Below are 144,179 nucleotides of genomic sequence, written 5' to 3' on the forward strand. Positions count from 1 at the left end.
ATTGAACTTGGAGTCAAGGCTTGGGTTCAAATTCTGCTTTATTCATTTAATAACTGTGTGTCCCTGGGCAAGTCATTTAACTTCTTTTTGTTTTAGTTTCCTCATTTATAAAATGAGAAAGTTGAGCTCAATGCCCTCATGGGTGTCTTCCAGTTCTAAATCTGTTTTCCATCTCTACCTCTTTTTATCATTTACCTTGATATTCTAGATCTTTTTGTTTTTCCAAATAAATTTTATTATTATTTTGTCAAGGTCTATAAAGTATCTCTTTGACAATTTGATTGGTATAGCATTAAAATTATATATTAGCTTTGTTAGTATTGTCATTTTTACAAAACTGACACAGCCTAGTCATGAGCAATGAACATTCTTCCAGGTCTTTAAGTTATTCTTTATTTCTTTAAGGAGTACTTTCTAGTTGAACCTATGCAAGTCTTTCACGTGCTTTGGTAGATTGATCTTCAGATCATGTGGTTATTTGGAGTGGGTTTTGTTTTCCTAATATTGTCCCTTATACTTTGTTATTATATAGAAATGTTATTGATTTTTGAAGGTTTATTTTGTAGCCTGCAACTTTGCTGAAGCTGTTAATTGTTTCAATTAGTATCTTTGTTGCTTCTCTATGATTTTCCAAGTCTACATCATATTATTAGTGAATAGGGACAATTTTATTTCCTTTTTAGTTATCTTTGTGCCTTTAGTTTCTTTCTCCTATCTTGTGGCTACTGCTAGCATTTCCAGGACTATATCACATAATTGTGGGGAGAATGGACATCTTTGCTTTCCTGCTCTATTAATTGGAAAAGATTCTAGTGTTTCCTCATTGTATATAATGTTTGTTTTTTGTTTTAGATGGATTTTTTATGATAATTTTTAAAAGATTCCTCTGTGGCTATACTTTTTTTTAGGTTTTTAAGCACAAATGAGTATTGTGCTTTGTCAATGACTTTTTTTTTCATCTATTGAAATAATCATAGGGTTTGAGATGTTTTTGTCTTTAATATGTTTCATTATGTTGATTGTTTTCCTAATGCTGAATGATCCTTGGTACAAATTCAACTTCATCATAGTGAATAATTTCTTGGATAAGTTACCATAGTATGTTTGGCAGGATTTTGTGTAAAATTTTTGAATCAATTATTCATTATTGATATTAGTCTTCTTGATTTTTTTGTGAAATTCCACAATTAGATATTTTCTTTTGTATTTTATCCTTCCCTGGTTTAGATATTAGTATTATATTTGTCACATAAAAAAAGATTCTGAAGGGTTCTTTCTTAGTTTTTGAAAATAATTTGTGTAGTATGTATACCAATTGTTCAAAAAAGTTTGATAGAATTCTCCTGTGACTCTATCAGGATTAGGAGTTTCTTTTCTCTGGTATTTCCTTTAAAGCTTGGTCTATTTATTTTTCTGAGATTGGGTTATTTTAGGTCTGTATTTGATCTTCTGTCATTTTGAGTATTTTATATTTTTGAAGGTGTGTCTCTATTCCTTTTGTGTTCTTAGTTTTGTTAGCATATAATTATGTACAATATGTTCTGGTTATTCTTTTTATATCTTCTGATTTTGTTGTAATTGTAACTTGTTTATTTGCTATTTTGTTGATCTGATTTTCTGCCCTCTTCTTTTTAATCAGATTGACTAAAAGTTTTTTTTAATTTTATTAGTTATTCCAAAGAGTTTTAATTTAGTTTTATTTATTATTTTTATGGTTTTTTGGTTTTCAATTTATTTCTCCTCTAATTTTCATTGTCTCCTCTTTTGTGTTTATTTTAGATTTGTTTATTTGTTGGCTTTCTAATTTTTAAAATGCATATTAAGTTCATCAATCTTTTATTTTTCTATTTTGTTAATGTATATTTGTAGGGATATAACATTTCCCTTGGGGACTACTTTAGCTATATCCCAGACATTTTAGTATGTTTCTCATTAAATTTTTTCCACATAATTATTATTTCTTTGATTTGTTCTTCCACTTACTGATTTTCTTGTTGAATTTCCATTTGAGTGTTTCTTTTGTTTGTGGCCTATGAACCAATGACTATTTTTATTGAGTTATGGTCTGTAAAGGATATATTTACCATTTTTTTTTACATTTGCCTTTTTAGATTCATCTACAATATCTCTGTGCTCTAATATATGGTTAATTTTTTTAAAAATTCATTGGTGCTGAGAAATATGTGTGTGTGCCTATTAAGAAGATTTTATAAATCTTTTAGCTCTAGTTTCTCAAGCTCTCAGTTTCTAGTTCTAGTTTCTAGTCTCTAGTTCCTCAGTTCTAGATTTTCCCTTTGGTTTATCTATTAGACTTATCCAAAACTGAGAGAGGGACACTGAAATCTCCTATCACTGTTGTGTTACTATCTATGTATTTTTTTTAGCTCAGTTAATGTTTCCTGTAGTATAGGGACTGAATATATTTAATATTGATATTGGTTTGTTGTCTACAGTTCCCTTCTTCATAGTGTAGGGTTTTTTTTGTTGTTTTGAACATTTATTTTGGCTTTGTCTGATAGCAAAAATGCAAGTCCCAATTTTTTTAATTGACTTGGTATATAGTAAATTTTTCTAGGCCCTCACTTTTATTCTGTGTATTGTTTTTGTTTTTAAAATACATTTCCTGTAAGCAATAGATTAGAGGATTTTGATTTCTTATCCAATTTATCACTCTTTTTTCATTTTTTAGATTGTTTAATCCATTCAATAAGAATTAGGTTTATATTTTCTTCCATTTATCTCTAATTTTTTTCAAGTTATGATTTTTCATCTCTTATGCTATAAACACAGCACTATGTCTCCACAGTTTTAGATTAATCTTTTTTATTATAGCTGTATTCCTCTTAACTCTCTTCTCTTTACTCTTAAGCCTTTCCCACCCTAACCCTGATGCCTATATGTTACTCCTTTCCCTAGTTTTGAAGTTTTGCTTATTAGTGTTCTTTTATTTCTTGCTCTTATTTGGCTATTTAATTCTTTCCCTCTTTTTTCCTCTCAATTACATAGTTAAATAGAATCCCCTTTTCCTCCTCCTCTTTAATTTATTTTGTTAATTAGTTTTTAAAAGTTCATTTTCTCCATCTTTTTCTAGAAAGAATTTATTTCCCTTAATCTTTGCATTATCTTCCATATCTATACTTTTATTATTTAGTTCATATCTGTTATGTTTAGTCATTCTTTATTCTCTGTATTCCTCATGGAATCAAAACTTTTGAGGTAGCTATTTTATGTGTTCCTTTCTAAACAGTTTATATTGTTGCTCTGTAAAGCTTACCTCCAGCCCCATTTTTTTCTGTTGTGCCTCACTATTAGAAAAATATCAATTCCTGCAAGTGACAGACAGAATATTGCCCATGGTAGTATTCTTCCTATGTCCCTAATCATGCTGTTAATTGTTGACCTTTGTCCTCTCCTTGGTCATTCTTCTCCTGCCACCATTTATCTCAAAATCTCTTCCCTGGGTCTTTGCCCTCCCACCTTCTTGTTGTCAGTTTTCCCTAGAAACTCTGATTCCCCTTCTCCTGAGGCACCATGAGTGATCTCTCTAAATACCAGATCTCTGGAGAGAACATCCTTTGTAAGGTCCCCATTTCCCTTTACAGAATACCTCCCTTCCCATAGGAGAATTCATCAATGGTAACTCCTCCCACCACTGAAACAAATTTTCTCCTATTCTCCCTTTTTCATTTCCCTCTTTACCTCCTTGTCCATTTTTCTTTAGCTCTTTTCTTCCTGAGATTCTATAGGTGTTATTTTCCCTTCATTTTAAGCCTTTGATTGGATGAAGGAACATCACATATTCCTCACTATTTTCTTCTTCCACTCCTCATTTTAATGCACCCTCTGATTTTGTAATTTAGTCCCAAAACAAACAAACAAAAAAACATTGATTCACCTGTTGGCAGAGTATTGTGAAGTTTAGTCTATGATGTTTCAGATGTATTTCTCCAGACCTGTTTGACTTTGCCCTCACCCTTGCTTCATCTTGTACATTTAGAATGAAATTTCTTATTAATCTGTAATACTAATGCATTGTTGGTGGAATTGTGAACTGATCCAATCATTCTGGAGAGCAATTTGGAACTATGCCCAAAGGACTATAAAACTGTGCATAACTTTTGATCCAGCAATGCTACTGCTAGGTCTATATGTCAAAGGCATCCAAAAAAAAGGGGAAAGGACCTATTTGTACAAAAATTTTTGTAGCAGTTCTTTTTGTGGTGGCTAAGAATTGGAAATCAAAGGAATGTCCATCAAATGGGGAATGGTTAAACAAGCTGTGGTATATGATTGTAAGGGAATATTATTTCACTATAAGAAATGACAAGCAGGGTGATTTCAGAAAAATTTGGAAAGACTTACATGAACTGATACATAGTGAAGTGAACAGAACCAGGAGAATGTTGTACACAGTAACAGCAATATTGTTCGATGAAGAACTGTGAATGACTTAGCCATTCTCAGCAATACAGTGATCCAAGACAATCCCAAAGGACTAATGATGAAACATAGTATTCACCTCCAGAGAAAAAACTGATATTTATTGAATACAGATTGAAGCATGCTATTTTTCATTTTCTTTCTTTCAATTTTTTTCTTTGATTCTAGTCTTCTTGTACAAAATTACCAATTTGGAAATCTTTTACATAGTTGCACATGTATAACCTATATCTGATCGCTTACCATCTCAGGGAGTGGGGAGACGAGAGAAAGAGAGGAAGGGATAGAATCTGAAACTCCAAACTTTAAATAAAACTTTTCTAAAAATGAAAAAAAACAGTCTGTCATTATTTTGTCGTTGTTGTCTTTGGTTATTGTATTTGTTCACCCTTCTTGTGTTTGTATTGTCTGGGATATTTGATAAACATCTAGAGTATTTGATAAACACTCTCTTTAGGTCTATTTTTTCTTTCAAAGTGTGTTTTGAATGTCTTTGTTATGGCACATCCATCTTTTTTCCATTTATAATCAGGCTGAAATTTGAAGTGTAGGTCACCTTGGGCAGCATCTTGAGCTCCATTATTCTCTGAAACACATTATTCCATTTCTTCCTGAGTTTTCTAGTGGGCACAGAATAGTCTTTTATGATTTGAATTTCCTTTCATTTGCATTTGAATGTCTTTCTCCTTTTGCTTGCAGAAATTGTTGTTTCTCAATGAGATCGTGAAATTTAACCATTATGTGTCTTGGAGTTTGTAGCCTTGTTTTTTTTCTTTTTCTAGAGGTAATTTTTGGATTCTTTCAATTGGTCATTTGTTCTGTGTTCAGAAGTTTCTAGGAAATTTTATTCTGTCATTTCTTGCATCATAGTGTTTAGGCTTTTTACCTTATGTTCTTCTGGGAGACCTATAATCCTTAAATTGTCTATATAAATCTTTTCTTTGAAATCATTGTGTTTTGCTTGTATCGAGATCATACTTTCTTTTAATGTAATTATTTTTTACTTCTCTTCTTCCAGATTGTAATCAATTATCCTCTTTTATTTCTATGTTGAGACTTGCCATAGAAAATTCAAGTTTTCCTATTCTATCAATTATTTCTACTCTGCATGCCATTATTCTGTTTTCACAATTCCTGTTTCTCTTTTAAACCATTCAAGAATAGTATGATATATTTCCATGTACTCCTCAAATTCCAGAGGGTCCTCTGTCTCATCAGGTATTTGATCATTTTCCTTTGTTTTGCAATTTTCATTCATATATACTTTAATTTGTTTATAAGATCTGAAGGCTATATTTCCTTCTGCTTATGCTCAACGTCTTTGAGTTTTCTTCCCCCTGAAATCTTTGGTAATTTCAATTTCTCTTTTACTCCCTTATTTTCCTCTATTCCTCACATTCTGAATCCCTCCCCTCTGATGGTAGTTACCCTGGGGGCTAGATCTCAAAGCATCTCATCCTCCTCCTACACTGGACAATTCATGGTTCACCAGGCTAGGTCTCTGCCCCAAGTGACTCCTGGGGAACAAAGCTAGCCCCAAATGGATGCTTTCCCTCAGGTTTAGTGGAGCGCCACCTAAGACCCCTTCCCATCCTCCTCCCACCCCCCAGTGGCCTACCCTGTTCCCTCTATTCTTTTCAGTTGTCTGACTCAGCTGTGCTAGCACTGACGCACTGTTATTACAACCTGGACAAATATCTGTCATTTGGAGTTGGGATCTTCATAGTACTGGGAGGAGAAGAGGTAGGTTGTGGGGGAGAGTTGAGCTATATTATAAGCCTGGACATATATTTGCCCCAATCCTTTTGGTCCTCTACTCTGTTCTGTAGCAACACAGAACACTGCTATGTGACTATTGCAGCCTGAGCAAATTTTTGCTGCTTGGAGTTTGAGTTTCCATGGTGCTGGGAAAAGAAGGTTGGGTAGGGGGTGGGATGTGAGGTTGAGTTCTGTTGTAAGCCTACGGTTTGGCTGATGCAGTCTTATTGCTGGAAGTGTGGTCAGCAGCTGGGGCTAGGTTGCTTAATGAACAAGAGTTAGGTATTAGTTGGTGGAGTTATTACTTTATTTGGGTTCTTGGTGTCCTAGACCATGGAGACAACTAAAATTCTTTATCTCTGGCATGTAATTTCTATTTTGGAGAGACTTTTAGGGTCGGAGAAAATGTCTAGTTCTCCATCTTGTTAATCATGTGACCTGAAGTATCACTAATGATCTCAATTGTCAAATCTAATTCCCTTTTCTTAATCCTCCTCCTTCTTGACTTCTGCAATATTTGACACTATTGACCACCCTCTCTGCTTAGATACTGCTGCCTCTCAGGGTTTTCATGGTCCTGTTCTTTCTTCGTTCTCTTCTTAGCTATTTAACACATCTTCAGTCTCTTTTGCTGGTTCCACGTCTAGAAAACTCATCAACCCAGAGACTGCTTCAGTTTTGGTACTGAAACTTCTTCTGTATCCTCAGTTGTCTCTGCTTATTGTCAGCTTTACCATCATCATGCCCCCATGGTGGGGACTCTGTGCCCTTCTTTTCCACTTTCTTTTGTGTGTTGTCTTCCCCCATTAGATTGTAAGCTACTTGAGAGCAGGAACTGTCTTTCTTTTTCTTATTGGTATCCTCCAGTGCTTAGCACCTGGCACATAGTAGTTGTTTAATAAATGTTTATTGTTTTGTATTGTATGTCACACTCACTAACTCTAAGTATACCCCACTGCTCTGTCTTGTGCCCTCTTCCCTTTTCTCTTTATAGGCTCATTTGCTGGCCTGATTCACTCCCATGGTTTCAGTTGTTATTTGTATGTAAATGACTCCCATATCAGCACATAAAACCCTTATTTCTTTCTGAGCTCTGCTCACTACCAACAACTGCCTACTGGATTCCTTTTCTCTCCACACATGTGGCCACTACTCTGGTTCTGACCTCTTTTATGACTTTTTGCCTGGACTATTATTAATAGCCTTCTAAATTTACTTTTTTGCCTAAAGTCATATCAGTGAACATTTAGTGAACATTTACTATATTCCAGGCACTATGCTACACATTGGGAATACAAATACAAGCATAAAGACAGTCTCTGCCCTCAGTGAGTTTACATTCTGATAGAAGAAGACAACATATAAAAGGAAGCTGAAACAGAAAGGGACGAGAGGGGTATTGCTAGGGCGATGGCAGGGGCTAGGGTGAGAAAGTCCTAAGAGTCAGGTGTGCAGCCTGGAAAGGAGTGAAGATGTAACTAGCTAGGAAGGTACTTCCAATGTGTGAAGTCCAGGCAGGGGAAGAATGAGCTTCTAGGGTGAAGAGATTTCTATGGCATGTTTGGAAAAAATCTGGAGTAGCCTGGAAAGGGATGAAGAAGTCTCTCTTCTCTACAATTCAATCTCTATAGAGCTGCCAAATAGACATTCCTAAAGCACGTCTGACCAATGTCACTTCTCTATACAAGAAGCATCTACCTTTTTCTCCAAAATGTAGACCAATCCTGGCTCTGCTCCTAACTAGCTGGGTGACCTCTTTGGTCCTCAGTTTCGTTATCTGCAAAGTGAAAAGGGTGGACTTAGATGGATCTTCTTTCCAGCTCTCCCTCCTTAGCTCCGACTACTAACTTCCCTGGCTTCCTTTAAGTCCCAGCTAAAATCCCACCTTCTGCAGGAAGCCTTCCCCAGCCCCTCTTATTCCAGTGCCTTCCCTCTGTTAATCATTTCCTATTTATTCTACATATAGCCTGCTTTGTATATTTGTTTGCATGTTGTCTCCCCCATTAGACTGTAAGCTTTTTGAGGGTAAAGACTGCCTCCCCCCCCCAGTTTTTTTGTATCCCTAGCACTTAGCCCAGTGCCTGGCACATAGTAGGAACTTAATAAATGTTTATTGAACAAATGAATGAATATTACTTCAATCCTTTGTGCTCCTTGAAGCCCCTTCCATAGATACTCATAGGCAACTTTGAATACAAAATCTAAGTTTAAAAAAAAAAGAAACCTCTGTTTTATTGTTTTAAGCCTCAAAAAAAAATCAAAAGGACAATATGCTTCCTTCATATTTAAGTAGGAGTAAATCTGTGCTTCTTATTGTTCAGTGAGCTGAGAGAAACTTTAGTTGAAAATAACAGGTGGTAAAAGGGAAAAGGGAAACAGGTGGATGAGTCCCTTAGGTCCCACGAAGTCAAGAAAGGGGGTGACTGGTAATCCAGCCCAGATCCATGAAAGGGCCATGAAGACTTACAGTGACAGGGAAGCCCATCTCGACAGCTCTTATTTGAACCTCATGGAGTTTTGATCCAGTAACCTACCTTTTACCACTACCTCCTCTCAAACCAATTTCCTTCCAAATCCTTAGCTAAGAGTCCCCATCATTTTCTCTTTCTCCTGTCCCTTTCTCTAACTTCCTACTCTTATCCTCTTAATCCCCTATACTGGTGGTTCTGAGTTCTAAACAACTTATAAATGAACATTTTAAAGACAACACAAAATCTATTTCAAGGCTAATACATGATGACATTCCAAAAATTTTAAAATGAGAGATTCTAAGGCCTGACCCGTAGAATCTCTAGTTCATAGAGACAAAACCTTCTCTCTTTTTTGTGGTAAACAGTGATGCTATATAGTTTTAGGGAGGAAACTTATGGGAAATTGAGTTGTAGGCTGGTCAGAAGAGCCATATGTGGAGGATTGCCTTCTATTTTTAGCTCTGTCACTGTTTGGTTTAGGTGACCTCAACTGAGTCACCTAATCTCTTAGAATGCTAATGTCTAGGCTCCTGAAACTTATTTGTGTCTGTTAATGCAGTCAAAGGGTGCTACACATTAGTCTGCATTGCTAACCTGGCTGCCCAACTATATAGTGTATGTTCATTTATTCATCCATTATTTCAATGGATTTATTTATTTATTTATTGAGTGACTACTTTATAAAAGGTAATGTACCAAGATCAAAAATTGTTCAAAACACAGAATCATAGATCTAGAATCGAAAGGAACCTCATAGGTTATTTAATCATCTAGTCCAACCCTCACATTTTACAAATGAGGAAACTAAGGCTGAGGGAGGTTAAATGACTGCACTTGGACACACAGGTAGTCAAGATTAAAGGTGGAAGTTGAATCCAGGTCCTCTGATTACAGAGTCCACAGCCTTTCTATTGTACTATATCTGCTTCTTTAGTCCCTGTCCTCCAGGAGCTTACAGTCAGATAGGAATGAGGACTGTTCTAAATATCTAAAAGGTGAGGATAAATGGGAGCAGTGTTGTATGATTGGTTTCATTTAAGCACTAAAGAGGGTAAAAAGGAAGAGATCTCTTTTGGAATGTGACCAGGGAAGGCATTTGAGTTGAGCCCTGAAAAATGGACAGAATGTCAATAATTAGGAATATTGAGGTAAACCCACATGCCATGATCTTAAAGTCCAGAATCACCCCAGATTATTAGGGAGTTAATAGTGTAGTCTTGGCCTTCAATCAGTTAAATAAACTTACTCAAAAATATTTGGTTAAAATAAGTGATTATTTTTTAAAGGCAATTAGGGCTAAGTGACTTGCCCAGGGTCACACAGCTAGTAAGTGTCAAGTGTTTGGTCTGAGGTCGAATTTGAACTCAGGTGCTCTATCTACTATGCCACCCAGCTGCCCCAAAATAAGTGATTTAAATATGAGGAATACATGGAAGCATGGGAAGACGTAGGAACATATACAAAGCGATCTAAACAGAATCAGCAATCTGATATACACGATGATGATGACAACGCAAATAAAAAGAACAACACAAACTCCAAACTCAGTATTGTACAATGATAATAGTTAAGCTTGTCCACGGAGAAAAAAGAGAAAGTGTCTCATCTGCTACTCTTCGAAGAGTGTGGAACACTGAAAATCCTGCCAAACTCCTTAATGTGTAAGTAGGTAGTTGTGGCAAATTGCTTTTTTTTCTCTTTCTTTTTTATTCTTTGATATAGCCATTGGTTGTCTGAGTAGGGGAATGGGAAGGGTTACATATGAAAATGAAGGTAATAAGAAAACAAAATATCAATAAAAATGTGAAGGGTGTTATGGTAGGTATACATAACACTCTCATTCAAGTAAACACAATACAGTGAAATATGGATGAAACTTTAAAAATAAAATGAAATATTTAAATTTAAAATATCATCATTGATTTAAAATATCTTACCAAGTAAATATTAGTCACTGATTTCCTAGGATTATATTTTGATAAACATGATAATGATGCATTTGCTGATTAGAAGTGGGTTTTTTTAAATCTCTAAACCAAAGACAATTGATTTAAAATCTAACTATTTCTCCTTTAAAAAAAGAAAAAGAAAAAATAAGTTACCATGTTTTTAGGATTAATTGTGCAGACTCAATAAAACAAGTCACTTTAGCTTCCTGGTACTTGGAATATACCAATGACATGACCCTGCTCTGAAGTAACCCTTGAACATTTGTTCAGAGCTCCAGCAGATTCTGTGGTTGCTCCTGGTCCATTCCTACTAGTCCTTTTATGTGTTTAAAAGGCAGAACAGAGTTAGCACTTCAATGACAGCTGCAAAGCAGTCTATTATGGCACATAAGGGGTCAAACATTTCCATTGGGGAAATTCAGCAGGAGTCTCATCAGCTCCTTTACTGTCACTCACTGGAATATATATGACTGGCAGGTCAGATATCACTCTTCCTGTCTCCATAGGATCATAGCATTTGGAGTTGGAAAAGATCTCAGAGCTCATCTAATCTAATTTACCTCATTTTACAGATGAGGAAACTGAAGACTAGAAATGTAAAATAGTTTGCCTAATATCATAAAAGTAGTAGCAGCAGAGCCTGGATCCAAGCCCAGATCCATTGAATCTCTACTTTTGTTAATCTGAATCTCAGCTTCACTGGGTTGATCAAAAGTCTTGATTTGGAAATTCAAATACAAAAGGTTAATTAGATACTGGAAATACCATTTTGTGGTTGTATCTTTGGGAACTCACAAGTCACTGAGGCCAATATGGGGTTTCTTCGTTGTTGGTTGTTTGTTTTTGTTTGAGTCTAGGCGGCTGACCGTAGGAGTCTTTAAAATAATGAAAGAATATTGAAGCCATGGAGAAATGTTTTTGAGAATTAGTTCCCAGGACACAGCTCTCCGGCTAGGTAGTAGCAGATATAGAGACACACCGAAAGAGAGTATGCCACACCTTTAGTAAAGGGTCTTCACTCCAGGGAGAGGAAATATCGAGTTGGAGGCCAGCAAAAAAACCAAGATTTTAGAGGTGGTGTGGGAAGGCTTGTCTTCTCTCCTTTTCACGAAAAACAAAGTTCCCAAGGTAGCAGCAGCTGTAGGAGACTGGGATGTAGGAGCTGTAAAATCACACGGCGGACCACTAATGTCCTGCTCTTCCACCCCTGCACCCAGTTCTTGAAAACCAAGGGAGAGGTATAGTGGGCGTAGAGGGGATAGATAAGGATGGAGGGATGGGGAGCGAGCTGCTGAAAAAGCTTTACTTTGCAAGAGACCCACAAAGATCGTGGCGTGGGAAGCTAGGGAGTAGAGAGAAGACTGGAAAGCAAAGGGAAAAGAGAAGCGGAGGTGGCACTTCTGCGCGTGGGGAGGGAGAGAGCGCTTAGAGCTCTGGAGGGACTGAGAGCAAAAGGGTGGGATGAAGCCGGTGGGGGGGGGGTTGGGGGGGGGGAAGGGAAGCAGGCGCGGCCTGGGCTGACTCACGTGACAGGTGGCGGGGATATTAAGCAGCAGCGGCCCAGGCTCTGAGCCTGAGCTGGTGCTCGCTGGAGACTCATCCACCCAAGCGAGGATCGTGCAGCCGCTAGAGGGGCGAGCGCGGTCAACTTGCGCACAGGTAGCCTGCTCACCGATCCCCGCCACCTTCCACCTGCCCAGCCGGCCCGCCATCGCGCTCACCTGGGGCTTGTCGGTGTCACCAAGTCCCTGCCCCCCAAGAACTCGGATCCCGAAGTAAGCTGCGCCTTCCGAGAAGGGAGAGAGCCCTGCCGCCTCCCTCGCCTGCCCTCCGGCTGAGTCGCTCTCGGAACCGCCCCAGCGCGTGTTTGTGGTTGCAGAGAAGCTGAGCCAACCTGAGCGCCATGAACCAGATAGAGCCAGGTGTGCAGTACAACTACGTCTACGAAGATGACGAGTACATGATCCAGGAGGAAGAATGGGACCGGGACCTGCTCCTGGATCCCGCCTGGGAGAAGCAACAGAGAAAGGTCAGCAAAAGGAATCGGGCGCCGCCGTGGCCCTAAGGTGTCCCTTGCGTCTAGGCTAGGCGAAGACCCCCGTAGATGAGCCCCGGGGTCTGCGGGTGATACCTGCCTGCCTGTCCCAGAGTTAGGCACTGTCACGACCTTTCTTATTCCCATCCCATGGGGATGCTTAGGAAGGAATCCATTTTCAGAGATGGAAACATTATGTGTGTTGTGTGGCCTTGTGTGAATGTGTATGTATGTGTGCAGCATAGGTTTTTATAGCAGTTCAAATCTGATAGAGATCTTGAAAAATAATCGACACATATACACAAAATATAGCATGTCCCAAAAGTCTTAGTGCCATTTTAAGCTTTAATATCAGTCATCTATAAAATATATATGTGGGTCTATATACACACACATATAATATAATATATTAATATACATATATATGGATCATGGAAAGAAGGGTTGTTGGGTGGTTGGAGTAATAATATAAAATGTTTAAATCTTATAGGGGGAAAAAACCCAACCCTAGAGTTTTATACTGACCCTCAAACCAGTTCTATGACCTTAGCAGAGGAATTATGTTCACCCTTTATAAAATTTATCAGTCTCTTCCCTTCCAGTTAATAACAACCTTACAGGGTAATTGTGAAGGAAGCTCTAATCACTATATAAAGTGAGCTGGAATCATTAATAAGCTATTTATCATTAATACCAATAATAGGGTAACAGGGCTCTCTGTTTATCTCTATTTCAGAGAGATGCTCTCATGAGTTAATTAAAGGATGTTTTTGAGTGCTTTAGGCCCCTTGGAGTATTATTCACTGAAAAGACATTTTATTACACTCTTTAAATATAGTTCATTGAGGTAAGCAATGGGGACAGAGGAGTCAGCCAGGTTCTAAAAACACTGACTCTGCCACTCCATTCCGATTGGCTGTTGTCTGATCCAGTGGAACATTCCACTGCTTCTTGATCCTCTCGGTTGGAACAAATAAGGAATGTTCACCAGGAGGTTAAAAGCTATAACCCTTTTATTGGGCAAGAAGACTCCTCAGGCAAGCCAATGGAGACCTCTTAACCCAAATCCTCTGGTCACATTGTCCTGATAAAAGTAATGTGGCTTTATGGTTTTTCCTTCCTTCTGGGGGGTGAAGCAAGAGAAAACTTCCCCTTCTAAGGGCTTGACTTTAGGATGAGTGAATGACATACATGTTCAGCCATGTATGTACTTCTCTCACTAATTCATCCATTTATCCAACAACTCCAACTCCCAGTGGATATTATTGTATATACATATATGTATGCGTGCATGGGAGATTGGATTCTGATCATTTATATAAATTACCTATCCCTCATGCCTGGAGCTCTATCCCTCTTGTCACCATCTTGGTGTGTTGAAATACTTAGGTCAGGTCCTTCTGACTTCTTCTTTCTATGCTCATATCTATCGAAAATGATTTCTCTCTCCTCCAGATTTTAATAACACTTTGTCTAGAACTCCTTTGTCATTCTTACTCGTCCACATCTCTTTGAGGGAAGAAAATTGTGGTGACTCCCTCCCCCTAGTACCCACAGTGCTTTGCTTATAGTAGAGATGTAATCAATGTTTGTGGATTAAATTGAATGGAAATAGAGAACATATCACACTCACACTTCTCCAATCCCAAATAACTACATTAAAGAGTTCTTACTTTAGATAACTGACAATTTTGTCCATTAAATAACGAAGTACCATATATTTTCTTTCTTCTTTACATTGAGAGATTTTCTTTTGTAAACTTTTTCTTAGAGGATCTTTTTTGATTAAAAAGTTATTACATCTCAACCTCCTATTTCTAATTCCCAATAGACCATTTTTTACATTTTAAAATTTGAGATAATTTGGAATTAATAAACTGGAAGTTAAATTGAAGATAAAAAACTATAAAATTTCAAAACTTATGAGAAAATTTTTTGTGAATTATAATGAGGGAAACGCAAACTCTTAGGAATGTTAGTTGTGTACTTTTTTGATTAAATATCACTGACCAGCAGAATCTAATGAATTCTGTTTTTAGAAATCGGCTCTTCAGATTGAATAATAAAGCAATTTCACATGGCTAAATCCAGAGAATAATCTGAATAACCAAAGAAATAGCTGAAGTTAGTCTTATTTTCTACACATTGAATTCTGTTGAGTGTGGTATCCTATCCCTCAAAGAAAACAAATTCTTTTTCTTCCTCCAGTCTTTCAGTCTTGATTTGTAGTATTTAAATGTTTTCTTTTTTTAAAATGTGGTTTACATAGGGTTTTGTTTATGTAGGCCAATAAATCTTTGTTTCAAAGTTTGCTTTTTTTCCTTGTGAGGAAAAGTCATATGCCTAAGAAAATATATGAGATCTATTTTGGGGGGAAATTATATGGAATTTTTTGGAAATTATTGATTTAAACAAGTGACACATTTTTATTTTTTTATTAGAGAACAATAATAGGCTAGAATTAATGTGAATTTCTGAACAACACACTGACATATCTTCTGGGACACAATTTTTAAACCCCATTTAAAAGATTTTCTAATGTAATAACTCTGTTCTAAATAAAAAAACAATAGACTTGGGATACTTAACTGCTTGAATTGGTATAAATTAAGTTATTTTCATCTGTCAATTTTAAAACACTAGGGGGGGTATATTAAAGAACAGATCAAGCATTCAGGGAGCTTAAAATGTGATTAAAGAGTTTGTAATGAGAATTCTGTTTCTTTAACTTAAGTCTAGTAAAAAAAATAGGAGATAATGTATTATAAGAACTAGATCTAAGAGTATCAGTGCTTTTAAAAAACAGTGCTAAATAAGTTTTAAAAATAATTCCCTATTCTACTTTTGTTAGAGAAGATACACAAACTCTCAGCTTTGCTCAAATCAGTAATATAATATTGAACTGTGATCTTAGTGCAGCCCTGACAGCAGACTGCATTTATGTCCTATGAGACAATCTGTTGGATCAGGTCAAAAATAAAATTCCATTGTTTCTATTATGGGCTACCCTCTTCACACTTGCCATTTCAGTGATATGCCTGGTATGAAATCTGTCAACAGATGCTTGTAACACATGATGACGTCTGTAGGGTTACAATGGATGCAGTGGCTAATAATAACCACAGTTTAGAGGGTTTCATGGTCTACCTTAATCCAGGCTCTTTGGTTTGGAATTCCTTCTTGCAGAAGTACTTTACTGAGTGTGGTACCCTTTTTGCAAAAGGAAGCAATATGGTAGACAGTGTAGCATGGAGGATAGAGAGCTGGCCTTGAAGCCAGGAAGACCTGGGTTCCAGTGGTATCTCTCACACATATTGGCTATCTGACTGTGGGCAAATCATTTATCTTTTTAGGACACTAGGCAGTTTTAAGACTATAAGTTGTAGAGAAAGTTCTGACCTGCATTTGTAAGTTTCCTCACTTGGGAGTTCTTTATACCAATGAAATAATAGATCTAGTCCCCTCTATGGAAGTTCTGGTGCGTTTATTATGAATATAAATAACCAGATGAAAGTATTAACTTTATCTTTCAGGTATGCCTTTTATTACTAGGGAAAGGGAAATACATCATGATATATGTGAATGTTATCAGTATGGATATTTTCTCAATTAACACAGATCATAGTTCCTGTATACCTTTGATAGGTGATTTTTTTTTTGTAGGGAGAATTTCTAAAGCTAAAATGTGATCACCTCATGGCCACATCTTCCGATAATGAACCTCTCTAAATTTACCTAGAGTGATGCTCAGTTGATAAATAGCATCAATCCCTGAGCCCTAACTAGAAGCCTTTCCAGCTTGTTAAGACCTGTTTGAGTTGACATGAATCTAGCGTCTTTGAAAACCTGGAATTGCTTCCACAATGCCATGAAGTATTGGAGTAGGACTTTAATGGAGGAGACAAGTGAGTATATTCTGTAAAACAAGAATTATCACAATGAATGATCAATTTCTGAATAGAAAAATTAGCAATTGTTTCGATTTTAAGATTTGAAATAGTTGAAAGGATTCAGATAATGAGGTTGTTCATTTGTGTTCATGCAGCGTACCACATATTATTTAATTATATCTGATACAGTGTTGGGAATTCTTCCTTTCCAAGCTAAATACAGCTCCTTACAGCATACTGTTGAATATTTTTGTAACTCATTTCCTAGAAACAAGCCACTTCTGTAACCAAGGGCATGCTTTTAATATATGTTTAGCTATTAACTGAAACCTAATCATCAGGTGACTTGTCAAAGCAGCAATGCTGAAAATGTTTGTTCTCTCAGTAGGGACAGGACTCTGTATTTAATGCTTATCTTTGTAGGTACCAATCCAATCCCTATATGGTAATAAATAGGCATGTATATAAAGTGTCCATGTATATAGAGGGTATTCATATCTTCCATTAACATTTCATGAAGAAACTTTGGGTGGAGTGTTGGAAGGAAAGAAGGAAAGGAAAATTTATTTACCATATCTGGAACTCTGTCGTTATTTTTTTTAAACAGAAAAATTCAAGAAGAAGCTGATAAATAGGATACAGTGGAGTTTCCCCTCATAGCTCACAATTTAGGCAAGATTGATTTACCACAGGAGTACACATCTGTCAGTCCTGTCATCTCCATGCTAAAATATTGCCAAATAACATTGGCTATATGGAAGACTACTTATTCAGAACCAACTGCCAGAGAGCTCAGGATTCAGTAGATAACTAATGTAGTGGTCTGGTGTGCTTGGCATATTGTGCTACATATTTCTTAAAACATATTGTGCTGTATAGATACTAACTTCAGGTTAGACCCTGCATGGTATACTCTCTTGAGGGGAAAGAGAAGGAGACCAAAGCTTATTATGTCCTACCACACTGTGTTCTCTGAGAGAAAGGGATGTTTAAATTGAATAATGGTTTGAATTTAGTAAATATTTATTGAATTGCATTTGAATTGACCTAACTTGCTCAAGCAAAAGTCCTGGTTGGCAAAAAGCCCCAAATGCCCTTGGCATTACTCAATAAATATTCAGGGGCCATCCTCATTACAGCCCCCATTCTATCTCTTTTTTAAGTATTCTATTTCCTTTTTTGTTAATCTGGACAATTTATATTTTTGTAAATATTGGGCCACTTAACTTAGATTTATTGGCATATAATTGGGCAGAATAGCTCCTAATAATTACTTTAATTTCATCTTCATTAGTGGAACAGTTATCCTTTTCATTTTGGTACTGGTAATTTGGTTTTCTTTCTTTTTTTTAGTCCAGTTAACCAATGGTTTATTTGTTTTTTCATAAAACTAGTTCTTAGTTTTATTTATTAGTTAAATGGTTTTCTTACTTTTGATATTATTAATCTTTCCTTTGATTTTCAGGATTTCTGATTTGGTGTTTAATTGGGGATTTTAAATTTGTTCTTTTTGTAATTTTTTTGGTTGCATGTCTAATTCATTGATTTACTTTTCCTCTATATTATTGATATAAGCAGTTAGAGGTATAAATTTTTCCCTAGGTACTGCTTTGGCTGTATCCCATAAATTTTGGTATGCTGTCTCATTGTTGTCATTCTCTTTAATGAAATTATTTATTGTTTTTCAAATTTGTTCTTTGACTCACTCTTTCCTTAGGATTAGCTTATTTAGTTTCCAATTAATTTTTAATCTATGTTTCCACAATCCTTTATTACATATAATTTTTGTTGCATTATGGTCTAAAAAGGATCCATTTAATATTTCTGCTTTTCTGTCTTTGGTTGTGAGGTTTTTATGTCCTAATATATAGTCAGTTTTTGTGAAGGTTCCATGTACAGTTGAGAAAAAGGTATACTTTCTATTTCCATTCAATTTTCTCTAGAGGGCTACTATATCTAATTTTTCTAAGATTCTATTCATCTCCTTAACATCTTTCTTGTTTATTTTATGGTTAGATTTATCTTCAGAGAGGGGAAAGTTGAAGTTCCCCACTAGCATAGATTTACTGTCTATTTCTTCCTGTAACTCATTTAACTTTTCCTTTAAGAACTTGGATGCTATGTCATTTGGTGCATATATGTTTAGTATTGATATTACTTTATTGTCTATGGTACCTTTTAGCAAAATGTAGTTTCCTCGCTTATTTCTTTTAATTAGGTCTATTTTTGCTTTTGTTTTCTCTAAGATCATTATTGCTACCCCTGCTTTTTTCCCCCCAACCTTAGCTGAAGCATAATAGATTCTTCTGTAGCCCCTTATTTTCACTCTATGTGTGTCTCTCTGTTTCAAATGTGTTTCTTGTAAACAACATATTGTTGGATTCTGGTTTTCAACCCATTCTGCTATCTGCTTCTTTATGGGGGAGTTCATCCCATTCACATTTATAGTTATGATTACTAACTTTGTATTTCCCTCCATCCTATTTTTCTCCCTGTTTAGTCTTCTCTCTCTCTCTTTTTACCCTGGCCCTCCTCAGAAGTCTGTTTTGCTTCTGACCACTGCCTCCTCCCTCTGATCTATCAGTACCATCCTTCCTTCCCTTATCATCTATCTCTCCTACTTCTCTGTAAGGTAAGATAGATTTCTATACTCAACTGAATGTGTGTTATTCCTTTTTGAGCCAATTCCATTGAGAGTAAGATTCAACTGTTGCCCGTTTTCCCCCACCCCCATCTTCTTCTCCACTGTGAAACCTCTTCATTTCATGCCTCTTTTATGTGAGATAATTTATCTCCTTGTACCTCTTCCTTCCCCCTTCCTTTAGTACATCCTTCTTTCTTATCTCTTTATTTTATTTTTTGGAACTCATCCCATCGTAGTCAACTCATACTTGTACTCTCTGTCTATCTATCCTCCTTTTAATTGCCCTAATAATGAGAAAGTTCTTAGGAGTTATAAGTATCTTCTTTCCATATAGGAATGTGAACAGTTTAAACTTATTGATTTCCTTTTGATTTCTTTTTCATGTTTACATTTTTATACTTCTCTTGAGTCTGGTAGCTGAAAGTCAAAATTTCTATTCAGTTCTGGGCTTTTCATCAGGAATGCTTGAAAATCCTCTATTTCATTAAATATCCATTTTCCCCCCCTAAAGGTCCTTTGCCCTCTGGAATATCATATTCCAAGCTCTCTGATTCTTTAATGTGGAAGCTGCTAAATCTTGTATGATCCTGACTATGGCTCCACAATATTCAAATCATTTCTTTCTGGCTGCTTGTAATATTTATTCCTTGATCTTGAGACTCTGGAATTTGGCTATAATATTCCTGGCTGTTTTCATTTTGGGATCTCTTTTAGGAGATGATTAGTGGATTCTTTCAATTTCTATTTTACACTCTGATTCTAGGATATCAGGGCACTTTTCCTTGTTAATTTCTTGAAAGATGAGGTCTAGGCTCTTTTTTTGACCATGGTGTTCAGGTAGTCCAATAATTCTTAAATTATCTCTCTTTGATCTATTTTCCAAATCAGTTATTTTACTTTCTTCTAATTTTTTTTCATTCCTTTGACTTTGTTTTATTCTTTCTTGATACCTTTAAGGAGTCATTAGCTTCCACTTGCCCAGTTCTAATTTTTAAGGAGTTCTTTTCTTCAGTGAATTTTTGTGCCTCTTTTTCCATTTGGTCAATTCTACTTTTAAGGTGTTATTTTCTTCAGTATTATTTGTGCCCCCCTTTTACCTAGCCATTGACTTTCTTTCATAATTTTCTTGAATTGCTCTCATTTTCCCCCCAGTTTTTCCTGAGTCTCTTATTTGGTTTTTAAAATCCTTTTTGAGCCCTTCCAGGAATTCTTGTTGGGCTTGTGTCTAATTTACATTTTTTTCTTTGATGCTTTGCTTATAGCTATTTTGACACCATTGTCTTTTTCTTGTGTCTTGATCTTCCCTGTCACCATAGTAACTTTTTATGGTTAGGTTCTTTTTTTGTTGTTTGTGCAATTTTCTAGCCTATTTCTTGACTTTTAACTTTATGTTAAAATTGGGCTCTGCTCTGAGGGTGGAGGGGGTATTGTCCCAAGCTTCAAGTTTTTATTCTGCTGTCTTCAGAGCTAGCTCTGGGGATCTGTAAGTTGTTGGTGCTTCCAAGGTGGTATGACCTAAGGAGAGTTGTGGTCACTGCTCTCCTGGCCTGTGCTGGGGTCTTAACTCAGGAAGAGACCTTGTTCCCCTGTAGCCACAAATGCTATTGCTCCTGATAGCCCTAGAGCAGAGGACCTGCTCTTCTGCAGTCACAAGTACTAGTGTTCCTTTCTGCCTTGGATCTGAGCCAGATCCCCTGCTCCTCTGTGAGGAACCACAATACTCTTCTCTACTCTGGAACTAAGACCAGTATGAGCAATGCAAAGCCCTGAGCTCAGCACCAGCAGAGTCCCTTGTAATCTCTTTCTGATCATTTGCCAACTTCCTTACTGTCTGTGGGTGAGAGCTTTTGAAGCTGCTGCTGCCCCTAATGCAGTTAGTTGCTTCCAAGGTCTGCTGCTGGCATTGCCAAGGTGCTGTTCCTGGCCTAACTACCACCCTAGTGTGACAGACCTTTCCTACCTGACATCCAACTTCATCTTAAGCTGGAAAAATTGTTTCACCCTGACCTTTTGTTGGTTCTGCCACTCCAGTATTTTGATTTGAAGTGTTTCGAAGTTGTTTGGAGGAGAATTTGGGAGAGTTCAGGTGAGTTTTTGCCTCTACTCTGACATCTTGGCTCTTCCCCTCCCCCAATAATTTTCAAAATCAAAATACGCCCCTGTGGCCACCATTCCCCTATGTACATGGTGTTCCCAAAGTCATAGGGTAGTTATAAGCTTTAATAGCTTAAAACTATATTAAGATTTTTAGAACACCCAATATATTGCTTTTCCCTATTCTATTGTATAGGCTGTAGGCACAAGATGTATAATACTTCTTTGAGGGTGGTTTGCTTTTGTATATCCAGTCCTTAACACTATACTTGGCACCTAGTAAAAGACTGATAAATGTTTTCCCACTCATTTTTTATTCATTTATTCATTCAATAGAATAGCTTGCTAATGCATTGTTATAGATGAAAAAAGAAACTTCAGTACCCACAAGGTGCTTATTATCTAGTTTGGGAAATGAAAAATACAAATCTGATATAGAAGTAATATGAAATTAAGAGCAAGGATTTTCTTTGACCAGTGCTATACCTAAGCTAGTGCTACAAGAGGTAAAAAAAAAAAAAGGAGGGAGAGCAATCAATATGGCATGGAGTAACATAGGAAGGCTTCAAGGTGGGCTCAATCAATCAAGCATTAAACATTTATTAAGTGCCTGCTATGTGACAAGCACTATGCTAAGTGCTGGAGATACAAAAAGAAGCAAAGACAGTCCCTTTGGTTCAAGGAACTTACAATCTAATGGAGGACACAACATGCAAATAAATATGTGCAAAGCAAGCTATATACAGGATAAATTGCAAATAATTATCAGAGGAAAGGCACTAGAATTAACAGGAGTTGAAGACGATTTCCTGTAGAAGGTGGGATTTGAGTTGGTACTTGAAGGATGGATAGAATTTGGAGAGGAAGAGGATGAGAGAGTCTGTTTAAATCTGAGGAGTTACAGTGAGCAAAATTGTGGTAGAGAAAATGAGAATGCTATAATAATGCAGCCTTGGATTCATCCTCAACTCTTCATTTGCCTTAATCCCTTGTTTTCGTTTAATTTGCCAAGTCTTGCCAGTTCAACCTCTGCAGCATCTAGGATTTTTACCCCACGATTTTCACGGTAGCTCAGGTCGTCATTGCCTCTCACCTCATAGATTGAGAGCTTTACAGATCATCTGATCTAGCCCCTCATTTCATAAATGAAGAAACTAAGGTCTAGACTTGTCAAATGATTTGTGCTCTGCCATTAAACCATACCTTCCCTTGGCACGAAGCTTTCTGTCTTTTGTCTTTCTCCTTTTTCTTTCTTCTTCTTTCCTTTCTTCCTTAAGTTAATTGTATCTTCAGACTATGTGGTGTAGTGGAGAGAACATAGATTTGGAGTCAGGTCATCTGAGTTTGAATCCTGGCTCAGCTACTTACTAGGTGTGTGAACTAGGGCAAGTCACGTAACCATTTGGGTCTTACTTTCCTCATCTGTATAATAAGGATACTGGACTATATGATTTCTAAGGTCTCTTCCAGCTCTTATATAGAATTAGAGCTCGTTATGATTCTGTGAGCTATGAATTAACATTCAGATTGGTCTCCCTGCTTCCATTTTTTCCCCATTCTCATCCATCCTCCACAGTTGTTAAAATTATTTTAAAGCATAGGTCTGAGTATGTCACTCCCTCACTCAAAAATCTTCAGTGGCTCCCTATTGTACCTAGGATAAAATATAACATCTCCTCACTTTGGCATTTAAAGTCTATAATTTGGACTCAACCTACTTTTTGGTTTTATTTCACATTTCCTCCTTCATCTGCTCTGCCATGTTCCATCCACAATGGCCTACTCCAGACTTGGCATTCTATCTCTCCTCTCTCCTTATCTGGGTACAGGCAGCTCCCCATGCCCAGAATGCACTTTCTTCTCATCTCTCTTAGGATCTTTGTCTCCTCTTAATGCTCTGCTTAGTTGCCAGCCTCTATATGAAGCCTTCTCTGTCCCTCCTGACCTCCTTTAGGGGTTTCTTTCTCTTTAAATTAGCTTATGTTTACTTATCTGTTTACATATTGTTTCCCTCCATAGAATATAAGCTTCTTGAGGACAGGGACTATTTCATTTTGTCTTTGAATCCCCAGTGCATTGCACAGTGCCTTGCACATAGTAGGTACTTGATTGAATTAGTATTTGCTAGACTCAGATCATTAGAAATGTCAATGATATTAGTGTGGCAATACAAAGGCTAGGAATGAATATTTTACAGATGTTTATGGAACACTTACTGTATGCCCAGAAGAGCACTAGGCACTGTTTACAGACAAAGCAAAGACAGTCTCTACCCTCAAAGAGAGTACCTCTTGTACCTAGAGCCTAGACAATAAGACAAAATGGACAAGAGTGTTCTAAAAGTCTTAGTATACTTTTAAACTATTAAAACAATTTAAACTATTAAAGCTTAAAACTACTCTACAACTTTTGGAACTTGTACATAGGGGAGTGGTGGCCACAGAGGCATATTTTCGTTTTGAAAATTATTGGGATGGTGAGTTGAATGGAAGCGAGTAGATTGATGCATTCTTCCCAGTAGTGATGACATTATCAATTTAATTATAATTCTAGAACTAGAAAATAGTGGGGAGAGGAGGGAGAGTAGGGACAGCAAGACAGCTGGTGAGAAGATGTTTGGGGAGTAGACCAAAGAGGGTTATAAAGGAAATGTAAGATATGGCTCCTTCCATTGAAGAGCTTAAAAATTGAGTTGGGGAGAGAGAGAGAGAGAGAGGGAGAGAGAGAGAGAGAGAGAGACAGAGAGAGAGAGAGAGACAGAGAGAGAGAGAGACAGAGACAGAGAGACAGAGACAGAGATAGAGATACAGAGACATACGGAGAGAGAAAAGAGACAGCGACAGAGAGAGAGAGGGAGAGACAGAGATAGAGATAGAGATACAAAGACATACAGAGAGGGACAGAGACAGAGACAGAGACAGAAAGAGGAATAAACAGAACACTTGGCTTTTTCTGTGTGATATTGAGTAAGTTGCCTTGAATTTCTGGATCTCAGTTTACACCTCCATAAAAGGAGAGAATTAAACAAGTTCTCTGAGGTATCTTCTAGCTCCAATATCCTGTGACTCTTGAGAGTTTAAATGCCAGATCATATGAACTCTAGTCACCTCCATGACTAACTCCTTGTCCGTATTCTCTCTCATGGTGTGTTTGAGGGACACTGGGGCTAAGGCCAGGCTAAGGAGAGTTGACAATTCATCTTGGGGATTAATGAAGATAGGATTGGAATGAGGATGTTCATGGCATGGCCAATCTAGTGGTTCTCAAATGTTTTTTGCTCAAACATTTTTATAATTAATTTGTTTATTTTTAGTTTTCAGCATTCATTTCCATAAGATTTTGAGTTCCAAATTTTCTCCCCATCTCCCCTCACCCAAGATGGTGTACAGTTTGATATAGGCTCTATATACATTCATATTAAACCTGTTTTCACGTTAGTCATATTGTAAAGAAGAATTAGAACCAATAGGAGGAACCATGAGAAAGAAAAATCAAACAAAAAAAGAAGAAAAAAAGAGATAGAAAATAATATCTCAAACATTTTTAACATAAGGAGGAAGCATCATGAATGTTTAAATTTTCAACTAAGAAAGGTCCCTAGGAAATTGAGCTACTACATCCATTTCTCCAGCCATAGGATTTTCACCTCTATTTTCCCAAAAGTTAGAATGAGGATACTGCTTTTTCCCTTTTATGATAGAGCTGCTCTTATGACCTTCTGATATCAAGCTAGGAAGATCTGGTAGCAAACCTCATCTGGAGGCTTCATGATGTAGGGAAATTTTGAGACACATCCATTGAGAACTACTGGTCTAGAGATTTGTACTAGAAGACCTCAAAGTAGAGCCACTTTAATGCAGCATATGGAAGACACAGAGATGGATAATACTTACTATTATTTTTAAAAATACACACTTTTAATGCCAGGTAAGTCAAGTCATATATATTACAGTGGAGGTCCAAGGCCTCTGGCTGACTGTTGTGCATCAATAGTTGGCATTATTAAGGACCTCTCATGTACCAGTACTGCGCTTAGGTGCTGGGGATGTAAATAAAAACAAAAGAATACCTGTTCTTCAGGAGCCTACATTCTATCAGGGAATTCAATAAGAAACATAATTTTTAGAGGTGATAGGGTGTTGTTGTGTTTGTCCTTCATTCTCGAAGAGGACCTTGACGTCAAGGAGATGATGACATGACTTGCAATTGACTTTGATTTGAGTGAGGGAGGACTGTACAAGGTCTCCACCCTCACTTTCTCCTCCAGAGCCATCTGGGTCTAGTGGTCAGATATTTATCAGTACAACTGGAGATGGCCCATGATGCGGTGGAAGACCCTGGCCCTTTTAAGCTGAAGTCTTTTCAGATTCTCACTTTGAGTGAAGTAATATGCCCAGTCAGCCAATAGACCTCTTTAAGAAGTGAGTCAAGAAATGGACCCTTTAATAAAAAAAAATCCAACCGGGAGGGGAAGACCTTCAGGGTTGATAACAATTTTCAAACCTTACCTAGTATATACAAATATGCTATCTTTGCTCCCTCTCCAAAATTCCTTTCTTCTAAATTTCAATAATTCTAGGTAAGAAAGGGACAGATTCTGAAGCGCCTTAGCTGCTCCCTGGGGAATTGGGACTTTCACCTATAGGCAGTGGGGAGCCCTTGAAGTGACATGGTGAATGTTTTGTGTTTGTTTAATCTGGTAGCTGTGTTCAGGAAGAACTGGAGAGGGCAAAAGGGAGGCAGTTAAGAAGTCTTTGCAGGCATCCAGGTGGGAGATGGAAAAGGATGAAATTAGGTTATTCTCAGAAATAATGGAGAAGAGGGAGTGGATAGCTGGTCATGAAGGGAAAATGATCATGGTATGTGTTTAACTGCTGCATAAATTGAATTAAAGAGATCTAATTTCTGCCTCCAAAGTGTTGTACTTTAAAAACTTGAGACAACATTATGGACAAACAACAAATAAACAGATTGATGATTAAAATGTATAGTCAATTCTTGTAACAATAGGAAGCTAAATATTTATATTTGAATGAAAATAATATTCATATGAATACAGAAAATGCCTTGAATTGAGAAAGTGTGTCCACTTAATTGAAATAGACTTTGTAGAACAGCTGGGCAGTTGGGTGATTTATGAAGCAAGATGTTAATGGCTCGTGTTTAGGAGTAGTTGCTTTACATACCTTATCTAACTTTTTTTTTTCTAGTAGCAACCCAGTGAGGTAGGTGGTGCAAGTATTATTTTTTAAAATTTCACAGATTTGGACACCAAAGTGGTCCCTTGTCTAAGATCACAGGTTTAGTAACTAGTGAAACTGAGACATGTATTCAGGTCCTCATGTTCAGGGCTCTTTTCACAAAGTCATAAAAATCTTAAAGCTGCAAGAGATCTCACTAGGTCATCTAGTGGAATCCAAACCTGAATTAGAATCCTTTCTATAGCATTCACTATATCACATTTTCTTTCTCAGTGATAGCAACTCACATTTTTGTTGTACGTTACGGTTACAACGTGTTTTTGAAGCGTTATTGATTTCATTAAGTAGGGAAAGCATTGCTGTTGTTATTCTTGAAAGAAAATAGTTAGGACAGTTGAACCGAAAAGCCAGAGGGACATATGCAAACAAATGCCAAGGGGCTGATCTAAATATGGATTGGATTTTGCTTTGAGGACTTATGGATACTGTAAAAGTTGAGATCCGACCGACACCTTGTCATGGATTTCTCTTTTTGGAATCACCATTGGATACTAGGCTCTGTCCTACCTGCACAGAGTGAAGAACCACAAAAAGCCTAGCCTACTACTTTATCTGTGTAAATGCAAACTATTAATATTATTGCGTATAGTAGGTACTCAAGAAATGTTTGTTGAATTAAATCAAAAGCCAGAGTTCATTAGAAACTTGAGAATCCAAATAAGATTTTCAATGAGTGGGGGAGTAGAAATCTAAGGCTTAGCTGAGAAACTTAATTAACTTGGCTTCAGAAAACTCGGAAAGTATTGCAGTCAGAGTAACTGCAGCTGAGAAGACACCTACAGCAAAGCACAGATCTAGAGTGGGTGGGGTAGCCGCTGTGATGAGCAGAGGAGTTGATGTGGAATACGTTGGAGGACAGTCAGAATTGTTGCAGCGTTTCCCTGGGAACGGCATTAATTCTTCCAGAAAGAACTGAAAGCAGAGATTAGGGGGAAGGATTGTTAACTGTGCTAAGAAAATTTGAAAGGAAAGAAAATTCTTAATGTGAGAACTCTTTGTCTTTCTAAGTAACCCTGGGGAGAAGAGTCTGAATGCCTTTTTTTGGGGTTGTTGTTGTTTTTTCTCTGCTACCCATCTCATTCCCTAGTTCAAAAAGAGCAAATGATTGGAGTTTCTTAAATATGCCTTTGCTCAGGAGCAACCAATGTGAGGGAAGTAAGAAACAGTGAGAATTTAATGTGCACCCATTTGGGAGAGGAATTAATTTCAGGCAACTAGCTCACATGTTGTTGGATAGAGAATTTGTTGTTGTTTAGTTATCTTTCAGTCATGTCTGACTCCTCATGACCCCATTTGGGTTTTCTTGGCAAAGATACTGAGGTAGTTTGCCATTTCCTTCTCCAGCTCATTTTACAGATAAGGAAACTGAGGCAAACAGAATTAAATGACTTACCCACGGTCCCACAGCTAGTAAGTGTTTGAGGCCAGATTTGAACTTATGAAGATAAGTTCATGCCCTGGCCCTTTTAAGCTGAGGTCTTTTCAGGTTCTCACTTTGAGTAAGACTCCATGCCCGACCACTCTCTCCACTGCACCATCCAGAGAATTTATTACAGGTGTCAATTCCTTCCATTAAATCTTACTCTGGTGCTTCATTTTGGTATGGAGGCGATCTTGGATTCTCTAAATTCCTACCTGCAAAAGGCAAGCTCTGGTGGAGGCTTTCAGCATAGGCCCAGAGAGGGATACATTCTTTGAGGGGAGGTGAGGAGGGAGCGCATTCCAGGCCCAAGTGATGGTCAATAAAAAGGCCCAAAGCAGAAGATGGAGCACTCTGTAATGTACCATACAGAGTGTAACCCATTCAGGCTCCTTCATCCTATATGTTTCTTATGCATATGTCTCGCATAAAACATCCTTAGAGTAGCCACCCAATGTGTCACGCACCTTTTTCTGGTTCTTTTGCTTTTTTGTGAATACCAGTGTAATAATTAGGCCATCCATCTGTTTTCTTTTCCTCTTGATACATGACTGACTCACCTCCCTTTTAATTATATGTGTCACAGAATCATGGAATTTGAGAAGGGACCTCTGTAGTTATCTAGTCCAATTGGTTTTAAAAAAAAAACAAAAGGAATCTCTATTATAGCATACTCCCAAAGTGACCTCTACCTGAAGAAATCCAGGGAGGGAAACCCACCTCTTTTTGAGACAACCCATCCCATTTTTAGGCACCTCTTGTTGTCAGGATGTGGTTCCTGATATCAAGTATAAGTTGGCATTTTTGAAACTTTCATCCACTACTCCTGGTTCTGCCCTCTGGTGCCAAACAGAACATGCATAATCCCTCTTCCAAATGACAACACTTCAAATACTTAAGGATAGCTATCTTTCCCTCACCCCTACCACCAGCACTTGTCACTTTTTCTCTAGGCCATTTCTCTTAACTGTTCTTCATATGTGATGGATTCAAGAACCTTCACCATCCTCTTGCCTTTCTAGACCCTCTCCAGCTTATCACCAGTGTCTTTCTTAGACCACGATGCCTAGAATTGAATATAATATTCCAGATGAGGTCTGACAAAGTCAGAGTAGAGGGGAACTATCACTATTGCTGGACACTATGCTACTCTTAATTCAGCCCAAGATCATTTTCACTGTCACATCCCACTTCTAATTCATGGAGCTTGCAGTTCACTTATAGCCCCAGATCGTTTGTCAGAACAACTGATGCCTATTCATGCCTCCCCTCATGATACTTATGAAGTTGGTTTTTTTGTACCAAAGTTCAAAACTTAACATTTATCACTACTGAATTTCATCTTATTAGATTCAGCCCAATTTTCTAGGCTGTTGAGATCCTTTTGGTTCCTGACACTGTCATCTTCTGTGTTAGCTATCCTCCCCAACCTTGGTGCAAATTTGATGAGCATACCTTTATGCCTTTATCTATATCATTGATAAAAAATGTTAAACAGCACAGGGCAAAGTACAAATCCATGGGGTACTCCACAAGAGATCTCTTGTCACATTGACATTGAGTCATTAATAACTACTCTTGAGTTCAGCCATCTAACCAGTTATGAATCCATCTGATTGTATGGTCTAATCAACAGCTCTTTCTCTTCTTCACAAGAGTAGAATGAGCTACTTTATCAAAAACTGAAATCTAAGTAAATGATATTCACAGTATTCCCTTCACCAACTTAATAATATTATCAACAAGGGGAATGAGGTTAGTCTGGCAGAATATGTTCATCATGAAACCATTCTTGGTCCTTGTAATCACCACTTCCTTTTTAGACGTTTGCCAGGCATCTCTTGATTTTTCTAGGAATCAAAGCTAATCTCACTGTCCCATTGTTTGAAGGTTCTGTTCTTGTCTATTTTTTGAAAAGTGGAACCCTACTTGCCCTTCCCTAATCTTGTGGTACCTCTTCCATTTTCCATGACCATTCCAATATCATTGACAGTGGCTCAGCAATCATATCTTCTAGTTCTTTCAGAACCCAAGAGTGTAGTTCAATCTGATCCAGTTGACTTGAGTATATCTTTTGTGTCCAGTTTCACATAAAAGTCATGGTTGGTAGTGTTCTGCAGTCATTTCCATTGCCCTTTGGTTTGTCCACATTTTAGATTTTTCTTTCATCCATTTTCTTCCAAAGACATATAGACATACTAGGAGAAAAAAAAAGTGGACTTTGGCAACAGAGGGAAGCTTAGGATCATTGAAAGTATTCTGCAATTTCACAAATGCTATCCAGCTGGCTCTCATATTTAACTCTGGGTCTAACGTATTGTCTCTTTGTAGGACCCAAGATGTATATGTGTGTGTGTGTGTGTGACGTACATATATACACACATATACATATAGATGAACTAACTTAATGAGTTGCTCATCATATTGCATATCATAATCTGGGCAGTATGCATTTTTTATATACTTGCTTTTCCTATGTAGATTGCTACATCCAGCTCTCAAGGGACCATCTCATCAAGGAAGGCCTGTAGTATTCTGGGGCTTGGTGGACTCAATTTGGTGCTGTCAGAAAATGGGTACATCTGGAGAACTTTGTCATTTATTGAATGGAGTTATTTCTTATTATCATTATTTGTTATTCAGTAAGTATTTATTAAGCACTTACGATGTGCCAGGAACTGTGCTAAGTGCCAATTATAAGGAAAGGCAAAAACAGCCCCTTCTCTCAAGGAACTTACCTATTCTTTATTAGAATGTTAGCTACTTGAAGGAAGGGGCTAGGTTTTATTGTTTTTCATGTCTACTTTGTCCATTTGGCTTTAGATCGAGCCAGATTTCAGCTTCCTAAGAGAAATTCTTTCTGTGTAAATGCAATCCTTGAAGAACTGGAGGGGTTTTTGGGTAGAGATTATGACTTGACCTTGGCATTGCTTGTACGGAGTCCTTCAGCCCTCTATATTGTAGGACTGAGCTAGCTTCTTAAAAGGTTAGGGAAGTTTGATTTACTTTTCCATTCTATTCCTAATGCCCACCCAAACTTACAGACCATCGAATGTTGTCCAGAATGGAAATATTGTTTCTAAGTATTATAAAGAAGAACAACCCAAAAACTTGTTTAAGGAATAAGGAATTTGAATTCTGAAACACTTGGAATTACTTAGAATTATTATTTCAAAGTAAGAGGGGACCTTAGGAAATCATCTGGTCCATTTTACAGATGTCTAGGTTGAACCTTTTTTAGATGAGGAAATTAAGACTTAGAGAAGGCTGAAGGTAATGGCCTAATCTTTTCCCAAAAACCCTCCCCTCTATCAGACTTCTCTAATACTACTGAGGGCACGACCGTCCTCTCACTCCCCCAAGCCTGGAACTTCATTGTCATCCATCCATGATTTCTCAAACATATTCAGCCCACATATCTAATCCATATCCTGATCTTTTGATTTCTACCTTCAGAACATCTATTTTGTACATTCCCGTCCATGCTCTCACTGTAGTTCAGGCCTTTTATCACTTCTTGTATGTGCTATTACAGTAGCCTTCTAATTGACCTCCCTGCCTCAAGTTTTTTCCCACTCTCGTCCATCTCCTACTTAGCTGCCAAAGTGATTTTTCTAAAGTGTAGGTTAGACTGTGTCACTCCCTTCCTCAATAAACTCCATTGGCTTCCAGTTACCTCCAGGATCAAATATAAAATCCTTTGTTTGTCTTTATAACGTTCTTTATACATTTATGGTCCTTTCCTTCCTTTCCAGTGTTCTTACACTCTCCTTCCCTCCATACATTCAATGATGCAGGTACACTGGTCTACTTTCTGTACATAGTACATAGCGAGCACCATATAAATGTTTATTTACTGACTGACTAGGACTAGAACTCAGGTCTTCTAATCCTAGTCTTGTATTCTTTATACCACCTGAAATTGTTTAGGTTGTCAGAACAGCAGGATTTCTTTGGCTTTTCCTCAAGTTTGAACATTGCTCTGGAGATAGTGGATCTGTTGGGGTTTTGTCTTTAAAATACCCTTTTGAAAATATAGTACAGTTAGAATAGAAACCTGTGGGTATCTTTTAACCCATGGAACAAGATGAGTTTTCAAAGAAAGTAGAAACCTGAAAGTAGGTATTGAGAAATCCAATGATGGGACATTAGTGAAGGAATGCCACTGTCAATTATTATATGAGGGGTGGAGTATTTTTTCCTTAATATGGCCAAATAATTCACTGAAGCAAGGTCTTGTTTCATTTAAGCATATAAAATATGAAAACATACCAAATATCAAAGGATAGTTTTTTCATTGTTTACCACTTATAAAGTTATATAAGTGAAATTATTTATCTTACTTTAGATTTCAGAGTGCTTTATTTTAAATTGTAGGCTTGTTGGATGAGAGACTAGAAATCATAATACCAATTAAAAGATGTGATGTACTTATGATACAAGCTACTCAGCTTGAAACTTGCTTGTAGAAGGCAGTTTTAAAAATGACTATTCCCCCGGGGGGAAAAATGTCTAATTTTTCTTGTTTGAAAAGACTCTGAATTGGTATTGGAATTAATTTGAAGTAAGTTTGTTGTTATTTGTTTTGTTAAATAGCCAAGAAGTTTAATTGGAAGAGTGTAGCATGAATGCTGTATATTTTGCAGACAAATTTAAGCAGTTCTTTTCAATGGTTTTGGAATCTACAGATGGGAGGAACCTCAGATCACGTAGGCCAAACCTCTTATTAAATAGTTGAGAACACTGAGGGCCATGTGAAATTACTTACCCAAAGTCACACAGGTGTAAAGGAGCAATGATAGGATTTGGACTCAGATTCTCTTAACTTCAAAACCTGGGCTCTTTCTTTTACTGTCTATTTCTACCTTTTGAAATTTTGTGAAACATGGGATGACAAGTTATTGTGCTATACATTTGGGCCTCTTCAGATTTTTTTTAATACAATGAAATGTTCTTTTATAATTTTTAAAAGTATGCATTTAAAATGAATTTTAATTACATTGGAAATCAAATCTAATTGAATTTTTAGTTAACTTGGAAAAATGCAAAACAATGTATAAAAGTAGTCTTGTCACAAATCGATTTTTGCCATTAGACTAAGAAAATAATAAATTTGGTATTGCCTATTTTTTAATGTTTTTAACCATGTATTTTTAGAGGAAGCAGAGAATTTCTGCTTGTATGGTTGTATTCTCTAGCCTTTAAAACATTAGTTAAACTCAGAATTCTTGGATAGAATTTCTGCTTCAGAATTCTTGTTCTTCCATTCATTCAAGACTTTTCTGCTTTTAAGGAGGGTTTTAAAAAAATTTTTCAGGCCGAATGGAGGCTTATATGAAGAAAAAAATTATAATAGGGAAAGAAATATAAAGAAAAGGTTTCATCTAAAGGCAAGCTTTAACAGTTGACCCATTCAGTCATTCATGATGATTATAAGGGGAAAGTGACTACAGAGGAAGCCAATTTAAACCTCACAAATAGATTTTACGGGACATGCTGTTAGGGGCCTCTTCTCAGAGCTCTTGGAACTGTTTGCTGGCATCCATCTCTGACTCATCCATAGAAGAGCCGCTGTTCCAGAGATGGTTGTGTGACTTAGCTTCTTTTTGGAAAGGAAAAAGGAGACTCTAATGCAATAGTTTATAGCTCTGTGTGGATACCCTCCTACAGCTGGTCAAAGTGTTGTTCTCATGGACTCAAAGATTGAGAATTACAGCATTTCAGGTCTAGTAAGGACCTTAGAAATGATCTAGTCCAGGAGTGGGGAGCCTCAAGGCCACATGTGACCCTCTAGGTCCTCAAGTGCAGCCCTTTGATTGAATCCAGTCTTCACAGATCAAATCCACTTCCAGTGGTAAGGGGCACATCACTCCACAAGGCCATCCATTCCATATTTGGATAGCTTTCATCGTTAGGAAGTTTTCTTTAGGAGGCACAGTCATAGTCCTACCATTATGACCTTTACTCTCTTGATGTTCTGAATTTGAGACTGGAGGTGGGACACAGTGTCTGAGGATGTTGGATATGATACTCTTCCATTTTTATTTACTCCCCCACCCCCAGTGTAAAGCCTTAGGAAGGAGCAGGACCAGTTCTACCCCACAGACTTTCAAAGTGGTTGTTTCAGGTATATTTTTAGGGAAGAGCCTCCCAATTCTGCTTCTGAGACAATCAGATAATCAGAGTCACTCCCTCATAGCATCTTAAGTTTCAGGGGTAACCCATGGAGTGATAAAGGACAGAGTGTGCTTTGGATTCTTACTTAGCTGATATGTTATCTATCTCACTTCTTACACAATTAGCTTGAACCCTGAAAAATGTAGGAGTTTCTTGAAAAACTACCAGATAGCTGTCTGACCTTGCCTGGTGAGAATTGATTAACTTCTGTGGGTTCTTCTGTGAAGGAAAGGGCATTGTATTGGGAGACCTAGGACATAGATTCAATCTCAGTTCTGCTCTTTGCCACTTATGGGCTGGTCACAACTCCAGCCTTCATTTTTCTCTCCTGAAAATGAAGGATTTGAACTAGCTGATCTCTAAAACCCCTTCTATCTCTAAATCTTATGAAACTATCCATCTAAATTTCATTTTCCTGTCTTTAGGGGTCCTTCTACTTATGGATTCTATTTATGCATTTTTTTTAATTTGGGGGGAAAATCATGCTCTGTGCAAACAAGGTTTGTATTGAAGAAAGCACTCTGTTAGGAGATGGGTTCTGTTCTTGAATATGCCACTAACTGGTTCTGTGACCTTGGGGAAAAAAATCACTTAACCTCTCTGGGCCTGTTTCCTAATTTGTAAAATAACTGGGTTGGACCAGATAAATCATAGTATTTAAAGCTGAAGCCAGCTCCAAGCTCCATATTTATTATTTTTAGACCCTTAAGTCTATCTGAACAAATAAAGAAATTTGCTTATAACGTTATTCTGACGCAAAGAAACCTATGTGATTAAAATCCACTCGTAAAAAATATGCTTTCAGATTAGGAGAGAATCAGTCTATTTTCATTATCTTATTGTGATAGAACAACTTTTTTAAAAATTAGAGCTTAACCTCCTCCTCTTCCCAATTTCTGTGCTTAAACTATAAGATAGAGCTTTCTGGTTTAGCTCTTTAAAGACCCAGAAGTTAAGCAGAGAAAATATTGTCAAATACCTGGTGTGTGACACTGTGTTCTCTTGCTGTATTTAGAATCCTGGTAATGGAGATATTAAAAACTTCAAAGGAATTGTGTCTCATAGTCATAGAACCTTAACAGTCTGTTCCTAGTTCATTAGTGTTTTAAAATATAATTTGTGTATTTAAAGGAAAATAAAATGCTTAAAAAAGAAACTAAGTACTATGTTGAAGGATTAACTCATAGAGCCTAGAAGTTTCTTTGTCATGTCTAATAGTCAAGACCAGCAGTTTTCAAAGTGTAGAAGTCCCCTAGACTCTTACAGGAAGTCCATGATGTAAAAAATATTTTCATGACAATACTAAGATGTTTTAAATTTGTAATAAAGTAAGTATCAATACATATAACCCACAAGAACAAAAAGCTCTTTGGAGAGCCTTCAATAAATATTAAGAGGATGAAGGGGCCATTGATCAAAAAGTTTGAGAACCATTGGACTAGACATTCACTTGGAAAAATCTTGAACCTTATTATTACCTCCAAAATTGCTACTAGGAAAATATCAATAGCTATCATTACTACCAATAAAAATAACTACCATGTGCCTCCTTTTTGTCTCTGTAAAATCTAACTAATCTATACATGTATCAAGAAAACATCATCCTTGGTGAATCTATGAGAAGGGAACAGGCTGGCTTTCAAAAATGATATCCTGAGGGCAGCTAGGTGACTCAGTGGATAGAGCACTGGCCCTGGAGTCAGGAGGACCTGAGTTCAAATTTGACCTCAGACCAAACGCTTGACACTTACTAGCTGTGTGACCCTGGGCAAGTCACTTAACCCCCATTTAACACAATTGACTACAAGGTGTACTCAAGTTGTTGGGTAGACCCCCTGTGGGGAAGATTTACAGGAACACATGGACAAGAGTTGCACAGAATGAAAAAAGATCATTGGATTTCAGTCTGCCCCATTGGAAGGCATACCTATTTATATTAATGAAATCATAGATTAGAAGGTGAAAATAGTTACATGAGAGAACTAGAAAGAAAAAGGTTGTTGTTCAGTTGTTTTTCAGTCGTGTCCAACTCTTCATGTGCCATTTGGGGTTTTCTTGGGAAAGATATTAGAGTGGTTTGCCATTTTCTTCTCCAGCTCATTTTATAGATGAGAAATCTGAGTCAAACAAGGTTAAGTGATTTGCCCGAGGTCACATAGTTTTTAAGTGTGTGAGGCCAGATTTGAACTCAGGAAGATAAGTCTTCCTGACTCTAGGCTTACACTCTATCTACTGTACCACCTAGCTGTAATTCTAAGCTATAAATACTCTTTGTTCGTAACTGTTCTCTATATGAAATGAATTTTAATAGACTGCTAGAATATATCACTTTCATGTGTAGAAGATTGCCTGTGTATACAAATAAGAGTCACCGTAACCTTAGAGGAGAACAGACTTTTAGCATTGTGCTCAACCCCCAGGGACAGCAGTCAAAAACATGTGCCACAGAAGCTGTTGTTTATTGTAAACTCAGTTTCAATGCAAGCACTAATCCATCCTTGTAGGTAGCCTCTTATCTATGTTTCTGGAGTTCCTGATAATACGGTGAATTTGTTTCGAGTAATGTTTGTTTTCATTTATTTTGCTGTCCAGGTAGTTAGGTAGCCAGAGGTCCCATTGTAGGGTTTTTTGTTGTTCAGCCATTTCAGTCGTATCCGACTCTCTGTGACCCCATTTGCGATTTTCTTGGAGAAGATACTGGAATGGTTTGCCATTTCCTTCTACAGCTCATTTTACAGACAAGGAAATCAAGTCAAACAGTTAAGTGACCTGTCTGGGGTCACACAGCTGTAAGTGTCTGAGACTGGATTTGATACATATATATGTGTGTGTATCCTGACTCCAGACCTGACTCCACTATAGGTTAGCCCTGGCAAAAACTTCACATTTATCTGAAAAGTTAAATTAATCTTCAAGAACTTCAGATCTCAGTATTCCACACATAAGGGCTGTCATGCATAGGATAGATTAGACTTGTTCTATTTGAGCATAGGGGGCAGTGCCAGGAACAGTGGGTACAAGCTGCAAAGATGGAGACTTGAGCTTGACATCAAGGAAACCTGCCTAACAAATAGAGCCATCCAAAAATGGATCCTGCTACTTTTGAGAGGTGATAAGTTTTCCCTCCTCAGAGTTCTTCAAGCAAAGGCTGGAAGCGAAAATGTTGAGCTTAGACTCAGGAAGGCCTGAGTTTGAATCCTGCCTCAGATCCTTAATAGTTGTGTGACCTTGGGCAAAGTCTCTGATCCTTAGTGTTCTTATCTGTGAAATGGGGACACTAGTAAGTAGTATCTATCACTTGAAGCTGTTGAAGGGGTCAAATGAGATAACAGGTGTAAAGTGCTTTGCAAACCATAAAGAGCTATCTAAATGTTAGCTATAATTATTGTTATCTTATCTTGAGGATTCTTTCTGGGTTGGGGAAAAGACTTCCAAAGCCCCTTTTAACTCAAACATATTGTGATTCAGTGATAAGGGCTTCCTAGCTGGGTGTGCTTAAACTGAAGCACTAATATGCTGGTTTATTTCTCTCTGAAAGGTAACTGAGATAAAGTGTAGATATTTGTAGAGGAATGTTCCTCAGTAGAGTTACTATATTCAGAGGCTGTGGTAGCATGCTCTGGCACTCCCTGACCAATACCATCCACATAATTATCATGGGCTATAATTACTTTAGGAAATGTAGCATGAGATTAATTACACGCAAGATTATTCAGTGTTCTACGCAGAATAGGTACTTAAACACTGTTGTATTGATTTGAATTGTTACCAGAAAGGGCCCAAAGGATTTCTCCACCAGCTGTTGTGTTGGCTTATTATAGAGGCATCCATGATGCTACTGAGCACAACATGTCCTAGGTAGGATAAAGGAAAGGACTAGGACAGGGGATACAAAGAATTTCTTACCAGAGGCAGCCAGGTGACACAGTGGATAGAGCTCTGGTCCTGAAGTCAGGAAGACTTGCATTCTAAAAGCAGCCTTGGACACTCACTACTTTGTGTGACCCTGAACAAGTCACGGTTCAAACTCTGTCTGCCTTAGTTTCTTCATGTGTAAAATGGGGTTAATAATAGCACCTACCTTCCAGGGCTGTAGTGAGGCTCTAGGTTATTTTGAGGAATACAGATTTAAAACTAGAAGGGCTTGAATGTAACCTCCCTATTTTATAGTTGAAGAAACTGAGGATCAGATAGTCAAAAAATGACTTGTACAAGGTCTCATAGGTAGTAAGTTTAGATTCAGGGATCAAACTCATATTATCTGACAACAGATCCAGTGTTCTTTCCATCAAACCACACACACACACACACACACACACTGATTTTTTAAATATGTGTGATATAGATATAAATATACATTATTACTAACATTTAGTACTAATATATTAATATATAATATGTAAATATGTGTGACATACACATACATATATAAATATATGTGTATACATATTTGTACTAAATATGTATGTACATATATACACACATAAACATTGAAAAACAACACCACATTCAGTCAAAATTATAGCTTCTATTCAAATCAGTACAGTCTAGTCTGGCTTTGGCTTATCTTTGCAGACTGAATCCACATGACTCCCACTTTCTACATTCCAGCCAAACTGGCCTTACTGTATCCAATACATGGCATTCTACATCCTGTCTCGTGTGCCTTGGCACAGGCTGTCCTTCATGCCTGGAATGTTCTCCCCTCTCCTCCCCCGCTTGACCTCCCCCTCTTGGAGTCTCTAGCTGTATGCAAGACCCAGCTCAGGCACTACCCCACCATAAGGCCTTTTCTTATTCTGCTTTCTTGTTAGTATTATCCCTGTCCCCGGAAAGTATTTTCCATTTACTTTTAAATATCTATGTTTGTATATTTATATATGTGTATCCATATATTTGTGTATTTATATATGTATATATTTGTGTATTTATGTATGCATGTATGTATGTATGTATATATACACAAATATGTATACACTTTCTATGTATTTACATTTAATGTTATATTATATTTAAATATTTATATTTGTATATTTATATATGTGTATCCACATATTTGTGTATTTATATATGTATATATTTGTGTATTTATGTATGTATGTATATATATACAAATATGTATACACTTTCTATGTATTTACATTTAATGTTATTATATTTAAATATTTCTATTTATCATATAATTTTATACATTTATATTTATATTATATACTTACATATTTATTATATTTAAGTCAGCTTATTATTCTATATTTTAGTAATATTTATCTATATTTTATTATTTATTATTTTATATTTATTAATTATTATATATTTAAGTACATCTTTATCACATAAATATATAATATATTTTTATATATTTACTTTTTATTTACTTAGGATCATAGGGTCATAGATGGGGAGCATTAAAGACGCTTTAGTTAAATGTCTTCATTTTACAGATGAGGAAGCCTAGGGGCACAACTTAAATACTACCTCCTTAAGTGACACCTTTCTTGACTCTTTCCCAATGCTTAGTGCTTCCCCTTAAATAATCACTTTGTATTTACTTTCTATATACATGTTTCTCTCAAGTAAAAGCAAGCTTCTTGAGGGCAAGGACTCTTGTATCTCTAGTGGCTAACACAGTGTCTGGAACATGGCCAATGCTCAATCTATGCTTGTCAAATTGAATAGTTATCTTTGTGCTCTTCAACTTTTTGTCTAGTAAGTATCTGGAGTCCCTAGAATTTGAGCTTTTTGGTGAATGCATCCAATGCAATCCGGTGGAACAAGGCTGCCTCTCCCAAAGGGCAGTGGAGGGGTGGGGGACATGGGAAAGAAACTGAGAAAATTCCTGAGGAGTCCCCAAGTGCAGTATGTGTTCACAAGGAGAATGCCATTTATTTGTGTTCACCCTTCTCTAACAGACTCATGATTGGTGTGTTCAAAGGTGCCTGGCATTTGCCTGTCCTAGACTGGTACATATGTAAAGGGTTCCAGCTCCCTTTATCCTTTGACTCTTGTACAGTGCTAGCCCAAATTCCATGGGTACTCACTCATGCTGCTGCTTCCAGTCCAGTCTAGGACCATATCACCTCCTCCTGAGCTATTATAATAGCCTCGTTACTTGCCTTCCTGGCTTGATTTTCTCATCCGTAGCGTTCACCAATGTGATCTCTCCTTTGCATAGCTCTTTCTAAGCTTAAAGACTTTCTATAGCCGTTGAATGTTCAATATTTTGTTCAATTCAGAATTCAATAGCCACTCCCCCTTTTGCATTCAGCGTTATAGGATAAAGTGTAAATTTCTTTTTTTCTTTTCTTTTCTTTTTTTCTTTTTTTTGGTGAGGCAATTGGGGTTAAGTGGCTTGCAAATGTAAATTTCTTAGCCTAGCATTCAAGGCCCCTCATTTTGTTTGAGCCTTATTTTTCATAACTCATCACTCATTCTACATTCCAGCCAGCTTGACTACTAACTAGTTGTTCCCTGAGTGCATGTGTGCAGGATGTTATTCATGCATTTAGTATACTCTTTCATTTCCACCTCTTGAAATTATTGTGAAGGCTCCAGATATCATAAGCGTCACCTCTTCCATGAAGATTACCCCTCCCCACCAGCTGAAAGTGAAATCTTTCACTTAAGACTGTCTTAGAGTGCTTTGTATAGACTTCTTTCATCTTATCAAATGTTCCTTTTTTTGTGTATATTTCATATTCCTTCTTAGAAGACTGTAAACTCCCTATAAGAGTCAGAGACTTTTTTAAAAAATCTGTTTACCTGCCATAGTGCCTTGCACATGGTAGGCATTTTGATAAATATTTGTTGGATGAAGGAGTTGAATGAAATGTAAGATTTTTTTTGTAACATCAAAGTGATAAGAGATATTAAGTTATATGATTCTGGTGATTAAAATAGGAGTGGACATAGGCACTTGCATTAGATATTATGTGGAGAATCTGGCTCAGAGAAAAGAGCAATAAAAGAAATTCAAGACCATGTAGGTAGCTGTTTTCAAGGGTATGTTGTAAGAGATTCACTTAGGTGCAAAAGTTGTGGGTTTTTATAATGCATTGAAACATGATTTATCAATAATTTATGTATACATATGTACATATACATACATACATACATACATACATACATACATACATAGCCAGGCTCACATTAGTTGTCATATCCACGGGTTAAGCAGGCACAGTCATTTTAACATCAGCTTGAAATGGTAGCCTCCAGCTACTTCTGTGTACTATTCTTTTATGTGACATCCCAATTTCTTATGCGGTAGTTAACTTGGATCAGAATATTTAGAATTTTAATATACTTAATAATGGATTTTGAACACTTTAGAAGAAAGATTATAGAACCCAGGTTTGTAAAAAGTCTTATTAACTACTCCCCCCCCCCACTCCAAATAATGAATCTCTCCTCTCCTTACAGAAAACTGTATGGGACTTGATGTGCAAATGCCTCACATGGAGAGTGTATGTCAATGGTGGGGGAGCCGGGGGCGGGGGGGGGAGGGAATCTACTTCCCAGAGGTAATGTCTTCAAAACCAGTCTGGGTCATTCTTTCTTGATTAGAAACCTTTCTAATATTGTCAGAGCTCTGCAGTGATTATCTAGTTTTCCGAACCTGTCTAAGGACTATTGTTGCAGTCAAGCATTGGAGCTTTAGGGACGTCAGTCAGCAGACATTTATTAAGTACCTGCTTTGAGCCAGGCACTGTGCTTAGCACTGGGGAGATAAAGAAAGTTCAAAGAGTCCCTGCTCTCCAGAAGCTCCCAGTCTAATGATAGAGACCATAATTAAACAACTATGTGCAAACAAGCTACGTACAGAATAATTAAGAAATAATCAATAGAGGGAAGGCATTAAAGGGGCTTCCTATAGAAGATGAAATTTTAGTTGAGACTTGAAAGAAGCCAGGGAAGCCAGGGGGCTGAGATTATTATTATTATTCATTATTCAGCATTATATGCATGAGGGACAGCCAGAGAAATTCCCAGAGTCTGGAGATGGAATATCTTGTTCTAGGAATAGCAAGGAGACCAGTGTCACTGGATCACAGAATGTATGGTGGGGGGATGGTGGTGGTGGTGCATAAAATATAAGTAGATTGGAAAGATAGGATGTTGTTGGAAACCCACCTTTAATAGCTCCTGCTCAAAATCATAACAAAGACCATTTTTACAAGTGCTGCCTTGTACTCACCTGCTCAAGAGAGCACTCATTCACCCAAGCTTTTATGTACACACACATACATACATACATATATAGATATATACACATGTGTGTATATATGTATGTATATTTATATGTATATTGGAATTACCTCATGTTTTTCATGGTATCTATTGACCACATTATGAAGTTCACAACTTTTAACAGATAAGATTCTTAGCTGATACTGTCTCTTCTTTGCTCAAAGGGTTGACAGCTATGAAAACTGGAAAATGAAGCCATCAATCAGTATGCGTCTAATCCTGGTCAAAGGTGGAAATGGAATGGTCACTTAAGTTCCTTTGTATTCCTAAGATTTATGGACTCTTCTTTCTTTATTGGTCATGCTGGTGATTAGCAGTAATTGCTGCCAGGACTGCACCTCTACACTCTGAGAGCTGTCTGTGACCCTTGCCTTTGAACTTCAGATTGTTAACTAAGTTGGGGTGGAGAGAAAACCCATGCTCATCATCAGCTAGGTAAGGTAGCCAAGTGGCATCATGGATGGGGTTTTAGACTTAGAGTTAGGAAGACCTGTAATCATATCCTGCCTGGGACACTTGCTAACTTAGCTGTGTGATCCTGGGCAACTCACTATCTGCCCTGGTTTCTTTGTTTGCTTCCTAGAGTTGTTGTGAGCATAAAATGAGATAATAATCATAAAGTGTTTTACAAATATTTTATATGATTGCTAGCTATCATTACTAGCCCTTATTATCAACCTCAGTTTCTTCATCTGTAAAACAAGGATATTAGCATCTACCTCACAGGGTTGTAAGACTGAATAGTGAATAATAGATACATATATAAAATACTTTGAAAACTTTGAAAGGCTATATAAAAGTTATTATCGGTACTTCTCTCTCTACACCTATTGGTGTCACTGAGGGGACTATAATTCCCCCGCCCCCCAATTGACTGTAACCTGTTCAATTACAAAATAAGACTTCAACCTTGAGAAAAAAGACTAATCTATCTGTCATCATCAGTCATCTTACCTCTAGGGAAAAGTCTTCCTGAGCTTCTGGGGATGAGTAATCCCTCAACACAAGTTTTCATTGTTGCTGAGTTCTGATTGACTTTGACTGAAATCATCTCAGGTCAGCCAACAGTTCTGACCTTGAACCTGAGCTAGCTGCTGCATTGTGTATGTGGGTGTATACACCTTCATTCAGTAAGCACTTATTGAGCCCTTGCTATATGAAAGGCATTGTGCTCAGTGCACAAGGATAGATATAGAGATGAATAAGATGCGCCCCTGCTCTCCAGCTATATGATCTAGCGGAGGAATTAAGGCATATGCAAGAAAAGCACGATGAGGGCCATTTAGAGACAAACAAAAAGATATAGGACTTGGGGATAGGGAGAGATCACTTCAGCCTGGAGGGGTCAGGGAAGGCCTTCTAGAAGAGAAAAATATGTATGCTAAAGATATAGAGACATAGTATGTGACTTATATACTCACTTTCTGGACGTAGAAAGATAGTTCTTGGTCCTCTTGGAGTTGAAGATCTGGAGATCTACTTCTGTAAGAGCTGTATAGTATGGAAGGGATAGTCTTCATGGACAGGAGAAAAGAGGGAAGTTCTCATTGCTCCTGACCTCACTGCATCCCAGCATTAGTTTGGGGAGGGGTGGGGTAGAGTATGGCTCTCTTCAGTAGTCATGAATGGGGAGGGAAAAGTGACACACAGGAGAGAGGGGGGATGAATTCCTTGGAACAGGGGTTCTTGACATTTTTTTATTGTGGACATCCCCCCCTCCCCCATTGTCTGCTCAAGGCTATGGACCCCTTTTTAGGACCAGTGTTTTTAAATGCACAAAATAATATATGTAGGGTTTCAAAGGGAAATCAGTTAATCATATCAAAATACAGCTTGCAAAATATTTTTTAAGAAATCTCACGAGTTAAGTTACGACCCCCCAAGTTAAGAACCCCTGCCTTAGAAGCAGAGCGGTGTGGGGGCGGAGTACCAGGCTGGGAAACAAAACAGGCAAGTTTTCCTCCCAGAGCTATCATTAACTTAGGAAAAATTACTGTACCTATCTCGACTTTGTTTTTCTCATTTTGTAAAATGATGAGGTTGAGCTCAAAAGTCTATCCCAGCTTTGACATTCTCTAATTCCATTATTCTCTCTACCCTCTCCTATAATCTCAGGGATTTAGAATTCTCAATTCATTTTCCCCCATAGAAATATTTTTACATGTGGTAGTTTAAGTTTGATATTATTCTTTTTTGCTATCTTTCAGGTACCTCGATTATTAAATAGACCTTTCTGGACTGAGCTGTGTTTTCAAAAACAAAACTAAATCCAAACCAACTAAGTTACAAACGAACAGTTGGAGCCCATCTGGGATTCCTTTTCTCTGTCTTTGAGGGTGCTTCTTTCTATATGAACTGACTGTTGAGATGTCGGAAAAAATTTGAATAACTGGGGGGAGGGGAAAACCACTGGGTTTTCCTTCTTAATGCTAAGTCATATGACCTGTTTTGAGTTGGACTTTGTAATTGTGAAAATTCCAATTTGTTTTGGTAAGCTTAGGATTTAGAGCTGGGTGAGCTCTCAGAGATCACCTAGTACAGTTACCATCATTTTAAAGATGACACGGAAATATTAAGTGACTTGCCCCAGATTATTATACAGGTAATAAGTAGGCAGAGTTACTATAGATGAGTTCATGTATACTTGTTTTCAGTTGTGTCTGACTCTTCGTGACCTCTTTTAGGGTTTTCTTGGCAAAGATACTGGAATGGTTTGCCATTTTCTTTCCCAGTTCCTTTTACAGGTAAGGAAACTGAGGCAAACAGGGTTAAAGAACTTGCCCAGGGTCACACAGATAGTAAGTGTCTGAGACAGAATTTGAACTCAGGTCTTCCTGACTCCAGGCCTGGCACTCTATCCACTGCTCCACCTAGCTGCCCTTTCATCTTTCCTATCTCAAAGCAAATTAAATACCAATTCTTCAGGGTTGAAGGGTGGAGAAGCTAAAGAAAATGAACTTTCCTATTTGGGGGACAGCTCTCTGTACTTATTTTTGCCTATGTATGCTTTTTAAGTGAACATGTATTCCCTCTTACTGTTGTTTCTAAATAGGGATAGAGACAATGTAGTTTTATGGAAAGATCTGGGTTTAATCCCAATGCTACTACTTACTGGCTGTATAAGTTTAGGCACTTCATTTAACTTTTCCAAACCTCAGGCTCCTCAGCTATAAAATAGAAATAATAATACCTCAACTCCCCACCTCATAGAGTTATTGTGAAGTTTAACTTGGATAGAGTATATATGGAGAACAATTTGTAAACCTTAATGCGATATATACAAATCAGCTATTATTATTATTTCCTAGTTCAGGATTGCTCCTAAGTTAAAATGTTTGTAATGGTGGATATTGAAAAAGAACTGAATATGTTCATTTCTTTTGCATCTAAGTCTTTTTGACTAGGGTTCATTTTAAGTATCTTATCAACTAGCATATTCTGTGTACCTACTCTTTAGAGGTCATCCCATTTCATATGGAACCTTTGATTTCAACTAAGTTACTTAACAAAGAGGTAAGTCCAAAAGCATCATAGGTACCGAAAAGTAAGCAAATTGCAACCTCAAATGCAAAAATTGAATTTTCCTGCCTCCTCAGTTTGAGAAAATTATTTCACATTTTTTGTATAGATATGTTTAGTATCTATTATGCACAACAGAAGTGTCAAATTCACAGCCTGCAAAACCCGAGTGCAGTAGAACCAGAGTAAGATATAATTGGAAAATATTTAACAAAACAAGTAAAATATTAGTAACATAGATAATGTTAGTTTGTGGTTTTTTAAGTTAATATGTGGCTAGCAAGGACCATTTCTGTTTGAATTGACACTGCTGATATACAATGTATTAAGTATGCTAAGCACTGGGTGAAATATATGATAAAGACAAATAACAATATCTGTACTCTCATGGAGCTTTAGGGTACAGAGTATGATATATATGCAACATGAGACAATAAATATAGAATAGAATACAATAATAACCCATGTGTTAAAGCACTTTGATATTGACAAAGTACTTTATAACAACACTATCAGGGAGATAGTGTAAATATTTTCTGGTTTATTGATAAGGAAATTTGGATTTGTACAGCAAAGTGACTTGCATAAGGTTACACAGCTCATAAATATCAGACACCTGGGTTGTTTAACTCCAAATTTAGCTCTCTTTTTGCTACACCAAGATCTGTGGTAAGAACACAAGAGGGGCACAGAGTAAGATCTGAGGTCTGAGAAATGAGTGATCATTTCCATTTGGACAATTAGGAAAGGCTCCAAGGAGAAGATGACCTTTCAACTGGGTTTTGAGGGATGGGTTGGGTTTCAACATGTAAAAATGAGGGGTTTTAAGAGGGCATTCCAGGCTTAGGGAAATGGTGTGAGGCAGGAAGATCTGTGCCCAGGGATCAAGTGTTTATTTACTGAAGAGTGGCGCAGTCCTTGGTGGTAGAACATGGAGAAGCAGAAGGTTCTTTGTGTTCTTTGACCCCTGTCCTCCATGCATTCCTCCTGTGTACAACAGTGTTATGTGACTCATACTAAGCAACAGCATGTTATGTATAGTTATTGAAGGGGGGGAACATTTCCTTGTGCTCAAGTAGGTTTAACATAAAATCGTGACTCTAAGATTCTCCTTATCTTCCTAACCTTCCCATTTTAGCTATTCAAAACTGATTTCTTCCTTCCCCTTAAAATTGTATCTACAAACACCTTGAATAAATTTGCACTGCCATTGTTACAGCAGCTCTTTTTTTGCCATTATTTTGAGTTCTGTACTTCTTTTGTATTTGCAAAGAGTTTTTCTGTTGTTGCTTTTGATTAGTCATGCTTTACAAAAGCTCTGTGTACTTAGCTTAACACCCCATCCTACACATGGGGAGGGAGATGAAGCCAGAGGAAAGCTGAAGTGGCTTACCCAAATCACAAAATCAGTTGGTAGTCAGAGCCAGGCTTAAAACTGAAGGACTGAAAGTTCACAATGCTCAGCTGAGCTATTTCTTATTCTAAATTATCTAACAGAATTTTAAAGACTGAGATTTGTGGGCGAAAGATAGAAGTACATGACTACCATAGTTGTTTCATTATGTAAAGTTCTGAGAACTTTAATGCACCAAATGGTCTTCTAAGATATTTTGGTAATGGATTTAGTCTTTTCCAAAAAGAACTTGCAGTAGTATATACAATATTTATAGTATTATAATGATTTCTTATAACTGCTGGTCTGTGGGATCATAGAATGTCAGAGCTAGAGAGTACCTTAAAGATTCTTTTTTTGTTTAACCCTATATCATTTTACAGATGAAGAAACTGAGGACAAGGTAAATGAAGTAAATTGCAAAAGATTGCACAGTGAATTGGTGGTTGCATTCTCAGCATGCCATACTGCTTCATTATAATATAATCTTTCTTTGTTTCCACTTATGGGTCACACTTTTTTTTTCTTTTAAAGGAGGAGGAGCAGTACCTAGGTTTTCTAGGATAGATGCTAATGCTATATTTTGTTTTTGTGTTTTTTTCCAAGTCAGATTATTCCTAAGGTTCAGAAAATGGATTAACAGTAAATTAACAATGTTTTTGGAGTTGCTACTGTGTTCAAAGCAATGTACTAGATGTTGGTTAAATAGAAACTCCAGGAGAAACAACACCTTTTTCTGACTCTTTCAAATTTGAATGAGAGAATATTGACCATGATACCACTATAGATGCATAATTTGACTAGTTTAACATCTGTAGCTTAGTAGTATAGTATTCTCTTCCTGGGAACTACCAGTGAAATTCTTAAGGGTAACATACAAACTGTTTAGAATACTTGGTTTGTTTTTTTTTTTTTTTTGAAATACTGAAGGACTCCAAAGACATGCAGTCAGCCAGTATCTTTACCCTTGATGTCAGTTAGCCACATGGTCCCTGGGAAACTTAACTCTTCCAAAGGATTAGTCCACCTGCTCTTTATAGGGCAGAGTCTCCTTTCATTGCTGAAGCTGAAATCCCATTTATTGCAGCACCCACATACCTCCCCAAGGATTTTTAAGCTCTGCATCCTTCTGGGAGACCCTTAACATTTTAAGTTATTTTTTAAAGGAACCAGAAAGACTATTTGCAGAAATCTTAGCAAATTAGGTAATGAAAGAATGTAGGAGTGACTCTCAGTTGAAAAAAAATTGAAGCTTTTAGAATAGCAACTTAGAAAATAATGTTTGTAGGTAGGTTTTCTTGATGAGACTCCAAGAACCATTGAGTTGTGGAGTGTTGTTGGCTAGTTTGTCTATTTCTGTTTATATTCATTTATTCATTTTAACAATTTTTTATTAAGTACTTGCTGTGTTCATGGCAGTTCTCTCTTATGAAGTTAATAGGTAGCAACCCTTAACACTATTTTAGAATTGGAAGAATCACAAGATATGAAGGTTAAGTATTTAGGGGGAGAAAGAGATAAAATTGGAATTATAAACTCTAGTCTGATAGCACTACTAGTTTCTTTCCCTCTTTCCCGATATGTTTTTACCTTTTGTGTTAACTGTTACTTTGTAAGGATCAGCTGTTGTAAATCCTACCTTCTAGAAAGCCTGGAAAAATGGGCATATCCTGGAAGACTCTGAATAGGTAATTACAGACTTCCTGGTGGTTTTACCTGTTAGGGATAATTATATAGCAGGAAGCCATTAGCTTGTAACATTTGAACAAAATCAAATAACAAGTCGAGAAAGCACAGAAGAATCTGGTTAGAGTTTGTACCCCTTTATAGTAATTTATTTTTAAAAAGTAGCAAATAAATAATAATAAATAGATAAAATGAGATTAGATACTATCTATATTCAGGTATGTCCTGGAGTTCTGTTCTGCACATTTTCTGTTCCTATTTTATTATCTTTCCTTCCTATCCACACATTATTGGGGGGTGGACAAAGGAAAACATGACTACTGTAGTGAGTTTGCATAGTTAAAACAAATTCTTATATTGACCATGTCCAAAAACGTATGTCTCATTTCACATCTTGTGTCATCACCTCTCTGTTAGTAGATGAGTAGCATGCTTCATCATTGGTCTTCTGGAATCTTAGTTGATCATTGCATTGATCAGAGTTCTTAAGTCTTTCAAAGTTGTTTTGTCTTTACAGTGTAGTTGTTATTATGTAAATTATTCTTCTGGGTCTGCTCACTTACCTCTGTATCAGTTCATACAAATCTTCCAAGGTTTCTCTGAAACTGGCCCTTTTACCATGTTATGGCACAATAATGTTTCATTACATTTATGTATAACAATTGTTAAGCCATTCCCCTTTTGATGAGCACCCCCTTAGTTTCCAATTCTTTGTCACTACAAAAGGGCCTGCTAAAATATTTTTGTACAGATAAGTCTTATGTTTTCTTTTAAGGGAAATTTAACTATAGGGTGGCAGTTACAAGACAGAAGGCCTCTTTTTCAAGATCACCATCTCAGCACAATTGCTACTGTCATAAACATGGGATAACCTCCATACTTTGGGATGAGAGATCTGAGATGGTTTCTTACTACTGGTGGGTCCAATTTTGTTTTTCTTTCCTTCATAGTGCTTCATTGATTCACAACAAGTTATATGGAATCTCAGAATCTGGTTCAAATCCTTGCTTAGTCCCTTACTACCTGTATTGTCTTAAGCAAGTCATTTAATCCATCTGGGCCTCAGTTTCCTCACTGTAAAATGAGGGAGTTAGGATGGATGATCTCTGAGGTCCATTGCAGCTGTAAAGCTATGATCCTAAAGTAACCAGCAGCCCTGGTCTGCTGGGCCTGTTAGAAATTATTTATTCTTACCTCTGTATGTCAATCTAGTGACCTAAATTTGAAAATTAATGGGATAAAGATTATATATCCACTCTTAATTAATGCCACCAAAGTTGTTTATTCTTTCTGTCTCTAGGTAATCCTAGATTTGATGGGTTTTTGTGACTATAGCCAGCCTTTAGGGTCAGCTCTTCCACAGCAATTTTTGCTGATTGAAGTGATGAAGACTTGCTTATTGTACTACATTTTTCTCGAGGCAACATAGCATAATGACTAGAATACATGACTCTGAGTTAAAAAGATGTAGGTTCAAATTTATCCTTAAGTACTTAGTAGCTGTAGGACTCTGGACAAGTCATTTAAACTCTGAGCCTCAGTTTCTGTATCTTTAAAATGAGGATGATGATAACATCTATTGGATAGGGTTTTTTAAAACACATTATAAAATCTTAAGCCCTATATGAATGCTAGCTTTTATAAATATTGCTTGTAGGGGAAGATAGGAAATGGTTTTTTTTAAATCTGCCTTTTAAAATTTATTCCTACTAATTACAGGAATATACAATGCTGGATAGCCTATTGTGCCATAACACTTAAAACATCCCTCATCTAATACTCCCTAGGTTTGATAATATTTCCTGAATGCGCAGAGTAGAAAACAAAGATCCCAGAAGGCATTTTAGAGTTCCTCTTTCAAAGAGTAGAAATAAATGATGCTGTGTCTTATTGAGAGAGGGAATCCAAATTTTTTTTTCTGTTGAGTTGTAAATGATAGATTATGTAGTAACAGCTGCTCTTGACGTGTATTGGCCATATTATTTTTTACATTCTATTATTTTTCTTAGAGGAAAATTTTTCTTAGAAGAGCATTGTGGTCTTATGGTTAAGAACATGGGGCTAGGGTGTAAAAGCTTGGTTCGTTTTATATCTTTCCCTTCTTATGAAAGATTTCTTTTAATTGAAGTTCACCCTTTGTAAAATAGGGAGATCAATTTTTGTTACCAAATATTTATAGGAAACTTGTTTTTTGTTAGTTATGGTTTCAAAATCAAGAAGCTTTTGGAAGGACAGAAGGGGGGGTGATAGCTATTGGGCTATGGGTCCTTTTTCTGGAATGAAGAAGAGACAAGGCTCCCTTCAGTTTAATCTCATGAAACTAATTCTTCAGGTTTCCAGAGTATCACTATTTTTTTCTTTATCTTGACCGACACCACTTGCTGGCGTGTTTTCATTTCACCATTATGCCTGAGCCCATAGAAAGTCCAGAAAAATAAAGTAGTCCAGATTGCCATTATAGAACCACCATTTTTTTGTGTGTGAATGTTTAGTAATATAGGGTGTTGTATAGATCAGAGAATCAAATAGTCCTTTCTAGTAGTTGGTCAATTGAGATGAGTAAAGAGATACTAATGCTCACTTCTGTTTTTGTAGAAGCATTTAAAAACAACTTCTTGAATGAAGTAGTGAACAAATGATTAAAAAACAAACAAACATCTAGCAAGTTCTTGCTAGTGCCAGGCACTGTGCTAAGGACTAGAGATACAAATACCAACAAGACAGTCACTATGCTCAAGGAGCTTACATGTTAGTAGGGCCAGACAGCAAAAATAGGGAAGTGGTGATCAGGGAGTCAGAATGATGATAGGCAGTCAATTGGCATGGCCTTATCAAGATTGGTAGTGTTGCTTTGATCACTGTCCTCCTATCAGGAATTAGAAAGGAGGATGAGGGATTAGGGTATACTTAAAGGCTGCAGAGCATGGTGAATTCTCACCCATCAGGGACCAGAGTAGATTGAAATTCTTGAAGAGTTTTTGAATTCTTCAAAGAGTTTACATCTTCCTGATGTGGAAGAGAAGCAGAGTTTCAAAGACATTGACAAAGGAATACAAGCTTTGGCAATGCTTGCTAATAAACTGGAGCAACTCTAAGTCGGGACTGGGTGACAGACTATCTGTGGTTAAAGGACCAGCCTATCTAAGTGGAGGTTATAGTGTCTTGTATCTAGCAGGTACTCAATCAATTCCTATCGAATTACCTCAGGTTAACCACCTCCTCTCCTCCCCTCCCCTCCCCTCCCCTCCCCTCTTCTCTCTCCTCCCCTCTCCTCTCTCTTTCTCTACTTTTGTCTCCTATCCTGTCTGCTATGGACTTTATAGATACATGTAACTGTAAAGAGAGGATGGAAGAATATTTTGACTTTGCTTTCTGAAAAATTCAGTAATTTTTCAGTAGGGTTAAAGCCCATATACCCTTCAAACAAATATTCCTTTGCTGAGAAGGCTGAAATTTTTCTTTCTTTCCTTTTTTCTTGTCCTTTCCTGTCTTTCTTTTTTCCCTTCTGATTTATATGCCAATTCTCATGTCCATACAAAAATCTTTGAGGGAGATCTCTATATATAACTCTAGGGCCAATGTGGGGAACCTGTGGCCTCAAGGCCACATGTGGCCCTTTAGGTCCTCAAGTGCAGCCCTTTGACTGAATCAATAACAATGGCTAACTGTTCATTTCACTATGGTGAAATACCACTGAGGTGGCATAGTAAAAAGAGTTGATATAAAAACAAGGTCTAGCCTTCTAGGTCCTTGGGTGCAGCCTTTTGCCTGATTCCAGGATTTACAGAACAAATCCTTTTAAGGGGATTTGAGGACCTAGAGGGTCACATGTGGTCTCAAGGCCACAGGTTCCCCATCCCTGCTCTGGGGTATCCTCAATGAGTATATTAATAGGGAGCAAGCAATCTTTTCCAAATAATATTCAACAGTGGACCACATCTTTACTGTTTTACAATTAATTGAAAGATGTAGCCAATATAAGATTGCATTGCACTTTTGGTTTGTTCATTACAAACAAGCATTTGATTCAGTAAAATTAAAAAAAAACACCTATAAGTTCTTTTGAGGTCAGGTGTCTGCTTCCATATATCAATATCTTCCAGTATTCCTTGGGAGATATAATTATAAAAATACTTCTATTTAGTGACCTGCTGATTATGTACATCAAGTGAAGCATAAAAATAGGAAGATGTATATGCTCAGTAAAGTTATTTACCCTTGTGAAAGAGATGTAGAATACAGGTTGAAGAGGAGTCTCTGTTAATGGTGAGGTCAGTCAGATTAGAAGTATCAAACTGTAGTCTAAGCCCTTATTTGGCCTTCAGAACTCCTGAAGGGGGCTTGAATCAGACTAAAATGTAATTGGAAAATGTTTCACAAAATAAATAAAAATATAATACAACTGATAATTTTAATTTCTGGTTTTCTAACTCAATTATGTGGCCAGAAGACATCCCTTTTAGTTTGAGTTTGACACCAATGATCTAGATATTGCTATTTGTGACTGACATTGATTAGAATGCGTAAGGTCTCAGGACTCCTGGAAGAGATCTGTAATCTCTTAAAGGAGTTTACCATGTCCATCTAAACAGGAAAGATCAGGTGGATGAAGAGTGTCTATTGCTCAGATTCCAACATGCATTTGAACTTATCCAACAGTAAGTATATCTGGGATGGACAGTGAGCTAGACCTAGAATTGAAGGAAGATATAAAAATGTAAAGAAGGAAGGCCTAGATATTTTCTAAAATTGCAAAAATTCTCTTACTGATTCCCTACCCTCCACCCCAGCTTCCCATGAAATCAAAGGCCCATCTTTTCAGTACTAACATTTTACTAGTATCACCATATGGAAGAGAGATACGGATTCACAGCGCCTCTGAAGAAATAAAGATGTGTACCGGATAGCAGATGAGTACCACATGAGCAGAGGCACAACATGGGTGTGAACAGGCTGTAACACATAACCAACAAGGAATTCTGAACCAACAAAAGAAAGAAAACAGGAATAAAGGGCATCGTCAGGGAATTGTATGGCAAGGAGAGAAGATGATCTTGTCATATGATAAGAACAGGGGATAACAGGTGGACAGACAGAGTGCTCCACTGGTCTCCCCTCAGTGTTACGAGAAATTTGGGAAGGCCTCTAGAATGTGGGGTGGAGCCCATTTGGTTAACTTTTGAGAGAACATGGACAAGTGTCACGTAATATGGTTGATAAAGTGTTTTCCAAACTGTCATTGGGGGAAACTCTTGAATGATGACTACTGCTCCCTTAAGTAGTCTCTGTTGTGTTCTATTTGACTAGAAAGACCAAAACTAGATTCCAGATGACTACAAAGACCTCCAAAGCAAAGAACCTTGCTAGAAACATTTGTCTACTGAACCAAATGCTTGAGTTTAATCAGGCTAACAGTTCTTTTATCTTACCTATGTTTCCCAGGCTTATTTAGCAGGAAATAACAGATTATAAACACATTCTTTTAAATAGTGGTAGGAATGGTGGGCCAGGGCAAATATGTATATATATATATACACACACACACACACACACACACACACACACACACACACACACATACACATATACATATACATATACATACACATATACATACACACACACACACACACACACACACATATATATATATATATATCTGTATAGGAACAGTCTTTACATCTGGAATTCAGGCAATTCATTTTACTCTAAGTAAAATGGAAATTAAGCCATGTGCTGGCACATAATCTCCCTGCCCCCAAGTTCATTTTGTAGTACAGAGCTATTGAAGTCCTTTCTCATGTTTGTGTTTTGTTAGTTACTAGTTAGTCAAAGTTATATTGGCACATGGGGATACTAATTAAACATATTTAAACTTCATTAGGCTTAACTTGGCTAAGTACATTGACCTTTTAGTTTAATCTTCCTGGATATTAACAGCTACGTAACAAATGATTACCTTAATTATGACATCTACCTGTGGTAGGCTCAAAGAGACTCTTAAAGACTCACCCTGGGGATCAGTACACTAACATTATTTTCATGGGTTCTTTTGGTGATGCCGACTTTGCCAGTTGACTTTAGTAATGTTTCCTTTATCATTTATTTTCAAGGTTACATTAAAAGATTTAAATGACTAAGTGTGTGTGCATAGGTCATTACTTGTCAGTAAAATTGAATGAACAAAAATAAATACTTATCTAGTTATAACTACCTACTCTCCTGCTTCTTCCCCCACCCCACACCTCCATTTTAATCCATGTTTCCTTAGGCAATGACAATGGTCTAGGCAGTACCATTCATGTGAATGTCATTAGCTAGAAAAATATTTAAAGTTTAAGGCTATTTTTTAAGGGCTTTGAGTAGTTCATATTAATTATAGCAAATGGCTTGCAAATTTTCTCCTAGACAGAAGCAAAGTTTAACTCTAAGTGTTTCTTAGAAGAAACCATTGAACTGCTACTGGTTTAGCTGCCTTTCATAAAGTTAAATAACCATGAACTCCAGAGGATTGCTAACATACTGAAATGAATGGCCTATTGGCCAAGGCTTGGAAATTCCTCTATTTTAAAAATTTTGTTTTAAAAAGATTCTGTCTTGTTATATTTTACTTGAAAAGAGTGTATTTCTTGAGAGGTTGATTGACTTGTCCAAACTTTATGCTATATCTTATTTATTTTTCTTCCATTTAATATACTAGGCTAGCTCTTTGTTCTTGAGACCAGCAGCTGTTATGAAACTAGGGGGAGTTTACATTCTCAGTCAACAGCTGCCTGCTGTGTTTCTAATCCTGTTTTGGGAGGAAATGGTTCCTAAGTGGGAGCCAAGTGAAAATGAAGCTTGAAAAATAAACAAAATAACTTTGGATGCCATCTAATGACATATAGAGTGCTATTTTTCTGAAGATTTCGCCTTTAGCACTTTGGGTCATTGACTGCTTCTGTGTAACTCTTGTCCATATCCTTTCCATCCATAGTGCTGGAGGCCTTCCTATAGCTCTTTTGACATTGCATGGATACCAGTGTAGTACTCAGCCTGCCCATCAGTTATTGTTCCCTCTTCCCATATACTGACCAACATTCTTTTCTAGACATGCAGCTCTTTGCTGACATGCTTGTCACTTTCTGTCATGTTTCTTAAGCAATTCTTGATTGGTGTCATGTTACAGCCTGTTTACTCATGCATTCTGCAAAATTTCTCAAATCAATGTAAAAATGTATATTTTGCAGGCAGTCAAATAACTTATGATAATCATAATAGCTTCTTTGTAGGAAGTCAGGGAAGAAGGAAACATTTACAAAGTGCCTATTATGTGCCAGTCACTGTGCTAAGTGCTTTACAAATATTATCTCATGTTAGCTTTGTAATAACCCTGGGAGGTAGATATTATTACTGTCCCTATTTTACAAGTGAGGAAAGTGAGATAGGCAGAGGTCAAATGACTCGCCTAAGGTCATACCTCTGGATGGGTATCTGAGGCTGAATTTGAACTCTGGTCTTCCTGACTCCAGGTCCAGCTCTCTATTCATTGCATTACTTAGCTAGCCACCTCAGACACTTCTTAGACCACCCACGCTAAGATGAGATCTACATAGAGCACACACAAAAGGGTTTTTTTTTCTTGCTCTCTAGAGCAGAGACTGATATGAGTTATTTTATTCCCATTTCATTATATGGGCCGAATTCAACTTAGGAACTAATGCGCTTGAGAAATTCACTGCAAGTTGGTAGTTTGGCTTCAGAATACTATTTGTTCTTGTAGAAAGCTTTACATGTAGTGGTTGGTTCCCAGGCCAGTGCACAAAGGCCTATTTAACCATAATAACTATGTATGACAATTCTTTATATGAACAAAATATACTCTTGAGTTTCATCTTCTGATGCAGGAGCAAATGTTCCTCTCACTCTCTCACCCCACAATCTGGGAAGAGGGATTTTCCCACTTCATTGGAAGTTGCCAAGGTAACAAAAGCTCTGGATAAAGTATGATTATAAAATATGCTTAGACGTGCCCAATGAGTTATATCGAGGAGGAACCTAATCCCAGTTAGGAAGAAAAGCATTTTACTTGTGGCATACATAGTAGGTCTAACCATTCTAGGAGACCACAGTTAGGTCTCCATTCTTGATAAATCCCAATGACACCCTATTTTCTCAAAGATAAACTGTAAAGTCCTCTGTTTTGCATTAAAAACCCTTCTTAACCTGTCCTTTTCTTATCTTCTATTTTCTTTCATTTTATTCCCCTCCTCTAACTCGATAAGCCAGGTGGCCTGCTTGCTGTTCCTCCCACTTGATACTCCATTTCCCATGTCCGTGCCTTTTGCACTGGCTGTCTTCCATGTCTGGAATGCTCTCCCTCCTCACCTCTGCCTGCTGGCTTCCCTGTTTTCTTCAAGACTCAGCTCAGATCTTTCTTTCCTTTCTTGGTATCTTTGAGATTACTGTCCATCTACTCTATAAACAACTGTTTGAATGTTGTCTCCCCATTAGAATGTGAGCTCCCTAAGAGCAAAGACAGTGTTATCTGCCTAATGTTTTATCTCCAGCATTTAGCACATAGTAAATGATTAAAAAATGCTTGTTTGACTGACTGACTGAGTTATGAAGGGAACATATGGGTGGAAGAGAATATTTAAAATCTTTGTCATTAAGAACTATAGTTGATCAGATAAAACTATAAATAGAAATATAACAACAAAATTCAACATTTATTAAGTACCCACTGGGTGTGGAGCATTGTGCAGGGCCTAGGCTTGATACAAAATTTTAGACAAGACTTGTTCGTTGGCCGTATGTTGCTTAGGCTCTAACTGGGGAATATCATGCATAAACATAAAGTAATGTGACAAATATTTTAAAAAGCCATTACTTACCATGGGGTTGACTATTCATAGCAAGATATGAATAAGCCAATGGTGATAGTCTTTTAAAGTTCAGGCAGGCATTCTTCTGGGTATTTCATCAAAGGAGCAAATCTTATCAGGTACTTGCCTTATGGCTTCAATTCTACCTGTTTCTTTCATGTTCATTTTCCTCCTTTAGAAGACTGGACAGGACCCAAAGTCCTCTTTTCACTCCTCAGAATATGTGTGAGGTTGCCTGTCTTTCAAAAGGAAATTTTCTGATTGTTGTTTTGACAAATATTTGTTTTACCTTCCAGACATTTACTGCTTGGTGTAATTCTCATCTAAGAAAAGCTGGTACCCAAATTGAGAACATTGAGGAAGACTTCAGGAATGGCCTTAAACTCATGCTTCTTTTGGAAGTTATTTCAGGTTGGCGGTAAAGCAGTTTTCATAGTTGTAACCCCTAATGCTTTTGTCTTCTACATACTTAACTCATTGTGTTATCACTTGAGTGAAAAGAGCTCTGGATGTATCTCCTTGAGGCATAGGTTCAAACCTTGGCTCTGATCTAGTTCATAACTTCCCTGTGAGACTTAATAGCTTTGTGATTGCAGAAGTCATATGACTTCAGTGATCCTCAGTTTCCCCATCTGTAAATAGAGATATTGTTTGTTACCTGCCTTAGATGGTTGTTTTGAAGAAAACACTTGGTAAACCATCTTTCTATCTGTTCCAGGATGAGTACGCTGAGTGTTTTCCTTTGAAAGAATTCAAGCTTTATAATTGCAATATTAGAAATTACTCTTTGGAAAAGTTCTTGTCTTCTTGGAGATCTTTGTCTATCCTGAAAACTAGCTAAATTCTACTATAAGCTCATTTCCTAGTTTTCCCTTTTCAAAGTATTGTTTAGGTCTCCTACTTTGAAAAACAAGAAGAAATGATACCATGTCCCCCCAACCTACCCTTGCTGCTTTCCTGTCCCTCAGTTCTTCATGATGCTAGAATGTATGTGCCTGGAATTTACATACTTTTCTCCCTTGAAGCAAAGGCATTATATTAAATAGAGTGGTAAGAAAATTAGCAATAGAATATATCTCTCATAGACCTGAGGTATACTTTCCCACACAGTGGGAAGAGTAAACTTGTTTAGGGAACATGTGTGAAGAGTCACATTATTAAGAAGAACATGTGTGAAGAAGCACATTATTAAGAAGAACATGGAAAGATAATATGTATTGGGAACATATGGCCAAAGTTTGCACATATATTTTTTTTTACGTAGGGAACATGTATGGCTCGAGTGCATGTATAGAGGGGCAAACATACAAGAACACATAAGGCCTGGTCACATTTGTGGAAGGTGCCTAACTCTTTAAATCTGCTAGTTTCAGGGGAAGATAGTCCTCATGCCACATTTATAGCCCCAGCTTAGATGCTGTGCCTGAGGAATAGATAAAATTTCTCACAGAGCCCAAATTTAGTTGTTAGTTTAATGCTGAATAAGTGAGCATAAGCTACACTGAGGTTATTTTTGCCTCACATAACTCACATATCTGACTTTGGTTTTAAAGACTTCATATTTACAGTCAAGGAAGTTTGACTGTGAGAGATGAAAGTAGAATTCCCTTCAATGCACGCGTTTCCATATACTGACTGAGGTCACTGGAATAAATATCAATTCCTGGTAGTCAGCTCAGGAAGTTGAATTTATCCTTTTTTGGCTTCTCCCGAGGGCTAGCTAGCAACTTAGAAAGATTCAGTGGCACAACCCTATCTCTCTCAACTCATCTGTAAGAGTCTTAGTGTTAATCTGTATTTCAAACCAAACTACAGTAATAGGTTTCAAAAGCCTACATGTTTATAGTACTCTCCGTCATCCTGAAATCCATTTTATCTGAAAGTGACTGATCGATTGGCTTCCTGGGATTAGAACAGTTGATTTCATGTTGCAGGTTATTTTCTCCCCCTGGTTTGGTTCAATGAACCAAAACAAATTGATTCTAATGACTGAGTGGTCATTAGAATCCTGCCAATAAAATTTTCTTTAAGAAAGCTTGGATTCTGAATTTTGTTGTCTTGGGTTTTTAGCCCGGTGTAACCAATAGTCTGTATGTGTGCCATTTTTTTCCTCACAGGTGAAAGGTTGTCCAAACCTGACCGAGGAAAAATGCGCTTCCACAAAATTGCCAACGTCAATAAGGCCCTGGATTACATAGCCAGTAAGGGCGTGAAACTGGTATCCATTGGTGCTGAAGGTAAGCTGAGGCACTAATCTCATTGGAGGTGTCGTGAGGGCAAAATGAAAGAGGGATGAAAGGGGTTCAAAAAGCATAAAACTCTATACAAATATAAAATACTATCATTATAAGAGTAGCTGGTGACATAGCGAGTAGAGCGAGCACTCAGCTTATAATCAGGAAGGCCTACCTGAGTTCAAATCCAGCCTCAGACACTAGCTATGTGACCCTGGGCAAATCATTTAATCTCTGTGTGCCTCAGTTTCCTCAACTGTAAAATGGGAATGATAATAGAACCTGCCTTTCAGGGTAGTTGTGAGGATCACACGAGATAATATTTGTAAAATGCAGTTGGAATAGTACCTAGTACGTAATAGGTACTATATAAATGCTTATTGCCTTCCCCTTAGTGATAGTTATACATGTAAGTTGGCAGAAACTGAGAATGCTGTATAGTGTTGGTCATTGACTCCTGTGGCCAGTTAAGGCCTAGTAGAGTCTACCAATAGAGTCTAAGTATCAACAGCATGGTTCCTGAGACTAAACTGTCCGTGTCTAATTGTTGAACAATTTTCCTAATGGATTCTTAGAAGTTGGGGAATTAATTAGTTGATTTCAGTCAAATATATCTTCAAGATTTGTGCCTGTGAGTCAATTCGGAATTCATCCAGGGGTTGAGGAATTTGGGCCCCACTACCATATTTGAAGATATTAGCATTAGGATTATAAGTGTTCTGGTGGACCTATAGAAATGTAAAAATTCTTTTCACTCTTGGATGTAATTGTAGGCATCACTGTTGAAAGAGGGCAGTGGTAAGTATGTCCAGATAATGTTGTAGAGCTTTTTAAAATTTTTTTTCTTACCTACAGAAATTGTTGACGGCAATGTGAAAATGACATTGGGTATGATCTGGACCATCATCCTTCGCTTTGCTATCCAGGATATTTCAGTGGAAGGTAAAGTATATGGGAGACTACCTGAATATGTTAAAGAAAAAATTGTGGCAAGTGGTGAAAATGAAATATATTCTACAAACTGAATTGTGTACAGGGGTTTTCTAAAGCAGAAAGGTCGGTTATAAGATTGTACCCATTTAGGAACATGACCGTTCAACTTTATAATTATACTTGCATTGGGCAGCTAGGTGTCAAAGTGGATAGAGTGCTGGACTTGGAGCCAGAAAGACCCAAGTTCAAATCCAGCTTCAGATACTTACTAACTGTGTAACTCTAGGCTACTTTCTTATCTTCTCTGAGCCTTAGTTTCCTCATCCGCAACATGGGGATAATAATAGCATCTAGCTTGCAGAACTGTTGTGGAGAACAAATGAGAAAACATTTTGCAAACCTTACAGTACAATATAAATAATAACTATTGTTGGGTTGGGTTTGTGCAATACTGTGTCATTTCTGGGGGTGGAATCTTTGTGGAGAGCATTAGTGTTATGTTTAGAGCACAAATATCTAGGAAAATGTACAGATATTTAGCTTCTTACATGTTTATTACAAGATTAAAAATAAGTTTAATGAATTTATAGCTATCTGGTTGAATTGTTTGGGCTTACAACTAAAACAAAAAGAGTTCCAGGTACAGAAAGAATTTATGAAAATCAAGTCTTCCCTTCTTAATAGCATCTGGACTTTTTGTGGTGGCTCTCTCCCTAGCCATCACTGCTTCACAATAAGGACATTTGAAAGCTTTGAATCTCCAGTGAAGATGAAAATCACTAGTCTTTTATTCCCACTCAATTTATAAATATTTTGATCTATTCATTTCTGCTAAAAGGTGTTAAGTTGATTTCTCTCAAAATAGATTTCCTATTTAGCCTGAAATCACCAACTGTCTAACTAGCTACAGGTCTATTTGAGGAGAGGCCTATGTGTTCCTCATCCATGACTAAACTTGACCTGCCTTCTTTAACTATACATTGGAAATCCAACTTTTCACTTTCATATTCCAGCAGAATGCCAGGACTTCTTGTAGTGCTGACACTTTCTAGTTATTAATCAGTTATCAAATATTTATTGAACACATTCAAGGCACTGCCATATACACTTTGGGATATGGGGCACAATCCTTGCTCTCAAAGTGTTTACAGTAGAGTTTGGGCTACTCTTCAAGATGCTGAAGACCTTTGCATATGTACATCAATCAACCAATTATAAAGCACTTATTGAATGTTTATTAACTATATTCCTGGAACTTGTACTTGGAGAAACATGAAAATAAAACATGAAAATAATCCCTGCCCTCAAGGAATTTACATAGTAATGGGGAGACAACATGTAAACAGTTTCATATAAAATACCTACAGAGTAGGAGGAAGGTAACCTTAGAAGGGAAGGCTCAAGTGGCCAGGGAGAACATGAAGGTCTCTTACAGAAGGTGGTACTCTTAACTGAATCATAAAAGAAGTCAAAGATGACAGGAGATGGAAGTAAGAAAGGTAAGCGCTCTAGAGATGAGGGGACAGCCAGTCCAAATGCATGGAGTTAGTAGGTGGAGTGTCATGTGCAAAGAACAGCAAATAAGCTGGTATTATTGGCCCAAAGAGTAAATGAGGAGAGTAAAGTGTAAGAAGGGTAGAAAGATAGGAAGGGGCCAGGTTGTGAGGGGGACTTTCTGTTTGATCTTGGAGGTAATGGGGAGATTCTGGAGTTTTGGGAGCAGGGATAGTGATATGGGCAGACCTATGCTTTAGTAAAATCATTTTGGCAGCTATGTGAAGGACAGTTTGGAGAGGGGAGGAGGTTGAAGAAGGGAGCCCAATTAGAAGGCTATTCCAATAGTCTAGGCAAGAGGTGTTAAGGGCCAGAACTGGCATGGCAGCTAGTTAGTAAAGAGAAGAGGATATAGAGAGGAGCTGTTGTTCAGGTAGAAATGACAATAATTAGTGATATATGGGATTAGTGAGAGTGAGGAGTTGAGGATGACAGGGTTGTGAATTTGGGAGACTGAGAGATTGGTAGTGCCCTCAACAATTATAGTTGGGAAAGATGAGTTCTGATTTAGATATAGAAAATCCAGTTTGAAGTGTCCAGTAGTCACTTTGAGATATGAGATGAGAATTAAGATGAGAGACTATGGCTGGATATGTAGACCTGAGAATTATCAACATAGAGACGACAATTGAACCCCATGGGAACTGATGAGATCACCAAATGAAATGGTATAAAGAGAAAAGAGGAAAAGACACAGAATGCTATCTTACAGAAAACCCACCATTAAGTGAGGGGAAGAGTTTGAAGATCCAGCAAAGGTAACTAAGTGGGAATAATCAGTCATGTAGCAGGACCAAAGGAAAGCAGTATCATGAAGACCCAAAGAGAAGAAAGTATCCAATTGGAGGAAATCAACCCTATCAAATGATTCAGAGAGGCCGAGAAGAGTGAAGAGTAAGAAAAGACCATTATGTTTGGTAATTAAGAGATCACTGGTTATTTGGGAGAGAGTAGTTTCCATTGATTGGTGAAGTCAGAAGCCAGATTGCAGTGACTCTAGAAGACAGTGAAAGAGAGGAAGTGGAGTCACTGAGTACAGATAACTTTTTCAAGCATTTGAGCAGAGAGAAGGAGAGGAAAGGTACGGCACACAATAGCTAAGCAGCATAATAGGATCTAATGAGAGTTTTTTTGAGGTTGGACAAAAGGATTGTGTTTTTAGGTAGCAAGGGTATAAGTGAATGAATGAATGAATGAAAAAGAATTTATTAAGCACTCACACTGTGCAAATCACTGTGCTAAATGCTAAATATGTACAAAGAAAAGCAAGACAGTCAGTCCTTGTTCTCAGGTAGTTCACATTTTAATAGGAGAGACAATCCATATATGCAAGTAGGGTGGAAAGGCCTAGTGGTCCTTAGGGTGCAGTGGCAAAGCAAATGGTAATACATATTCTTTAATGCCCATTTCCATTGATAAAACTATATTTGTGCCCAATGCAAACCATTTGACTTTGTCTTTGTTGGTGAAAACTTTCTTTTCTGGGTCTTCATTTGCTGTGGCTCCTGAAGATGTAGTATAATAATGATAATGATAATGATAATAATAGCTAGCATTTATATGGTGCTTTAAGGTTTATAAAGTTACCTGGCCAACTTTAAAGCTCTATATAAATGATGTAAGTGCTCACTGTTATTGCAGCCCCCACTTTCTCAACATCCCTGCCTCATAGGGTGGTTATCTGATTTGATCCTCATCACAACCCAAAGGTATCTCTTATTATTGTCCCCATTTTACAGATGAGGAAACTGAGGCAAAGCAGTTAAATGATCTGCCCAGAATCACACAACCATTAAGAGTATCTGAAGCTGGATTTGCACTCTAGTCTTCCTGACTCCAAGTCTATCGCTCTGTCCACCGCACCACCTAGCTGCCTAGACTATAATACCTGCTAAAGTTGTTGCTAAGTCCCATCTCTACAAAGGTTGCTTATGTGAACTGGGCTACAAGTAAGGAGGGTGATCTGGGCAGGAAGGGTGGAGGGGCGCATGTCTATTCCCAGGGCACTTGGGATCTACCTGCTAGGCCATGGAATCTAATCTTCTGCTGGTAGGTATAGCTATACCTCTAACCCAGTATCCACCCCGCCTGGGAGGAGAGCAGAGTGGCTTCTGCCCAACCTCCTGCTTTCCCTCCTGGCAGGAATGAAAGTCTCCCTTAAAGAAGGGTGGCTGGAGAAGAAGGCTAGAGTTGTCTATTCTGCCTCCCTTCAAATCACATGAACACAAGGACAAGCTCATTGCAATATGTAGTGCTTCAGTGCCCATGTGGAGCCTCTCATGTCCTTCTGTGGGGGCTCTACATTGCTACACTGATGCTACTGAGAAAACTATCAATATATGGCTCAAGTTTCTGTTAGTCGTGGGGGAGCAGATTCCTGTATCTGGACAGCCAATCACTTGACGCTTTCTTTCTTTTCTAAAGCATTCTTTCTCTTTCAACCATGAGAAACAAAAAGTCAAAATGATAAAATCCTACCAACTAACACTTAGCCTTAGGCTACGCCTAGCTTGGACTAGCCCAGTGAGTCAGACTTAGTACTGGAATACAATGAAATACTCATGTACCATAAAATGCTGTAAAATAACTGGTGGTGATGGCGGCAAAGATGGCGGGTCTCTTCTCCATGGATTGCTCTCCTATATGGGAGCTGGTAGGGGCAGGGGCAGAGTATTGGGCTGGAATTTGGGGTCCTTGGTTCAGCAGCCTGGGCTGTCTCCATCAGGGTCTTGAGTGGATGAAGTTGAGGAGGGTTTGCCTTGCCTTGCACCTGCTGTCTTCAAACACTTCCTCAAGATACTTTGCTGCTTTAGCTACTTTTTAACTTTTGTGAAAGTTAGTAAGTAGTAGGGAGGGAGAAGTAAAGATTAGGGAGAGAGTAAGAATGGTAATGGAGAAGACAGGAAGGGATGAGATCCAGGTGCATGTAGAGGCAAGGAGCAGGGCCCCTCCTTCATCAGAGGTGGCAATGAAGGAAGGTAATGGTGATAACAGAAGAGACAAGAAGAGGAGCTCTCCTTACATGGCCCCAGTTGTTTTGGTGCAGTATGAAGTGAAGCCTTCACCTGAGAGGGGGATGGAGGAGGGAAAGGTGGGGGAGGCTTGAGTCAGAGAAGAATAGAAGCTTGCCTTACTGCAGTGAAGGCTTCCTTGACATTAGATAATATCAATTCGTCTCTATCATTGTGTTTTGTGACTTCCTCTAACTTCATTCAGTAGCCCGTGAGCCATTCTTCCTAGTAAAGGAGGTAACACTATGTTAAGATCTGATTAGTGATTAAGCACTGTGTTGGTCAGTACAAATGGCACAAATTATTAATTATAAATATAACATATTTGTATATTATATTAAAATTATATAAATTTGTAATTTACATAAATTGTAAGTAATTTATAATTTATGTCAATATAATTTAATAAAATTAATTATAAAATTATAAGTTGCACAAAATCCTTAAAGAAAATAACTTTGTCTTAAAGGACATAGAACAATTCCAACCAAAATAAGAAAAGTGTGGCTCTTTTTAGATCTGCATAAATAAATAAGGATGATTTATCTAGTTAAATTTATAGTTTCTCTAAGTTGGGAGGCAATAGTGTCTAGTGAAAAACAGGCTAAGATCTGGGTTCATTTTTCACTTCTATTGCTTGTTAGCTCTGTGATCTTGGGTCTTTCCCTTTTTCCTTTTTGGTCTACTATTTGCTCATTTGTAAAATACCTCCAAGGTCACTTCTAGCTCTAATTTACTGTGATTCTATCAACTGGTCCATATATAAATGACTTAAAAAGAAACTTATGTGAACATTTTCATCTTCTTAAAATGATAGTTGTTTCCTCTGTAATCTTGTTTTTTACTATTGCATTATTTCACCTAGCAAACTCCTATTAAATTAGATGGACAAGATAAACATTAGCCAATCAAACATCTGAATCATCACAAATTTTTAATTAGTTACATTATGAATCCATTAAGATTTTGCCGCATTTTAAAGATTACATATTAATGACATCATCCATATGTGTCCTGAAGGAAAATTAGAGTGCCAAAAGTGTTATAATTCTGGATCTTGCTTAATAGCTTAAGTACAATCTGTCAAATTAGTACTTGGCATTTTCTAGCATTTTTATAGGGTATGTTTATTAAATAGACATTCCTCAAAACAACGAACCAACAATTAAATGTAAAAAACAAAGCATAAAACTCTTTTTTAGGCAGACTCTTTTTAGCCTTCAGCACAGTAGTTAACAAATTACCTTGGTAATTTAGATTTTTATGGAGTCATTATTCTTTAATGAGCTCACTATAACCCTCTGTGAGTTTACCATTTAAATGAAGGGATTTTTCACAAATAAATTTTCTAGTGATACCCTCTTTTTTTTTTTAACAGATTGGGTCTGAATCATTTTGGAGGATATGGTTTCCTTCAATAGAATGATATTTTAAATAAAATTTTAAAAAAGATAGATTTACCTCTTATTATAAAAATTAGAGGTAAGTCTATCCGTTTATGAAAGGGACATTATATATGGGGTGGGGAGAACTGTCTCCACATAAGTGTTGCTTACTTGGTGTATCATGGAGGGCATATAGTATCCTGGAAAGAATGTTGGATAGAGAATCAGAGAATCTGGGTTTGAATTCTGCCTTTGCCACTTATTGTGTGGCCTTTAGCAATTTGCCTCCCTTCTCTGGGCCTCAGATTTCTCATCTGTAATTTAAGAGAGTTGAATTCAATAATATCTAAGGTCCCTTCTAGTGGGACATCTATGGCCCTGTGATTATGTTGGTCTTGTGGGAGCAATGATGAACACACACTAAGAACCCTAAAATCAATTGTTTTCATTACAGAAACCTCTGCTAAAGAAGGTCTGCTTCTCTGGTGCCAGAGGAAAACTGCCCCTTATAGGAATGTAAATATTCAGAATTTCCACACCAGGTAAGAGATCAAGATCCTTTTTAAGAATTGTATTAGAATCAATGGGTGATGGGGAGAATAAATGTTTATTCATACTAGCATTTCTCCTCTCCTCCAGAGATGAGAAAAATGTTTTCTATGAGTACAGAATTTCTGATGTCCAGTTTTGTCTGGAAGCAAAAATTTGCATGCAAAAAATACTAATCTCGCCAAATAAGATTAATTTCTTGAAACAGAAGTTATGCAATGTCAAAATAATTCATCAAAATTACTATATTTCAGCCTTTAGCAGATGGACAAAAAGGAGGAAAGGAAAGGATAGGATCTTTGTTTGATAGGGCAAGAATTGAGTCCCAACCTGCACTTTTCCAAAATCCAATAATAACCTTATTGCTAGACTTCTATAGCTATACAAGAACACTGTGGCAATAATATGGATAATTATTTAAACAAATATTTATTAAGCATTCGCTGTTCTAGCCACCTTAAACAACATGAAAGAACAAAAAGCCTTAGGTCCTACCAGTTTGGAAGGCAAAGTTTTAGATACACAGAACAGCTATAGAGTAATTCTGAGGGAGTGTAACATAATATGATACAGTAGAATACAAAGAATAGAAAGTAAAGGCAAGATCATAGAATCAGTTTTGGAATGCTTCAGGGAAAAAGTAATATTGGGGTATCTTTTGAATAAGAATTTGAACTGATGGAGGGAAGGAAAGAGAACAATCTCAACAGATTAGACAGCCTGAGCAAAGACAAGGGGACAGGATGGAGATTGTGTGTGTGAGACACCCAATGAGACTGACTTAGAGTAGAGGGGTATCTATGGAAAATTTAAGAGTTAAGATTGGATAGGCAAAATGGAGGACCTTGAATATCAAAATAGAAAGTTTGGACTTATCCTTATAAGCAGTGTTAGGGTGAATGTCTCACGGTCTCATGAGAGCTCTGTTGAGGAAACTTTCCCATGGGAGTTCTAGCTTCTATCAGTAGAAGCTGAGGGTCACAATACAGTTGCGTGGCAAAAATAAGGAAGTCTCCCAGGACCTCTCCTTTGCTGACATGCAGCTCCCACGGTTGGTTTGGCTCTCCTCTCAATGGGAGATGAGTCCTGACACGAGCTCTAGCAGACCTGATGATTGGCTATCACAGGGGGATCACACTTTGAACATGCATCACTAGGGCCATAAAAGACAGCTAACTGCACTCAATAAACGGAGCTTCTGCCACCTTGCTGTCTCCCGCCTCATCCATGCGTCTCCGGATTACAGAGCATTGAGCTGGTCTCATGCTCATCACTGCAGTGGCCGCGTCAAAGCAGTAAGGAAATATAGGTAATAGGGACTGCATGGGTCAGTGTGCTTCAAACATAATCCAAGAACTTTCTGTTAGTCAATTGCTTGCCTTTTCCTTATTCACTCTTTTTCCTACAGTCACATAGAAGAAAATCTTAGTGTTTTTTGCCCCTTTTTCTTGACACTATATAGTGGACTCACGAATAGCAAACTAGTCCAAAAGCTGTAGTAAAGAACCGAAGACATGAAGGTCACGAAAGACCTACAGGCTATGTAATTGAGTTGACTTCTCAGTACAAGGTAGAATAAGCAATCAATGTCAGTTCCATTTTCTGAAGGCAAAAAAAAAAAAAGGACATATTTTGAGAAAATAAATTGCCTCTTAGAGTTCTCTAATAACGTGTAGTCTCTGGATCTCAGTTTTTGTGCTCTCTCTCTCTCCCTCTCTCTCCTCCCCACCCCTCCAGCTATTCACAATACTCCAGCATTCCTTGGACTTTCACTTTTGTGAAATTCAGGTGAAACCTAGAGATCTTGGTGCCCTAGTTCCAAGCCCTACTGGCATCATTGTAAAAAAATTTTTTTTCTAATAATTTGTATTAACTCTGTCCTAGGTAAGCTCATAGTTACAGTATTAGGGCTTTTAAAATTAAAATGGTGAGCTTTGCATTCAGTGTTAATATTAACAGAAAGTCACAGAGTAAGGGATCCTTATAAAGAAGGTAAAATAAGGATTTATACTATAAAATAGTTGTATAATACAAGTTCCTAGTTTACAAAGAGCTTGTGTTCTAAAAATTAATCTCTAAATTGGTTGTTTAGAACTCTGAAAGTATTTCCCATAGAAACAATGTTATACTTGGTGGTTAGTTCCCAAGCAAACTCAGCCCGTCAAAGGCTTAAAATCAGAACTATGCTGCAGATTGTCTGTTGTTCAGCTCAGTGAGGGGAAACTCATCTCTGGTAAGTCTGAGGTTTGGTAAAGGGGATGGGGAGATGGTGGTGTTATCTCTTAGGTGCAAGGGGGAAAGGAAGGGGGAGGGATGAGAGAGCTCCTGTGGTCCCTGAGCCCCACGAAATAAGGGATTAATGGTCTGAGTTAGAATGGGACCAAGCCCAGCACTGTGCCAATGTAATCTATGACTTGATTAACTTGTATTCCCATTCTTTTTAACTCTTTGTGAAGCTGGAAAGATGGCCTTGGACTCTGTGCACTCATCCACAGACATCGACCTGACCTCATTGACTACTCAAAGCTTAATAAGGTCATTCTAGGTGACACAGCATGCTGACCTCTCAGGGTCCTGACTTGTGTTCCTTTGGCATGTTCTCTTAAGAATGAGCACATCAGCACTGAACTAACTCTGGATATGCTTCCCTCCTACCCCCAGAAAAGGCTTTAAAAAAAAAAAGTAGTGCTATCTGGGCTAACTTTTTCCCATGAGTGAAAAGCATGGCTGCTGGGTCAGACGTATGTGTGTCTTTTACTGTTCTGTCTTTGCATTCCTAACTGCTAGCAGAGGGCTTAAGTAAGTGTTTGTCTGATTAAATTAAATTGGATATCACAAGGAAAGGGGGGGAAAAACCCAATTCTTCTTTTTTTTATCCAAACTGTAAATTGATAGATTGATTTAGTTTGATTCCTTCAGATTTTGCCTCATGGATCGTGAATCTGCTCTAAGTCACTTGCCTGGAAGGACATTCAAACTCTCCTTTAGAGTTTCCTTTTTCTTTTCAGGTTCATTTAATTATAAACACAGTCATATTTAATGCTGGTGAATTTGGTTTCACAATTCAGATGAAATATGAAGGTTCAAATGTTAGGAGATGGGCACAGTGTATTACACATATTTTACAATCCTAGAAAGAAAGGATGCCAACTTTAAGAAATATTAAATTGTAGAGCTTTCATTTCTTCCTTGATGTGCTTTCTCACTAGTTTGAAAGTAGAGACCATATTAACTCATATTTATGTCGTGCTTTATGGTTAGACTAGAGCACCCTCTGGACAACAACTCAGTGATACAAAGATCATTCCCATTTTACATATATGGAAACCAAGGAGTAGATGTGGAAACTCACATTTACATAGCCATTTAGAATTTCTAATTTTCCTCGATCACAACAGCCTTGTGAAGTAGGTCTTACAAATACCTTATCCCCAATTTTTAGCTAAGGAAACAGCCTCACAGAGGTTAAATTGCTTACACATTATCATGCAAATGGTGCACCATCACTCAGCTTTAGGTTTCTTGGTTGTAGGTCCAGCATTTTATTCTTCTATACCATTTTGTCCATCGATCTTCCAATTAAAGCAAACCATCACCTGTCCTAAGCTTTTAGGGCATTTTGCTTTTCCACCCTGGAAGTGATGTCATTTAGAAATGTTAGTGGCAACATAACTCACAACTGGTAAACAAATCTTTCAGATGGTGGTAAGGTAACACAAAATTTCTTTCTGGTTGCTGCCATTCTTAGTTGGCTATTTTGAGGATATCTTTATTTTTGCCGTTGGTCATGGAATTTGCCCCTGCATTATATTGTTTTCTCCTGTGTGACTGAGGGAGTAGGTAGAAGAGTAATTTCCCTTTGGATTTCTCCATTAAGCTGGATGTGATACCCACAGACTTGGGTATCACACGAAGGATTTACTGGTCATTATTTAGACCAGGAGTGGGGAACCTGCAGCCTCATGGCCACATGTGGCCTTCTAGGTCCTTGGATGTGACGTTTTGACTGAGTCCAAGTTTTACAGAATAAATCCTTTTATTAAGGGGACTTGTTCTGTGAAGTTTGGATTCAGTCAAAGGGCTACATTTGAGGACCTAGAGGGCCACATGTGGCCTCGAGGCCATGTCTTCTCCACCCCTGATTTAGACAATGCATATGAAATAAGATAATGCCATACATGAGAGAATTGGGTGACCACAGTTTCTTAGTTTGTCTGGTATGCTTTTTTTCCTATCTGCAAAATAAAAGTATTAGACATGAAAGTAGAAGTGGAATTGGTGTGGTACAGTGGAAAGAGTCTGGATTTAGAGTCAGAGGACCTGAGTTCAAATTCGGGTTCTTCCACTTACTGTCTATATGACCTTATGAAAATCTAATCTCTCTGGGCCTCATCTGTAAAGTCAGGTGGTTAGATTAGATGACCTTTAAGATCCCTTCCAGCTCAAAATCTAAAAATTTGCTGAAAAGTAGATTCTAATCCCATATAAATAAAAATTTCTTAACAGAATTTTCCAAAAGTAGAATGAATTGCCTCAGTAGGTAGTAAGCTCCCCAACCATTAAAGGACTTTAAATGAAGCTAGATGAATACTTGTTAGGGAAGTTGTAGAGGAGATGCCTTCTCAGCTGTATTGACCTTTGAAGCCCATTCCAGCTCTGAAATTCTAGGATTCTAGAGTATTTTTCTCAGGTCCCTTCTAGGTTAAAAAATATCACATCTTAGTACCATTATGCTTATGAGGTACCACTGTGGACAAGCCCTGATTCCTCTTCTTTCTCTCATAGAGATCAAGCATTACTTGGCAGTAGAGATAATGACAGTAGATTTAGCTGTCTATATCATCATCTTTTCCTATCACATATTCAAATACTTGGATATATACTTTAATCAGTTATATCCAAAACAGTTCACAAATACACACATTGTATCTTTATGGTGGAAAATAAAAGATAGATCGTGAAATGGTGCTCTCCATTTTTTTGGCTACTTAAAAATGGCTCAACATGTAGTTGTTCTTCTTGAATTAGCCTATGGCCACTTAAAATGGCTAAAACATTAAAAATCAATCTGACATTGTTAACATGGTAACAAGTATATCTATAAGCTCTACTTCATCTCCAGATGTTTATAGTCCAAGATGGTGTCCTTAAAGTTAAGAATTGTTTAACTATTTGAAACCATTAGTTTAATACCAGATTTTTTTAACTTAAAAATTTTATACAGCTTTGCAAATATTAGCATGAAAATAGATTACCATTACCATTTGTTTGATGAAATGAAGTTTTTCAACCAGGTGATTTATATGCTTTCTTAAGTTAATATCACATTTGGTTGAAAAAAATTTTGACTGAAATAATTATGTACCCTGAAAGGCTAGGAAACTATTCAGCTGCTTTATTCAACACTGTATCATTACACTGTGATTAAGTGTTTGATGCCTATGCTTGTCAGACATTATGTACAGTTTTATTATTCTGTGCTACCAGTGCATAATATTGCAAAATTTTTATTGAAATATTAAAATGATTTCAAGGATGAAACACTATGGTAAGCATGTCATTTAAATATGTTCCTAGACTTCTGCCTCTTTTTTGTAGAAACTCTTTTTGGTTCTTATTATTCCCTCAGAATATGAGATCTGCACATGGTCAGTAAAACTATACAGCATCAATTAAATCAGACTTAATGTTAGTCTTAATTCTACCTTTGAATTCCTAACAACTCAGCTTCATACTTCATGAATTTTTTTTGAGGAAAACATTTATGTCATTATCAGTAATAATGTTCAAAATAAGCTCTTATACCCAAAGAATTCATCCCAGACATTTTAAAAAAACAACATGAAATGACGCATTTTCAGTACAGAGCGTTTTTATCCTAAGAGCTTTGTGATTCATTTTGCTGTTTGTAAGATTGTGCATGTACAGTTTGCTTGGTATGATATTGGTATTTGTGTTTCCAGAATAATTTAACTCCCTTGTGATGTCTTTATTTCTATTTTTCTCCAAACATTTAAGTTGAAATGCATCTTATTGGGGTTGGGTAGCAAGGGAGATAAAACTACCTAAGCTATAATGTATTTTGGTGAAAAATTGTGTGTGTGGGATGTATCTTACTGAAAAATGTGTTTGGAGTAGGGTAAAGAGAAAGGATATTTTCTTCAGAGAGCAAAATATGTACAGAAAATTATTAGCAAGGATTGGACTTTTAAAAGCTATGGGTTATTATTTTTAATTGGTCATTACTTTGTTTTTTTTTCTGTTCAGGATGACCCCATAGGAAATATTAACCTGGCCATGGAAATAGCAGAAAAGCATTTGGATATCCCCAAGATGTTGGATGCAGAAGGTGGGATTTGAATTTTACTCAGTCAGTGACTTTTGTTATTTCTGGACATTGTTATGCTTATCTCTTAGCTCTGTGCAGTGTGATTTTTGCAGCATTGTATTTCTTAATAAGTGATCATCTTGGTCATGCAGATGTTACTGCAGAATTTCATGCATAGATTTTGATTTGAAACTCAAAATTGATGAGAGAGAAAGAGAGAGAAAGAAAGAAAGAAAGAAATTGAAAGAAAAGAAACCTCTTCTCAAACTAACCTATGATAAGGTAGGTAAGGAAAGAGAACTGAACATTTTCTGTGTAATGGAAAGCAAGAACATAGATTTATGTATGTGCTTTTTAAAAATAACTTTGAAAATGACTCCCACAAATTTTAGCAGAACAATACTTCTTTTTCATCGTATGGACTCCAGTGCAGCAAACGAACCTAGACAGAAGATAGGAAAATTCTAAAATAAGAACTGTAGAATTGAGCCTCTTCCTTTCCAATATTGGTTATACTCATCATATTCAAAGTATTTGGTCAGCAGGGGTGACCACTAAATCTCCATAACTTTCCTTTGAACAAGTCTCAGATATTCTAAAGATCTGGAAGAGCTTCATCTTTTTCCTTCATGTTATATCGTATCACTCATTATGGTGTCTTGTAGCACATAAGCTTTTATACCCTTTCTGTGAATACAGGGTGAGTCAAAATTTCCTTTACACTTAATGTAAGTCACATTCAGCATAAATAACTCTGAATCTCTTGTCTCACCCTGTATTTATTGTTAACACCTCTAGGTTCTGTGTTGCTACTCATTTGATTTTATGTAAATAGTAAATCAAGTGTTTTCCATCATTTCCCATCAGTTAGTACCTTCTTCCTTTATTTATTTTTTGTAGTCTTACTTTATGTCTTAATTTTTTTCTTATTCATTTTTTCAACATTTATTGAGCTACTACTTTTGGAAGCAGAGCCCTTGAGTGACCAGTTAGAGTTATGGTCTGTGTAAGACTACTTTAAATAAATAAAGCCAGTCCACAGAATAGTAAAAGAATATCACGAGAATACTTATTCTTCATTTTTCCCTCATATTTCCTCTTTCCAAGCTCTGTTTATCCTTGTGGACTCTGTCCTTTGCACTGATCCTATGGGAAGTAATGACTCGGGAATCATTCAGTGTGGCAATTCTGGGGAGGGAGAAAGGTTGTTAAATCTCTTCAAGTTTGTCAAGTAATTTCCTAATGGCCTAAAATTGAGTTTCCATAGTTGAGCCCCTGATTCAGAGAGTCACTCATTCCCTACTGGATCACTCTAACTACCATTCCTTCTGGTATTATTGACACTCCTACTACTTTCTGAAATTCTGACTTCTGGTTCAAGGATACTTCCATTCTTTCTGTTTGTCAAAGAAGTTAACGTTTCACCCTTTCCTCTATTGTCTCACATTCTTTTCTCCTATTTCTTTCCCTCCTCTTTTTGTCTAAATGTAGAAGACTCACATATACCTTTGCTCATATGCTGTTTTATCTTTTGACAACACCATCTTATAAGAAAGTGATGGCAAAGAAATAGAAACATGACCAGTATAGAATAGAAACACTTTAATTTGTATCGTGTATTTTTCATCCCGTAAGTTCTTTATGTTCATTTCTGGTAAACTGTGAATTATTAAAGTAGCATTATACTTTAACTCTCTTACCTGTCCTTCTTCCATTGTGATGTTGCTGACTGGTCTCATCCTTGAAGATCTCTCATCCCATCTAACCAGCCCTTTTCTATCCCACTTTGTTGGTTGCCCTGTTGGTCATGTGTCTGTTGTAAGCGCTAAATGGGGACATTGTCATGCCTAATAAGACTCATCCATGAAACTAACTACATGATCTATAATTTTACATTTGGTGAGATTCTTCCTCATCTTGACCAATCTACCAGCCAACAGAAAAAAAGAGAGAGGCCACTTCATTGATGCCAGTTCCTTCTAATTCATTACAACCCCTCCCCTCTTTTTTTATGCTCTTGTTTAAGGGAATGGGTTTAGATTAGCAGCAAATATAAATGTACAAATGAATATGTGAACAGAAATCTTGATGATTCTTGTTCCCCCGCGCTATATGGCAACATCAAGACCATAGGATTTAGGCTGCATGTCCCCCAGTGCCTATCTCCTGTTAAACCCTAGGGCTGGATTTTAAATCTAGCCTTAGCCTTGGATGTGAAATGTCCAGCTACTCTGGGACTCCTCCATAGCAACCTAAGGCAGCCATACCCTTCTCTTTGATGACTTTTGAATCTTTGTGGGAAGTGATGGATTTTTATAGGTGCAATTTCCTTGATCTGATCAGATCTGTAACACCGTCCCATATAGAAGAGTCCCTTGCTTCCCTTTCTCTCCCTGATGGTCAGTCAGCAGACGGCTATTGTCTTTAGAATGTCCAAGCAGTTAACCTTCTTTTTTCTACACAGATTTAGTATATACTGCCAGACCTGATGAAAGAGCCATAATGACTTATGTTTCCTGTTACTACCATGCATTTGCTGGTGCACAGAAGGTGAGAATGTAAATGATGAGCAGTCACCTCTCACCCTTCACCTTCTGTATCTTAAATTTTTTCCATTGTTTGTTTTTTCTTTTTCCTTTTATTTCCTTCCTTCCTAGTAAGAAAACCCTTCTGGTGCTTAATAGGCAGGTGTTTGTCTCTTAAAGGCTAGTTTTCTTTGAAATCTCTTTTTTTTTTTCATCTGTGTAGCCATCAGCAGTTTATGTTTTATTTTCCAAAAGATTTCCATGCTGTTTCACAATCCCACATTCTTTTTAACAATAGTGTTTTGAAAGCCAGTGGCCAGCTCTTGGCCTAGAGCATTACCACATGTCTATCACTGAATTCTGTCCTTTGCCTAAACCTAGTGCAGAAAGAATTAAGTTCTAAATTGGAAGGAAAAAATAGATAGCATGCCAATATGCTTTGTGCAGGAGAAGAAAAAATAAAGACAATCAACTGGGTCTGTTTTCTCTTTTCTTGTTGGGTATTAGAGGAGCCTTTATGAATGATTCACATTCAGAAATGTGACAGCAAATGATCTGTTTTCTCTCTCATCTTGTTGGATATTAGAGGGGACCTTTGTGAAATATAGCATTCACAAATGTGACAGTAAAAATCATAGCAAGTGTATGAGTTGTATACCTTTCTTGTTCGATTTGTATTACTATTGGCAATTTTTAAATGACCTGGTAAGTAAACACAGTTACTACTAGTGACTCTGAGCCCATGCACAGTCAAATTCAGATTTCAAGGCAGAAAACCAAATAGTGACAGGGGTGCAAAGATAAAACAGTAAATCTCATTACAAATATTGCCGGCATCCAGTTTGTTGATATGCTCCTCAGAGAAAACCAGAAGCCCTTGCATTTTCATCTGGCCTAACCAGTTTAAAAGGCAAATACATGTGGGCTTGACTGCTCATTGAAAATAATTATAATGTCTCATTGTTTAGTCATTTCAGTCATGTTCTATTCTTCTTCACTCCATTTTGGGGTTATCTTGGAGAAGATACTGGAATGGTTTGCCATTTCCTTCTCTAGCTCATTTGACAGATGAGGAAACTAAGGCAAACAGGGTTAAGTGACTTGGTGAAGGTCACACAGCTAGTAAGAATCTGAAGCCAGATTTGAACTCAGGATGATGTCTTCCTGACTCCAGGCCCAGTACTCTATTCACTGCGCCACCTAGAGCATGTCTAATGAACAATAAAGTGAGTTCTCACCTTACTTAACTGAATAATCAAACTTTTTTTTAAAACACAAGAAGACTGGGAAAGAGACAGACTCTTGGTTTGATTTGCTTTCAGAATTTTTGTCTATTTTTATTTTTAATGTTTGTTCCAATAAATCTAATATGGGATTTATTCCAGTTTTCTATATTCTCCATGAAGCTCAGGGTTGGGGGCAGATGCCCATGCAACACACAGAAAAGTCATCAGGTCAATGAATATCCCATTCTGTTCTTCCTTTTGTTTACTTTGGTTTTCACTCTTCATTTTGTGTTTGTGTGTGCTTGTGTTTTGTTTTGTTTTTTTTTCTTTTTCTTTCCTCGCCTTCAGACATTGTGAATACTCCCAAACCTGATGAAAGAGCTATCATGACTTATGTTTCCTGCTTCTACCATGCTTTTGCTGGAGCAGAGCAGGTATCAACACTTGACTCATCTGGGTTGCTATGCTGTTTTTTGGCTTGATTTTTTTTTGATTGTGTGTTCTGTAAGTGTATGTTTGTTGTGCTTCACATCTTACCTGAGTCAAACATTTTGGAAAAAAAAATCCAAAAAAAAAAAATCCACAACAACAACAACAAAATTTAACATTGGCAAGCATAATGATTGAATACTCTAATAGTTCCAAAATGTTTTTACATATCTCTTATTTTGAGATGTTTCTCTCATTTCTTACAAATTAAAAATATAGGTGGCATGACAATTCTGCCACATCCAGTTAGCAGTGAAGGGAATATTTGAAATGGAGAAATAAGTGCCCTTTTAAGGGCCCTTCATCCTTTCTGTCTACAAACCTGCCAATGTTGAATGATTTATTCTAACATCTTTAATATTTCTAATTTAAAGAGGACTTTTCTTTAAAAAGAATAACCCTTTCTTAGGTCATTTTGACTTCAGAAATATTTCTATTCCGCGTGATGTTCTGGTAGTGTCCCTTGGCTTTCTTCTTATTTACTCATCAGTACTTCTTGCTACTTATATGAATCTGCTCTTGGAGAATCCTGCCAGATGGACAGATTCGGGTAGATAAAGCATGTCTTGTTTCTTGCATCCAGGAACCTGCATGTTCCTTAGGGCCACTTCAAACTTGGAAACAAAAAAGTGGCACAGTTTAGGGATTATGTGGTGAGGCATTGATTGGAGTAGGATGTGGGCTTGGAAGCCTGAATATTTAAACATCTCCAGTTGACTCAATATATGATCATGGTAAAAGTTACTGTATATAGCACATCACCTCAGCTTCCTTTTCATAAAAGAAAAACTTCTACTTTGGGCAAACTCTTGTGAGAAAAAAAAAGCCCAACATTGGTAATACACTTTGAGCCCTATGAATAATAATTTCTCATAAATTCAAAGTATTCTTATCAGAGGAAGAACAGATGTGCTTTTTTGTTCAGTAGCCTTCTTACAATCTTAAAGTCAAGGCAGTTGGAAAATAGATATTAAAGAGCCTGAGATCATAGTGTCCTTGGATGGTTTCATGGGAGGACCCTCCTCTTCCTCTCCCTTGCCCCTAGGTACTAACTTGCCTGATGTTTTAAAAATATGTTGTTTTTACTCTAACCTACTTGGCTTGCCATTTAAGTCTATATAAAAACTGTAGTTTAGGTGTAAAGTTACCTACAGTATTCAGATCTTATTGTTTTCTATCTTATTGTTCCCTAAACTAACACACATGATCTGCTCCATTGGCAGCAACTTCATTTCCCCTCATTACCACCCATTCCCTACTACATTCAGTTTGTATCTGCACATCAGTATCAATAGAGCTGTCCTGTTTACTTATTGTGTTTTACAGGCCGAGACAGCAGCTAACAGGATATGTAAGGTTCTTGCTGTGAATCAAGAGAATGAGAAACTGATGGAAGAATATGAGAGGCTAGCAAGTGAGGTAAAGAAAGACTGGTGAACTACAATGCTGTCGACACTTAATAAAGATAATGAGGCCCAGATGGTGATAAATTGATTCCCAGTGTTTTATTTTTGTATTTTTGCATCGCAGGTGGAGTAAAATGTAGGAATAGACATGGATCTTGGAGGCTGCTAATTCTTATACAATTATTGGTAATATGTCATTGGAGAGAGATTTCAGACAATCCTAAGTTGTGCTCATTAGGGGTTATGAGAGTGGTATTTGATTATATTCTTAGCTGTGATGGGATTTACAACCTCTAGGGGTGGTAGAACACTAATGGTAGGGTAGCTTCTACTAGATGCCAAGGCACTCATGGGCTCCACCCCTACAATTTCATCTGTGCTGAGGAGCCATGCTGCTCCCCTGAAGCACTGTCCACTGCTTGACATCATGGAAATTTGTCTAGCCTACTGGGTGAAGGAAGTTCCATCCATTGTCCATATATAAAACTAGAGGTACGATAGCGTTCAAGAGTCTTTGCCAAATGTTTGAATAGGGCCTGGTCATTACTCTAGCTAGAATCCTGTTTAGAATAGAATATGTTAAATCTCCTTTCCTTAAAACTAGGGTTGTAAAAAAAAATAGCCCTTCTCTCACAGATTGAAGAGGCTTAACTTCCTTAAAGATACCATTTTTCTCTAAGTTGAGGTAGGAGAAAAGAGGTTTATATATCTAGATTACCTCCAAGGTAAACACTAGTGATATGCCATCAATTGAAGATGGAAAATAATTTTAGCATTGAATTACACACTCCAAGCCTAGTCAGTGCTAGAGGAAATTGCATGCATTCCATGACATAAGTTAACATCACCTCAGATAATCTACATCAGGTCAGTCTAATGTAATAGTGTTATGTGTGTGTGTTGACAACTGATTAGATGTCTAATCTAATGGTTCTGGCCCAACCTTAGGCTGGGCCTAAACCCTTTGGTCCTTTTCTCTCTCTACCATGTCTCTTCTTATTTTTTATTTCACTTCAACTGCATGAAATATATGTGCATCACTCTTAAGGAAATATCCTTTTAAATTTAATTTGTTGTCATCCTCTGAATAGGTAGGCATAAAGGTAATTTATGAGTGATGCTTTCTGCAATTCACTTCTAAAACCTCAATTTTAATTTGCAAGGTATAATGTGTACTTTATATTCAGAAATTCCCCATCATACTTAGACTCAGACCCTATAGATTTTTTTCCCAAGCTGAATAGATTGATGATATGTATTTCAGAGTAGAATTAGTCTCAGGGGTGTACTTCCACTTCTTTCTGGTAAATGACTTCATTATAAGTATGGGCCCATTTGAAGAGCAAATCCCAGATGATAATTTGAATTAAGCCTGACCTTTTGCCAATTTACATGGAATTGCACTCTTACCATGTGAGGATTTTTATTTGGAAACTCCATCCAGCATTTGTCTGCTATTGTCTGGTTCCTGAGTTTACTGTAAATGTCACATTTGTAACACGTGGCTTGCTTTGATACCTCAAATTCTCTATTGCCCAGGCAAAGGTGGTAGGTGATTACCAAGAGTTATGGGTGGATTTTGCTATAATAATATAGAGAGACTAGATAAGAAATTTAGAGAACTTCATTCATGCTATAGCCAATGGGTACTTCGTCCTCCACCTCTTTTTTTTTCTTTTAGTCAATAAGACTAAATATCTAGTATGTAGGTCTTTGCAAACCTTAAAGCACTATATAAATATTAGCTATTATTATTATTATGTTTATATATCAAATGATAAGATTCCATATTTTAGATTTGGAATTTAGTGTTTTTGGAGAAAGGATTTTCTTTTTCCTTCTGAAAATTATTTTTTACTTTGGGAACAGCTTTTGGAATGGATTCGTCGCACAATCCCCTGGCTAGAGAATCGGACCCCGGAGAAGACAATGCAAGCTATGCAGAAGAAGCTAGAGGACTTCCGAGATTATCGTCGGAAGCACAAACCCCCCAAAGTCCAAGAGAAGTGCCAGCTGGAGATTAACTTCAACACCTTGCAGACTAAGCTAAGGATCAGTAACAGACCGGCCTTCATGCCATCAGAAGGCAAAATGGTTTCAGTACGTAAATTACACCTCCGTTTTCTTCGAGGGACACTCACTTGCTTTAAAGATGCTTAACTTGGGACTCCCCTCTGATGGAGTACTCTGCTTGGCAACTTCCATTTCTTAACTATTAGCAGTTAGTTTTGAGTGATTGCTGATTGTCAGATGATTCTGGTGCTTTTAGCTCTTTCTCCTTATGAGGTGATACAAACTGCTTTCTTGGGTGTGATAGTTTGGAACTTTATCTTCTTCAAATTAAAAACTAAACTTCTGGGTTTTTTCTGCCTTGTTTCAGAAGGGTATTAGATATTTGTTAGTTGATGACTGCATTTTGGTTAAATAAAGCATTTTGTAAGTCACTGAAGATATTTGGTAATCGTACTTCAAAAAAAAATTCAGTAATCATTTGGGGAAAAAACAAGCCATCATCAAACATGCATTATAGGATTTTTTTGAAGGCTAAAATACAAAGATGAAAATGATCTGTAACTTTTCTTTATTCCCAAATTTCTTCTAGGATATTGCTGGTGCTTGGCAGAGGCTAGAACAGGCTGAGAAGGGTTATGAGGAATGGTTGTTAAATGAGATAAGGAGACTGGAACGTCTGGAACATCTGGCTGAGAAATTTAGGCAGAAAGCCTCAACTCATGAATCTTGGGCATATGGTAAGCAGCTCAAATTACGTGGGAGAGGTTACTTAGAACTGAGCTGTGATCCAAAGAGTTGGAAATGCCATTGACTTGTGTGACCTTGGGGAAAATACCTTCACCTCTTTGTTTTCATGCATCTGAATGGAATTACTTCAGAAGGTTTATGAGTAGATTCATTTTATGATTCAGCTAATAGCTATTGGTCCATTCAGTCAATCTTAGTTAGTTCTTTTCTACAGTTATTGGTGCCACTTTCGCTTGAGGTTCATAACCCATATCTCCTTTTATTGAGCTCTCTTGAATTTAAATGAGATGCTTATACTCTTCATTGCATTTTTTATTGCCCATGCTGTACCCAACACCGTTTTAGTTGTAATAGGTAATATCGTCTGGCTAAGTATCTGCCAGTAGAAAGTTTGTTGAATTCCATACGAAATACAATTTCCCATTTTAAAAAGTAGCCAACAAAGCAAGGACATGGCTAGACTCATTTCATTCTTCTAATTCTGCTACTTCATTTCAGATTCATTCTAATTTCCTTTAGACTTCAGGGTATATTTAGTCAAGTCAACAAGCATTTATTAAGAAGCCTTTACTGTGTGCCAGACATTGTGCTAATAGCTGGAAATACAAAAATAAATAGTCCTTGCCCTCAAGGGACTTACGTTCTAATTGGGAAGACAAGTCCTCAGAGGAAGCTGAAATGGAGGTTGGGTGTTGATGAAGCTGTTGATGCAGCAGGGGCATCATCCTTCTTAAAATGGGGGTTCTGGGAGGAACAAGTCAATCAGAGGGAGAGCTACAGGAGTGGAGGATACTTCCAATGTATGGAGTCCAGGGGTCGATTCCAGGGGTGGAGTGAGCTTACAGGGTAAAGAGGTTTCTGAGGCATTGTAGAGAAAGACTAGGAGAGTTAGGTGTGCATTCTGGAATTAAGGTGATCCTGAACATATTTCCATAGGGGTGGTAGTTAAGTGTTTGGCATTTTATAATCATCTAATGTGTGTGCTAAGTAGTGATAATAACTTGCATACACATAGTGTTTCATAGTCTGTAAAATCTTTTTATATACTTTTATCTCCTTTGATCCTCACGATAACCATTTGTGGTAGGGACTGTAGACATTATTATCCCCATTTTTTGGAGTGAAACTTGAGACTGAAAGGTAAAGTGATTTCCTCAAAGGCACACAGCTAACAACTAACTCCAGTTTAGGTCCTAAACTCCTAGTCCAGTGAACTTCGCCTGTCTACCATACTTCTTCTGTGTAATACTGAAGATGCAGCCTTTCCTTTTGAAATTGGAAAATAGGAAACTGTTGTTCAGTTGTGTCTGATTCTTTGCAAGGTCATTTAGGGTTTTCTTGGCAAAGACAGTGGAGTGATTTGCCATTTCCTTCTTCAGCTCATTTGACAGATGAGGAAACTGAGGCAAACAGAATTAAGTGACTTGCCCAGGATCAGTGTCTGAGACCAGATTTGAACTCAGGAAGAATTTCCCTGACTCCAGGCTGGCACTCTATCCACTGCGCCACCTAGCTGCCCTAGAGAGGACCTTACTCCTACTTTTCTCACAATTCTTTGTGTTCCTTTTCATTCACTAATAATCTCTTGTTATGAAAAATAGTTTTTTCCTAGCCTCCCCCTCTTCCTTCCTTGGCTTTTAAAAAATTCATTCAGTTTTAATTGCTCTCTAGAAAGAAGAATGGAATTTCCCTGGGGCAAGCTGACTGCAATTAAGTTTGGGTCAAGGAGATGATTATGCCAAATTCTCAAGATTTAGGAAGTATTCATAGGGAGAGAGATAGGTTCAGTTCTAGGAACAAAAATCTCTCTCTTCTCTGAACACATACATTCATGGGAATTATAGAAATAAATCAAGACGAGACTATGGAAAGGGTAGGACAAATGGATGAGGGACAAAATATCATGTCTACTTATCATGGGTAGAGTGACACTGAGCTAGATAGACATCACTAAGTTGCTAAGCACTGTCCTAGGAAGTTAGGTTACATCCTAAACGAATCGATGTATCAATGTATGCAAATTTATGCATGCCAAATTGTTCTTCCCTCCCACCGCCCTCCACCCCGTATATAGACATTAGTTATCAGAAAGTGAAAGCTCCTGGGAAAGCATTAATCTGAGTGATGTCCCAAGTTTCAATTGAAATAGGTACAGACCCCTCTGTATTATGGTCATCATTCTTCCTCCTTCTCTTGGTTCTTTGGAGGTATGGTGCTCACAGGGCCCTCTGCAGCTATGAACGGGCTGACACGTGAACTCCGAGTATTAATAATCCCTTACCACAACCTTTTCAGGCAAGGAACAGATCTTGCTACAGAAGGATTATGAGTCTGCTTCTCTGACTGAAGTCCGCGCTTTGTTGAAGAAACATGAGGCTTTTGAGAGTGACTTGGCAGCTCACCAGGACCGGGTGGAACAGATTGCTGCCATTGCCCAGGAGCTGAAGTATGTTCTATTTCAGGGCGTGCAGCTGCTGACATTTAGCTGATAAACTCTTTCCAGTGAATCCGATCATGTCGTAGGTACAATGTAAGAATTCCACAGATAGCTTCTCAAGTAGATTAGCCAGAGTCCAGCAGGGGAGACCTTCCCCTCTCTTCCTGGCCTAAATTTAGCAAGAGAGTCAAGCTGGGGAATTCTGCAGCAGGAGGTGATTGCACACACTTGTGTGTGTGTGTGTGTGTGTGTTTAAATGAACTGACTTTAACTAATATTCATCTTCACCTCTGGTAGTGTGCTCTCATGCATCACTATCTCACCAACCATGGCTCCTAGCACAGTTGACTTTATTGCCAGGAGGTGAATCTTGAGGAGTTGTGAATAGAACTCTTAGTCACAATTGAGACTGAGGAAGATTAAACATCGTATTGCTCCAAAAAGAAAGTTATCTGACTTATGATAGGGAAAAAACACCATGACTCTCAATCTCACGATATCATAAAATGAATTCTATCCCATTGTCATGTTTTTGTTATTCTGCTAGTGAACCCAGGGATGGTTTTAAAAGGAAGACTAATGCCACTATATCCCTACCCTTGAGATATCTGTAAGTCCTAGATGTAATCTCCTGATCAAAAAGGATATCTTAGTTCAGCTTCTTTGGAAGCTTCAGCCTAACTATTGTTGAACCAGTAGCATTTTTAAAACTGCAATTTTTGCACTCTCTAATAAAGTATACTGGTTAAAGTGTTATTCAGATTTTCCCTGACACAAGTTGTTTTTTTTTTCCTTCAATGTGTTTCCCTTACCTTCAGTAAACACTGAATAAAATACAGTTAATTCGTGATTCTTTATAGGCTTATTATTTAATCTGTCAACTTATCTAGGGCCTTTGTTTCTCCTTCTCCCTTGTCTTTTCATCTTTGGGTCATATTATTTCTTATTTAATCTACTTTAAAACAGGGGAAAGAAAAGAAGAAATTCAAGTCACCCCATTTTGCTGCTTTTTAAAAAGCTAATAAAAAGTTTTGATTAGGTTTCAACTTCGACTAAAGTTTTAAAGTAATTTGTATATTTCAGTCTTTGTGCGATCTCAATCCTCATTAGTATAGATAATCAAGAGATGTTTGTATGGCATTTAAATCTTATTTTTATTTCATTATTATAAATTCTACTTCTTTCCTTTTGACCAATAATGAGTTGATGGTCTTGAGCAATTCCTGATGCATACAAACTGGAAGAAAAAACAAACAACTTCCACATTCTTCCACCTAAGTTGAAATATAAATGCCAAGTACAAAATTGATATTATGTATTTATATATTCATCCCAGGTTTAATTTTTCATTGATTAGGTGGAAGTTGTAAGTTGAGTTAGTAAGAAAAAGGGTGGGGGGGGAGAGAGGAAAAGGGAGAGAGAGAGAAGAAAGAGAAATATTATTGTTTAAATAACAGAAACAAAATGCTATTTAATCAGGATGAGAGGATACAAACTTAAGCTAGACTGAAAGGAATTTAAGAGATAAGGAATTTCCTTATAGTTGTCCAGCACTGGAATAGGTTATTGATGGATTATGTAGTCTCTTAGGAATCATTCCAGAGATGAACGTATATCTAGTTTTTAATGGCATATTAAAGATAGAAGGATAGGCTAGTTGAACTTTCAGAGTCCATTCCAACTTGTCGATTCCATGAATGTGTCCATTTAACTGAAATGGAAATGGAGTATGCACGGGTATGGATTTTATGCAGCTAAACTAGCCTTTAACTTCTGGGAAATTCATGTTAAAAAATCTGTCAGCAGCACTTATATTTTTCAATGAACTTTAGCATTAAATCACTTAATTTTACGAAGAGCCCATGCAACCTGTACAACTATTTTCTGTGAAGTGGAAATAGATATTTCCTGGAAATTTTTGTGGTTGTTTTTCTCACTGGCGGCATCAAGTAAAGCTGCCCATGTCATTTGTCTCTAAGGGAAAAGAGTTTTGCTTTGTCCATATGGGGTAGGCCACTCGAATATTAGGGAGCCCCTCTTGTCCATGTGGTATTCCATTCCTAGTGGCTAAGTAGAGCATCTTTTGAGACAAGCCAAGGACACAGTGCAATGAAAGCTATTCCCACTCAGCTTCTTTTGATGTCAGCAGAATTCTAGGGACTGTCCTCCAGGTCAGAGAGTTGGATTTGTCACAGTTTCACTGCCAGATCTTCTTTAAAAATAATCATCTCCAGAGGCCTGACCTATAGAACTAAGAGAGTGGTAGACTTAAGCAAAAATACTAAGTACAGACCATATTTCTCACAAAACCACAAATACTATGTTTAGAATAGATACAGAGGTATTATAAAGCCATTAGTCAGAATTTTTTTTAGGTTCTTTTCTACATTTATCAAAGGGTAATGATGATATGATAGAGGTAGTGATAAAAAAATCTGAAATTGAATAGCAATTGTCTGTGTCAGGAACATCTTTGGTTTCTAATCTTTGTGTATTTGAGTTGTTGGCCTATGTACAATTTTAGCCCATTGTCATAAGAATGATAAACATTTATTTCTACTTTGTCTCAGTGAACTGGATTATCATGATGCTGCAAGTGTCAATGACCGATGCCAGAAGATCTGTGATCAATGGGACAGATTGGGAACACTTACTCAAAAAAGGAGAGAGGCCCTAGAGGTAAGGCTTTGGAAATTCTCTCAGCAGAGAATCTTTCCTTTCCTCCACTGTTTTTTGCAGCTTTATAGTATTCATAGTGCTAAACTGTAATTGTTGTAGGCCAGCATGGTGGGTGGAGCCACCAAAAAAGATTCCATATGAAAGAGGTGCAAAATTAGGAAAAACAAGGCTAGAATTGGGACAAATAAGTTGACATTTTGAACATTTAATGCATATCTTTATCAGTAGTACATAATTACAATAAAAATATCTCATATTCCCATGAATTATGATAGAATGTCATTGGATGCCAAGAAATTCCAAAACTTGATTTCCCAGAAAGAATGTTTAGTTGAGATTAAACTGTATGGAAACCCAACAAGAGGTGAAAAATAACAATGGAAAAAAATGCAACTTAAGTAAACTGTTATAAAGCAGAATTTGGGTGAATTTGGTCACCAATACGTGATACCCAATAGGATGTCAGTGTGTCATAATAAATATTTGGCAGAATTTTACAGATTTCCCTTTGTACATAAAAAAAGAAGTATTTCAATTTTCTAATCTTGACTCTTATGAAACTTAAAATGGTGACTTCAACTCTCCTAAAAGCAAAGGGACTATTTTGTTTCCTCTTTCAAGGTGTATTAAAGAACAGTGAGGCTTATGCACATAAAATTAATAGGTTAAAATGGTTCAGAATGGGAGAAATATTGAATCCAAATGTGGAGGGTTTATGTTACATTAGATCCTTCCAACTTTACTCTATCTCTTTCCCCACTTCATCCATTATGAGACACTTAAGAGAAATCTATAGTATTCATAGTAATGCTCTCTTTGCCAATCAAAACCCTGCAGAATCTTTAAAGTAATAAAGAAATAAATATGTATGGATTGGATGTACCTGAATAGTAGCTTCTTCCTATGACCTAAAAGGCAGAATAACCCCTCCAAACTGTACACTAGATGGGGGGGTTCAGAGCTGCAGTTTTCAGGGGTACCTAGGTGGTGCAGTGGATAGAGCTCTGGCCTTGGAGTCAAGGAGGACCTGAGTTCAAATCCAGTCTCAAACACTTGACACTTACTAGCTGTGTGACCCTGGGCAAGTCCACTTAACACCGATTGCCTCACCAAAAAAAGCAAAAAAAAAAAAAAAAAAAAAAAAGAGCTCCAGTTTTCATTCCTCCTCTTATTAGTTCCTCAACTGGGTGACCTCAGGTTAGTCACTTAATTTTGCACCTCTGCTTGCATTTATAAATTAGGGATGATGCAGCATGGTCTGCTAGCCAGCATGTTTGGGGAGAAGAATAGTCTCACTAAATCCTAGTTGAAAGTGAACTATTATGGATACCATAGATGATTGCCATTTGAAAAGAATTAACATAATAAAATGCACTTAACTATTATAGCACATATAAATATATGATAATACATTTAGCTAAAACACACTTAACACTGCAATTACAGTGAACATAATTTAATCTTTAACTTGGAAAGCACTTTAGCATCTTGCAACACCTCTGAGCATCAGTTAATGCACTCTGCATATTATTGGCTAACAGAGAGTTCCTGTTACCAGATAGCAATGAGTTTGCTATATTAAAGTGCTTCTCAGTTAAATCAAGAAATTTTTTATTTTATGAAGAGTTTTTGTATTTCCAAAGAATTTGCGATGATGTCACCAGTGTTAAATATCCTTTCTTATATGTACAGAGGACTGAGAAATTGCTGGAAACCATTGATCAGCTTCATCTGGAGTTTGCCAAGAGAGCTGCCCCCTTCAACAACTGGATGGAAGGTGCTATGGAAGATCTTCAGGACATGTTTATTGTCCACAGTATTGAGGAAATTCAGGTAACTGAGCTTCAGAAGACACTCCCGATCACACTGGGAAAAATATGACCTATTTAGGCTGATTCTACTGAAATGAGTGCCACTTACCTGGAAAGTCCAGACTATCTGTCTTCTTGGCACCTAGTGTGGTGTTTTGCATATAGTAGGCACTTAGTGACTATTACTATAATGTATTTATTTGAACCACAGATTACCTTATCTTATAAAATATTTGAATGTTATTTGCCTTGACCATGAGGACAATTAGAAAGTAGAAAATTCTAAGGAGGAATACATAGGAAGCTGTGCCCGTGAATACACAATTTTGCATTAGAAATCTTAGTGTGATAGACAAAAAGGCATGCGTTTTGTTGGCAGCTGAGACATCACTGTATATGGTGCACTTATTTCACTGGTAATGACTAAGATTTAAAGAAGTGGGCCATTTGTAAAATTTTGCTATTGCCTCAAAGAAAAGTACACAGTTAAAAAAAAAACGAAACAAGACAAATAGTTGATTGATTCCATAGACAAAGCATTGTAAAAATTACATTTCAAACATTTTAAAAGTAGCTCCCTCAAAATACTTTTTTTCTTTGAGAAGGAAAATCAGCTTAAAAATTCAATCTTCATGTTAATCTTGAGGATCAGATAGTTTTGTAGCTGGATATAACAGTAGTTGAGGAATTTCACAAGCTTGTGCTTCTCCTCATGCTCCATCTGCAATTTCCAGTGATTCTTGGGATTCAGAGTTAGAGAGTTCTTAAAGATAATCTAGTACAAACTCCTCATTTTAGAAATGAGGAAACTGAGGAACAGGAAGGTTAAAAGACTTGCCCAATGGTCAGTGACCAAATAATGCCAAGTAAACTGTAGAATTGAGCCTTAGGATTTGTCAGCAGGTGCTCTTAAAAGCCCTGACAGCATACATGAGGAGTTTGCTCTAAAACATCAAGGCCTAAACCATTTCGGGATGCTATCCATGTTTTACAAATACACCGTAATTTATAAATAGAATAAATAGAAAGGAAAATAACTTGTTTTACTCTCAGTGTCACTGAACATTTCATAAAGTATAAAAGAAATGCTAAATGTTTAGATTCTAGCTCAGGGCTTGAAAATTATAAATTGGACCTAGGAGGCAAGTAAATTGTGTTAGTTTTTACAGAAATAAAAATTGAAATGAGAGGAGAGGGGAGAATAGATTGAGGCAATCTTTTACCTTAGGACATTTTTTTCTTAATCTTAGCTCTTAATCCAAATTAAGCCTGAATGAAAAGTCTTGAATAATGCTCAGAAAAATCTTGAGGAGAGAACAAAACACTTCTGATAAGAGTACATCTTAGGTTATAGACAACAATTTAAAGCCCCGGTAGCCAACAGTCCCTTCCTTCCCCACTCCTACTCTGTCTTTTTCTACCTTTCCTTTTCAGTGAGCTCAGGTAGCACAACCCCAACCCGAACAGATGTGGTGGCCACTAAAAAGCCTAATCCCAGGTTTGTCTCCACTGCATCCACACCAAGTTGTGTTGTCTGATGCTGTGGACTTTCTTTCAGATTACCGGGATGATAAAGCTCACATACACTTAAGTGGAGAAAAACCTAGTGTACTTCTCTGCAGTGTGGGTAGAAAGGTGCCAAAATCCTAGGCTTCATGATTCAATTTTCAGGTGCCATGGAGACTAGGATTTGTCAGGCTGTGGTCTAATTTAAGCTCCCATGCAGAGAAATATCCAAGAAGGTTTAGACTTGGGTAAAAGTAGAAAGCTATTTAAATGCAAAGTACATTTTTTGTATGAAATGATTACTTTGAATAGTGATAGTTGCAAAATAGTTTTGGTGGTTTTTCTTATATATTATGTTTAAGTACAGGCTGACAATCTAAAATCTTCTAATTTTGGAATAGATGTTTTCTGTGCAAGTGATTAAGTGTATTTAAGAAGCCCAGTTTGAAGTTGAAGGTTGTTTCTTTATTCAAAAAAAGGTTAAGCACTAATAATTCTTTTGTTGTAGAATCCAGAGTTAGCATTAACCTCTCGCTGGTTTATCATCCACACGCCAGTAACACCTTTGTGCAGCTATACTTAAGGGTCTACTGCCAAGTACTTTGGGTCCAAAGTATAGGTTTGGCAAAGTGTAAAGAAGTAGCTTTGTGTCCTTTTCTTTTTCTGGGAGTTGGGACGAATTTCTCTTAAATTGTCACGTTTACAAATTCAGTGTAAGTGGAATGGAGAGATAAAACTCTTACAAAATACAGCTAAATTATACTCCAAAAGGGGCCACCTATCTATGCGGATGAACAAAGAAGGTTGTTGTTCAGTTGTTTCAGTCATGTCTGACTCTTCGTAACTTCCTTTGGGGATGTTGTTGTTTGTTGTTGTTGTTTTTGCAAGATACTGGGAATGGTTTGCCATGTCCTTCTCTAGCTCATTCTACAGATGAGGAAACTAAGGCAAATAGGGTTAAATGACTTGCCCAGGGTCACATAGCTAGTAAGTATCTGAGGTCAGATTTGAACTAAGGAATTCCTAACTCCAGGCCTAATACTCTATCCACTGGGCCACCTATACCAGTGATGAAAAGCAAAGTTGATAATTCATCTCTTTTTTGAAGATTCTGGGTGTGATTCAATATTTATTTATTAAGCATTCTATGTGTACAAGATAATACTGTGCTAGGTGCTAAGAATACAAAGTAAAAAGGAAACAGTTTGTGCCTCAAAGGAGTTTATACTCTTCTGGCTTCATCTAGGTGCATTCTAGATTATGGTCTTTGCTTTAGAATCCAAGTTATGTCCATGTTGAAAGAACTTGACTTGTATGTATATGATGATAGCTAACAATTATGTAGTGTTTACTATGCCTTGTGCTAAAGTAAGCACTTTACAATTATTATCTCGTTTGATTGTCACAGTATCCCTGGGAAGTAGGTGCTATTACTCCCATTTTATAGATGGGAAAGTGAAGCAGACAAAGGCTAAATGACTTGCCCAGGGTCAAACAGCTAGTAAGTGTCTGAGGCTGCATTTGGACTCAGGTATTCCTGACTCCAGGGCATTGTAGAAGTATTAAAAAAAAAAAGTCAAGCTCCCCCCCCCCATCCCAATCCTCCCCTGGCCCACATCCTCAAGGGTAAAGGTTAGTAGTACAGAATCAAATGTTGAAGGATGTGAAGGTCTCTTACTCTAAGTTAAATCAGGCTTTCTTCCCTTCTCTACTCCCCTGCAGAGTTTAATCACTGCCCATGAGCAATTCAAAGCAACACTGCCCGAAGCAGATGGTGAAAGACAGGCCATCATGTCCATTCAGAATGAGGTGGAGAAGGTTATTCAGAGCTACAACATCAGAATCAGCTCAAGTAACCCATATAGCACAGTCACCATGGATGAACTTCGTGCCAAATGGGATAAGGTGAGTGTCTGGGCAGGTGCTGGGGGCCGATGGAAGCAGCAAAAAAAGAATGGTGGCAAGGTTAATAGCTAATATACTTGAGGATTGCCTAGGAACCTCTGACTTCTCACTATGGTCAAAATCTAATGATCTAGCTGTCACAGATATCTCTCTCTTCTTCTTCTTCTTCTTCTTTTCTTCTCTGTCTCTTTCCCTCCCTCCCTTCCCCTCTCTTCCTCTCTCTCCATCTCTCCTTCCATCCATCTCTTCCTCCCTCTCCCTGCTCCTCTACCTCCTTCCCTGTCTCCCTCTGTCCCCCTCTCTCTCCCTCCCTATCTCCTTCCCTTTTCCCCGACCCCTCATGTACGTACACACACACACACACACACACACACACCCACTCCTTCCAAAGATAGAATGTATTCCAATACTATACCTTAGAAATTGTTATGAGAAATGTTTCTTGTTTGGGGGAAAAGAAGTAGAGACTATGTTTTCTTGTGCGTATTGTTAGGGAAATGTTTCAAATATTGAATTAATCGAGATAGTTAATGATGTACCATTGTAAAGGCAGAGAAATTTTAAAAATGGATAACGTTTATGGCATCAACGTCTAGAGTCCTTAATTGCAGTATATTTTAGGAAACAAATGTTGCATCCCAAATATGTGAATCTAAAATGCAGTAATAGAGAACGTATTTACACAGCACTTTCTGGTTTATGGAGTACTTTCCCCATAGCTGCACTGTGTGGCAAATAACACAAATACCTTTATACTTATTTTATTTCTTCATTGCCTATTCTAATTCCTTCGATTTCTTTTTCTTCTCTTCTTGCTAATGCTAACATTTCTAGTACAATATTGAATAATAGTGGTGATAATGGGCATCCTTGGTTCACCCCGATCTTATTGGGAATGCTTCTAGCTTATCCCCATTACATATAATGCTAGCTAATGGTTTTAGATAGATATCATTTTAAGGAAAACCCTATTTATTCCTGTGCTCTCTAGTGTTTTTAATAGGAATGGGTGCTGTGTTTTTGTCAAAAGCTTTTTCTGCATCTATTGAGATAATCATGTGATTTCTGTTAGTTTTGTTATTGATATAGTCAACTATGCTGTCAGTTTTTCTAACATGGAACCAGCCCTGTTTTTATACTTATTTTATGGGTGTAGGGATGGAGGCTCACAGAAATTAAGTAACTTGCAAGATCACACAAATCAGAACCAAGAAACAAATCCAGGTCTCTTGACTCCGGGTTCAGTGTTATTTCCATTTTATCATAATGCTTCTCTTAAGTGGAGGGAAATTCCTTAGAAAGATATACCTCATTTGAGGAAATAAAGAAATACTTAGTTTGCTAGGCATTAAGCTCTAGAGAGGAGCCCTGCTCAAATTTTATTGTAGTAATAAATGGTACAACTTGGGCCATCTGTGCCTCAGTCTTAGGTGAAATGCAGTTACCTAATTAAAAACATGACACAGTTAGTCATCTCCCTTTGCTGATGTCTCATCTCTAAGGAAAAAAAATCTACCCATGTAACTCCATAGATTTTGTAGGTCATGATTGTTGTATAAAGTAGTCTTAAGAGCGATGTGAGATGTTCTTGTGTGCTACCTCAGTAAACCTAGCTACTGTCCTTGTCCTTGGAGGTGTTTTTCAAAGCCACACTCTTTAAAAGATTTGCTTTCAAGTACACATATTTTTCTGAAGATAGAGATAATTTTTCCTTTAGGTTTGGTTTCTTTGACTTGTTAAAAGATGGTGGGTCCTATGTTTCTCTACCTTCTCTGACCCAGCCACACACTTATGCCACCTCGTTCCTTTCTTTCTTCCTTGCAGTGTCCTGCCAAGCCTTTACTCTTTCTTTCTATCGTTTTCCTTTCTCCTCCCATCCCTGGTCTTTTTTCTTCACCTTTCCTTCTCCTTCTCCCCCTTGGGATTGTCACCTGATCTATATGTTCATCGTTATTGGTATAAGAGATGCCTTTTAACACTTGCTGCTGTTGTGTCCTATGGCAGGTGAAACAGCTAGTGCCAGTACGGGATCAATCCCTGCAAGAGGAACTGGCCCGCCAGCATGCTAATGAGCGACTTCGGCGCCAGTTTGCTGCCCAAGCCAATGCTGTTGGACCATGGATCCAGAACAAGATGGAGGTAAATCATCCAGTGAGATGCTATTGTTCAGAGAACTTCAAAAAATCTATCAGACTAGTTTAAAAAACTTTTACCGACTTAGACAAAGGTTGTCATTCCTTCTCACATTTACCAGCATCAGAATAATAGGGGTAAGTTTTATTTTTCATTCTCATCATCATCATCAAGCATTTACTGTTTACCAGACACTGTGCTGAGCGCCAGAGATACAAAAGAGGACAAAAGCAAGGTCCTTGCCCTCTAGGAGTTTACGTTCTAATGGGGGAGATGGTCTGCAATTATGTACATTCAAAATACATGCCTACAGTATACATGACAGGTAATCTTGGGGAATTATGATTTATGCACCAACACACTTCCAAAAAAAGGATTTGAAGTGACAGTAATTACTACCAGAGGTGTTATAAGAAGCATATTGTCTACTGCTTTCTCTGTTTGCATTTTTAATTGCTTCAGACTGTTTTTCAGATCTGTGGGACTATAGTCATTTGTGTGGCTACTTTCCATAGGCAGGAGTCCTGACCAGAAAGTGTTACCTGGCATCCCACAAAAGAAAGAGCAAGGAAAGATTGTCATTTGGAGATCTGTTTACTTGGCAAGGTGTTGGAGAGGATCTTAACATTTTATCTAAACAGGGGCCTAGAATTTAAACTTAGTATCATGATTATGGAGGAACATATCATTCACCATGTGGATGGGCTGTGGTGTGGGCTATGTTGGTTGTCAGCAGGAATAACTCTAAATTTTTCAAAGCAGTAAATGCTCATTTTTTGAAAAATTGTAAATGCTGTTTGTAGCACTTAAGTCTCTGGGTTCATCTTGTTACAAGGAACAAACAAGGGGACTTTATCAGCATAATTGCCCCACTTCTTTCCCCTGCCTAGTCTTTTTAGTGGTAAAATAACTTTTTTTGAAGGTAGAAGTAATCTAATGAATATGGAAAATACATCTGTTACAGGAAGCTTGCAGTATTTCTAGATGTAATCTCATTGCTGCATCCATCTTATTCTTCAGGTCACGTTGTATGTACCTAGTTAGGGATATTTTAATTCCTAACATCAGTAAGAGTTAAATGCTTTAACTCTGGTCTTTCCTTCCTCTTCTCTCCACTGGATATTCCTGCATTCCTATTGTTTCTATTCTCTAATGTTTTTCTGCAACCCTTTTCACCCCCCATCAAATGGATATGAAAGTGGGCTTGGAGGCAGAAGTATCTTCTTTCAAATCTTGCCTCAGCTGTTTATTGGCTGTGTTACCATGGGCAGCTCACTCAACCTCTCTGGGTCTGCTTCTTCATTTGTAAAATGGACTTGCTGGCCTCTAAGCACCTTTCCATCTCTGACTCTTAATATACTTTGGCCCTGTAATCAGAGTCTGTCACAGACCTGCACAGCTTGGCAGTAGATAGGGGTCATAATTAAAATAGACTAAGCATCTTTGGGCCGCATGTAGGTTAGTGGAGAGACAGAGAGACGATGGTTAGTTGGCATCGGTCATGTGACAAACAGGAGGGGGCACGGTGGGTACCCTACATTTTTGGGGGGCCACCCGAAATCTTTTGCTGGGCTGTATCTTGTACAGGCCTGGTCTATCAAGTGCCTTGTCCCTGTTTGTAATTTAGGAGGCTACCTCATTCCACCTTCTTTTTGTTACTGAGTCAGGATGAAAACAAGAAACAAAACCAAAAACTTTTCTCCTTGCTTTTTTGCCTCCTCTAAGTCCAGAGAGGAATGAGCGGGATAGTGAAAGACCTTCAGATAATGTCCTGTGAAGATGAATTGGGGGAACTGGGAATTGCAGCTGGGGAATAGAGGACAGGATAGCCACCGCAGCAGCAAGCATTCACCAAATGGCTGCTGTGCTAGGCACTGTGCTGAGCTCAGGAAATACAAATATAAGCAGAAAGAGAGATGGCTCCTCCCCTCAAAAAGCTTACATTTTTAGGAGGAAGACAATATAAAAGGAAACTGAAAAGTGGGATAGGTGGGTAGGAGAGAGTTAATAAGGGAGCCTGGAGAATATAGGGCAAGAGTGATTAAACTTGTTCCAATTAGCCCAAGAAAGTGGGCGCAATGGAAGGAAGTTACAAAGGAGCATGTTTATAGCCGTGATGTAAGAGCGAACTCTAACAATTAGAACTGGTCCAAGAGGAAAAAGGCTCTCTCAGGGGTGAGGGACGGCTGGATTTTGGGTTCCTTCTTACTGGCAGTCTTCTTGCAAAGCCTAGATGACCATGTTAGGTGTGCTATAGAGAGAATTCTGGTACATACAGGTTGTGCCAAATGGTCTCTTAAGATTTTTTTCCAACTCTGAGATTCTATAATACTTTTACACTATGGTTCTAAAAGTTGACTAATTTTTCCTGGGTTCATTTGTGTTTGTGTCTGTGTGACCACTTGTCTTTGTCCATCTGCATTCATTGAACAGGAAATTGCCCGCAGTTCTATCCAGATTACTGGGGCTTTGGAAGATCAGATGAACCAGTTAAAGCAATATGAACATAACATCATTAACTACAAAAATAATATTGACAAACTGGAGGGAGACCATCAGCTTATCCAGGAAGCCCTGGTATTTGACAACAAGCACACTAATTACACCATGGAGGTATGTGAGCCATGAAGTAATTTGTGACAATAATAGTAGTTGAATTTATATATTAAGAATAATAATTATAACTAGCGTATGTATATATAGCACTTCAAGGTTCACATCTCATTTTATCCTCACAGCAACCCTAGGAAGTAGGTGCTATTATTATTCCCATTTTACAGGTAAGGAAACTGAGGTAGGCATAACTTAAGTGACTTGCCCAGAGACCTATGGCTACCAAGTATCTGAGACTGGATTGGAACTCAGGTATTCCTGATTCTAGGTTCAGTACACTGAATATAGCCATATATCACTTTATCTGCCATATAGCACTTTATGTTTGACAAAGTGCTTTATGTTTATATTATTTCATTTGATCCTTACAACCTCCTGGGAGGTAGATGGTGCAAGTAAAATTCTATTCCATCTTCTCAAGTTTATCCTTTGATATACCTCCCTCCTCCTAAATTAGTCTGGGCTGTTTCCACATAAGTTCTGAAAGTAGAGAAGTTGAGTGTTTTTTATTGTTGATGTTTTTTCCCCTAAGGACATCACTGGATTTAAGATTTTTTCCCAGTAGGAGGAATGTGCCACTATCCAAGTAACATGTGGATAGCAATTCTGTCTTGCAGTTTTGATTGTTTGATTTGTCCAGAAGAAATATAGAATATGGGAAAGTCACCATCTCCTATTCCAATAGGTTTTGTCGTGTGTACAAACTATTGCCTGATCTCTCACTATTAGAGCTCCAGTTCTACGGAGGGGTCCTGAAAACTTCTTAGTAGAGAGCTTAGTTCAATTCAGTAAATATCATATAAGCACCCTCTGTATATAGAACCCCATGTCAGGTGCTGGAGAGTGAGACAAAGTTTAGAGAAGACAAATTGCCCTCTTAGAGCCTTAGAGCCTATTAATAGGTGATCAATTTTGTAAAAAAAATGAAGAAGGAATGTAATGAAATCTTCTACCCAGCTCTGCTCTCCTCCATTTGGATTGATTCTAAGGCTATGGGGAAGAACAGGCCGAGGGTGATTGTACTAGATAGATGAAGGAGAACTAACAGTTTCATATTTTCTCTGGTAGCATATTCGTGTTGGATGGGAACTGCTGTTGACAACTATTGCCAGGACTATTAATGAGGTGGAGACCCAGATCCTTACCAGAGATGCTAAGGGTATTACCCAGGAACAAATGAATGAGTTCAGAGCATCTTTCAACCACTTTGACAGGGTACAGTACTCTTTCTGTTTTCTTAGCATAATCCCCCGGCTGTTACACAGTCGGGTTGACTGTAGAATGACCCATAATGTTTTCATCAAAAGCCTTAATGCCTTGGAAAAAAAAACTACAGAGAAGCGGAACAGCCGCCATACTCTTCAAAGGGGAAACAGTAGTAAAAAATAAAATGCTCTTTAAAGTCATAGCTTAGCTAAGACTGACACATGAAATAAATTTTTATTTGCTGGCATGTACAATAGGTATTTTATATATATTTGTTTGTATATACATATATGCATATCAGTGAATTTATGTGTTAGCATTTGTTAAGAGTTGAGGATAATAATTAAAAACTGACATTTTCTAACACTATATAGTTATGAAGTACTTCACGTTAATGATCTCATTTAATCTTTAAATAGTTCATGGTTAGGGAAAATATTATTAATGAATCACCTAAATTCACACAGCTAAGAAGTGTCAGAATGGACACTTGAACCCAAGTCTTCTGACTTGCAGACTAGTGCTTTTCCCACTTAAACCTCATTGTAACAAAATTAGGTCTTTGGGAGGCTAAACCTTAACAAATACTGGGTGGTAAATTTCAATTCTCTTCCACTCTGTAATATTATTCTACATTTTCCCTAAGTAATTCTGTCAAGGTGAGGAACTTTATATAAATTCATCCTGTTCTCTGATGTTTTTATTTTCTCTATCTCTTTAAAATAACTAAATAAAATCATAGTGCGTTAATAGAAAATTTTCAGAGCAAACCTATACAAAAGGTCAATGCTTCTCCAGTATGTTAGTGTGTCTCATAAAACCTTGGGCAAGACCAATTTTTTTTTGTAAGATGTCCATAAGAACCAAGATGCATATAGTTCACACTTATATAAACACTTTACGTCAAAGCACTTTATGTACATGTACATCATCTCCTTTGATCCTTACAACAATGCTGTGAGGTGAGTGCGTAATTTTCTGAATTTAATATATGAAGAAATGAGACTCTTAAGAGATTAAGGGAGTGACCCAGTGTCATACAGGTAGTAAGTGTCTGAAGCAAGACCCAATCAATCCCAGAACTTTCTCTTTTAAGTCAGAAATGCAACTTTAATCCATTACCCCATATTGCATGTCCAATAGATAGCCGGTAATTCTTTATTTATCTAGTCAACTCCTATGTCCAGGCACTGAATTGAAGGATAATGGGAAGGATAATTATTACCATAAGCTCTGACCTATTTCTTCTTAAAGTCAGGGTCCATTTTCTTTTGCAAAGATCAAAAAAGAAGATGCTCACTCTTCCTGTGCTTCAGATAGGTTAGCATGCATTATGGACCTTTCAGAGGTTGTCTCCCTTATGTCCCTCCTTGAGGCTGGACTATATTTAATTCAACCCAAGGTCATTAAAATCTCCTCATGTAATGTGCTTGTGACACACTCCAGAAAAAGATTATGTAACTTCCCTTTATTATTCAAATGACAGAATAACATTCTACTATTCTAAGAACATAAATTTAACTGAACAGTGGCAGAATGACCAAAGGTATTATTAGAGTTTTAAATGGCCTCTTGGTACTGGTAGATATTAACTGAATGCTGAAGAAAAAGTTCACCCATTTGTGAACATGTGAAATAATTGTCAGGGTAGTCATCTTGTTCTGCCTGGTTCCAGGCTACTATTTGTTAAACACTCACCAAGTACAAGATGCTAAATAGAACCAGGCCTAGGATGGAATAGGAGCTTTAGTGGGGAGCCCGGGCCTTGTTCTACATGAGAAGGGACAGGAGAAACTACTGACCCAGAAACCCTTATCTTCACCATTTGGAAGAGTAAAAAGAAGCACAGACAGGCATGATGTAGCATGGAACTTGACATGTGTATGTTATAATTAATACCAACAACAAATATATATTCGGCATTTTTTTACTATATGCAGGGTATTATTATAGTTAATCATCTTCAACCAGGGGAAATTCCACATTAGTGTGAGGAGCTAGCCAATTTTGTGTGTGTGTGTGTGTGTGTGTAAAACAAAACACCAGAAAACTTTATGCAAAGTTCCAATGTACCTTTCATTTCATGTTTAACTTGGGATATAAAACTGTTTTATTTGTTTAAACAACATGACTTTTCTTGGTTTTAATTTACACTGACTATTTAACTTTAGCCAACTCCTCTGACAATAGGAAGTTGGTGACCATACCCATTAGTATAATAGAGTTATATATTAATCCATTTCTCAACAGAATTATCATTATAATTTTTATTTACATTTCCTTTTTTTTAGCTATCAACTCAGTGTGTTTAATTTTGGGGCTCTGTCGTGTGCTCTACATTTGCAGACTCTTACATAGGATGGGTCTGCATGTGCCAAATTGAGTTTGATAGCGTTTAAGTACTGTTACTAGCATCAGTAGAAAAAGAAGTTATGGGTGGGGGCAGGAAGGCAAGAGTATTTTGAGTTATTGTTGCTTGGATGTTATAGAAGCCATTATGGCTTATCTATTAGTTTTTATGTTCTTTAAAAATTATAAATAAATATCAACCAACCACTACTATAAACCCATAGCTAGAAGTTGTTATAATTCCTTAGAACCTTTATTATAAAATAATTGTTAAGAGATTGTACACTTGTTAGAAGTGAATAATTTACAGTGATTTTTCAACAAGTTTTCGCCTAATGACACTAAATAGTTCTTTCTGCTCGTCTCATTTCTGGGTGTGTTCTCTTTGTCTGTTTTTGGTTCTTTTTTATTTTATTTTTTTTATTTTGACCCATCTCTCTTTGGGGATTGTTTTACTTATTGTATGTCGGTATGTTGTGTGTCATTTTCACCTGTCCTGTAAATCAACAATAACTTTACTGGCAATGCTTCAAATGAAACTCCCCTCACTGGATTGATTCCATGTTGGTGTAACTGCCCACTTTGTGGAGCTGGTGTAAACTTGCCCCAACCTTCATGTTTCTTGCATTGATCAACAGAGGAAGAATGGCCTGATGGATCATGAAGATTTCAGAGCCTGCCTGATTTCCATGGGTTATGATCTGGTATGAACAGAGTTGAAATTGTCTTATATTTTTAACAAAATTGGATTTGTAAATTAATAATAAAAGTAGGAAATAGGTGGCTAGAACTTTGGAGAATGTTTCTTATGCAGCATGTTTGGGGTTGATTAATTTTAACACTGTAGGAGGAAAATGCCTTTTAAAGTCATATTTCCTATTATTGTATGAAAATACTATAATAGTGACAAAACACATTCAGATTTTTGCCTTTTGAAAAAGAAATTGGCAAAAATTACTCAGAGAAAAAAGATTTCTCATGATTTTTAAGGCTTTGTCTAATAATTTACATTTAGGTTGGAAAGTTCTTGGAAACAAATTATCTGAGATTTAAAAATTTATTCTGACTTTGAGAGCTTCAATAACTTAAAATTCTCAACTCAATCCATTTATAAATGTATTAGTTAATTTTAAATCTATGCAGGCCTTTGAAACAAATTCACTAGGACTGGAGTCTAACATCCATGCTTCTAATTTGTTGGCACAACTTTTCCAAGTTGTCATTTAGGAAAGGTACTTGATCTTTCCCTTTAAACCATTGCTTCTCTTGGAGTAGTAAAAGTAGCAGGAATAGGTGACAGGTAGAAAACTCTGGAGCTCAATAGCTCGCATACAGCAGCCCCTTTGAATTATTATTTTATTTGTGGTGATAAGCATAAGGTCAGTGGAGCATCAAAGTGTTAAGCAGATGGCTCCAAATCAATAACAAAAAGACTCCACGTACATCAATTGATGCAAAAATATTACAATTTTACTTTGAAATGAAAATTTTCATCTAGCAATCTCTATTTTCTTTGTCTTATAGATTTAACACTTTTTTTTCACTGAGTCACTTGAGATAGTTTGTTCCTTTAAGGTATTTTTAAATTCCAATCCTCCTAGTGCTAAACATGCAAACAATAAGACATTTGCATGCCTGCAGTTGGAAGGACTGATACCTAATTGTTGATAATTGTGGATCATGGGAATGTTTGTTTGCGTCTTATTTCAGGGGGAAGCCGAATTTGCCCGCATTATGACACTGGTAGATCCCAATGGACAAGGAACTGTCACCTTCCAGTCCTTCATTGACTTCATGACAAGAGAGACTGCTGACACAGACACAGCTGAGCAGGTCATCGCTTCCTTCAGAATCCTCGCTTCAGATAAGGTCAGTTTCTGTTCTCCTGATTGAATTTACCAAAGTGTCCTCCAGCCAAGGTGCAGTGGATAGACAGTCAGGCCTGGACCATGGAAGACCCAAGTTCAAATCCAGCCTTATGACACTTAATAGCTATATATCCTAAACTAGTCAGTTAACACCTATTTGCCTCAGTTTCCTCATCTGTTATTTAAGGATGATAAAAGCACCTTCCTCCCAAGGTTGTTGTGAGGATCAAAGGAGATAATAATTGTAAAGCACTTAGCACAGGGCCTGGCATATAGTAAGTGCTATATAAATGTTAGCTATCATCATCATTATTATTACTACTATTTTATTTTTATTTTTTTAAAAAGGACCTTGTGTTATTATTACTTTCCAGGGTCTGTTATTTTGAATGTTGCTATTATATCCTGTATCTGAAGGGAAAATTTAAAATATATGAATCTAAAGACCAGAAACTCATAACAGAAAATGATAATACATTCTGCTCCTGACCTTAAAATATTAGGCCTTGACTGTAAACTTCACACTGAGTTTCATGGAAGGAACCTGCCTCTAAAGGTAAAGTCCACAGTCTTGCAGGCGGAAAGAAGCAGAGCTAGGATTGGAATTCAGTTCAATTTGAACTCGATTTTGATTTTACGTCCAGTGTTTTCTTCTACTACATCAGGATTCCTACCCACTATCCTACTGGGAGGCAAGATATATAGCCTTCACCATGAAGAACTTGCCAAGGATACTAGCACACATCAATAGGGCTCCTAACAGCTTAAGTGAACCTAGAGCATTAATCAATGGAGACTAAGGAAACACACTGGAATTGGGAATCTGAGCTGATAGCATTCTGGAAGAATCACCTTGACCTCTCAGACATACCACCAGCACTCTGAGGGGGCAAGGTAACTCTGCTCTGTCCCTGACTCTTGAGACCTGAATCATCAGTGGGTGTGGGAGTTGGCATAAGGGCTGCCAGACCTTAGGAAAGCTACATGGGAATAGAAATTGTTTGTTACATAAACAATTAAGGCGTAACAGTTAAGATAAACCCATTTAGAACAAGTGGCTGAAAAGTGAGGGTTTTAAAAGAGAATCTTTACTATTTTATAGAAAGAATGCTATAAACAGTGAATATACAAGATTGGGCAGCTTAAAAAGAGCAATAGACTAAAAGTTGGAAGACTGGGGTTTGAATTCTGACTACCACTCATCTCTGTGACCCTGGGTGTATTAATGAGACTTCCTGAGCCTCAGTCTTCATCAGTAAAGTAAAGATTATTATGCAAGATTAATGATAGAAGAAAGACTTTTGTAAATGTTACAAAAATAAGAAAGATTATGCAGCTCACAGGAAAGTTTCTGATGTAATATTTTAAGTTCATAGTGTTTGCGTTCATTAGTAATAGTATTATGAGAATTATAATAGTTTTCTTTCAATTATCATTCAAAAAATATAATTTTATTATGCTTTGGGTCCAAACTTTTTTCATAGGAAGAGAACTCTAATTTTTAAAAAAATCAATGAGATAGGTGAAATATTTCATAGAAATTCATTGTACAGTCAAGTGTCCAGGAACCTATGTATTCCATTATATGAAATATTCTCATTAACTTTATGTTTTGAGACCTATCCTTGCCAGTTTAATAGCAATACTTGCCAATTGCCAACTAACGAAAATGCTGATGAATGTTCATAATCTGTCCTTTATAAAGTGCTTTCTATCCCCATGTAACTTTCATAAGGTTTAGTGGTCCTTATGCCAACTCCCACACCCACTGATGATTCAGGTCTCATGAGTCAGGGACAGAGCAGAGTTACCTTGCCCCCTCATAATGGTAGGGGTGTCTCTGAGGGGTCAAGGTGATTCTTCTCTAATGCTATCAGCTCAGATCCCCAATTCCAGTATGTTTTCTTCAATCTCCATTGATTAATGCTCTGGGTTCACTTAACCAGTTGACATTAATTACCTGTCTTAAAAAAAATATTTATAGAGAAATATAGCAAGTAAAGAAGTAAAAACACTTCCCTCCCCAGCAGCTGCGGGTACACTCTCCCCTCTACCACTTTGTTCCCTGGGAAGAGTGGCTTCAATCTTTAAGCAATTGATGCAAAGCATCTGCTCTACCAAGTTCACTTCCAAATGTAGCATAGCCAATGCTCCTCCTTGTAGGACCTGAAATCTTGGCTTTTGGGTTAATATACTGTTGAGCTGGGTCCAAGTCACTTCTCAGGGCTGTCCATGACCTCTGGCATGAACTCTCATTCCTATACCTCCGGTGCTCTCCTGGTCTTTCAAAGCTCACAAGGTCACAGCCTAGTTCATTTCATCTCTAATATTCTTTCACCTAAGACAGAAAAGGAAAGACATAACAGGGACAGAAACAACAGCTGAGCCATGTGCTCATTAGTTCTATGTCACTGTGGGTGTGCAGAATTGGCCACTGACACAAGCTCTCTTTCTGCTTTGTGCTGGCTCTGCGTGAGAGGGCCCGAGGCCCCTTCCCATGGCGTCTTTTGTGCGCATTCTTGGTTCACATTCAGTAGCCAATCAACTATCTACTTCTTTACTACCTAGTTAGTGGATTGGAAGCAGTCCTACCTGCAGCTGCATGCACTGAAGTGGAGGTCATCATGTATTTCAAGTGGGAGGTTCACCAAACCTCCAGTATGGTTTGACAAGAAGCAGAGCGTGCTCAGAGCCTGGAGCTCCCATTGACCAGTCATCTGTTAAACCACCCCCTCTCCCTCCCTTAAAAATGTGCTGCCCTCAGCAAATCAGCCAGGGTATGCTCTGAACACATTGCCTGTGTCCCCAATCCGGAATAGTTCTTTGGGATCCTTTAGTGTCAGTATCACATCCCCATTTTATGCATATATGTTTAGTTATCAGTGGCAGAGCTAATAGCAGAACTTAGCTTTTTTTTTTTTTTGGCTAGGCAATGGGGTTAAGTGACTTGCCCAGGGTCACACAGCTAGTAAGTGTTATGTGTCTGAGGCTGGATTTGAACTCAGGTCCTCCTGAATCCAGGGCCGGTGCTCTATCCACTGCGCCACCAAGCTGCCCCAGAACTTAGCTTTTTGGAGGCAATTTCATGTTCTTTCTATTAGAATACTGATTTAAAGAAAAAGAAATTAAGTGAAAAGTTGAAATAAATTTAATAAGCACCAAGACAACTTAGGTTCTAAAGTATTATTTTTGTGACTTTTTTCACTCTTAAAATGCAAATTTCTGCTTATGTGTTTTCCAGCCATACATCCTCGCAGATGAGCTGCGTCGGGAGCTGCCTCCAGATCAGGCTCAGTACTGCATCAAGAGAATGCCAGCTTATTCTGGGCCAGGCAGCGTACCTGGAGCCCTGGATTATGCCGCGTTCTCATCAGCGCTCTATGGGGAGAGTGACCTGTGATTCTGTAATCATGGAACACCAGAATGCAATAAAAGTTGGAGTAACAGTTTGTTGCCTGGAAACCTTGACAGGCTGTTTTAAATTGAAGAAAATATTTTTAAGCATTCTTAAAGCTCAATAGTTACCACCCAGTGTAACATGCTAGAAAGTACAGTGTCTGTGTCAGAGTGTGCCGCACTAAGTAGGCGTCTTTATTGTGGGCTTTTTAGATTTTAGCTAGTACAGTACAATTTTAGAGGGATTTCAGGCAAGAAAGAGAATTCCTTGAACAGTAAGAAATTGGGAGGGTACAGGGAGAGAAAGAAGCTTAAGAATGTGAAAACTCAAAATATTAAATATTCAAAATCAGAAAAAAATACCTTATTATAATTTGGTACAGTAATCCCTCCTTTTAGAAATGCCCTTCATGACCGATATAGTTATGCAACTGTGCCTAGGGAAATGTGTTGTGGAGGTCGTTGTTTTCTTTTCTTGCTTATCCAAAGATTAGCTGTAGCTAGATATTTTCATGGTTTTGTGGCTTTTGCAGTTGAATTTTAACATGTGTGAAATGAACTTTCAGGGAATAGAAACAAACAAGCCAAAAAAACAGAAAGTCCCTTAGCTTTTTAAAAGGGTAAGGAAGTGAAAAAGGGAGAGAGAAAGAAGAAAGAAGAGATTTTAGACTGCTCTTGATGATATAGGGGTTGATCGTCTAACCCAGGGATCACTGTAAGCTCTTGCTTCACGTGAAGCACAAGATGTGGGCAAACACTCAGATGAGGTCATCTGCTAGGGAGAAAGCTGATGTAGCTAGTTTATAACAAAGCTTTTAAAATTATCTGTGGATTTCAGTGAATCATACTTTTTCCTTGGACCCTATTAGCACAGTTAATAAGACTAGAGACTGTCCATAGAGTCTGTATTTTTAAATTGACAATTTTCTATATATTAATTCCTAATGAAACGCTAGCCAGAAAATGGCAAACTTGGGGTTCAACAAGGATTTGCTTTCCTTCATGCTTTTAGTTTTATAGCCCCTTAGAAGGAAACAGGCAACTTCACATGAATCAAAGTGTATAAGAAAAGATGAATTCCCTCAAATGGTTATGGCAAGTTTCTTTATTCTGGGTGAATCTACCTTTATGCCTATAGGATTAACTTGGCCCCTGTAGCATATCTAAATTACACAGTTACATTCACAGTAGCATCCATCTGACCTTCACCCAATGTAATGTCAAAAACCATCTGAACAAGCACAGTATATGGTTATAGATAGAGCTATATTCCCTAGATGGCATGGTATATGTTCACTGAACAGTTGTCTTGGTTTCTGTTGAATGTTCATTAAGCTATTACTCCTTAAGCTACCGTATGCTGTGATTCCTTCCCCCCTACCCCGTTTTTCCATCTTGTTGACAGCTTGTAGAGAAATAAAGCAATAACTTTTTTTTACATCTGAGTCCTTAATCAAGAAATGGAGTGAAAACAAACAAAAACAGCCACAAACAGCAAATTAAAATGAACACTACTCGTTGCTGCTAGGAACACAGTATATGCCTACAATAGACAGTCTAGGTATTTTTTTAAGAAAAGTCCCACCACCAATTAAAAATGAATTCTTTGTTAGATGATGTACCATGTTTTTCCATCCCTAACTTCTTGAATCTTAAACACATGCTACATTGGTCATTTTTTTTTTTTAAGGAAAAAAACACCCAAGTTTATAGGACATTTGATTTCCTCTAATTTCATGGGAATTCTGTAATTTTATTTTAAATTGCTTCATTAAGTGTTTGGGAGTTAGAGAGAAACCCTTTCATAGATGATGTGCCCTGAACAAAGCACTTTATATACACAATCTCTTTTCATCTTTCTGACTGTAGTACTTTTGATCTCTTGGTCATGGTACTTTCCAAAATTGCTTGATGAATGCTTAAGTGAATGGAGTTCTGTCATGGATATGAAAAGGTTAAGGTTAAGAAGGCCTTCGTATCCTTTGCTACAGGAGACTAAATTTGCTACATTTTCACAATTTCAAAAAGAAAATTAGGTGACTTAGTTTAAGGCCATACATCAACTTCAGTGTCACTTGGTTGAGCACTCACCCTCAAATCTGAGACTGTTGCTACTCTTCCAGTTACAAACATTCAGAAAAACCAGAAAGAACCTGGCCCTTCTAGCCTATGATGCTTATGATCCATATAATTAAGTCAACTTATAGAAAAACTATATGTGTACATATATATATTTTTTTCATCATAACATTCAAGCAAGAAGATGGATCAGTAGCATTTGCTGAAGAATGAAAAAAGGAAATGATCAAATACTCAAAGCATTTGATAAGCACATTTTAAAGTTCCTCATTTCTGAACCTGGATCATGTATTAAAATGGTTTTTTATAATGGAAAGAGAATTCCTGTTTTGATTCTTAAAGAATAATCAAAATTTTGCTTTAATATGTCTCACAAAAAAAATATGTCTCACAGAGGCCTGAAGATGTGACTAATACAAGTTAAGTAACCTAGCGGGTAACAGGGCAATAACTCCAGGTTGGAAATTGCAAAAGAACAGTCATCACTGGAATTAAATTGGAAGAGTCTGACATGGGTAAGTAACAGGACAGCAGGAAATAAATGGCAAGGAGAAAGCCCTGTTCTGCTCACCACAGAAATGTTTGGTAGAAACTGCCTTCTATCTTGGTATAATTGGACTTTGTGTACTTTGATTGTTCAGATGTTTTGTAGACTTATAATGTCAAGCTTGACAGAAACATAGAGTAAATTCCTTATCTCTAGACATTTTTAAGAGGAAGATGAATGACTGTTACCTAGTCAGAGTTGTTGTAGAGGGGCTTCTTATCTCTTGGGTCAGTCTAGTCATCTGGGGCCCCCTCCAATTCTGAAATCTTCTAGTATGACATGGGAAGAAATGAGGAAAGGGAAGCCTGGAGAAGAGGGAAAAATAGTTTGTGTGGTTGCTCTGGTGTTCCCATTTATGAGTAAGGAATGGATATGGCTAGTGTTTTATATAACATTTTAAGGTTTGCAAGGTGCTTTATGAGTATCTCATTTTATCTTCATAACAACCTTGGGAGAAATAAACTATTATTGTCTTCATTTCACATATGAAGAAACTGAGGCAGACAGAGGTTGAGTAACTTGTCTAGGGTCACACAGCTCATAAGTGTCTGAGACCAGATTTGAACTCAAGTTCAGCACTCTATCCACTATGCCATCATATTATATTTACAAATAATCTGAGGCACTTAGCATTTGTGTTTAGTGGTCAGACTTATTAGAAAAAAATATAATTATTAATTATATCAAATAGCTGTTGGAAGGAATAGTTAGTTGCCCAATAAAGGGATCCCTCAACTAAATATCCTAGTCTGATTCAAAAAGTTTGGATCTTATATATGCTTGTAGAAATCTTTGCAGAAAGTTCTGAAATTGCTTCACACTACAGTGTTTGTATTGTGACAAATCAAGAACAAAGTGTTTAACAAAAAAGGGAAAGCAAAAAAGTTACAATTTGTGGTATTTGGTCATAATAGTTCATACAGTTTCAAGGATTTAGACAATGAAATAAAGATATTGCAAATCACAAAGATTGAAATGATAGTAATTTTGTGAGAACAGACTTAATTTTGTCCACTCAGAAGAAAATAAGTATCTTCTGGTATCTGAGAACATATCTTTTCCTGGTCCTCTGAGCTGCTAGTGCCTTCTCCTCTGAGATTACCTTCTATCTTACCCTAGTATATACCTAGCTATATGGGGTGTATGGGGTGCTCAGGGAAGACTTATACACCTGGTGTGAGGGCTTGCTAAGCCCTTTTCAGGCTGCTCATCCACCTTTGATGTCCACCTGTCACCCAACATGTGGTTCCAAGGAGCTGTAGCATACACAGTGGTCACACTGGCTAAACCAAGCTGAGGGTAACTTACAGGCCTCAAATACTTCAGTGAGTTAGAGGGATGTCTACTCCAAGCATGTGATGACTTCCCCCAGCAAAATGGGTAGATGAGAACAGTTTATTCCAGTGGCCATGAAGGTAGCTGAAGCATGCACTGTGGAGTGCTTAGAGCTTAGTCAGACATCAAAGATGCCAAGGTCACCCACTGCATTTCCGGCCATTGCCAACTGCCTTGACTTTTGTTTTGTCACTGGACTTTGATGACTCTGGAAGAGAGAGTGAGACTGAGGACTTTGTGCAATTCTGCCTCACTTATATCCAATTCAGTTGCAAATCAAGACATCACTCTTTGTTGTCATTGGTCTCCTTTGAAAAGGACTGTTTCTCCCATTAGACTGTGAGCTCCTTGAGGAAATGGGTTGTTTTGCCTTTCTTTCTCCCAATACTTTGCACAATGCTGGGCAGATAGTAAGCACAAGGCAGATTTTAAGCCACAATAAATTGCCTTATTTCTTCCCTGGCTGCTCTTCTTTGGGATTTCTCTTACCGACTTCTCCACTGCCCCAGGAAGCTCATTTGTGGAATAACCTCTTCATCCTGTAAGAATACAGGACACTGATCTTTTACAGAGTTCACCTCTCATTAAAACTTCCGGGTCAGGGAGATTATTTTACTTGCTGGTTAACTTTTTCCCCAGGCTGGGAGGAAATTATTTTTGTTTAAAACCCTGCCTGTGAGGGACTGTCTGATGTTGGCAACTACCAGGTGGGCACTGTGGCAAGATTAGGGTAAGATCTGGGTATTTTGGAAGTCGAGGCAGGGGCTGTGGTAGGCAGAGTCGTGGTGAACTGGGATGGGCTGGGTACGGAGAAGCCCTGAGGCAGTGGGCAGTGCTATGTGAGATAAGCTGGGTGCAAGGAAGTAGCTGGAGCTTGTGCTCCTGAGGCAAGGGGCAGTGCCACGTGGGAGTGGGACGGCAGAGGACTGAGTTCCCTTTGCTTAGTCCCCTCCCTATATGCAACGTCAACCCCAGACGCCTCCTTCCTGTGACCTTCCTGACTTCCTGGGTCCCTTTGTGTAGCACTGACCCCAGACGCCTCCTTCCTGTGTCCTTCCTGACTTCCTAGGTCACGTACTCTGTCTATGCACTAATCCCATACGCCTCCTTCCTGTATCCGGTCCTAGCCTCCCACGTCACTCCCTCTCCCTTGGTGTGCTAAACTCAGACAGCCCCTTCCGGTATCTGACCCTACAATCATTGGCTAGTAAGCGGGCTGGGGAGGAGGGGCTAGTAGGTACTTAAGGAATGAGCGTGGTCAGATCACGCTCTCTCTTGGCTCCTGCTCTGTTGCTCTGGCCTTCCTGCTTGGCCTTGCTGTGATGGCTTGCTGTGATGGCCTCTGAATAAAGCTCTGGTGTTGGCGCCTCCTAATGGCTCATCTCTGTGTGTTTATCCGGTTGAGGACTGAAGACTGATGAATGAGTATGACTCTGGCAGCCTGCTCCTTATAGGAGGAGAGTACGGCGCGGCCGGCATAAGGTCGGCGCAGCCGGTACACCTGCCTTTAACTTTAGACTACTGCTGAGCAAGTATAGACAGAGATACTTAAAAAAAAAAGTGAACAAGATTATGTCAAAAGTCAATAAACCTTTATTACGCTGTTTGTTCTTTGTGAAGTCTCAACAACAACACTATTAAGCATCTATTATGTGCTAGGCCACTGTGCAAAGTACTGGGGATAAAAAAAAATAGTCCCACAAGGAAGACAAAACATAAAAGGAAAGTGAAAAGCTGGAGCAAGGAGATATTGGATTGAAGGGGTCGTGGTGGAGGTGCCTTCTCAAACAAGTCCCTAAAAAGTGTAGTTAGGTGAGAAATGAGATCTCTGAGCTAGGTTTGCTCCTTAAATGGAGGTTTCGAGTTCATAGCTCCACCCTCTAATCAGAGAGGAATAGAGTAGTGGTGAGGTGAAGTATCAAGGCTGATGAGATCTTCCAGGATGATGAGGTTATTCCACAAATGAGCTTCCTGGAACAGTGGAGAAGTCGGTAAGAGAAATCCCAAACAAGAGCAGCCAGGGAAAAAATGAGGCAATTTATTGTGGCTTAAAATCCTGCCTTGTTTTCCTAACTTCTGCTGAGCAAGTATCAACAAAGATTCCGGGTTGTGGATTTTTTTTTTTTAATGTGTAAGTGAACAGATTATGTGATAGTCTGTATTTGAAAGCAACATTTTCTTCAATAATCTGCTGAAAGAGATTTGAAAGTTATTCATTCCCTTAGAACTGCTACGGGTAGTTAGGCAGTAAGGTGGTACAGTGAATAGAGCACTGAGTGTTGAATTAGGAAGATTTGAGTTCAAATCTGGCCTCAGACACTGCTGTCTGGCCCTGAGCAAGTCATTTAACCCTGTTTTCCTCAGTTTCCTCATCTGTAAAATGATCTGGAGAAGGAAATGGCAAACTGCTCCAGTATCTTTGCCAAGAAAATGACAAATGAGGTCATGAAAAATCAGACATGACTGAACAACAATGACAAAAGAACTACTCTACAGCTAAAGTTTAATGCAATGAGTTCGGAAAATGCTGAAAGGGGTATTAGTAATATTTTCTTAAGATCACAATTCATAAACCATAGCTGAACTTCTCACAGCAGTTCAAGTATATAAATTTAAATGACACAAGGAAAAACTGGTCTGTTATAAGCCTTTTACCAGTTGTCTTGAAGCACTTAGAGATTATGTCCTTATCTTTGAAATAAGGGGGCTGGTCTAGCTGACCTCTTGGGCCCCTTCCCATTCCAACCTATGATCCTATGAGCCATCTCGTCCCATTTTCAATGAATCTTTTACTATTGGGATGATGTCATGAAAGCATGTTTGGTGTAGAATTGCCCCTGGATCTTCAGCTATAAGTGCCCGCCAGCAAAATGGATGGATTGTGTTCTCTTATCTGAGGCATTTTTGCTCTTGACTTTTCATGCTTAAATAAGGGAGCTGGATAGAAGGGAGGCAGAAATGGGTTTGGTGTACATGAATACTTTATTCCTTAAATTGAGAGTATCTGAATAAGCATCATTCCTTTGAGCCCATCAGGAAGAAAACATAAATAAGAATTCATACTCATTGTCTTGCATATTTTTCAGAAGTTCCCTCCATAGGAACATTCAAATTGGAAATTCACTCTCTATTGCCATAACTTACATAAATACAAGTGTTTTAAAGACACTGACATACAACTTCTAAGTGGGAAATCACTTTGGAGTCCTATGAAGTCTCAGTGGCAGATACCTACCATCACAGTAGGTAGGGGGCAGATAGGTGGTACAATGGATAGAGTGCCTGTTGTTTCCTAGCTGTGTGATCCTGGGCAAGTCACTTAACACATTTGTCTCAGTTTCCATATCTGTAAAATGGCGATATTAATGGCACCTATCTCCCAGGGTTGTTTTAAGAATCAAATAAGATAATAATTATACAGTGTTTAACACAGCACCTTGCATATAGTAAGCTTTATAAATGTAAGCTATTTATTATTAAGGGCGGCTAGGTGTCTCAGTGGATAGAGTGCCAGGCCTCAAGTCAGGAAGACCTGAGTTCAAATCCAGCCTCAGATACTTACTAGCAGTGTGATGCCAGGCAAGTCATTTAATCCTATTTGCCTCGGTTTCCTCATCTGCAAAATGAGCTGGAAAAGGAAAAGGCAAACCACTCCAGTATCTTTGCCAAGAAAACCCCAAATGGGGTCATGAAGAGGTGGATGTGACTGAAATGACTGAACAACAGCATTATTATTATGTGTCAAAAACAAGATTTGATACCAGATAATTTTGACCTTCAGGTCAGCTCTGTATGACTACACCATGATGCTTAACTTTTTTTATTAATTTATTTTGATTTATCAACAATCACTTCCATAAGCTTTTGGGTTTTAAATTTTTCTCCTTCTACCTCCCCAAGATGGTGCGCAATATGATATAGGCTATACATATGTATTCCTATTAAACATATTTTCACATTAGTGATGTTGTAAGGAAGAATGAGAACCAATAGGAGGAACCACCAGAAAGAGGAAACGATGCTTAACTTTTAAAAGAGATTGTTATATGAGTCCTTCATATGATTATCAATAATGACAATATCTTATGACTGGTCTAGAATTGGCTAATATCAAGATTAGCTGGCAAATTAGTCAATAATAACCAAGCAGTGCTGACCTAGAAAAAAATAGATGAAATGTATCTAAAGAATCTTCCCTTCTACTCCCCTTCTACTTTCCCCCATTTCCCCTTCTATTTTCCATCCTTATTCCTATCATTCCTATCAGTGCACTCCAAGTCTCAATGCTCTACCCTGCATAGCTAAGGATCACCCTTTTTCAGCCCACACTCGGGTCTATTTGGGAGTCCCTGTGTTTCAGACTTTTCCCAATTAATGGTCCTAGAATCTGCATGATGACAGCTACCTAATAAGAGAAACAAATAGAAAATCAATTTTATTAATGTGTTCTAGTGATTATTCTTCCTAGATCTGTGTGTGTCAACAGACTGTATTTTAACTCATAGAAGTAACTACAATGGGGATTTGAAGTACTAACACAGGGAATTATTTGGGACACTCAATCTGCTATTCAGGGCAAATCCTGGTAACTGTCACAGAAGACTCAGTTCAAAATGCCACACTCTTGTATAAAATTGAGTTAATGGGATTTAGAGCTGGAACAGAGCTTCGAGATTATTTTGTCCAGCTCTTAAAGTGTTTCTAAAACAAAATGACCAGAGGAGCCCCTGAGGCCCCCAAACGGTGCTATAGCTACCACCAAAGAACCAAAGAAAACATTATCTATTCCTAAAAGAGCCATTTACTCTCTAAGAAGACTCACTAGGGTAAGGGGTGGAGGAATACATTCAAAAGAGGGAAGAGAGTGAAGTACTATGCACTGATACAGTAACTTTTTGAAGAATCATAATTTTTAAGCTAAACGCACCTTAGCTAGTCTAACTTTTCAATATTAGGATGAGGCTGAGGTCACACAGCTAGATAGTAGTTTCCTGAATTCTTATCTAAAATTCTCTCTATTGTTCCAATCTGAAGAGACGAAACAAAATGATCCAGATGTGTACCTCATCTTCCACCGTCTTAGGATAAGGCTATGGAGCTGACCCCAAGAATAATTCTTGTGGCTGGAAACCCAGGTGACTAAGTATTTACCCAGACACAAAGCCCTAACTTCCTCCTATCTTCAGCTCTCTAGTGTTTAGAATGACAAAACTTGGAAGCTGATCCCACCACACCTCTGTCAATATTGTACTCATTCATCACCAGTCCCTGGAGGATGAAGAACTGAATCAGATGGTTGTTCTCTCATTTTATAATTCCCTTAGTCCCCTGTTTCATAGCCTCCAAGAACAAAAATTCCAATTTCACTGCCACCTAAATTTCTTACAGCATAGTAATATTCCATTATTCATGTACAGCAATTTGTTTAGCCATTCTCCAAACAATGGGCATCTATTTTGTTTTAAATTCTTTGCTTCTACCAAGAGTACTATATAAATACTTTGGTGTATGTGGTACATTTTCCCCCATTAAATTCCTTCAAGTCTATGCCTAATAGATGAATCTGTATCAAAAGGCATAGACATTTTAGTCACTTCCCATAATTTTAAATTACTTTCCATAATAGTTGAACCATCTCTCTCTTTCTCTGGGCCTCAGTTTCCTTATATGTGAAATGAGGTTTGAGTTGCCAAGCATTGTGCTAGGTACTGGTAATAACCCTCAAGAAACTTATATTCCAGTAAAGGGGAGGCTAAACATTTAAGGGAGCAGAGGCCAGGGAAGGGTATTTTAGTTTGAGAAATCACTGGGATGGTGACTAGAGTCACCATTAGTGAAGTGATAGACCCTTTCAGAAGCAGTGGTAGTATGGATTTGATCACTGTTCTCAGAGCAAGGTGGGGAGTGGGGCGGTAAAGAAAAGGTCAAGAAGGTAGAATGGGAAAGTCAGTGCGGCAAGGTAAATAGTAAGGAGATGACCAAGGTGGATGTCTGGGATCATGAAAATTTGCACTAGCTGACTCACGAGTCAGAATAGTAGTTCTAAAATCAATTAGCCAACAAACATTTATTAAGTACCTACTATGTGACAGGAACTGTACTTAATTGTTAGGGATAAAAAGAAAGGTAAAAGGTCAAAGATGGTCCCTGTCCTCGAGGAACTTACTGTAATGGAGGGGACAACATGCAAACAACTATGTACAAAGACTATATGCAAGATCAATTAGAGAAAACAACAGAAAAGTACCAGCATTAAACAGGATCAGGAAAAACTTCTGGCAGTACATGAGATTTTTGTGGAGAAAGTCAGGGAAGTATAAGGAGGGAGAGAGTATGGAGGACAGACTGAAAACGTCAGAGTCAAGAGATGGAGAGTCTCGTGTGAGGAGCAGTAAAAAGACTAAGGTCAAAAAGCTGAATGGATTAAGTCTCCTGGTTTTGGGAAGTTTAGGGGGTCAAAGGGATTGATTGGTAGCATGAAGACACCACAGAGATAGCTGAAATGGATGGCTGGATGGAATGGGAAGCAAGTCACTTCACCTCTGGGCTTCAGGTTCCTCATCTATAAAATGAGGGTTTTGAATTAGATGACTGTTAAGGCCTATGCCAGTTCTAAATCTATAATTATTTTAATAGTCTGTAAACTATTTATAGCTTGACAATTATTTTTTCCCAAAAAATCATTTTGGTCAACTGACTTTGAACAAGGTCCACAGGAATTAGGATCATAGGAACAAGCATTTAGAATCTGAAGGAAAATTAGATCTCAACTACTCCAACCTCCTCACTTTACATATAAGGAAACTAAGGACCAGAGAATGAAAATGAGAGGTGATGTGGTAGAGTAGAGAAAGCAAAAGACTTGGAATCAGCAAGATCTGGGTTCAAATCCTGCCTTAACCAATTATTAGTTCTGTGACTTAATCACTTAACTTTGTGCCTTAAGTTTCCTCATCTGTAAAATGAGGTGTCTGGACCCAATGGCTTATAAAGTCCCTTCCAGCTCTAAATCTATGATCATATGATTCTATAAATGACATAATCAAGGTCACACCAGTAATAATTTGCACATAATGCTTTAAGGTTTATAAAATGCTTTCTTCATGGAAAACTTGTTAGTCTATATGTTTTATTGTTGCTGTTCAGTTGTTTCAGTCATGTCCAACTCTTCATGACCCCATTTGGGGTTTTCTTGGTAGACACTGGGGTGGTTTGTCATTTCCTTCTCCAGCTCATTTTACAGATGAGAAAACTGAGGCAAACAGGGTTAAGTGACTTGCCCAGTGTCACACTGCTAGTAAGTGTCTGAGGCTGGATTTGAACTCATGAAGATGAGTCTTCCTGATTCCAAGCCCAGTGCTCTATCCACTGCTCCATCTAGCTGCCCCTTAGGTTATATGTGGTGTAAATATAATTGAATATTATTAATGGATAGCTAGTTGATATAGCAGAAAGAACTCTGGGCCTATAGTCAGCATTCTGAGTTCAAATTTGGCCTCAGACACTTACTATATGATCCAAGTCATTTAACCTCTGACTGCCTCAGTTTCCTCAACTGTAAAATTGGGATAATTAAAGCAACTATCTTCCAGGGTTGTTGTGAGGCTCAAATGAGATCCTACTTGTAAAATACATAGCACAGCACCTGGTATATAGCAGGCACTTAATAAATGCTTGTTTCTGTGAAAAAAATTAAATGACTTGTCCAAGGTCACTAGTAAATATCAGAGTTGGGACTAACAACCAGATGTAATGATTCCAAATCATTACATTTACATTTCACATTTACATTCCTCTTTACACGTCACTATACTGTGCTCCAGATCCCTGCAATCCAACCCTCCCAAGGTGATCTCTGGGACCTATTGTTAGGAACATGTTCCTAAGGGACATATGTTGCATTCAGGGAAGGAGGTGTTGCTATGGACCCTGTGCTCCAAAACCCTTGTCTTGGTGACATGATAACATTCCAATTGGTTTTAAGTAAAACTTTGATCTGAACAATGCTATAAATGACTTCTCTATTCTAATTCTTTTGTTTCCTATAGCTTCTTAAGTTTATCAATTTCTACTGCACATGTAGCACATTGCAAAGCCTGGGGAAATCATTGCTGGGCACACATACAAAATAACAGGAATTTGGAAAAAAGAATTGAAGGTAAAAGCAGTGCTTCACAATGACTCCAGCCTGCCTTTGTTGTTGTAGCTGTGGCCTTCCCTCCCTAATCAGCATAGGAGATCTAAAAGAACTTAGGGGAGCTGACAAAAACCACGGTGCCACAAACTCATAGTCAGCCTTATGTAGTTTATCAGGAAGCAGCCTCTGAAATGATTTTCAAGGAGGCAGGTTGGCAAGGGGGAATACAACAAGTGTTACAAGGACTTTCTAACCCTAAGTCAGATAGAGGTTTGGGATAGAGGAAATTGTTCTTGGTTAGAAAGAAGAAATAGGTTCAAAGACAGATTAAATGCCTATGGACTCTAGCTGGCTGGCTGTTCTGTATTCTAAGAGTCTAGATTTTGGGAATTCATAAATGTTTCTCCTTATGGATACAAAGCTGCTAAAGGTTTCCCCTAATTTGAGTTGTTCCTCCATGCACGTGCCCTAGCTACATGTCTTACCTAAGTGTGTACCTTTCTGCATAATCTCTCTGTGTAGCTACTCTTCCAATCAATGTTGTATATATTTGTGGGAAAGTGTGTCTCAGGTTTATGGGGGGAATGTTCCATTGCTACTTTTCCTTCTGTGTGATGTGACTAAATGCCTTTGTTTTGAACTTATGGTTTCTCTAGTTGGTCAATAAAAGTAAACACATTGGTGGAGGCACATGAGCTATGATTTTAAATGGCTGTTTATCCACAGAGCATATTGAACCTGGGTACTCAAATAGGAAAAGAATATGTCCTAGGTGCTATATATAATTAAAGAGATGATTTGGAATAACAAAAGGTCCAGAATATCAAGAGAACTAATGAAAATAAATGCAGGGGAAGGTGGCCTAGCCATTACAGATCTTAAATTGTATTATAAAGCAGCAATCATCAAAAATACTTGGTACTGGCTAAGAAATAGAGTGATGGATCAGTGGAATAGGTTAGGTATGCAAGACACAATAGTCAATGACTATAGTATTACCCAAAGACCCCAGCTTCTGGGATAAGAACTCACTCTTTCATAAAAACTGCTGGGAAAACTAGAAAAGAATGTGGCAGAAACTAGGCATAGACCACAATCTCACACCCTCTGCCAAAATAAAGTCAAAATGGATTTATGATTTAGATATAAAGGCTGATACTATAAGCAAACTGGGAGAGCAAGGAATAGTTCACTTATCAGATTTGTGAAGAACAGAAGAATTCGTGACCAAACAGGAGACAAAGAACATTGCAAAATGCAAAATGGATAACTTTGATTACATTAAATTGAAAAGTATTTGCACAAACAAAGCCAATGCAACCAAAATTGGAAGGAAAGTAGAAAATTGGGAAAGAATTTTCACAACCAGTGTCTCTGATATGGGCCTCATTTCTAAAATATATAGAGAATTAAGTCAAATTTATAAGAATATAAGTGATTCCTCAATTGATAAATTTGGTAAATCAAAGGACATGAACAGGCAGTTCTCAGATGAAGAAATTAAAGCCATATATAGTCATATGAAAAAATGCTCTAGCTCACTATTGATTAGAGAAATGCAAATCAAAAAAAAACTCTGATGTATCACATCACACCTATCAGATTGGCCAACATGACAAAACAGGAAAATGATAAATGTTGGAGAAGATGTGGGAAAATTGGAACACTAATGCATTGTTGGTGGAGTTGTGAAATGATCCAACCATTTTTGAGAGCAATTTGGAATTATGCGCAAAGGGCTATAAAGATGTGCATACCCTTTGACCCAGCAATAGCACTTCTAGGACTGTATCCCAAAGAGATCATACAAATGGGAAAAGGACCCACATGTACAAAAACATTTATAGCAGCTCTTTCTGTGGTGATAAAGAACTGGAAATTGAGAGGATGCCCATCAATTGAGGAATGGCTGAACAAGTTGTGGTATATGATAATGGAGTACTATTGTGCTATAAGAAATGATGAGCAGGAGGACTTCAGAAAAACCTGGAAAGACTTGTATGATCTAATGCCGAGTGAAGTGAGCAAAACCAGGAGAACATTGTACACAGTAACAGCCACGTTGTGTGACGACTAACGTTGATAGACTTAGCCTTTCTCAGCAATGCAAGGATCTAAGACATCTCCAAAGGTCTCATGATGGAAAATCCTACCCACATCCAAAGAAAGAACCTATGGAGTTTGAGTGCAGATTGAAGCATACTATTTGCTATTTTTTTCTTCTGTTTTGTTTTGTTTTGTCTTTCTTGTGGTTCCTCCTATTGGTTCTAATTCTTCCTTACAGTATTCACTAATGTGAAAATATGTTTAATAAGAATGTATATGTATAGCCTGTATCAGATTGCATCTCAAAACCTTATGGAAGTGATTGTTGATAAATTAAAATAAACTAATAAAAAATAATTAAAGAGATGATTAATGTAGAACATCTCCAAGCATTTCCTGATACCCCAAATTACTATAGTCCTCACTTCCCAAACTCCCTTGTTTATATTTTATCATATTATATTATTTTAATTATATCATGTATCATATGTTAATGTATATAATATATAAAACATTACATAATGTATAATAAACATATGCGTATGTGGTATCTATACATACACACACTGACTTCCTGATAAGAATGTAAAATGCCTGATAGCGGCTTTGTTTCCATTTTGCCTTTATCTCCTCAGCGCTCAGCACAGTGCTTGGTACACAGTAAGCATTAGTAGATGCTTGTTTATTGATTGATGCCTTAAAAAAAAGGCACTTAGAGGGTACGCTTGTCAAATTTGCAGATGACACAGGGCTGGGAGTGCTAGCTAATAAGTTTGATGACAAGATTCAAAATGACCTTGATAGGCTTGAATGTTGGGCTGAATCTAATAAGATGAAATTTAATAGGCATGAAAGTAATGTACTATAATTGGGTTAAAAACAATTTTACAAGTACAAGATAGAAGAGAAGCTGCTAGGTTGTTTATCTGAAGATCTGAGGTATTTATTGCTCAAAATTAGTCAACTGTGTGGTTTTGATTTGGGTTTTTTGTTGGGTTGTTTGTCTGTTGTGGTTATTTTTTTTTTAACAGACCTACAGTTTCATCAGTGTGGAAAATGCCCTCCCCCAATGCAGACGGAAAATGATCTATAAGCAAGAGTCTTAAAGAGGTGTCAGAATACTGAGGGGATAAGTGACTTGTCTGAGATATGACTTAAACCTGGACGTCCCGTCTTCAGGGATAACTCTCTACTCACCTTACCATGGAGTCTCTCCTAACTGAGTGACATGGAAGCCAGGAAATCTAAGGTCATCTTGGCCTGCATTGTGAAAAGCAGAGTGTTTAGAACTAGAGAAGTGAGAGTACCACTTATACTCTTCCCTGGTCCTACAGCATCTGGAATATTGAGTCTGGGACATTACATTTTAAGAAGGATGCTGATGAGAGACAGGACAGTCAGAGGAGGATATTCAGTATTGTGAATGCCCTTGAGATAATGCTATATGAGGATCAGCTGAAAGAAAAGGGGATATTTATCTTGGAGTAGAAAAGAAGGAAACAGAAGACATGACAACTGTTTTTGAGTATGTGAACAACTGCCATGTGGAAGAAGAATTAAATTTTATTCCATTGGTCCCTTACAAGCAGAACTAGGAGCAATGAGGAGAGGTTATAAATAGGCAAATTTAGTTCAAATGTAAATTAAAGCATCCTAGAAATCAGGACCATGCAAAACTGAAATGGGCTACCTTAGGAGGTAGTGAGTTCCTGTTCACTGGAAGTCTTCAACGAAAGGCTGAGATTATCATTGGTAAGCTATGTTATGGAAGGGATTGCTGTGCAGGTAGGAGGAGTCTAGATGGTCTTGGAGGTACCTTCCAGTTGGAAATCCCATGATTCCTTCTTTCATCATTTCATCTTGCTAATCATTTCACCTCTCTCTCCTATGGCACTGAAAATACTAGCCAAAGGCTTGCTTATGTAACCTTCAAATGTATTAATGTTCTTATTGCTTCAGTGCTAGCTAGGTGGCCTGTAGATAAAGTGTTAGACCTGGAATCGAGAAGACCTGAATTCAAATCTGGTCTCTGACTGTTATTAGAAGTGTGACCCTGGGCAAGTCACGTAGCCTCTGTTTGCCTTAGTTTCCTCACATGTAAAATGGGGATAAAAACAGCATCTCCCTCCTAGGGCTGTTGTGGGGATTGAATGAGATAATTGTAAAGTGCTTTGCAAATTTTAAGGTGCTATATAATTAATTGCTGGCTATTGTTATTGCTGTAATCATCATCATCATTATCATCAACAACAACAATTCTTCACTTACAGAATTGTGGCATCTGATGTTAAATCATCAGCCTGTTCCTTCTTTGAGGAACACCCGTAGCATTAGCAACCATCCTTTTCCCTCTCTTTCTCTCTATACCTTTCGTTGGTCCTGAAACCTTTCCCATGAAGGCTCCTCCCTTACAGAAAGTTTCTTTCAACATCATTCTCATCTGCCCCTTTTTTTCTCTTAAGTATACCATCACCTTCTCTTCTCTACTTCCTGCTCCTTCTAAGTAAGATGACTGTATGTAGTGTCTCTATTTTTGTTGGATCTGATTCTTCTCACCTTGATTCTCTCTATACATGAAAATTTTGTTAATTTCATTGATTAATTAGTTTAATTAAATTAATTTCAATTTTACTATTTCTGTGCTAATTACTTTACTTTTTTGTCTATTCTTTCTATTAAACACTTCTGCACCTGCAATTGTTGTCCTTTAAAGTCTTCAATTTTATATTTTATGCCTTGAGACTTTTTATGTTGTTGTTTTTTTTAATGTATGTATAAATACATATATCTATTCCTAACATATCACCCCATTCTGACATCTAGAAAGGAACAAAGCATTTCCCTTTGGTTATTTTTCTCATCACATATATCTTTAGTTTCAGCAAGAAACTAAAAAAAAAAAGCAAGTTCTAAAAGAAACTAAAAGAACAACTAAAAGAAACAGCAAGTTCTACTGGGATCTGTGCTTTTCTCTCCGTAGGGATGACTTCTCCCTGAGATGCAAATATTCTTCAAATCAGTCTTAAAGAATTACCTGAGGTCCTGAAAGGTGAGTTCTCCAGGGTCACACAACCAATATGTGTCAGGAAGGCTCCCCTCTTTCCCCAGTTTCTATTAGCATGGTGAGGGCTTCTGTTTTCAAAAAGAGTTGTAGGACTTTAAATTTTAAAAGAGTATGGCAGTGGCCACTTTTCCTGGCCCAGGATTCCAGTTGAAGTCAAAAGTTGAAAGCATGTTCTACCAACTCATGCCCTGCTGTTAACAAGAAACAACTAGGGGAGCAAAATAATGACCATGAGCTATACTAGGTCAGCAGGGAGCAATGTCTAACAGAGACTGTGTTTCTAGTGAGGACTATGTGTTTGATGGGGCCTACAAGCCATGGAGAGGACATTACCAAAGGACATTGGCATCTCTGCAGTATTAAGAGATGAGTTTTCCCTCCACATGTCCTAGTCATACATGTTCCTTATATATGTTTATATCTGCTCTTGCCTCTAATGGTGTATGTTTGTGGGAGAATATGAGTGTGGGAGAGTTTTATGGGGTAAATTTCTTGTTACTTTTCCTTCCTATTCTATTTTATTAAATACTTTTGCTGAACTAATTATATACTCTAGCCAACTAGCAAAGTGAACACATCAGTAGGGGCTCATGAGTAATGATTTTGAATGGATGTGGGACCACAGAGTATCTCAAACCCAGGACAGCCCTGTCCGGAGGACTTATGTGGGAGTTAGTGGGTATCCTTAGATGCTACACTCATAATAGAATGGAGTTCCATAAGGTACATTGGAATGGGATTGACAAAGGGGGATAACAATATGAAGGGATAGGGCTGAGGTGAACAGAAATGAAGACAGGGAGAATGGTAGCAGAGGAATGATAACCTAAACACGGTTCTTTTCTGAATCATGGGGAGAGAGGAGGAGAGAGTTTAATAGCTGTGGGATAGAACCTGATTGTCAAGTGCTTCCCACAAGTGCACCAGTCCCAGCTAGTAAGTTGATTTGATTTTCTACACCATCCTCTAATCTTGGATCTTCCAGCTGGTCAGGTGGCTTGGTAGTGAGGAACTAATATGGGTGACCAGATGTCAGGAGCCTTGCTATCTGAGTTCTCTCTGGTTATTTGTATTTATAAATAGCTTCAGCCAGAAGCTTTTATTGGTCTGGGTGTAATTATTGGAAATGCATTTTCAAAAAGGCAATTAAAGGAGAAATATCCCAAAAGAAGACATAAACCAAACACTGAAGTGTTTTGACAGAACACCTGTCTTGGGTTGGGGTTTGGAGCCAAAAAAAAAAAAAAGATAAAGAGAATTTGATAATGCAAATGAGTGCATTTATACCTGGAAATCTATCTGGGAAATGAATCAATGAGGCAAGACAGAAGAGGTTGAGGAACCCCAATCAATACCCTACCCCATTACTGCTAATGAAGATAAAAAAGCTCTGTAGGGATAGTGTGGTAATCGATATAGGGCTAACATAAGAATCAGCCCAAGACCAGCCTATAAAACATATTAGCAACATGAAAATGGACAAGTTATGTAACCTCTCAGTGGCCCAGGCAACTCTCTAAGGCCATAACTAGGACTGAATAAGAGACTGGGAAATTTAAAGAGTTAATAAGATTAGTACCTTCTAAGTTAGAAGGCACAGATGGAATCTGGTATCGGTGGGTGGGCTGGAGGCTCTCTGTAGCAGGGCAAGTTGGGGAAAGTTTTAGTTAAGCCTAGAAGTGGGGGGAAAGGCCTAGGCCTAGACCAGGAGCTCTATCCACCGTACCACCTAGCTGCCCCTTGATGCCAGATTGGAAGAAGTGAGATAAGGGTTGTTTCCCTGCTGGAAAACCATGCCTTCTGGGGACAGCAAACAATAAAGAGCTATTATAGGTTTTCCAGTGGATGACCTGATAAAAACAATATTTCAGGAATTAGAATCTGTCAGTTATTTCACAAATTGTTATGAAGCAGTTAGATCACAAATCAGAACAGTCCCTGCCTTTTCAGAGCATAAACACCACTTTCTTACCTCTAATCACATCTCTCTCTTTTCTCCAGGCACACAGCTAGTACCTTAGTTCAATCCCTCATTAACTCTCCCCTGCATAGACTATTGCAGGATCCTCCTAATCAGCATTCTTGCCTCACTACTGTCCCCACTCCAACCCATCCTTCACCCATCCAACCCATCCTCCATGTGGCCAGCAAAAGGATTTTTCTAAAGCACAGGTTTAAACGTCACCTCATTCCCTCCATTGATAAATTCCTGTTACCTCTCTGATCAAATATAAACTCCTCTGTTTGGCATTTAAAGCTCTTTACAACCAGATCCTACCCTACTTTTCCAGCCTCCTCACACAATACTTCCATAAACTCTATGACTTAGCCAAACTGGCTTTCTTGCTTTGATTACATGACACCCTATATTGATAATCCATCATCGTTCACTGTGCTTTCGTATTGGTTGATCTCCAAGTGATGGGCATTCTGAATCATGGAGTATGTGGACGGGAGTAAAGATAAGAAGACAAGCTTGGGGTCATGTTATGAAGGACTCTAAAAGCCAAAGAGAGGATGTTATATATGATCCTGAAGGTTTCAGGGAGTCATTGGACTTTACTGAATGGGTCTGTATGTGACACAGACTTGTCCTTTAGACAGCTAGGTGGTATAGTGGATACAGTGCTGGGCCTGGAGTCAGGAAGACCTGAGTTCAAATCCAGCCTCAGACACTTACTAGCAGTGTGACCCTGGGCAAGTCACAAACCCTGTTTGCCTTAGTTTCCTCATTTATAAAATGAGCTGCAGAGGGAAATGGCAAACCACTCCAGTATCTTTGCCAACAAAACCCCAAATACTCATGAAGAGTTGGACATGACTAAACAACAACAAAATTAGGGAGATCACTCTGAGAGTTGATTGGAGGATGGACTGCAGTGGGGAAAGAATTGAGGCAGAGATCACCCAGCAGTCTATTGCAATAGTACAGACTTTAGGTGATGAGGGCCTGGATCAGAGTGGTGGCAGGGTCAGAGGAGAGAAGGGGCCATAGAGAAGAGATGTTAGGAAGACAGAATTGACAGATCTAGGCAATAGATTGGATATGGGGGGATTGGATATGGGGGGGGTAGGGATGGCAAGAGAGAATGAGGAGTCAGGGATGACACCCAGGTTGTGAGGCTAGGTGATGGGAAGGATGACGGTGCCCTAGATGGTAACAGAGAAGCTAAGAGGAGGGAAGTGTTTAGGAGGGAAAGATGGGTTCACTTACCAGTTTGAGATGTCCCAAAGGCAGTTGGAGATGGTAGATTGGCAGTTAGGAGAAAGATCAAGGCTAGGTAAGTACATCTGAGAATCATCTGCTTGGGGATGATAATTCAATCCATGGAAGTTCAGGAGAATACCAATGACAATAGTAGAGAGGAAGACGAGCTGAGGAGATCCCCAAATGAATTAGTATAGAAGGAAAAGAGAAGAGGTTCCAGGACAGAGCCCTGTGGGATACCCAACATTAGTGGTTGCGACCCAAATAATATCCAGCAAAGGAGACTGTAATGTATTACCTCTTTACATCTATCCCTTGGAACCTCTGGTTTCCTTCCTTTGGCTCACAATATCTACCTACCTGACTGCAGCCATGTTTCACATTCCATCCTGCCCATCTTTTAGTCATATTTAGCATCTAGACCACAGAGAAATAACCTGGGGAATTTAGGCAATGAGGTGACTCAGGAGATAGAGTCTTTGACCTGGAGTCAGGAAGACTTTATGCATCCCCAAAGTTTAGCACAGTGTTCGGCATATATTAAACACTTAAAAAAATGCTTTTTTCTTTTTTTCATTCACCTTCTTCGGGAAGATTTTCCTGGTTCCGCACTCCCCCCCCCCCAATGCCTTTCTTGCAAGGATTTTATGTATTTGTTCTATCTACCTTGTTAGAATTCCTTGAAGTGAAGATGTCTTTGTATCTCCAGCGCCTAGCTCTGTGCCTGTTACATAATAGGAGATTAATAAATCCTTGTGAATACAGTGGAAAGGGGCTCCCAGCTTCAATTCCAGGTACTACTTCTTTTAACTGTGGAAAAATGACTTAATCCTTGAGAACCTCAGTCTCTTTAGCTGTACAATGAGGGATTTGGAATACATGACTTTTTAGGGTCCCTTCCAACTTTACGAACATAATACTTTTAGTACCAAATTTTTTGCTAACCAGGTGCTAGCTAGTTAATTTTCAAAACTAAGTTCCATTACAGAAATAGTACTCGCTGCTCTTAGTAATTTTGGCTGCTGGGGAAAGGGAAGAGAAAGAAAAACTGATGTTTAAGAAAATAATTTTTTTAATACAGGCTTACATGCAGGGTGTGCTGGTAAATGTTTAATAACTGCTTCTCCCTTACAAAAATGTGCTTAAGAGGCACTTTTAAGTTTATTGTTGTTTAGCTGAATCCAACTCTTTGAGACCTCATTTGGGGTTTGCTTGGCAGAGATACTGGAGTATATTTCTTTTCTTTCTCCAGGTCATTTTACAGAGGAGGAAACTGAGGCAAATAGGGTTAAGGGACTTGCCTAGGGACTGTATCATTAACATTTTTTCTCTATCACTTTCTTAAATCTACAAAACTAAAACTAAAACTTTCTTAAATCAACAAAACTAGCCCTAATTTGTAGCCTTTCTCAATTTCCAAGGTCTGAATACTTAAAGTGAAAATTTAACAACAAAAATGTACCTAAGACACGCTTTTAAGTTAAATCTGTATTATTAACATTTTCTCTATCACTTTAAGTCTAGATAATCAGCAGAACTATCCATGGAGCCCTGATTTCCAAGGTCTACATACTTATACTTAACAATAGGCTCTCCGGAGCATGTGTGAGCTAGCTCCAGCACCCTTGCTTGCATGTGACAACAAACATACGGGGAAAAAAACCGTTATCAGATCCCAGATAGATACGGGAAGAAGGGCCTCTCTGGGAGTCTAAATGAACTACATTTCCCAGAAATCCGATGGGCGCCCGGAGGGCTTACACTGGCTTACAGTGAGCCAATCTGTGAGACATCATACAAAAGACCAATCACAGGGAAATGGGGGCGGGCCCTTCCTCTTTCAGAGGTTGGCTTGCCATAGATATCCAATAGGACGGGGTTGTGGGGGGAGATACCCGAAGCTCCAGGCACGCAGCGCTCCAGCCTGAGCTCTTGAGCATGGAGTGGAGCGGCGGGAGGAGAGCCTAGAAGCGCTTTCTCCCTCCAGCACGTGGGTGCTGGAGCAGCCCGAGGCGGACCAACCCTAGGGCGGGTCCCCGCCCTCCTTCTCCCTGGCCGCTTTCCCCAGTTTCTCCGGTTATAGGACGTTTGTATCTCGGGCAGCCCGGGGCCTGGTAAGACGTGGCCGAGGCAGGCGAGGGGGCGGGGAGCTCTGCTTCTTTGGCACCGCAGGGCTTTTGAGAAGGGGGATTAAGCCCGCCTTTATGCTTCCTCTCTTCCAGACCCGCCCGTGGTTTGCTGGCGCCAGCATCTGCCCCGGGTCGGGGAGGGTCGTCGCTTCCCGCCCTCCCGCCCTTCTTCGCGTCTGTGCCCGGAGCCTCAGCAGAGCGCGCGTCATGACGCCCACCCTGGAAGAGCTGCAGCCCCCGGGTAATTGCGCGCGAGCCGGCGCCCGCTGCTGTTTGTTGGTGCCCGGAGCCCGTGTTGCGTCATCGCGGTGCTGGGGAACTCTCCCGGGCCGGGTAGAGCGGGCCGCTGCTCCTAGTACTTTTCCGATGACTATTTTTTTAGGGGGGTGGTGTTGTCTAGAGCCTCCTTTTCCTTTGCTCCATTTTTCTTTCTCACTTACCTTCTTGCGCAAACTCTGAAATTTCAGAAAAGTTGGTGGAAGAGAGAGAGCCTGTTCTTCGGGAACACTGAGATTTATTGATAGGGGCACGTGCCGTTCTTTATTCGAACCCAGAGGCAGAAGGAAGATCATTCTGGAATTGTTCCCAGGGAGAGGTACAGGGAGCCAGACCCCCACAGAGTCTGCTAGGTTGAGCAGTTTCTACTTAAGACAGGACACTGTATGAACCTAGGCAAGTCACTTAATCAACCTCAGTTTCCTCATCTGTAAAATGGAGATCATAATATTAATAGCCTTCACAGTTATATAATTCAGTGCTTGGCACATAGTAGGTGCTTAATAAATTTTTGAGTTGCATTGTTGTGAGGATAAAAATGAGATACTGTATATAAAGCGCTTTACAAACCTCAAAGTTTTATTCAGAATGTCCTAAAACTTACTAGTGAGTTTTAAACCTGTTGAAAACAGCCAGGAGACTTGTAATACCCTATATTCAGCCTCATTAAACTTAAGTCTTTGTTATTCTAATCAGGTTGAGCCAAATCTCATTTCCTCCGGGTTTAAATTTCTTCCTCACGTTCTCCAGTAGTCTATAGATTTCTGTTTGGGGAGATTAGCATTTGAAATAGGAGTATGTGGGTGGGGCATGAGATCGAGGTACTGAAGTTATGTAATGAGATTTTAAATGGTTCAAACTGTGGATATTGTACCTGCTTGGAAGGTACTGTGAGTTCTTGTTCATGATTTAAGACGCTACAGAGATCAGGAGAGCTGGAATAGTTTACCTGTCATATCTATGGATGAGGGAAGAATTTAGGACCAAACAAGATTAAAGCATTCCAAAATGGAAAATGGAAAATTTTGATTATATAAAATTAAGTTTTTGCACAAACAAAACCAATGCAATGGAAATCAGCAAAAAACTGGGAAAAATTCTACAGCAGCTATCTCTGATAAAGGTCTCATTTCTCAAATATATAGAGAACTAAGTCAAATTTATGAGAATACAAGTCATTCCCCAATTGATAAATGGTCAAAGGACATGAACAGGCAGCTTTTAAACAATGAAATCAAAGCTATCTATAGTCATGAAAAAATGCTCTAAGTCACTATTGATTAGAGGAATGCAAATTAGAAAACTCTGAGGTACCACCTCATACCTATCAAATTGACTAATGTGACCAGAAAGAGAAATGATAAATGTTGGAGAGGATGTGGGAAAATTGGGACACTAATGCAATCGAATTGTGAACTGATGCAACCATTCTGGAGAGCACTTTGAAACTATGGCTATAAAACTGCGCATACTCATTGATCTAGCAATACCACTATTAGATCTGCATCCCAAAGAGACTGGGAAAAAAAAAAGGGAAAAAAACCTATTTATATAAAAATATTTATAGCAGCTCTTTTTGTGGTGGCTAGGAATTGGAAATCAAAGGGATGCCCATCAATTGGGGAATGGCTAAACAAGCGGTGGTATATGATTGTAATATTGTGCTATAAATTATTGTGCTATAAAAAATGACAAGCCCTTAGCAAGGAAGGCTTTGTTTGCCTCAGTTTTCTTATCTGTAGAATGAGGATAATAACAGCACCTACCTTTTAGGGTTGTTGTAGGGATCAGATAAGATAATATTTGTAAAGCGCTTTGGTAGTGCCTGGCTCATACTTGTTCAGTTGCTTCTAACGCTATGTGACCCCATATACATAGCATGCTGGGCCCTTTTGCCCTCCACTGTCTCTCAACTTTGTCCAAGTTCATACTCTTTGTTTTCATAACACTATCTATCCATCTCTTCTTTTGCCTTCCCCTTTTCCTTTTGCCTCTTGTTTTTCCCAACATCTGGGTCTTTTCCAGTAAGTCCTATCTTCTTGTTACGTGGCCAAAATATCTAAGCTTCAGCTTCAGTATTTGACCTTCGAATGAATAGCCTGAATTCATTTCTTAAATATTGACTGATTTGATCTCTTTGCTGTCTAAAGGCATTGTTATCTCCAGCACCACACTTCAAAAACATTGATTCTCATACATTGGTACTGGATAAACCATGGCTTTGACCATACAGATCTTTTTTGGCACGGTGATATTTCTGCTTTTTAGTATGCTCTCCAGATATGCCATAGCTTCCCTTCCAAGGAACAAGAGTTTTCATTTTATGGTTGCAGTTGTCATGTACAGTGATCTTTGAGCTCAAGAATATAAACTGACACAGCTTTCGTTTTTTTCTCCCTCTATTTGCAAGGGGGTGATGGGGGACTGTTTTCCAACATCAAAGTTTCCTTGGTGTTAAGCTTCGAGCCAGCTTTTGTACTCTCCTCTTTTACCCTTATCCAAGAGGCTTATTAATTCTTCACTTTCTGCCATCAGAGTGGTATCATTTGCACATCTGAGATTGTAGCACATAGTAGGTGCTATATAGATATTCCCTTCTCCTTTCACTTTCCTCTGATGGAATATTGTGTAAAAAGTGTTGTTTAAGTGTCAGTTATTCCTATTAAAGAAAATGTAAACTTGAGAGATTTTTAACAATCCTTATGTTCCCAGCACAGACAGTGCTTAGTGGATTAATAAATGTTTATTGAATTGGATTAAAAGATGGAGTGAAAGAAGTTCATGACGATTAGTTAGTGGTCTGCCTTTCTAGAATTCAGACTCACGCATTTGGTGTCAGAAAAATCTGAGTTAGAATCCTGCCTCAGGATTAACCCCTTTAAGTCCCACTTTCCACATCGGTAAAATGGGGTTCATGTAGCACCTATCTCATAAGGTTGTTGTGAGAATCAAATGAAATAACACGTATGTAAAACACTTTGTAAACCTTAGAGTGCTACATAAATGCTATCTGTTCTTTTAAATAAATGGAGTTGGAGAGATGGTTTTTGAAACCAACGGAGCTGTCATTCAGATGTCTTTATTTATTTATTTTGCTATGTTGCTATAAAAAGGCCCTGCCTTGCCTGGGCCTAGCCAAGCTCAGAGACACTACTCTTCTTTCTGCTCTCATTCCATTATAACATGCCCTCTCAAGGTTTATCCAACTCCTGACTGAGTTAATTTCCAGTTCCTATCCTCTTTCTAGGTGACTAATGAACCTTCAGAGGAGACTCAGAAGGGTCTAATAGGCCAGAAGAGAACCAGACAGAGCAGTGTCACCGAAACCCAAGGAAGAGACAAATGGTCATAAGGAAGGGGGTTTTGGGGGACCGAGTGGTCAGTAGCTAGCCTTTATCTAGGGCTTTTAAGATTTGCAAAGTGCTTTACCATGTTATCAGTGTTGACCCTTGTAGCAACCAGGGAGGTAGGTGCCATTATTATCTCCATTCTCCTGTGGAGGAAACTTGAAGCAGAGAAATTTGATTAGCTCGCCCAGGGTCAAGTACCTAGTAAATGATTGAATCAGGATTTAAACTTAGGGCTTCCTGGCTCTAAGTCCAACAGTAGCCACTGTGCACCACCTTGCTGACATCCCCATGTGAGGAAGAGGACTGAGAACAGGTCATCAGATTTAGCAATAAAGAGGTCATTATTGATCTTAGCTCAGTTTTACTCTGGTGAGGGGAGGCAAGGGTTAGAATTCAGACCATAAGGGGTTGAGAATTCATTGGGAGGTAGGGAAATGGAGGCATTTTTTTTTTGGAGTCTCAGGATCCCAGATTTCTGGCAGTGAGGCCAGTGTCCCTCCTCACACTCAATCCTTCTCCTCCCTTATTTTACTTTACCGTCTAAATTGGGAGGCAGTAGGTGGCCCTATTGGATTAACAACCGAGGGCCTGGAGTCAGAAAGACCTGTTTGGCCTCCGATACTTTTACTAGCATGCCTCAGTTTCCTCAGCTGTAAAATGAAAATCGTAACAGCACCTGCCTGTTGTTAGGATCAAATGAGATAATATTTGTAAAGTGCTTAGCACAGTGCCAGGTACATAGTAGGCACTTAATGCCAATTAGATTTGGAAGGGGCCTTAGCAATCATTTGGTCTACCCTTCTGATCCTCACTTGACAAATGAGGAAAGTGAGGCCTCAAGGCCTTAAGTGATACATTCATAGTAACACAGCTGATTAGTGGCAGAGCCAGAAATAGAAACCTGGTTTCTAGAGTATTCTGCTGCAGGTAAGGATCAGCTTGACCTTCTCAAGGTCTGGGCATTTTTAGTTGACTAGGAAAATTAAAGAGCGTTGTAGGGAAAACAACACTTTTTTTTTTTTAATGGAAAAAATGCCCATGTGAGAATAGGAAAGGTCAAAAGGGAGTCAGATTAGGTACAAACTAGAAAATAGACGGGCCTTCCAGGAAAGCTGGCAGTGTTCTCCAAAGTCAGCAAGTAATCTGATGTCCTATACACACCACAGATTAGAAGACTAGTGAATCTTTGCTTATGGTGCAGAAGATTAAAAAGGACATTTGGAGTTGGAATAATAGTTGCATCTTCTTTCTGAAGAAGTTCTTTAGTTATGTTCTCACTCCCTACTTAAGCAGATTGATGTAAAGGCTTATGCACTGTGTGTTCCAGGCTTAATCAGTAAACTGTGTAGATAGTATGGACAGTACTGATAGAGGACAAAGTGCTGGATTTGGAGCCAGAGGACCTGGGTTTGAATTCTGGCTCTGTCACTTATTAGCTGTGTGATTTTGGGTAATTCCCTTAACCCTTCTGGGCCTCAGTTTCATGATAGGTAACATTTACATAGCACCTACAGTGTTGTGCCAGGTTCCTTGCTATTATCTCATTTTATCCTCACAGTAATCTTGGGCTTCCTTCTCTCTGTCTGTCTGTCTGTCTGTCTCTGGGTGTGTCTCTCTCTGTCTATCTTTCTCTCTCTCTCCCCCCCCCCCCCCAGTCAGTGGAGTGCCCCCTAGAGTTGGCATCAAACAGCCAGACTCCAGGATCACGAAGCCTGACTCTAAAGTTGCCAGAACCACTGACCCCAAGGCTGCCAAGTTTGCTGCCAAAGTCAGTAAGTCTGATCCCAAGGCTACCAAATCTGGTCCCTAACCCAGCAAATCTGACGCCAGGGTCACCAAGTCTGATTCTAAGGCCACAAAGCCCAGTGATTCCAAGGCTGCTAAGCCTGCTGAGTCCAAACCAAAGATGCAGGGGTTAAAGCTGCTAGTCCCAAGCCTTCAAAATAGATGCATCAGGACAGAAGGACTTGTTTAAACCCTAAATTACTGGTTTTTTCCCAGTCAGGGTATGATCATTCTATTCACTGTTTTGTTCAAATAAAGAAAATGGTGAGTCATTAAAAAAAAAATCTTGGGCGGTAGGTGCTGTTATTATCCCCATTTTATAGATGAGGGAACTGAGGCAACCAGAGATTAAGTGACTTGTCCAGATTTGTACAGCTGGTAAGTGTCTGAGGCTGGATTTGAACTCGGGTCTTCCTGATTCCAGGCTCAGTTCTCTATCTGTTAGTGTGATCTAGTGAGCTGCTCCTGTAATGGAAGAGTTGAACTAGAACTGAGGGTTCTTTATAACTCTAAATCTTTGATTCTCTAAATCACTGGTACTTTGGAGCCACAACTTCTGAGGCTTTGGGAGGGAAGAAGTGAAGAGAACCATTGTGAAAACATTAACCAGAACATGTAACTTGTAACATTATAAATAACCTCAAGGCCAAAGGTATGAAGGATTGCTAAGTTGACTTACATACCTAAAGTTTCTAGAGGGTTCCATAAGAACTAGGGACAATAATAATAATCGACATTTATACTGTGCTTTAAGGTTGCTAAATGCTTTCCTTATTGTCTCTTTTGGGCCTTAAACCCTGAGAAAAAAGTACTACAGGTATTCTTATCCCCATTCCACAGATGAGAAAAGTGAGGCCCAGAGTGGTTAAGTGACTTGCTTATGACACAGCTAATAAATGTCAGAGGTGGGATTTGAACCTGTTTTGCTCACTCTCAAGTCCACCACTGTTCATCTTGTGCCCGGCCATATCATTTAATATCCCTCTATTTTAATTTTTTGCATTATGGTCAAAATGAGAACTGTACTGCTATCCTCTTTACCTTTGTGTCATCCTGTGCACCTGGCACTGTTCTTAACCCTTAAGTGATTCTTAAATGTTTTTTATTAAAGTGAATACAGGGAAATAGGTGGAATTCTGTGATATCAATATAACCTGTTAAAACAAAGGCCATCTAGTTTCTACAAAAGGAAATCATTGCTAATTAATCTGTTATTATATAAGATGATGGTGCAGGCCCTCATCATCTCATGCCTGGACTATTAAAAGAGCCTTCTAGTTGACCCCCACATCTTCCCCCACTCAAGTCCATTGTCCTCCACTCAGCTGTCAAAGTGATCTTCCTAAAGTTCAGACCTGGCCATGTAATCCTCTTAATAATCTCCATTGGCTTCCTGTTACCTCCAGGATCACATGTAATATCTTCTCATCAGCATTTAAGCCTTTCATAACCTCTTCCCCCCCATCTTTCCGTTCTTCTTATGCCCCTCCACGTATTGTGTGATAGTGACACTGGCCTCTTTGGTGTTCTAGAACAAGATATTTTTACTCTCCCTTTATACCCTCCTGCCTGGGATGCTTTCTCTCATCTCCACCTTCTGGTTTCTATGGCTTTTTAAAATCCTGCCTTCTACAGGAAGCCCTTTTGGATCTCTCTTAATTCTAGTGCTTTCCCTCTTTTGATTATTTCCAATTTATATCTTGTTTGTACATTATTTTTACATGCCTCCCTCATTGGATTATGAGCTCCTTAAGAGCAGGGACTGTCTTGCCTTTCTTTGTATCCTGGTACTTAGTAGGTGCTTAATAAATTTATTAACAGATTGTCTATTAGAACTCTTTAAGAGTACAATTAATGTTAATCGGGAACCCATAGGTGTAAATAGTTTTGATTTTAGAGTTTTTGACATTTCCACATGTGGGGCGAATCAATTAAACAAATAACCAATTTGATTTTGATTGCTGGGGCAGAATGTTTTGGCTTAGAGACAGACAATAAAAGATGGAGATAAGCAGGTGTATCCCCTTATGGGAAATGTAACCGGTGAAGCCCCATGGGGAGTGGGGCAGGGATGAGCTTTGTTAACTGCCTTTCTAAAAAAAAATTTTTTTCGAATAAGCAGTATGAAAGAGTGACTATCTAAGGAGATCTCCCCAACTTTTAAGATAGCAGTAAACTTTTTTGGGTATTAAAATGCATAGCAAATGGGGAAAACTGCAGTAGTGTCTTGTGAGGGAATTGTAATTATCCATTTGAATATAAACTCATGGGCAAGATAGTGTGGAGCTGATACTGTAATGAAGTGGAAAGAGACCTGGATTTGGATTTGGAGGACCTGTGTTCAGATTTGGGTTCTGCTCTTTACATTTCCCTGGTGACTTTGGAGAAGTCACCGCCACTCTCAGTTTCCCTATGTGGAAAAAAATGGATTGGATTGTTAGCCTAGTTCTCCCTCCCATTGTGTATAGTCAGTGAAAACAAATCTATACATTGGCCACGTATGCAAGTAAGTATATGACTATTCTGTACCTCTAGTTTCTCAGCTGTCTGCCTAAGGGAGGAAATTATGCTTTGTTACAAGTTTTCTGGAGTCTAATTTGTTATTTTTTACATCCTTATCTTAAGTTCTTTGTTTTCTAACTCTAGTAGTTAATTAAACATATTCTAAAATAGTTCTGGAGGAATAATTATGCAAATAAATAAAATTCACATTTCAACAAACATATTAAGCTCTTACTATGAGTAAGACAATGTTCTGTGTAAACAAAGAAGAAAAATGAAAAACAGTCTCTGCCCTCAAAGAGCTTATTCTGTTGGGAAGGATATAAAATACACAGTGCTCTTATAGAGTTGTTTCAGTCCTGTCCAACTCTACGTGACCCCATTTGGGGTTTGCTTGACAAAGATATTGGAGTGGTTTCCTTTTCCAGCTTACTTTACAGATGAAGAAACTGAGGCAAACAGGATTAAGTGACTTGCTCAGGTTCACACAATAGTGTCTGAGGCCATATTTGAACTCAAGTCTTCCTGACACAAAGCCCAGTCCTCTAACCATTCCCTGTGCTGCCCCATATAATGGTCATTAAACACAAAATAACTCCAGGAAACAGAGAGCTCAAAACTATGGGGATTAAAAATGGTTCACGTAGAAGGTTGTATGATTTGAGCTTTTAAATAGGTTGTCTGTTTTTATATATTTTTATTTTTTACTTAACAAACATTTTTAATCACTGCTCTATTAGAGAAAAAGAAACAAATGCTTCCAACAGATATGCATAATCAAACAAAACAAATGCCACGGTTGTCTGTATCCAAACCTATGTGTCATCAGTACCGTGTGTTGGTCTCCTTTTTGTCAGTATTTAGGCTGCCTGCTTCATCATTGGTCCTTTGTTAGTTTTTACATTGATCTGAGTTCTTAATACTTTCTCAGTTGTTTTCCTTTACAGTGTTGTGTAAATTGTTCTCTTCATATAAGCCTTCCAGGCTGTTGCAGTAGTCCAGGTATTAGGTGATGAGGGCATGTACCATGGTGGTGGCAGCAGTGTCAGAGGAGAAGGAGGTGTGTATATGAGAGAAGCTGGGGAAGGTAAAATTGATAGAAATTGATATCTAATTGGATATGGGGAAGTAAAAGTGAGGGAGAACTTGAGACCAACATTTAAGTTTCCTGCCTGGGTGACTGTGAGGATGGTGATATAATGGGGAGGCTGAGGTGGTATTACATCGTTAACCTGAGCTCAGCGAGATCAATTTGACAGCTGAGTAGAGGGTGGTCTGCAGTGTGGAGGTAGGTAGACCAACCAGTAGACTATTGAAATAGACCAGAGGTGAGGGTATGAACCCAGGTGGTAGCAGTATCAGTAGAGAGAAGGAGGCATATGTGAGATATGTTAGGGAGATAAAAATGCCAGGGCTTCATGACAGATGGGATATGGAGAGTTAAAAAAGAATGAGGAGTCAAGGATGACACCAGGGTTTTGAACTTGGATAACTGAGGGTATGGTGGTACTTTTGACAGTAATAAGGAAGTTAGAAAGAGGGGAAGGCTTGAGGGGAAAAGATAATGAGTTCAGTTTTAGATCTGTTGAGTTTAAGATTTTCATGGGACATTTGGTTTGAGACTGATAGTGTGAATGGGTAGTATGGAAATGTGAAACTGGAGGTCAAGAGAAAGGTTAGGGTTGAACAAATAGATCTGAGAATCATCTACGTAGAAAACATAACTGAATCCACGGGAGCTGATGAGATCACCAAGCAAAACACTATAGAAGGGAAAGGGGCTCATGACAGAGTCTTGGGGAACACCCACTGGTAGTGAGCAGACCTGCATTAAGATCCAATAAAGGAGACTGAGAAAGGGCAGCCTGAAAGGTAGGAGGAAAACCAGGAGAGCACAATGTCATGATATATAGAGAAGAGAGAACCAAGGAGAAAAGAGTACTCAGCAGTGTGAAAGGCTGCAGAGAGGTCAGGGATGATTAGGATTGAGAAAAATCCATTAGATTTGGCAATTTTAAGAGCATTGGTAACTTTGGACCGAAGTTTCAGTTGATTGAAGAGATTAGAAGTGAGACAGCAGAGTTAAGAAGAGAGTGAGGAGAAGGCAGTGATTGCAGGCTGCTTCTCAAGGAGTTGAGTCAGGAAAGGGAGAAGAGATAGAGAACAAAAGCTAGCAGCCAGCATGGCACTCAGAGAAGGGAATCGGTCTGTATAGAAGCAATGATTGAATTCATGGGAGCTAATGAAGGTCACCAACTGAGAGAAAATGGAGATAAAAGTGAAAGGGGCCCAGGAGGGAGCCCTGAGGGATGTTCACAGTTAATGGGAGTGTCATGGATGAAGTGCTGGGAACAAGATTCATTGGGTAGTTGTTTATTGCTGTTGTTCATGCTGTCTGTGTGTACTCTATTTCTTGGACAGTGAAACTGTCTAGTCAAGGGGTATTAATTTGTATTGATGGCTAAATCCTGAGTATTTGGGGACTGACAGTACAAAGGCTTGGGAGTATAGAACCTCCTGCTTGCCTTTTTTGTCATTCCTTTGCATAGACAGCCTTACTGGCTGGCTCTTTCAGTGCTTTGTGATCTGTTGAACAGGTAGATAAAACAACTTTTTTAGCTAAAAATGTATTAGGATGCAATTTATCATTATTACTATTAATGAAACAATTGCTTTGCATTAATGGTGTATTATAGATACTTTTGCTAATCCTGCCTTCTATTTTATTTGGGATTTTTAATTGTACAATAGAAGTGGGGAGCAGAGGGTACTTCTAAGCCTAATGTAGGGGAACTACATAGGAACTAATGTCCGTCAGTAATATTCTAGGAAACTGACGTGACCGTGAAGCTTCTTACTTGCTATTTTGCCTTGAAAACTCTGCCCATTTGACTTTGCTCTGACATGGGGACAAAAATAGCTTCTAGGAGCATTATGTAAGAGCCTAGCTAGTGATTATTGTACCATTCAAAATGTTTATTGTGGTTAGACATTGTTATAATTTTACTAAGCATTTTTATAAAGCATATCATTGTTCATCTTTTTTGATGCAGTATAGCTATGGCTTATAGCATCTGTGAACTTAATTCTTTGATGGTTTTCTACTATAAGCTAACCTCCCCAACTTTTTGGAGAGAGCATACCTTTATTTTTGAAAACGAATTGTTTGATTTTAATTATCTTTTTTTTTTTAAGCAGGAAAAAAAATCCCAAAGAATGATATTGAAGCCATTTTGCAGGAGAAGATCATGGTATTGGATGGCGGTATGGGGACCATGATCCAACGGTATACTCTGAGTGAAGAGGACTTCAAAGGACAAGACCTGAAAAACCATGCCAAGCCTTTGAAAGGCAACAACGACCTCTTAAGTATAACTCGACCTGATATCATTTGCAAGATCCATAAGGTATTGTACAATACAGTTTAGCATCCGATATTTTTTAAATAGTCTCATTCTCTTCAGAGTATTGTAATAGGCGCTGGGGGAAAAAATGGAAATAAGATATGGTCCCTGCCTTTTGGGAACTTATGGTCTAGTAGGTCATTAAGAATATTTCATGGATAGCCAATCTGTACAATATTATACATGTGTATTAGGGAATTATCAAAGTTATATATGAAGTTTATTACTAACTAGAGGATCAGGGGTGACTTTCTGTAGGAGGAGTCATTTAAATTGGGCTTATAAGGATATTTCGAAATCCACAGAGAAAAAGGAGAGGCATTCCAAGCAGAGGGAATAATCTGAACAAAGACATGGAGGTCTTTGTGTATGCATTGTGCATTCAGAGGGGCAGAGAATAGTCCAAATTGGCTGGAGTGTAGAGTAGATGGAGGAGAGTGATAACAAATCAAGTTGCCTAAGGTGGGGGTGACCCCAGGTCTTGGAAGCTCTGTAGTCCCTAGTAGATGAATTTGAACTTTACTTGGGAAGCAATAGGGAGCCATTAAAAGTTTTTGAGCAGAGGGCTAGCTGACTGACTGATCAGGTCTGTGCACAAGGAAGATTATCCTGGTAGTAGCATGAAGGATAGAGGGTGGGAGTGGGGAAAAAAACTATCATGAAGCAATAAATAAAGGCCTACCCTCAGATGGTTGTCATGGAAAGAGAATCAAGGGGATGGATTTGATAGATTTTGTAGCGATGGAATTGATGGGTTATGGTCACTGTAGCTGCAAGGTACTTTGTGTTCATTCTGTTATTGAGTATCTGTATTACTCGGAGTCATATATCCTAAACCATGAAGGCATATAAGAAGGTAGGATCCTTGCCTACATGGAACCCCTGGAGAATAAAAGCCAGTTCCTAGAAATCATATAAAATTTGTCTCAACAGGTTGGTTCTAGGCATTTTATATTTTTTATTTCATTATTATTTTTAAAAACGGTATGATTTGGAGGTTGTATAAGACATTTTGTTGACTCAGAGGACTAGAAGGGACTCTTCGGTCATTAACTGTATCCTTGTACCTTTGGCCATAATTCAGAGGGACTGGTAGAGTGGAAACAATATTTATTCTCAGAGTGAGACAGTTTTTCTTTTAGAGAAGAGCTATGTTATTGCTCAGCTAAGGAGAAAGGTCCCTTGGACACAGAATAATTCTTAGCCTTTGTCTTCATGAAGATAATTCAGCAATGGGGTGATATCTGCAGGGACTAAGGGGATAGGTTGTAGGGGTGGCTTTGTACTCGTAGAATGTAAAAGGGCCTTTAGGTGTAGGAAGAGCAAGAAAGTAGGAACACATTTCTCTTCATTAGTCCTCATTTAGAATGGGAACATAGACTCCAGTGGAATTCAGCAAATACTTTTTAAATGCCTCCTCGTACATGGTCCCTTGAAAAAGCCTTTTCCTTCTCAGGAAAAGCAGAGGCTAAATAATTAGTTCTTTCTCTGAAATTTTAGAATATTCAATAAAACCTTGTTATAAATTAATGAATGAAAACACATGAGGATATCATGGATTTGTGGATAGGTGAATATAAGAATGTAAGCTTTTTTGTAGACAAAGACTGTCTCACATTTGTATTTGTGTTCTTACTTATCTGGAGTAATGCCTGGTATATCATAGGATCCTAGACAGTAAGCACTTAACAACAACAATAACAATACTATTTATATAGTACTTTAAGGTTTGTAATGCACTTTAGACACATAGACACACAGGGATTATGTATACACACATGTGTGTACATCTGTTTTTCAGTCAGTTGGTATTCATTCAGCACCTACTATGTGCCAGGCACTGTGCTAAGGGCTGGGGATACAAAAAGAGGCAAAAGACAGCCCCTGCCCTCAAGGAGCTTGTAATATAATGGAGGAGATAACATGAAAACAAATGTATACAAAGCAAACTGCACAGGTTAAATAGGAAATCATTAATAGCGAGAAGGCACTGGAATTTGAGAAGATTTGGGGAAGGCTTCCTGAGAAGCTGGGATTTTAAGTGAGACTTAAAGGAAACCAGGAAGGTCAGTAGTTTGAGTGGAGGAGGGAGAGCATTTCAGGTATCCAGAGAGAATGTCTCCCAGAGCTTAGAGATGGAGTGTCTTGTTTATGGAACAGCCAGGAGGTTAGTGCACTGGATCATTAGAGAGTTAAGGTGTAAAAAAAGCTGGAAAGGTAGGATTGGGAGGCCAGGAAGACAAGGTTATGAAGGGCTCTGAGTGCTGAACAGAGGATTTCGTATTTGATCCTGAGGGTACTAGGAAGCCACTGGAGTTTATCTGTATCTGTGTCTGTGTATGTGTTATGTAGGGCTGATGAAAGTCTTTGGCTTATAGTAGTGGGGTGATGGCAAGGCTCAGGGGTCCTTAGAGACTTGCATTGCCAGGGCAGATGGTAAGGCCCAGAGGACCTCAGGATGTAGGAGCAGAGCAGATCCTAAGGCCTGGTAGTCCTTTATCTCTTCTGTGCTGTGGGCTCGGCTGGTGTCTGAGGGGCTGGGGAAGGCAAGGGGAAAAGGCACTTTACTAGTGGTTCCTCTCCTACCTTCCCTTATATGCTATGCTGCTTTCCTAAACTGTACTAGGGAAAAGTAAGTATGGTGAATTTAAGCATATCTAAAAAATGTTTTATTTCAGAAGTAAATAAAATGTTCCATCTTTATGCTGTAGAAACAGTATTGTGTTATCAGACGAAGAAATGACAGTCTGTAATAATATGCATATTATTTTTTTCCTGCACCAGTGATATTAGGAGTACATATAGAAAGATCCCAATGAGGAAATTTCCTTTCAAAGACTAGCTGTGTAACCCTGGGCAAGCTGCTCAACCTGCCTGCATCAGTTTCCCCAGCTGCAAAATGAAGATACTAATATTACCTACCTTGCGGGGCTCTTGTGAGGTTCAGATGAGAAAATATTTGTAAAGCACTTAGCACAGTACCTAGCACATAGTAGGTGTTTAACAAAAGTTTATTTCACTTAAATGCTTATTCTTTTACCAGTACAGATATGTACTTGCTCTGCAAATTGTAATAGTCTTAGAGGGTTGCCTGGTAGCACTGAAAGATTATGTGACTTGCCCATGGTCACACAACTAGTATTTGTTAGGGGCAGAGCTTGAATTCCAGTTTTCCTGATTCCTAGTTATGTTCTATATCTATTGTGCTATCCTGCCTGTTATTATGCACGTAGTAGGTAACTAATGTCAATGAAATGTGAACATTAACCTTATTTACTACCTCTTAGAAATAAATAATTTTTAACATTGAGAGCTGAGGTGTCAAACATGCAACCCATGGCCCACACTCCCAAATCAGATTAAAATGTAATTGGGAAATAGTTAACAAAAGAAATAAAAATGTAATACAATATAGATGACATTACATTTGAAAACTAAGTCACTGGGTGACCTGCAAGGATCCTTATATATGGATCAGTGGCCCCCCTTTTGAGTTTGACACCACTGATTTGGAGGCCCTCCAGTCTATAATCAATCAACAAATATTTGTTAAGTCCCTACTAGGACTCTCAGTGTGCTCAACACTGGAGATACATGTACTGAGAATTGAATAATGTCTGTTCTCAAGGAGCTTACATTCTAGTGGGAGATAAAACAAGCACATATAAAAATACATGCAGTGTAAATATAGTGAATCAATACAAATATGTCCAAAGTAGTTAAATAAAGGAAGGGGATTATGTGCTATAAGGAAGGGCACCAGCAGATGGGGAGATCAGGAAAGGCTTCGTGAAAATGGTGGAGGGGAGGAGGAAGGAGGGCATTCCAGTTATGTGGGGTAGCAAAGTCTATACATTAGGTTAAAACCTCCAGTTTTCCTTATCCCTTGAAAGAAGGCTCAGATATGGACTTGTTTTGTGGTTAGTGACATGATCTTCAGTTGTGTTTTTTCATGCTAAATAAACGCACAAGCAAGATTGTAGGGGAGATTCACATGAAGGCAGCCATGTGTTGGACTAAAATAATGTTTCATGGACAAAGTTTCTTTAGGTTATATCTTCTAGTAGTGACTGTGAGCCAGATTCAGTAGTAAGCAATTTTTTAAAAAAGATTGTCTGATTTGGATTCCTGGGTAGTTATTTTCTTTAAATTTGAAGTTTTAG

General features: G+C 38.1%; 2 protein-coding genes across 5 annotated transcripts in view; both read left to right on the top strand.

Moving 5' to 3' along the window:
* The first annotated feature begins 12,399 nt into the window (after positions 1 to 12,399).
* On the top strand, positions 12,400 to 107,591 carry LOC114049804 (alpha-actinin-2). Of its 2 annotated transcripts, none has more exons than XM_027871213.1 (21): positions 12,400 to 12,647; positions 58,148 to 58,262; positions 59,969 to 60,088; positions 60,941 to 61,027; positions 67,423 to 67,510; positions 69,974 to 70,052; positions 73,785 to 73,866; positions 76,310 to 76,395; positions 79,412 to 79,504; positions 81,361 to 81,591; positions 82,094 to 82,241; positions 84,547 to 84,697; positions 87,259 to 87,367; positions 89,060 to 89,200; positions 92,407 to 92,589; positions 94,594 to 94,728; positions 97,156 to 97,335; positions 98,404 to 98,550; positions 101,529 to 101,594; positions 102,601 to 102,759; positions 106,000 to 107,591. In XM_027871213.1, the coding sequence occupies exons 1-21, from the start codon at positions 12,522 to 12,524 to the stop codon at positions 106,156 to 106,158; spliced, it is 2,685 nt and encodes an 894-aa protein (XP_027727014.1). In that variant the 5' UTR covers positions 12,400 to 12,521; the 3' UTR covers positions 106,159 to 107,591. The 2 variants fall into 2 exon arrangements, with proteins under 2 accessions (XP_027727014.1, XP_027727013.1); XM_027871212.1 differs by lacking the exon at positions 76,310 to 76,395 and adding an exon at positions 77,945 to 78,030.
* Positions 107,592 to 128,867: 21,276 nt separating this feature from the next.
* The window catches only part of LOC114049743 (methionine synthase), a 134,202-nt gene continuing 118,890 nt past the window's right edge, over positions 128,868 to 144,179 (top strand). For 2 of the 3 annotated variants that reach the window (XM_027871133.1, XM_027871135.1), the window contains exons 1-2: positions 128,889 to 128,940; positions 139,808 to 140,019. In XM_027871133.1, the coding sequence (XP_027726934.1) occupies positions 128,907 to 128,940; positions 139,808 to 140,019 (246 nt within the window). In that variant the 5' untranslated portion in view covers positions 128,889 to 128,906. Of the gene's footprint in view, positions 128,941 to 139,807; positions 140,020 to 144,179 lie in introns of all 3 variants that reach the window. The other variant, XM_027871134.1, reaches the window with a different exon arrangement.

Source organism: Vombatus ursinus, unplaced genomic scaffold (genome assembly GCF_900497805.2).
Source record: "Vombatus ursinus unplaced genomic scaffold, bare-nosed wombat genome assembly UNPS02014798.1, whole genome shotgun sequence".
NCBI lineage: Eukaryota > Metazoa > Chordata > Mammalia > Diprotodontia > Vombatidae > Vombatus > Vombatus ursinus.

Bases quoted from the DNA above. Each gene is read 5' to 3' on its own strand.
- LOC114049804 (XM_027871213.1), top strand. From the start codon at position 12,522: ATGAACCAGATAGAGCCAGGTGTGCAGTACAACTACGTCTACGAAGAT. The intron at 73,867-76,309 runs GTGGGATTTGAA...TTTTCTACACAG, and splicing joins CAAGATGTTGGATGCAGAAG to ATTTAGTATATACTGCCAGA. The intron at 101,595-102,600 runs GTATGAACAGAG...GTCTTATTTCAG, and splicing joins TTTCCATGGGTTATGATCTG to GGGGAAGCCGAATTTGCCCG.